The 113,508-nt window shown below is 41.7% G+C and overlaps 1 protein-coding gene across 9 annotated transcripts; it reads left to right on the top strand.

Annotated features, from left to right (window-relative positions):
* Positions 1–7,554: 7,554 nt before the first annotated feature.
* col11a1a (collagen, type XI, alpha 1a) lies at positions 7,555–101,263 on the top strand. 9 transcript variants are annotated; one of them, XM_061713884.1, is made up of 67 exons: positions 7,555–7,968; positions 12,482–12,643; positions 13,029–13,242; positions 16,950–17,112; positions 27,818–27,940; positions 29,532–29,621; positions 31,866–31,964; positions 33,955–34,242; positions 35,333–35,398; positions 35,634–35,675; positions 35,792–35,854; positions 37,511–37,585; positions 37,696–37,779; positions 38,885–38,941; positions 40,757–40,810; positions 40,894–40,947; positions 42,245–42,298; positions 42,388–42,441; positions 43,379–43,432; positions 43,780–43,824; positions 44,000–44,053; positions 44,148–44,192; positions 45,622–45,675; positions 46,586–46,630; positions 47,119–47,172; positions 49,259–49,303; positions 49,996–50,049; positions 50,183–50,227; positions 51,554–51,607; positions 51,707–51,814; positions 51,893–51,946; positions 52,737–52,790; positions 56,724–56,768; positions 56,885–56,938; positions 57,578–57,622; positions 59,046–59,099; positions 60,781–60,834; positions 64,160–64,213; positions 65,470–65,577; positions 67,684–67,773; positions 69,554–69,607; positions 71,862–71,969; positions 72,065–72,172; positions 72,542–72,595; positions 72,735–72,788; positions 73,819–73,926; positions 76,690–76,743; positions 76,827–76,880; positions 77,754–77,807; positions 78,235–78,288; positions 80,504–80,611; positions 80,978–81,031; positions 81,146–81,199; positions 82,045–82,098; positions 84,534–84,587; positions 86,061–86,168; positions 86,449–86,502; positions 87,059–87,112; positions 87,581–87,688; positions 90,327–90,380; positions 90,473–90,508; positions 90,608–90,661; positions 90,775–91,021; positions 92,723–92,835; positions 93,122–93,187; positions 99,354–99,587; positions 99,891–101,263. In XM_061713884.1, the coding sequence occupies exons 1-67, from the start codon at positions 7,857–7,859 to the stop codon at positions 100,035–100,037; spliced, it is 5,424 nt and encodes a 1,807-aa protein (XP_061569868.1). In that variant the 5' UTR covers positions 7,555–7,856; the 3' UTR covers positions 100,038–101,263. The 9 variants fall into 9 exon arrangements, with proteins under 9 accessions (XP_061569868.1, XP_061569867.1, XP_061569866.1 ...); XM_061713883.1 differs by having other exon boundaries at positions 12,479–12,643; positions 33,958–34,242; XM_061713882.1 differs by having other exon boundaries at positions 12,479–12,643.
* Positions 101,264–113,508: the final 12,245 nt, after the last annotated feature.

Below are 113,508 nucleotides of genomic sequence, written 5' to 3'. Positions count from 1 at the left end.
AAACTTATTCTCAGACAAAGAAGTGAATTTTGTGTGTTTTGTTCATAAAACTGAATAAATAAACAGTCTTAACTCAAAGACTTTTCATCCTAAATGGTTCCAGTGGGCGAACCTGCGGCGTGATCAATAACGGTTTGATTTCTCACTTGGTTTAAAAGTGGTGTTAAAGGATTTTCTTCTCCCTTTTTTTTAAGAGAAGACACTCGCAAAGGCTGTGTTGTATGAACACAAACTTGCAGACACACGTGAGCTGTCTGATGTCTTCATCAGTCACCCTGGAACCTGGTGTGTGCTCACTTTTTACTTGTTTGCCTGCACTACAAAGAAAGTATTGTAACCCCCATGCTTTCTTGGCAGTTATGGCATTTCATCATTTGCTAAGAAACAAACATGATTTCAACTGTCTGTTCAATTTTCTTCATGCTTTTGAAACATTTCGGCTGGTTTATTGCTTCTCTTTCTTTTTATTCACCCAAATGCTGAGGACGAAGGTGGAAGTCAGAGTTGGCATCGTACGGTTTAAATACTGTGTTTGTCTCTAAAAATAAACTGTGTATTCAAAGAAAGTCATCTATCAGCATTTAAATAAAAAAAAAAAATCTAATCAAAATAAAAAAAAACCAACAACAAACAAAAAAGAATGAACAGTTTTGTATAATTGGAGGAGTATTGAGGGGCTCAGTCCTCATGTATCCACCCACATACCGGTACAAATGGAAACCATTATATATGATGTGTTTGCAAAGTCTGTATAAAATAGGCCTTTGGGCTGTTTTTGTTTAGTTGGAATTGAGTCTTAAAATTCTTTGAAATGGGGGCTCTGTGGTAAAAATGGGTGACTCAGCACGTAAAATGTAAAGGAACGTCACAAGCTCCAAATCAGTCGAAGACTGGCTTCTGGCCAAGTGACCCTCCGTTGAGGGATCAGTCCTCGGTGGCTCTGCATGTGGGTCCTCACGCCAGCAGAAGAAGAGCGATGTATTAAAAAGAGCTTTATGAATGAAAGCGACTACAACTGAACATAGATCATCCTGGGAAATGTGAAGTATTATTTTAGCTGGTGGTTAAAGAGGTTGTGTCTGTTATGGTAACATGTGGGCTGCAGATGAACTTCATCAGGGGCTTGTAGCTGCACGCTGAAAGAAGGAGCAGCATCACAACATTGTCTATTGTCTATATTGGCTATTGTGGGGTTCTGCTGCAAAAATGCAGAACCTGCAGCAAATAATGTTTGTTGTGTACACACACAAACACAGATGCCTATCTAAAGTTTAATACCCACAAGTTTAACTGAGGGCCACCCACCCTGACTTCATATAACTTTCTTCCATACCAAATGAGGGTCCCAGCAGACCAGCTCCTACTGCTGAACTTTGACAGTTCCACCTTTAGAAAGGGCAATTGTGGAGTAGATTTCCAGAATATGTCTGCTGTCATCTTTTTAATAGACTTTACTCTCACATACGAGTGTGAAACTAAATTATTTTAGTGTGAAAGCAGATCTCCTCGTTGTCTTATTAAGGAGGGGACATTAGTGTAACACACAACTGTGCATGAAGCTCTCATGGCAGCAATAATGTGAATGTTCAGCTAGTGCAGGGGTCGGCAACCCAAAATGTTGAAAGAGCCGTATCGGACCAAAAACACAAAAAACATTTATGTCTGGAGCCGCAGAAAAATGAAAAGTCTTGTATAAGCCTTAGAATGAAGGCAACACATGCTGCATGTATCTATATTAGTTATAACTGGGGGAAGATTTTTTTTTCATTATGCACTGCGAGAAAAAAGTTGAAATGTCGAGAAAAAAGTTGAAATGTCGAGAAAAAAGTCGAAATGTCAAGATTAATGTTGAAATACAATCTTGAGAAAAAAAGTCAAAATGTCGAGAAAAAAGTCGAAAGGTCGAGGAAATAGTCAAAATTTCGAGAAAAAAGTCGAAATGTCAATATTAAAAAGGGAAAGGACATAGGAAGAAAAAAAGAGAAAAAAAGAAGAAAAAGAGGAAAAAAAGAAGAAAGAAAAGAAAAAAAGAAGGAAAAAAAGAAAGAAGAAAAAAAGAGAAAAAAAGGAAAAAAGAGGAAAAAAGGAAAAAAGAAGACAAAAGGAAAAAAAAAAAGAAGAAAAAAAGGAAAAAAAAGGTCAAACATTTTTTTAAAAGCTCCAGGGAGCCACTAGGGCGGCACAAAAGAGCCGCATGCGGCTCTAGAGCAGCGGGTTGCCGACCCCTGAGCTAGTGAAATGAAAATTTAAAATATATCATCTACACGTTTTAAGCTAAACCAACCCATGAGGAAGTTTATGACTATTAGTACTTGCGATGTGGTGCAGTTTGCCTCGTGTAGTATATAATGATCAATCTGATGATTATATACTACGATCTGATGATCAAGGAGCAGCCTTGAAACGATGCGTTCATCGACTGCGGCCTTCTCTTCGGATGCATCTCAGCTACAGTGAGCTCAGACGGCGGGACATTCCGGTCTTTCTCAGATATATAAGCAGCTTGTTGCATGTCTGGATACAGGACCGCCGCTCTCTGTCTCGTATGTTCTATTGGATCAAGCTGCTTCCCATTATGGACACCTGCGGCCCAGACCAGGCGGACTGCTGCGCACAAGAAAGTCTGGGGAGGGTTTTCTTTTTTAACTATACTCATGCTGTATCTGGATTTGTAAAGTACAGTTGAAGAAGGTTGCTCATCTGTCAAAAATGTATCCTGTCTCTTAAGCAGGGAGGGATTCACTAAGATTTTGGTCCATGCCCAATGGTGCATAGGCAGATACATGTCATATTGCATGCTTTGTCCTAAAGAAAGTAAACAATAAGCACCGGACTGAAACAAATCCAAAACTGAGGCACTGAGATGTTGGATATTTAAACAGCCTCACATCAAAAGGGATTTCACTTACAAACACAGTGAACCTACTAACTAATACAAGATTGTGGAGCGTGTTCATGCTTCTGAAATACTGTGGCGGCCAGATATATAACCTTACTGGAGTGAGGGAAGGCTTTCTTGCTTGCGTTAGGAGGAGGACCAGACGATGCAGAATGAGCTCTTTATGCTCTCCTCTGCTCAGCGTGCAAACACTGACGGACAGTGGCCGGTGGTTAGCCCAGGTTCGCTCCTGAAAAGTGCTTGTGTTCCAGCACCATGTCAGGGAAAAGTCAGGGCAAGTGAGAGAACTATTCTTATCACATTTCTGTAAAAACAACACTCATTTATTTTTAAAGCTTCTTTTTGTGGCACAAAGGCGCAGTGTTTTTGTAAATGTTAAACATTTACTCTTTTAGTGCTTTTTAACCTCACCCAGTGGGTGCATAGTGTGTTTCTCATTCAGCCAACCGGATTCATATGGTACAGTGGGATTTTGCCACATTGGAATCCCAAATAATTTGTTGTTAATTAGCTCAGCTTTGGATTCTGGCGGCAGGAGTTGAGTTTTCTCCAACAGAGGATGCAAAGTCACGCCCGGCTTTCTTTTGATGTCATGTTGTATTTACATTGGAGGCTGTTTTTCATTCGCAGGGATCCTACGTCCAGAATTCAAGATCGTCTTTTTCAGCACACACTGGTGGACTGACACGTTTACTTTTCAGGGGATCAGAAATTTCCACTATACTAATTTGTTTATCAGGAGATTCACGGTCCATCTTTTGTCTCCTGTTCCCGTCTCAGTCTAAACGTTTCCAACCAGGTTTCTATAGCAGGATGCAGCAGGACGGCAGAATCTGGCCACAGCGCTCAGGTGCATTACTACGTATGAAAGACGACCAACGCTGCAGTCTGTACTGCATACTGCGTTTTATAATTTAAGAATGAGCATTTCAAGCTAAAATATTATTTCAGATTTATTATGATTATTCTGACTGGCATATCAGAATGATATTTGCATAAAGTATATGATTTTCCTATATTTTATATTTGAATATTTAAAAGTTATTGTTCATCCCTGATTATGATTCATTTTCAGATATCTGCCTTGTACTTTTCACAATAAACATAATCTTGATTTAAAAAATACTACAGAGTTAGGTAAAGTCAAAGTACAGTGACCACAAAATAAATAAATAATTGAAAACAAAAATAATTAAATAGGTCCATTCTTGAGACAGAAAATCGTTGACAATTAATTTGATAGTTGAATCCCTCCGTTTTGAGATGAATTAGTGTTTTATTTATTCTCAGATGATATTGTTGACTTTCACCCTTCATAACACATGAACACACACACTAGCTTTTACATCTGGATTAATTAATTAAAAAATAAATAAAACTGATAACTCATGTGAATCATGGATCAGTATTATTGTACATCACTGTCAATAAAAATGGCATGGTTACCGTAATTATCTAAGGAAAGAAAATGAAGCGCAAAAAAAGGTAAAGTGGTTTTAAAAAAGTATACGAATTTTGTAGTTTTCCCCCAAAAAATATATCTTTTAGATGTAGGGTGGCCCGCAAGGTACATTTATATGAGTAATCAGAAAAAAACTTTTAAAGTTCAAAGCATCTTTTGTGGATAAAAGGCAAATGTGCTTCACTCAGCATTTACATTTTCTCCATCCAACAGGAAATCAAACCGCTGCATAGCTTATCGTCCCTGAGGCTGCCATGTGTTGCTATCAGCCGAGCATCTCTGAGCTACATCAGGCATTGCTGACTGACTCCTCAGAACAAATATACCGTTAAACAGGAATTTGCTCTTATCACCAAAAAACTATTTTGTAGCTCCTCGAAGCTGGAAAACTAAAATCTAAACCAGAGCAATTCCAAGTTTTTAAAATTTTCTGTGACCCAAAACAAATGCATTTTACACATTCAACAGGGACTACGTGGATCGTCAAGAAAAGGAGCCACTGGAGCCGGATGTGTTGGAGTTACTGCCCGTACTTTACAAACCATGCAAGGATGAGACGTATCATGAGACTATCTCTTGCCCAGACATCAAAAAGTCCCAGAGAATTAGTTCTGATTTGAGCCAGTGGGCATCTGGGAGCAGCATCTGATACTATTTGGCTAAGCCGGACTCAGTCTGGCTGGCAGGGAATGATGAGCTGGCTAACAGACGGAGCCTGGTCAGCATCCATGCAGCCTTTTCCTGTCAGGAGAGGCTGTTAGGCGAAGAGATCTGATTGCATCAAGTCCTTGCAATTGTTTACTATTTAGGGAACGCGTATAGATGTTGGCATTTCAAACAGAAACCTACTAAAAATATAGTTTAATTGAAACATTGTTGTAAAAATGTGTTTGTCTGGGAATCTTAAAGGACGTGTCTTTGTACCAGTCATTTAGAAAAGGTTGAAAGAATGTCATGTCATCTACATAAAATGCCTGTGATGTTCTTTGGTCAGACATAAGAGTATAAAAGATCACTTTTTAAACAGCTTTCTTATAACAGTTGGTTTTGGTTGATGAGGTCAGTCACTCAACTCCAGTCTAACTCTTTCTTCTTCTTAGGGCTTTCCTCTTTTTATTCCTGCCCTACAGCTTTGATCCACATACATGCATGCGTGGAGATAAAGATGGGGAAGTTGGGTCATCCCTGCGCACATGAAGCACTCACTGAATGACTTGGGTGGTCGTTCAAAAAAAAGGTGATTTGTACTTCAGACACCCAAATAGACATCATCTTCAACTCTAATTTAGTTATTTATCAACATTTCCCACTTTTGCATTTCAAAATGTTGCCATTTGCCAGAAGTACATGCTGGCACAAACTTTTTTTTGCTATGACATGTGGACCTAATTGCAGCTGGGGGCCTAGTTAAAAAGGGTCTTCTTAGGAATATTTTATGACATGAAGGGATATAATGTGCATATTTAATGAAATGTACTCCTATAATCTGCAAATAAGATGTTAAACTCACGTGAAAACAAAAAGACATCCTCACATGGTATTATAAGAAGAGGGCTCTTCATGGTGGTGAGAGATGTTTTATCAGCTCAACATGAAGCAAGTGAAAGGATGAGCAACTACAGAAATCCATAACCTGGAAAATATGGATTTTGTCTGCAGCATTTTTGATTCAGTGACCAATGAGACCATCAACAATCATTTTTCTGCTCAGGTTTTTTAGTATTCGTGGTCATAACAGATAGCAGCAACACTTCAAAGTGATGTCAACTTCCTAGTACACCTGAGTTGTTCTCTTCTCTGCACTGAAAAAAATAAATCTAAGCGCACGTAAATATAACATATTTAAATCTGTGATATTAACAATTAAGAATGAAGTTTGTTGTTTTACATGAATACATCTAGTTTTGAACTTAATCTGCATTTGTTCAAAAAACAAGACATTGTGCATTTTTTCCTTAACAAGCAGTATTTATGTAATCTCAGGCAATCTTTTCATTTACACACAAACAACAAGCAATGATCTTGTTGTATTTACCTTTCCTTTAACAATTTTCTATTAAAAAATTAAATGTAAAAAATTAAGTCAACTTTTTCGCATGATATTTTTATGTAGATCAAGAAAGACTAGTCTTTGTATAAACTACTTTTTAGTATGTACAAAATTCATTTGCAAGTAAAGTCAAATTAATTTTGGTAAATAAAGTCAACTTAACACAATTAAGTTGCCTGTACTTGCAAAATGTATTATTTACATACAAACAATTAAATAGTTTATACAAAGACTAGTCTTTCTTGATCTACATAATAATCTCATGCAAAAAGTTATTTTTTTTTTTTTAAGTAATTAGTGTTTCCCAACCATGGTCCTCGTGGGCCCCTATCCTGCATGTTTTAGATGTTTCCCTGCACCAACACACCTGATTCTAATTAATGGTCCTAATTAGCTTGTCACCAAGGTCTGCACAACTCTGTTGATGACACACGTACTTTTATCACGGTGTGCTGAAGCAGGGAAACATCTAAAACATGCAGGATAGGGGTGCCTCGAGGACCAGGGTTGGGAAACACTGAGATAGAGCACAATATTTGTATCAGTACGGAAGTATTAGGTAAGTAGGCCTAAGTAAGTAAGAGAAAAAAAATTTGAGTGGAAGATTTTTTTTTATTGTGCACTTTTTTCCTCGAAATTATACTTCAACAATATTCTCAACATTTCGACTTTTTTCTCGACATTTCGTCTTTTTTCTCGAAATTTCGACTTTTTTCTCGACATTTCGACTTTTTTCACGACTTTTCGACTTTTTTCTCGAAGTGCATAATGAAAACAAAATCTTCCTCTAAAATATTATTTTTATTTTTCTCCTGCCTGGCCCTAATACTCTTCCGTAGTATCAGTGTGCTGTTAATCTTAAACTGCTTCTCCTAAAGTCTTGTTTGTGATGACCACTGTCTGATGAAAGCTAGTTTCATCTTGCCAGTGTGTTTTCTCTCCGTGCCAGTCGGCTTCTACTTTGTCATCTTGACTTGGTTGTTCCTGGGACGCACACGGACACGCACATCCATCCATCCATGATTCCAGCCGCGGGGGCGCGTCCCGGGGCCGGTGGGAGGACCCGCAGCAGCACTCCCAGCACCGTGATTTGCTAATCGGGGGCTGGTTCCCATGTTTATTCCCTTGTAATAGCGGCTGTGGTTCGCGGAGCTCGGCCAGCCCTCCCGTCCGCGCACGCACCGAGAGCAGCGGCTGCAGTGCGTGCGCTCTGGTTAAAGCCCGGATCCCTTCACTGTGAAGGCTGGGCGCTGGGAAGGAGGACCGTTTTGGCCTCGTTTTGGGCTGAGAGAAGAGGCTGACCCCCACCCCCCGTTCACATATGGCTCCTCTGTAGGACGGGATCCATCTTCACCTGGGATTGTGGAAAGGAACGTACTTCAAGAAACAACGCAAGATACCCTGAAGTCGCCCAGAAGTTTTGTTCACTTGCGGGGCGCGCAACCATGGAGATGCAAAGGTGGTCCACAAGGTGGAAAACGAAAGGATGCTTTATGGATTCCGCTGTAACCACATTCATTACTTTAAGCCTGCTTCTGCAGGCTGCTGTCACGGCAGGTAAGACTAACAGGGACCCGAAGCGCCGGTGACTTTACTCTACCTGGACTCAGCCAAGCGCCTTCTCCCCGTCCCATCTCCAAAGTTGTAACATTGTTACTGAGCTGATGTTTCCTAGAAGTCACCAGGCTAAACAAGCACAACAAAAGTTGCATGGATTATAGTGTGAATTGTGTACATCTAGCATATTCCCAAATAATTGTGCCCATTCCGACACGGTCCTGGTTACTTTTGCGCATGAATGGATGGCGTCCCCCCGAGGATGAAACGCGGTGCCTGATTAAGTTGCTCCTAAGCCGCTGGTATGTGCTTATGAAGACCAGGGGCAGCATTGCCTGCCTTAAGCCTGAATTATGGTTCCGCGTTCAATCGACGCAGAGCCTACGCGGTAGGGTACGACGTAGGTTACGGCGTACGGTGTGCGTCGCCGCGTAACCCTACGGCGTAGGGTCCGCGTTGGTGTAACGCGGAACCATAAATCAGCCTTTACACATTCACCGGGGCTCAAAGACGCCTCTGTTAGAGCTCTGGTCCTCTGGGTGGATGTGTTAGCAGGGTGGATTTCTGCAGCCAGATGGCACTGGACATTTTTCTTGGAGCTTGGGCTTTTTCTGTCATGTTGCAGACAAACTGAGATGTAAATGTGCCGAAACCACTGATTATGCCCACATCAGTTTAAAATCATTTATTTCAGTGGAAAGCAGTTGAATTGTGAAGAAATTAGGACTTTTTCTGATTTGTTTGGATGCGATTCTGTCATCTGCATTGAAGACCCATCAAAATGAATTATTATTTAGATTTTATGAGGTTTTCATAAGTTTTTAACTGATATATTAGTGATCTGTTGGCATACGGTTCTGATGGTGTAACAGGTTTGATGGTAAATGGCTACAGATGTGGGACTGTAAGTGCACAGAGCAAAGCCAAAGTGGCCAGGCAGGTTCACCCTATCTCCACACTGACCTGGTCCACACCAAAGCCCAACAGCTTGTGCAACCCCCCCCCCCCCCCCCTTTTGCCCCATCGCCTCCCCCTCTCTCAGCTTCCAACTTTGCACTTAGATGTTTGCTCGGCTCCCGGACAAGGCTGAGTTGTGTGATTGGTGGGAATGCTTCCCGTCTAAGTGCTGAGCAGTTATTTGATGATGGTCCTTGTTGCACTTCCCTATGATTTCAGAGCCTTCAAAGGGCAGGCCTGCATACGGGCCTAGCCCACCGAGACAGCCATAAGTATCATGCTTCAGGATTACTAAGGCCCCACACATTGGCCTATAGGCAGCTTTCGAAGAATCTTGTGTTGCATACAGATACAGAGAATTCGGACATTCGTATGGTTATAAAGAGTAAAATAACGGCACACTGTGATTTTGACTCAGCTCATTGATTTTGAGTGCTGGCATTTTTCACGTTTGGTTGCACAGCTGAGTTATTATTGACCGTTCGTCAGCTTTTTGAAATTATTATCTTTTCTTAATGCTTTTATATTCACATATGTGTGAATGCGATTGATGAAGGATATGAGCTGATCAGGTGTCACAATCTTCTTCCTTCATATTAAATCACAATATTTTGGGTTTAATAGGCTTTTAATTGCAGTTTCCGTTCATAATATGTAAACCCAGGAAACTGTCAATCTCTTTTTATTGATTTCTTTCATTTTTGTCGAGACGTTTTACTTAAATCTCCTGGAATTGCACTTCCAATTGAACAATCTCCCCTTTGCTAAAGCTCACCCTCTCCAGCCTGTTAGTGTAAATTTGAGGTATTCTGCTGCAGGCTCCATGTTCCAAGGTCTCAGTCAGATTCTCGTGAGCGCTTAATAGCAGTCAGATCTGTTTCTGCAGGGTGCCCTCTTCATCTAGCGATGCACAGACACGTTCCCTCTGCCCCTCGGGCACAAGCTCAGCTGTGCATTCCTGCAGACAAAGCTAGCATTTTCAGAGCTGCCTAATATGCTACACCGGGAAAATGCAGGTCTGTGTTAATCCTTTGTCTGCAGAGGTGATGATGATACATTAATACTTACTGCATTATCATTAAAGACCAATCCTCTTTTACTCCATGCCTAGCTGTATTTAGATTGAAATTTTGAAATGAGGGCGTCATGAAGGCCTTCAATTGGCCTTTCCTGTTACTACGGACCCCCGTGGAGTTCGGAAAAAGTTTTGAAAAGTTTTAAACACTATCTTACAGTGTAGATGTTGTTCTTTTTAATGCAAGCATAAATAAGGAAAACTTAAACAGGGCTGAGTAGTCCGAAGGAATGCTTTGAAAACGTGGGTAGGTCTCTGTGAAGTTCCCTTGGTATGACAGAAGCATAAAGCCGTCTTGTTTTAGCCGGCAGCGTGGTGGAGGTTAAAGGAAGCAGAGAGGGAGAGTGGGAGAGGGGGGGTATATAGACTGAGAGAGAGAGAGAGAGAGAGAGACACTCTGACTGAAGATGTTATTAGAGTCTCAGGGAGCTGCAGGTGGAAAGGTTCCCCCTCTATTAACCAGGCAATGTTACCTTTCTGTAAATCTCAGTATGTTTAAGTCTGACTTTCTGGCCTCAGCCCAGAAAATAGTGCCAGGTTACCTGTTGGAACCAAAGTTTTACAGAGAAGTACACCTGTGAACACGGCAGAGACGATATCAAATCAGTTTGGGGTGGCGTGTCATACCGCTATTCCCACGCTTCCCACCATCAAGCATGATGATCTGCAGGATCCATTAACCTCGTTTTTCATTCACCAAAATCATCAGATCCAGGTTTCTAAAATCGGCATCCGCTCATTCAGGCCACCTCAATGGATTGATCCCCGTTGGTGTTTTCTCAGCACCACTGTGCGAGGTTTGTAGCCCGGCCTTATTGCCACATCTGGAACGCATGAGTCCCGGAGTTTGAACTGAAAGCAGCTCTGCAGAAACTCACAATGAGATCCTCAGTTCATGCTCCAAAATAAGTAGTTGCTTCGTCCTCCCAAAAATGGACATGTTGTCCTTCAGCTTCTATTTTTTTCCGCCTTTTTTTTTGACTCGTCCTCCTCTGTCATCAGTTGAGAGGGGTTAAGTCGGACGGTGCAGGTTCCACAATGACCACACTCGTTTGTTCCTGTTCAGCCTCATTATGGAGGATGAAGGAGGGGGATGTTTGCAAGATACTGGAGGTAGTTGTGGTGTATAGTGTTGGATTTTGGGGACTACCGTTATGTATGATGTATTGAAGGGGATAAACTCCTTTTACCTGCACCTGCATATATTTCATTTCATTTCATTTCATTTTTATTTATTCCGTATCATGGAAATAGTTCACATACATGTTCCATTCCATGATCGAAAAGGGGCAAAAAGAAGAAAGCCTTATATACCAAGCCCCTTTCTCAAAAAAAATAAAACAATTCGTATGAAGATGGTCTGTCCGTCTGTTCAACAGTCACTACTTATATAATACAAAAAAAAAGAAATAATGAAAAAACAAAACAAAAAAATAAGAAAACATACGCACTAACTCACCAACAATACAAAAACAAAAAATAACAAAGATATTTTACCCGTTAAATTCATATTGTCTGATTGTGTTGTCTTTATTAACTGGTGAATATTTTTACAATCCTTTAAATCAGTTGTTAAGGAGTTCCATAATTTTACACCACATACTGAAAAGTTAATGGAAAGTGACATGGAAAAACAGAAAATATTGTCTTTCAGATGAAAATCTTTGAGTTCCACAAACACATTGCAATGGAGTGATTTACTTGGGGTGAATAATTAAACCTGAATCCCCAGCTGTTTTGAACATGATGTTAGATGAGTGAAACATTTAACTGATATCCTGATGCCAACCAAAGGAGTATCTAATGACAAAGGCTGTGTTGATGCCTACAGGCACATCCTTCATACATCTCCCAACAAAAACGACAAGCCCTCATTTTAGTTTATTATGAGGCTTTAGTCACACTGCCCACCCACAGTGAGCTAAAAACAATAGAAGTATGGATTCAACGGTTCATTACGTGACTTCATTCTGTTTGGCTTAGAAACTGCTTGAATAAGAAAAAAGGCAAATACTTTAGCAAGTACTTTCAGAATCAAATAGCTTGTTCTGTGTGGATGCTCCAACAGTCAGGCAGTATTATCAAACATTCCCATGGGCCTCTGTGGGCTCTCACACAGGCCCTTTTATGTAAAGTGCATCAGATTGAAGCACTCTTTATAGGTAAACCTATCCAGGTGAGATAGATGTGGACCTCTGTTGGCACATTGTTAACTGTGATGTTTGGCATGCACGGATGTTTCCTGTTATACGAGCCTGCAGAGAACAGCCAGATCGGCGGACTGAACTATTTAGACACACTTTGTGGGAATTGTATTTTGTCATTTAGCCAGCACGACGCGGAGAACGTGTCCTGTTAACACAGCATTTATTAAAGTGAACAATGCAGGCTTTGCCGAGGCGTCTATGACGGGTCAGATGTTTCCTGCTGGAAAACGTACAAACGATCTAACGAATGTTTCCTTTGCTCTTTGAACAGCAGAGCCAGTGGATGTCCTAAAAGTATTAGCATTTCAAAATTACCCCGAAGGAGTGACAAAAACATCGGGATTTTGTGCAAACCGAAGAGCATCGAAGCCAGACTCAGCTTACAGAGTTGCCAAGCAGATCCAGATCAGTGCCCCCACCACACAGCTAATGCCTGGTAAGAACACACTCTCAGCTTCTATTATTGTTTCTGAAATGACTGTTTTTTAAATGAATTTGTACGTGCGTGACTGTTGACTGTGCACAAAGGTTTTTGTTTTACAATCTTTGAGTCATATTTTTGCAAAAATGAATGACATTTGTCCCACTCCTGTGTGGTTTCTGTGATTTCTGCAGCACTTTGTACCTTTATGATGTTTTATATAGTAAAACACAGTCAATTGTCATTATTTTTTTACTGAAAAGATTAAATTTGACCGAGATGCCTTGTAGTACTGAAGTGGGCAACTAGTAAGCCTATTGTAAAGTTTGGAGTCTCCTCAGTTACATGTCCTCTCACTACTGCACCCGTCTGCTCCACCCCGCCTCTTTTCCTCACGCAGGTGGTGTTTTTCCTGAGGATTTCTCCATCCTGACCACTGTGCGCCCCAAATCTGGAATCCAGTCCTTCTTGCTGTCCATTTACAATGAGCAGGGAGTCCAGCAGCTGGGCATGGAAGTGGGACGCTCACCTGTCTTCCTGTACGAGGATCAGACTGGCAAGCCGGCTCCGGAGGACTACCCCCTGTTCCGTGCGCTCAATCTTGCCGATGGAAGGTATGACACATTTGTACCCGCGGTCTTTGGCCCACGTATCGATCGTGCACATCATGTCTGTGTAAAATCTGCAAGAAAGCAGTGCAGATCTTCCCACTTGCGGCACCGCAGGTGCTCATCGCCGGATTATCCTTCCCTTCGGGGGTCCGTGGGCACAGAGACAGGCCAGACAAGGAGTCACTGGATTATTGGGCCACAGTAGGACTGTTTTGGGCAAGCTGACCTCATCCATGAACTCACTGCCTCTGTTATTTCAGAGTGAGAGAGAGGGGGGCTCCCAGAAACGCTGCTCTTAACCTTTTAGCATAAACCTGATTATCTGGTCCCAAGTTTAAAAAAATAACCCAAAACTGTCACTCAGAGCTGTGATGTAGCTGACGGTGCAAGACGGGACAGGTGGACAGATGCTGCCAAAACAATGCACACTCTGGAAAAAGGATTTTACACATTCTTTATATGAAACCTTTGTTTTTTAACCCCACGGTAAGCATGCTGTGTTTGTTTTCTGAACATCACAAAGAAGTCGGGGCCCAGCGACAATATTTTGTGATCCAAATTAGCTGGAGATGAGATCTTGTGTGTACGCTGTTATGACAACAGAGGGAAGTATGGGTAAATCCTCCCAAACTCTCATGGCAACAATCGCTGCTTTGTGGGTGCCTTTAAGCACGGGGGAACGGTGTTCTCAGCCAGCTCTGTGTTAGTTCAGCACGCTGAATTGTTTGTGTATGCACTTCCTGTGAACTGGTGTCTCATGAACAATGCTTTTTGGAGAGGATTTGAGCTTTTCTTGGTCTGAATTGGTTCCAAGTCGAAATCCTCGATGGCTCATGCTGTGTACCGTCTGCAGCTCCTGGGGTTGTATGTTTTTCTGGTGAGATTAAAAAGAAAAGATACACACCGGTGATTTTGAGGGTGAAAAAAAATAAGAATTGAATTTGAAAAGAAAAGAATGAAAAGAATTTGAATTTGCGTTTTGTGGTTCTTTAAATATGCCACTCATAAGGCCGAGTTTACATTTCTTGTTTTATTCGGTAAATTCTGATTATTATGCACCACAAATCTTAAAGACACTTGTTTAAACCCACTTAAGTCTGCATATGGCTGTCTGCTGTATAAGGTTACAAGTAATCCTTTGTGCTGTAGTGTTAAGCCCAGAGAGGTGCACGTTCACTTCTCCCTAATCTCAGCACAGATTAGTGGAGAAGCATTACATTGAGAACATTTTCCACTTTTTATAACACGATTTGGACAGTTAACAGTCAATTATGAACACCATTTTTGTAATAAACTGTTCTCCGGGTCTCACGTCGGGAAGCAATATTGGCAGGGCTCATCCTCCACCTCGGAACAATGTTTTGACTGTGCGTCTCCTGTTCTGGGAAGGCAGGCCATGCTGGATCTTGACACACACTTTCCACAATGTTCACCATGTCTGTCATGCCGAGTAACCCAGAAGGAGGATTAAGTTTGGAGTTTAATGAGTGTAATCCTGTGTTAAACAGGGCCAAAGTGTGAGGGCAAGAATGTGGTCCACCGCTGCCTGGTATGCAGGAGCTCCAAAGTGCAGCGGAAAGTGATTGAGAGACAAGGGAGGTGTCACACTCTATGTGGGATCCCGTGTAACCCTTTGATTTCAAAGCATGAGACTATATTAAACGTGCAGGTGCTTGGAAGTAGGGATGGGCGGTATGGACTAAAAAATGTATCACGATAATTTCTGGCATTTATCCCGATAACGATAAAAATGACGATAAAAAAAATACGAATTCAACTCCACCTTTTCAACTATAAATCTATCTCGCTCTCAGATCCGCCATGTTTGTTACACAAAAACGTCATCAACGGGAATTTATCCTTCCTTCTTTCTTTCTTTCTTTCTTTCTTTCTTTCTTTCTTTCTTTCTTTCTTTCTTTCTTTCTTTCTTTCTTTCTTTCTTTCTTTCTTTCTTTCTTTATTTCTTTCTTTCTTTCTTTCTTTCTTTCTTTCTTTCTTTTTTCCCTTCCTTCCTCCTTTCCTTGTTTTCTCCCTTCCTTCCTCCTTTCCTTGTTTTCTCCCTTCCTTCTCCCCTTTCCTTCCTTCCTTCCTTCCTTCCTTCCTTCCTTCCTTCCTTCCTTCCTTCCTTCCTTCCTTCCTTCCTTCCTTCCTTCCTTCCTTCCTTCCTTCCTTCCTTTTTTCCCTTCCTTCCTCCTTTCCTTGTTTTCTCCCTTCCTTCTCCCCCTTCCTTCTCCCCCTTCCTTCCTTCCTTCCTTCCTTCCTTCCTTCCTTCCTTCCTTCCTTCCTTCCTTCCTTCCTTCCTTCCTTCCTTCCTTCCTTCCTTCCTTCTTTCCTTCCTTCCTTCCTTCTTTTTTCCCCTTCCTTCCTTCTTTCCTCCTGCTCTCTCCTTCCTTCTTCCCTTCCTCTTTTCTCCCTTCCTTCCTTCCTTCCTTCCTTCCTTCCTTCCTTCCTTCCTTCCTTCCTTCTTTTTTCCCCTTCCTTCCTTCTTTCCTCCTGCTCTCTCCTTCCTTCTTCCCTTCCTCTTTCCTTCCTTCCTTCCTTCCTTCCTTCCTTCCTTCCTTCCTTCCTTCCTTCCTTCCTTCCTTCCTTCCTTCCTTCCTTCCAAAAATCAGCTTTACACAAAAACGTCATCAACGGGAATTTATCGTTTTTACCGCGAGATGACAATTTCTTATCGTGAGGAATTTTTTTTACGGTAAAATATCGCCCATTCCTACTTGGAAGTTTAAAACGTCACCAAACTTTACTGAGGAATATTGAACCATATCGTGAAAATGAGAGCGGAGCAGCGTAGCATCACGCCAGACATCGTCCTTGTGCTGCATTATCTGCCGCTCGCTGTCTCCTGTAACAGCTGAGCCGTTCTGCACATGAGCTTGGAAAGAGCAGCGTCCAGCCTGCAGCGTTGGAGGGGTTTCCTCCCGTGAACTCCCTGCTTCACGCACCTCTACAACATTTCTGTTGGATTAAGGTCAGGAATCTGACTTGGCTGTTCCACAACATTAACTGTATTCTTCTTTAGTCAATCTTTGGTGGAGCCACACAAGTTGTCTCACTGCGCGACCCACTTTCTGCTCTGATTCCATTGGCAAACAGACGTAACAACATTTGCTGCTTTGGCTCAGGGGTCCTCACAACACCGCCGACGGTGCTCTCATCCGTTTACATGACGTCTCCAACAGGTTTCAAGCTCGGAGACGTGGATTCTCGTGAACAAGCAGCAGTGTTATTGAGAGGATCTGCTGGCTCATTCTTCTGAAGATGATGGACATTAATACTAGATTATTGCTTTTGAAGCTTAGAAGTTATTCTGGGCTCTCTAATAGACTTGGTTTACCACTTCTGGGAGGCTGAGTCTGAACACTTTAGAGATGGCTTTGTAACACTTCCCCCAAAAATCAAAAACACATTTGTGGTGTCCTTTGAAATCCCCTTTTTCATCCCATAAATCACATCCACAAACTTATGTTTTGAGTTCAGTTTGATGAAAAGGGCTTTTTTGAGAATGTCTAATATGTACAAACATACAGTAATGGTCCAGACAAACAGTTTAGCACCATGTTTTATACACCACATGACCCTTCACGTACACTGCTTGTGAAGGAGCAGATTGGTTGTTTTGTTGAAATAGACCTAATCAATAAAGGAAAAACACGACTTCTCTACAGCTTGGAGCTTCTTTTATTCCTGATCTCTGCTTCTTTGTCCAGGTGGCACCGCATCGCCATCAGCGTGGAGAAGAAGACCGTCACCATCATTGTAGACTGTAAGAAGAAGATCACCAAGCCTCTCCTGAGAAGCGGCAGCGGCTCCATCAGCACCAGCGGCATCACTGTGTTTGGCACCAGACTTCTGGACGAGGAGGTTTTCCAGGTAAACTCGTGGCTCAGGTGGTAGAGCGGGTTGTTCTGTCTTTGTCCCCCCCAGTCATCTGTTGTGTCCTTGGGCAACACACTTCACCCTCCTTGCCTCCAGTCTGGTGTGTGAATGTGTATGAATGTTCCAGTAATGGTCGGAGAAGCGGATTGGCTGCCTTGTTTCCATCAGTCGGCCCCAGGGCAGCGGTGGCTACACATGTAGTTTACCATCTCCAAGTATGAATGAGGAGTGAATGAATAATATACCACCATTATAAAGCGACCTTGGTTTCCATGAAAGGTGCTATATAAATGCTATTGTTATTAAATGCGTCCATTAGGGAACTGCTCAGTCTTCGTGTCGCTGGTGCTGTTAATTTGCATTTTGTCAACCATCTAGTGGCTAAAAGGGTTCGACTAAAAGATTTTTGTTTAAAATGCAAACTTTTTCATCAAGTGAACCTTTGACTGGGTGTATTAATTCATTATAATATATTCATTATTCATTATCGTGGGCTGTTTGCCTGTTCTCCCTGGGGTTCTCCAGCTTCCCCCCGCAGTCCAAAGACATGTAGGCCAGATTAAGTGCTGACTCTGAACTGCCTGTAGTGAGTGCGTGTGGTTGTTTGTTTATGTGTAAACCTGAGAAAGACTGGCAACCTGTCAAAGGTAGACCCCTGTCTTTTTTTTCTGACTAGAGCTGGAATAAGCTCCATTAGGTCCCGGTGACCCTAAATAGGAAGAAGCAGGTATAGATACTGGATAGGTGGATTTATTATCATTATTAAATGAATGCATTTGTTTTTTGTTTTGCCTAAATGGCTCCGATCAACAGCTATTTGCACAAAGCACTGGAATCCATTTGATTGATAGATGGCCAGTTCTTTAGATTAAAAAAAAAACTTCACACGTATAAGATGCATTTAAGATTTTAGAGTTTACTGATAGAGGTTTTTAGGGAGTTGGTTGTGTTGTTGTACCTGTACTTATTTTGGAGTAAAAAGAGTCTACTGTGAAGTGGTAAACTGCTTGTAAAGTGTAATGGTGACCCTACTGGTAATATGCCTTTTAAAACATTTAAACCCACGTGTGATTGAAAGTTCTGGAAACACAACTTGAAATGGCAGAACGGATACAAATGTTCAGTTTAGTCCTAGAAACACAGTTTCAACTGCAAAGTCATGTCTGTTTTAAAGGTGACATACTGATTTTTGCAAAAGATGACACAAAATCCTAAAGTATGAATGAATTGTATGTCACATACTATAACATAATATATCTCTACAGTTGTTTTTATAAATGGTGGTTTTAAGGGGGGGGCTGCACTTCACCGTACACCCCACCACAGTGCTTCTTGAGAAACTAATGCTACATCTTTGCGCCACCCCCTGCTGAGATGATGTTAGGTTGGATGGAGACAAAGATGTTTGGTGAATCTGCTGTGACTTGGATCTGTGATGTCATAGTAGCCTGAACCAAATAAAGTGGTTTTAGCCCCAAACAATGTGACAGATGTGCTGTTTTAGATGTTCAATCTGGTAGTCACCCCAGACTACAGCACAGAAAAACAAATACAAAACAATCATATGTGACCTTTAAATGGTATAGGATATAAAACTATAGCTTTTAGCATGTTTCTCCCTTTACTACCAATTAACATGATAAGACATGAAATGTTCCACCTGATAGTTTATACCATGGCTACCAGAGTGGATGTATATAGCATTACCTAACCCTTCCAGTCTCTTGTTCCTACTTGCTGGCACACGATTCAAAGCAAGCACATTTACCCGAAAACTACAACATTTGACATTTTGTCTTTGTTCAGCTACACACAGGTCTCCAGCTACGTGCAAGTCGCTGCATGCTGTTACCATTTACACCTAACACAGCGAGCCAACCGTTTGGAAAATCCGCTCTTGAAGAGTGTTTGCAGTTACTCGTCGTTGCATTTACGACTCTGCTCTTCTCGCTTGGACACTCGGCTCATCTCGAGGTTAATTCGAACAGGGGTCAGATATAATTGGCGCTGCCTTGTCGTCGCATCCGTGCGCTTGTCTGGTGCGAAGTGAAGCTTGTGGCTTTATCAGGAATGGTTGCTCACGAGAAGGTCGGCTAGCTTAAGTGCTGCAGGAATGATGAGTCATTGCACTGATGCCCTGTCTGAGTGAGAGCTGCTCCTGCACTTGTCTTAGTGTAAGTCTGGGAGAGTTTCATCATTGTGCTGAAGGGTTTTTCCTCATGCGTTACTCCTGCAAACTGAGCTGGCTCTGGCATAATCAAAGCCTAAACTATGAAATGACAGGACCATCAAATACAAATCAGAGAAAAGTGTACGAAGAATTTCAATTATCATTTATGAAAGATTAATATTACATTAATTAGATTTAAATGAGCATGCTAGATTTACTATTGGTCTGTTTAGATAAACCCTTTGTGACTTCACAAAATAACGTTTAACTTTACTAGTTAAATTCAGCTTAAGTCGTTTATCGTGCAAATGTTGCTGTTATTAGATTGTGTACTAACTGATTATGGGATAGAGCATAGTTTCATACGCATATTTGATTTCAGTCAGTTTTGATTAGATTTATGAGGCGTACAAGCCAGCATTTATATCAAACAGCGTGTTTAGTGGGAGTTGTGCCAGCGAAGAGGCTGAAAATAGGAACCGTAAGTCGGCTAACAGAGTCGTCTGTGTGTCTTTTTTCCCCCTCGGATCAGGTCTCCTGTCTGTTTTCTGTCCCTTCTGTCCTCAGAGATCCTTAGGCCCCATTGCATTTTGGGAGTATTTTGGGATATGCATGCACAGTGCAGGGGAAGGAAGTACCCCCACCTGGTGCCCTCCAGCCCTGGGTTATAATGAGGGATGGAGTCAGACTTAAGGATTTCTTTTTTCATTAACCAGAAGTTTTCTGATGACTTGATAAGCATATAAATTAATTTTAGGAAAACATTGTCAAATGTAAAATATTATTGTATAAATCTTTGATTTCAAAGTGAAGGCTCGCTAATTTGTGGAATATTTATACTCTTTCTTCTATTCAAATTCTGGCGTCTGGTTTCATAAGCCGACCTGCATTTCTCATAAACATCTTTTCATACCTGCCACAGGCTGGAGGCGACCACCAAAGGGATGAGGCTCTGATGAATGGAAGTCTTTCATTCCGCCTTCGGGCTTCCCTTCTTTCCTCATGAGCCCTCCCCTCCCCTCCCCTTCCCTCCCCTGGCTGCATACTCTTCCCTACTCACCTCTTTCTCCCTCTGCACCTTCCCCACCTTGAGGCCTCCCTACTGCGCCAAATGTATGAGACTGTCTGTTCATGCCTGGATATTACTCCTCCGTATCCACCTCCCCCTTATAAACATACCTGTGCCTCAAGTTCTTAACGCCCCGGACATCATCAGTAGACGTATTTCAATAAAAGCACATTTGTTAGTGGTGAATATTGCTCGTAAACATTGTTAAAGTCTCCTCTCTTCCTTTCATATCTTTTGATTGTAAGCAAATGACTGTAAATGACATAGTTTTCAGGTTTTGGGCTACTTTATGGCTAAAAAAATCCAGTTATTGTAGTTACTGTACTAAACCCACAACCTCCAGTCATGTTTGATTGTTAATCAATCTAATTATAGGCGAGTGCGGTTAAACTAAAGGTATATCTGCCCCGGGCAAAGTTCTGTCAAAGAGTCAGTTCTAACGACTTTGTGGTTTGATTTAGGCAACGATGATCTGCACTCACTGTAATTGTAGTATAAAGGGGGACATTGGTGGACAAAAGCACAAACGAGCAACCAAAGCCCAACTAAACATTTCTGAGTGTTGATCATGTCATGCAGCTTTGTTTGGTAAATCGATACTCCTACTTTGACCTGTTTCATAAATCACAGTTCCCAAGAGGGTCAGGGAAGAGGGTATTTTGGGAATGCTGTGTCACGGCACTGTCCTCCGGTTACATTATTTCTTTTCCCTGTCATCACGACTCCGCCCCTGTTTGTGTTGCAGTCCAGAGCTTTTTCAGATACATATTGTTTGAACATTAGAACAAAGTAAAAGTATGAGTTGAATAAAACAAAATGAATAGCCCTGCTAACAGGAAAAGAACAGGGGAGGGATTTTAACCGTTGTACACTTTTGCACCTCAAAAGATAATCAAGACATAGTGTAATATATCACCTTTTACTTTAAATTTGAATGGACTAGCGTGTCCTTTTTTCAGCTTGAATTAATTTTAAATCCTTTAAAAGCTCAGGTGGTGATAGTGTCAGGTTGATCTTTACAAGGATTCTCAAGTATTTGTCGTTGACCTTGACCTCATGTCTCTCTTTCCATCCCTCCTTTTACTCATTCACCTCTGACACCACAGTCATTAAGGCAGAACTCATGAGCCTGCTGTTGCCCACAACTCTGCTACGCTGCAGCCTGGGGGGCATATTTTGGAGCTCTGGCTTCACTCAGTGCTTTTTCCTTTTTTTTTTCTTCCCTCCTAGCAACCCACAATGAGGGCCTTGGTGTAACTCAGCTCAGGTGTCTTCCAGCTGACAATCCCAGCTGCTCTCTCTGAATCCTTCTTGGTGCTCCTTCTTGAGGTTGACATCATGTTTTTTCCTCCTCTCTTATCTTGGCCCAGGGAGATGGTTCTTCTTAGGTGCTGTGCTTTTACTCTGGAAGACAGGTTATTGACCCATGAGAGGGAGACGCCTGTGTGCAGGAGTGCTATTTACAAAGGAAATCTGTCTGAGACGTTGGCAAGAGGAGTGATGATTATCTGATTCATACTGTATGTTTGAGGTTCCCTTAACATTTTAGTAAAATTATATCTTAAAACTTTGATTTGACACTTAATGGATTATGTTTTACCCTTCTTGTTTGCTCTTAATAATGTCATCAAGCTTAATTGTTGTTGATTTGTACATGGGGAAATGTGATTTAAAGAGGAAGTTAAAATATCAGGTATTTCACATTTGCTTAATACATATATGAAGTTTTCACTGGTGTTGGAAATGTGGCTGCAGTTATTAGCAAATTACTTAAGTATTTTTTGGTGATTTAATGTGTAGGTGCACTATAAGTTTGCACAACACTGGTGCACATTTTGCCTAATACAGTCTAGATGGTACATTTAACCGTTGCTCTGATGTTGGTCTTGTCTCACAAAAGTCAGCATGAGCGGATTTATGCTAATATTCTTTATGACCTTCTTCTTTTTTTTTTTATCCAGTGCTTTGAATAACAATTTAAAAATAAAATCCGGTACCAGTCTGCATTAGTTAAGCTTTGCACCCCTGATTTCTTGTCATATTACTGGTGATTTTGCATGAAGCGGTGGGAAGTTTCATAAGGTCGGTGATTTGGTGTTCGGTTGAACTCTGTGTTTCCGCAGCCTGTTTGTGTGCAGACCGATGGCTCTCAGACAGGGACTAATTAGAGCTGACTCAAGGCAGGGTTCAAGCATTCACTGTTGGTCAGCGTGACACATGAGGTAATTCACGTCAGCTTGACTCAGGGCAAGGCTTGATCTTTTTTATTTTAGGTTGCGTTTCTTCAAACTCATGGTTGCAGACACATATCTCCCTGCAGAGTCGGTTCAGTTCTATTTTGGTTTATTTTCTATTTTGTCTTTTTTTAAAAGCAACAGTATCTGTAATTGATAAAGCAGAGGTTACTTGGTGGCATATACAGTATTGTAACTGTGTAGCTGTAGCTTTTTTTCGGTCAAACAACAGCTCGCCCTTCCTCAAGCTCCATCCTCTACCAGAGGCCTGGCAACTTGAAGGTTCTGTGCAGTTTTTTTTTGCTGTTCATCTCTTCCTTCAACCCTTGGTACTAAACCAGTGTCTCATGTTTCTTCTTCTTGATATTGCTGTTGAATGGGATTGCTACATCAATCACCACTGCTCTCTTCTGGTTTAAGTATAGGGTATAGCATCACTATATATAATCTATATAGCGCTAATTGCAGCACAAGTTATCTCTAGGCACTTTCCAGAGACTCAGAACATGATCCTTGAGCAATTGTTACATAGACAATGGCAGGTAAAAACTCCCCTTTAAGAGGAAAACAACCTTGAGCAGGACCATCTCATAAGAGGGAACCCTCGTGCCGGAGGACAGCCGGGTAGAGCAATAAAAGGGAGATAGGAAAGAGAGAATGAAGAACAGAGAGAGGAGGGGCATGGCTACAAAATTATCCGTTAGCTGGAGAACTAAGAGTTCTATGTACGGGTGGGCTGCAGGTCAGGATGTTGGCAGATATCCAACAGAGACTTCTATATAGACAGATGGATATAAACAGTGGGATGATCAGAGGGTGGGACTGCAGGGCAGGATGCAGCTCTGGAATAAAGAGAAGAAGAAGGGACAGAGCAGCACAACAAACTACAAGAACAATTATGCATATGAGATACTTCTAATGAGGAAATTGAAGGAGAGGAGAGAAAATGGGTGAGGGGCACCACTCTTTAGATCATTTTGGTGTCCCCCTGCAGTGTAAGTCTAAAGGTGGAGGTGGTGTCAGCCTCCTTAACCCCAACTGGAAGCTGGTTCCATAGTGATGGTGCCTGGTAGCAGGAGCCCCGTCCTCCAAATCTATATTTAGATACTACGAGTAAACCTGCACTCTGAGAACAGAGAGCTCTATTGGGTGCATACGGCTTAAGCAGGTCTTACAAATAACGTAGAGCTTAGCCATTCAGGACTTTATAAGAAAATAACAGAATTTTAAAGTGGATTCTAAACTTTACAGGGAACCAATAGAGGGAGGCTAACAAGAGAGACGTGGTCTCTCTTGTTGATTCCTGTCAGCACTTGCGCTGCTGCATCTTGGATCAGCTGGAGGCTACTCAGAAAATTACCCTGGCATCTTATTAATAATATATTCCAGTAATCTGGTCTAATTTCAAAAAAAAAAAAACATGAATTAGTTTGTCTGCATCACTCCGGGAGAGGATGTTCCTAATCTTTGCAATATTACGGAGATGGAAAATCGCTGTCTTGCAGACCTGATTAATATGCTGTTTAAATGGCAAATCCTGATCGAATATAACTCCAAGGTTTAGCACAGTTGTACTGGAGGCCAGCACAACATCAACCAATCCCTTCCTAAGGTCTCTGGGAACAAAAACAAAAACCTCTGTCTAATTAGAACTTAGAAGCAAAAGGTTTGTGGACATCCAGGCCTTAATGTCCCTAAGACATGGAATGAGGCCTGATAGGAGCTAGCATGTTGAGAGACATGTTATTGGCTGAGGTTTGGCTAAAGGTTCTGTTTCATCTGACTTCATAGACAAATACATACTTCATAGAGCATGCATATCATCAGCATAGCAATGAAAATTGACGCTGTGGTTCTGGATAATGCTTCCCAAGAGCGGCATGTATAAACTGAACAAGATTGGTCCTAAGACTGAACCCTGTGGGACACTGTAGCAGACCCTTGTCTGTGCAGATGAAACTTCATCCCAGTATTCGGTTGGTACTTGGCTCCTCTGTAGTTATATCATTTCAGGGCTTCTCTCACATGTGGAGCCATGTGCTTGCTTAACTGACCTGACAGGAGCTGCCATGGTGATAGATATTGGCTGGTAGTTGGGTGGGATTGCTTGTTTCTAGGGGTATTCATGGTTAGGATGGTGCATGCTTGGATTCACCATGCTGGGTGGCCCCTATCTATTACCAGCTTCTTCATGTTTCCTCCCGAGTCCTCATCGTGTGTTTAGTTTTTTCAGCCACAAAGTGTGTATCATATCTGGGCTTGGTGGTTGGATAACACCATGCCCAGATATTGGCAGGTTCCAGTGCTTTAGGTACTGAGAGTTTGTGATACTTCATAGTCAGTTGTGTTTTCATTGTACCTTTCACATGCTCTTGGTTTCTGACCTCTGCCATGGAGGACAGCTTCTCACCTGTGATGTTAATCTTGTAGCCAACCATTTTTGGGGTGATGGGTGTGCTGTACGTCAGCTGATTGGTCTCAGTGATGGTTTCAGCAGGTACCCTGATAGCAAAATATGAGTGAACGTTGAAATATGGTTAGGCAGAGACATTGAATCTATGTTGAATCCATGTTGAAGCCTGGTCTGCAACAAACAGAATAAGTTGATCCAACAACGATTACACGTTGACATTAGAATTGGATGATTGATTGGTGGTTGATCTTCCATCAATCGTTGGCCTTGACCAAAAATCAACCTTTTTGACCATAGTTCAACATTGATTTAACATCATTGGCTGGTATTGTTTGTAGCACCACATTCATGTCTTCTAGCAGACTTTCAGAACGTACTTTCTTTCTTAGCCTTGGTAAGGGATCATATAGGGTAACTCTCTGACCTAGTTACGCTCTTGCTTCTCAGGTCAGCTGTCTTCTTGTTTATATTATCAGGTCATGTTTACAAGGTGTGTTACCCTTTCTCCAAGGGTGGAAATGATGTCCCTCATCCTATTAATAGAACCTCTCACTGGGGTTGCTTGCATAGTAGCATTCCAACAGTCCTATATTGTCCTCTCTAGTCCCTATGCCTTGTACCAGTAGCCCATTCCTCATCAGTGTGCCATGTGTTATGTCCAGACCCACCATCACTCCTTAATGACCAGCCAGGACCCAAATTGAGGAAAACCTTAACCTTCTCAAATTTATTAAATTAAATGTTTGGAGCAGTTCACCCCTCAGATTGTACAACTGTAACAGTACTTTCATGCACAAACATGAAATAAAAGAGTGTGCCACCAAGAACTAGTTCCTAAAAGACTAATATGTAGCTCTACCTGAGCTTTACCTTTACCTGAGGCCAAGGCCCTGGACCCGCTGAAAACATGTCTGCGACCACTGGTTGAGAATCACTGATTTATACACTCTGGGTTGAAGTAGCACACAGCAGTGTGGGCAAAGCAGTGGTGGTTTCAGTTTGCTGCTCTAGTTGAGGTGCCTCTTCTGCTGCAGGAAGCAGATGCCAGCGGCTTGGTCTTTATACATGGTGGCTTTTTCATGTTGCAAGACATCAAGGGTTCAGTCCATCTGGCACCTGACCATTGTGGTTGCATATGCGGTGGCACTTTATTCCACTTTGTGTTTAGCAGCCGTCGTTTTCTCAAGCCAGCGGAGTGGTGTAACAGAGCTGAACAAACTGTTGCGCTGCTCTGCCTCTATGAACATTACACAGTCAGGGTGAAGTGAGCTAACTGAATCAGCCTTTAAGGAGGATTCTCTCAGATGTCGAGCTGAATCTGGGAAATAAAGCTGATTGAGAGTTTTACAGTGAACTTTTTCAATGTTATTTTCTTATTTCTCACATGTACATGTCTTAGCAGATGGATGTTTACATTACCATTCATACTGAGGATCCATAGATATGCTTTTTTTAACACGAGGAGAACACCACACACACATACTCACACACACACGTTCTCCTGGCAAGTTACAGCTTGCAGGGTTTCTCTTGCATTTCATGCCAGCCGTCTGTTCTCCTCTTCAATCTACGCTGTGCCTTCTCGCACAAGGGAATCAGGATTTCACCTTTGGGCTCAGGCATCTCTCCATACACTCACCTGCCAAACACCCTAAGTGAAGTCACTCCCCTCACTCCACCTCATTAGAAAACCCATCAGCTGTCTCTGAGGGAAGAGTCACGTACCAGCTCAGACAATTACAGGCTCCAGAGAAACATCCACATGCTTTCACCACTATTTTTGCTGTCTCGTATTAAGCTGAAGGATTGATGACAATGTGTAACAGTGTTGGAATGACTTCAAGCTTCATGAGGTTGCGTCAGTAAAGAAAACATTTGAGTTTGAATTTTTTTTCCCCCTTTTCTTTCCCAACCTACTTTTCTTTTTTCTTTTTTTTCTTTTAGGTGCTTCCTTAATTGATTTTACACATTTTTCTGTGTATGAATGATGTTTGCAGATATTTTATCTTTAATGCTGTGGTTGACCATATTGTTGAGTCGAGGCTTGCCTGATTGATTTGCTTCCAAAAGAGGAAGGCAGACACTTGTGTTGTCTTTGTTCACGTAGAATACATTCTTAGTTCCATTTAAATACTGTGGCAAAATTACCGTTGAATGTAAACTTAAACAGGACAATAATACTGCAACAGCAACACCTGAAGAGTAAATAGTAATACAACTAAACCTAAATATTATTATTTATAAAAAATCATAGAAACAAAGAACTCATCATTTTATACATTTCAGTCCTTTAAAATTCTGAATACTGTGAAACACAAAGCCAGAGTTGTGTCTCTGATGTTTATTTCATTTCCTGAAGTAAAACTCGTCTAACAATAATCATTTCTCCACTGTTGGGGCTCAAGCTCCACCCTGCTTCATGTAAGTGTGGACTGTGTGCTTCTCTTTCTAGCTGTGTAATTGTACTTGGCCGGTTTGAACTGCTTTGCCAGACTCCAAGAAAGTAGACTTCTGATATGTAATTTAAGATTTTCATTGATCCTACTTGAGCCAGGATGTGTGGGAGCTGGAACAAGACGAGGCATGACCTTCCTTTGTAGCCTCATCTGGTTGATCATGACGTGTTTCCATCAGCTCTTCAATTTGTTAGAAGCAGTTATCCCCATGCATGAAAATAGATAAATAAAAGTAAAAATATAGATTATCTGAAGTGTTATATATGCATATAACTGACATAAAATACTACAAGTGACAGAAATCTAGATTTAAATGAATGTTAACCAAATACGATTTTCTTTCCTGTTTTTTCACAGGGTGACATCCAGCAGTTTCTGATTGTCGATGACCCCAAAGCAGCATACGACTACTGTGAACATTACAGCCCAGACTGTGACACCCCCCACAGTGATTCCCTGCAGGCCCAGGAGCCGGAGGAGGTCAGTGATCCAGGACGGGCGGGGAGGTTCCACAAGGAACCAGCCAAGGCTGCTCATACTTTTAGATTTTACTCTAAATTACATTTTTAAACAGGAGGAATAGAAGGGCTTCATTTTATGCTTTATGCTCACCATTCTTGTGACATTCAGAGACACCTGTGTTGGACTTTATTGAATTATCAGTCTTATTTGGTGTCACTTTGCAGGCAGATGTCTGATATATTAAACAGGTCTACCAGACACTATAAAGACACAGGTGCTTTTCTATATGCATCTGCTTCAGCATCTTTACCGAAGTACTGAAGTTATATCAAAGCTGACAAGGTCACCCGTCCTTCCACTCTAGTCTTTTCCTGCATTGCTTCAGTTGCTGTATTTTACATAAGGATGCCGTATCAACAGCTATTAACACCAAATCTTTACTCACATTTCTTTATTTTTAATTTTTTGTGAGTACATTGTGAGACAGTTCAAATAAGCTGGATATAAACAGAAATGGATCTGTGCTATTCTGAACTTCTACAAGATGTTTGCTTAACTGTCATCATAAAGATTATTATGAGTGGCTCCTTACTAAATCGTACTATTGTGTCTGACCCAAAGTACACATTTAATGGCTGTGTTTAATTCATATAACATTTGGTAACACCTAATCTGCCTATTAATGCTACACTTTTAGTAATTTGCGCATGTTGTCACATTCAGATGTCACTTCCACGTGGAAGTGACATCTTGACATGTTAAAAGCAACATGACACAACGAAGGTGTGCCTTTTTCCAAGCAGACCTCGCTGTTCCAGCTGAGCTGTGAAGTGTGTTATTTTCATGTTTTCTATGAGAAAGTTCATGATAATTTACCCTTCAGTGCAGCTGATACACTTATGTTTTTAAGTCTGCTGTTTTTATTTATTTTATGAACTTTGTAAAAAGCCTACCTGTGAATTTGTTTTGCCATTTTTCGCCATAATAATTCTGTTAACTAAGGAATAAGTTTTCAAATTTTCTTTAAGGATAGTAAGTAACTGAATGATCTGCAAATAATTATGCATTTGATATTGTTGTGCACCATATATTATGCATGCAGTGTACAGTTCATTAACTTGTACTGTGTGTTGGTGCTGTAATTGTATCCATATCTATTATTGGTTCTGTCAAAGTAATATTTAAGTCTCTATTCTAAAAGATTTTTTTTTTAGATTTTTTAGTGGCTCTAGGGGCCTTTATTTTGAAAGTGGTTAAACAGGAACCTTGGGTAGAGAGAGGGGGAAGACATGTGTAAAGATCCTCAGCCTCTGTCCACGGTACGCCTGCTCCACCACTGAGCTGTAGAAACATTTTTAATACAGGTTAATATATGGCAAGGAACGCAGTCGGAAGTTTCCTTTATGCTTTTATTGTACTATTTTTTGCTACATGGCATAATAGATTTTGATTTAACTTTAATAATATTGCACAATTTGAAGATGATATGTACTTTGTGTATCATCTTGCTGCTGAAATCTCACCCTGCATCCTGGATGCTACTGCTAACACTAAAACCTCCACCTCTCTTTCCTCTCCTTCTCTCCTCCGTCTTTCTCGTATCCTCCAGTATACTACTGATCTAGATTACTCTCAGTACTATGAATACACTGAGGAAGGAACAGACAACGCTCCGATCGATGAGTATTCTGAACCACAGGTAAATGAAAAAAGGGAATTATTCTCATTATGTCAGTCGTCCATCCCGTGTCTGTCTGTGACCTGGTGTTATGTTTACGTGTGCTCTCAGTAACTCGGTGCCACGACAATATTTGTCCCAGGGTCTAAGTAAGATACAAAAGTTTCAGCTCAGGTTGGATATGATGCTGATACAGTATTCTCACCTGACAGTTTGGCACTGGTGGAAAACCACTGAGTGAGCATGTAAACAGATTTGATGTCCCTTGTCCTTGTGTTTGTTTTATGAGTCTGTGGCCTTCCCTGCTAAGGCCGTCTGCTTTAAGTGTGTTTTTGCATTTCAGCATATCCTTAAAACTATTGTACATGTTATAGCATATCAGCTAAAGCGACACCTGTTTAATTACTGCAATAGCTGCAAAGAGTTGCTGAATGCAAATGTTTTTGTCTTTGTGTGTTTTTGTCTGTGTCACATTGATATGTTCATACAGCCCCAAATCAGAAAAGGTCAGGGAACAATGGAGGAAAACCCCCTTGTAACACAATAAAACATATGGATACACTATATAAATACATTATATCACATTTCTCTGTAGACAGTATCAACCCTGGATATTTCACATTTTGCCTCAGCCTACTTTAATTTGTTGAAACGATTTCATTCTTGGATTTAAGGCCTGTAACACATCCCAGAAACCACTGAGAACAGTTGGAGGTGGTGATGAGATGAACATGCTGTAAGCAGGTGATGTCAGTAGGGGGAAGTGGTTAGTGGACAGGTTTTCAAGTTGCAGACCCTGTGTCTTTGTACCCATCGGGAAAAAGCTGAAGCCGGAGTCTAATTCAGTATTGATCCATGACGTCCCCAGACAAAGTAAACCGCTGGGAGAGTGTGTGAGCTGCAGCACTGAGTATTTTCAGATGTACTTCAGGTTGAGAGTGGGACTGAGGCTTCAGGTAGTCCAGCACTCCAGCAGAACATCTTACTGTGAACATTTGAACATTTCTCAACTTCAGCACGTGTGCATTGATGGCACGTTTCCATGTGCTGCAGCTTGGCGCAGTGGCGATGTGACCTCGTGTTGTGCAACACGTAGGAATGAACGGGCTCCGCGTCCACTGTGTCCCCCGTTAGATAAACTTACAGTAATTTAGAAACATGATGAGGTGGGGTTGACGTCTCTGGGCTCAGAGGCATCTGGGATGGATCATAACACGATTCAGAATTCTTTTTTTGTATTTTTTGTGAAAGAAATGGACATTGTATGCTCTGGATAACTGACAAAATGACTATGCAGAAGGTCATCAGCATCCAGAAGCCAGCGCTGAGATGGTAAAATCAGTTCCCCTGGATAGTGTACACCTCTATGGTGGCCAAATTAAGGTTTTAAAGAACAGGACACTGACATTTTTATAAAATCTGTTTTCAGGAAGAATCAGAAGAAAAGAAAACCTGAAATGTTTCATTGTCTCAGCTCCTTTATTTCTTTGTCGTAGGAAGCAATTTGCAACATTAGAAAGTGGTAAAAGGTTAGTTGTTTTACAGGCCTGAACTGCAGGATGAAATGAGACTTATGAGGTAAAACACATCTATTTGGCTTGCAATCAATACAACACACTGAAAATGAAAAGAACTCTTTTTTTCTCTTTCTCTTTATTTACCAAACAATACAAACTTTTTCTGATTTGGGATTGTACGCCCTGTGAACCCTCCTCACATGAACGATCCCGTTGGTGTGACTGAGCTGTACTCTGACAGCTGTGTTGGGAAAAGACCCTGCAGAGCAGTGGCGGCGTGTGCTTTGAAAATCATTGTTAAACTTGGTGTTTCTTTGTTGCCGTCACCTCTTTCAGAGAAAGAAACGTAGTGTCACCATGAAAAAGAAGAAGACCAGAAAGCCCCTCATTAAAACTAAGCCCAAACCCTTAAAGAGCTGGGCTGCCAAAATATCACCTGCTAAAATATTTGCCTCTAAGAAGAGACGACATGGCTACCAGGCCACCGCGCCGCATCAACACCGAGGCAGTTATAGGGTAAACAATCATCCAGCAAAAGGATAAAAGTCCCATCAAGATCTTCCTGCCCTGAATTCTGAATGGAAAATCTGTGATGGCTTACACAGCTCCCTAACCTCTTGTAGCCTGTAGCTTTAGATGACCCTTAGCTAATAACATCTGGTTTGACCTTTTTTTTTTTGTTAACCCTGATTCTTCTGTCCTTTTGTTTTGTTTGTTTTGTTTTGTTTGTTTTTCCAACACGACTCAGCTAAACAATTTAGAGGGAGATTACAATACAGACATTGACTACGGAACTGTAGACGGTTCTCAGACTCAGTCCCCCTTTGCCGCGAGTGAAACCAATGAGGTAATTTTTACTTTTCATTTTCGTCTACTTTGCTTGGTGTTTTTGGGAATATGAGCCAGGAGCATTGTACAACGAGGAAGTACCCGGTATGAGTCGATGAAGACACAACTATTCAGTGAATGTGTGTCTTTTGACTGGCTTGTAGTCTGGTATGTGGCAGAACTGATGGACATGGGGCTTTATGTGTTCTGAGATGCTGCAGGCTGGCCTTCTTGTCTAATTCACTCCTGCCTCATTCTGTGTCGGATCATTTATAATAAAGCCATGGCAGTTGTTTGAAGAGATGAATACTGCTATTTTTCTTATATTTTTTTTCATAGAGGTTTGGCCAGTAGGGATGGGCGGTATGGACTAAAAAATGTATCACGATAATTTCTGGCATTTATCCCGATAACGATAAAAATGACGATAAAAAAAATACCAATTCAACTCCATCTTTGTAACTATAAATCTATCACCACATTCAGTCTTTGGAGCCAAAACACTGCTCTAAAAGAATACTAAATGCTACTAAACTACACCAATTAAATTGAATTAATAAAAACCAATTAAATTAGTACACCTGTACTGCAAAACTGGAATGACTCAAATGAAACAAGTTTGAAATGTAAGAACAGATTCAACATTTATTCAAACTGTATGGCGTAAATAGTGGGATAACAGCAAACAGCAAAAATACCATTGCCGTTCAAGTTTTCTTAGCTTATAAAATCACAAAGTAGAAAAAAATACAACCTGATAAATAAAGAAACGGGACAAATAATTAAAAGTTCACTGAAAATGAAATCCAATCAGTGATGAGCTCTTCTAATATAAATAAAATGGGCAAATTAACCTGTGGTTGGAAAATGCCACAAATTAGATACTATTGCAATTTTTTTTTCTTAATAGTCAAACGTTATATCAAAATGTTACAACCATTTCCTTCTGTTTTTGCAGACTCTGCATATATTAGATGATGTTTGCTCTCCGTCACTCTTTTTAAATCCAAACCAGTTCCGGAGCTGGAGCCTCGTTTAACAACGAGCTCTCAGATCCGCCTTCCGCCATGTTTATTACACAAAAACGTCATCAACGGGAATTTATCCTTTTTACTGCGAGATGACAAATTATTACCGTGGGGAATTTTTTTGACGGTATATCGTGAACGGTAAAATATCACCCATTCCTATTGGCCAATATCACTCACATCAGTTCTTCTGGCTTAAAAGCCACCAGAACGATGCACAGCCGACTTGAGCTGCTGTCACGTCTCTCATCCACTGCCATCGACCGTTGATAACGGCGCAGATGATTTGCAAAACAATATATGTCTCATTGTCCATCATGTCGTGTGCTCGGCTTCGATCAATAGTTCTGCTAATTACCTTGAAGAGAACTGTGATCGGCCAGGCTAAACTCTCCCTGCAGCCTCCTATCATCACGCTTTGTCTGTCACATTGTTCGACAAAGTGGATGTGATTCTACAGCCTATTTTAATTACTAAAAGATTCAGCAGTGAATCCTGCCAGTAACAAATATGTGATTGCATCCACTTTGTCGCTCTCAAAGTTTAAATCCACAGTGATCCCAAATTTTGATTGATAGTGAAAGCTGTGCCAAGCGTCTGTGGTTGCGGTACATGCGCCGCGTACAGAGTACAGCAGGCAGACTTGGTGCAGCTGCTGTAATTTGATTTTAATTTGACGTGTATGTAAATTGATTTTAGAGATCAGGCAACATTTCTTTACTCTCTGTATCAGTATGTCACATGCAGTTGTATGAAGTTAAAGAACAGAGACTTAAGATGACTGCCAATGCTTTATGGAACAATAAAGTGTTGGAGTTGATAGGATGTTCTGCATATCATACTGAATACATGTGCATTTTGCTTTGATAACAGCTTAAAGAAGATTATATGCCTCAATTGCTTAACTAACATTCCTGTTTCCTTGGTTGCTCACCATTAATTCCTCCTTCTTTACCTTGGCCTCCTTCTTTGCTCACCCAGAAGGCTGTGGAGGAGGATTTTGTCGGTGCATACTTGACCGAGGCCACTCCCATTGCTCCAGAACCCGACACTGTCCCAGAAACGGGGGACAACGTGGATGTTGGTGCGGAATCATATGACTTTAAGGAATATGACCTAAAGGAGTATGATTTGGGCGAGGTTGACAGCAGGTTGTATGATTATGGGGCGTATGATGAGTACGGAACGGCCCCGCCCAGACCCCCGGCCAGGAACCAGGATGAGGTGGGGCCTGGGGTAGCTGCTGAAACCGACGTGTCTGAAAGTACCGTAAGTATGAGATCCTGACCCATGGTGACAGCGGGGTGTGTGCATGAAAAGTACGCATCAGGGACTCACTCTTCCTTCCCAGTGCATGTCTACTAGTTGCTTGTATGGGAAATGCGTCATTGACACGTTGAGTGTGGGCTTGTTATAAGAATATCTACACATCTGCTGTCTCTCTGGTGCGTGACTGGACACCCGATGACTCGGAGACATTAAGGGGGGGGAATGCATGCATCTGTGTTTTGTTACAAAGAGAGTGTCGTCCTACATTTCATCTGTTCAAACAGCCTTCAATCAGTAGATGTTTGCACAACATGTGTCCATGCCCATAAACGCCCGGCAGGCTCCTCTGCACCTCCCCACACACTGAAGAGTTGGATCAGATCCCTCCATCCCCTCCTCAGATATTTTAACGAGCAGCATCTCAGCAAGATGCAGCTCCCCTTCTGCACTGAAATCAGCCAATAAATTATGGGAAACGGCACACGGTGCACCCTGTCTGCCCACAGTCTGGGCCTGCCTTCACCGATCAATACTCTCAGTAGGCCTAGACAGTATTGAATAGCAGGATAAACATAGAAGCAGTCTCATCACCATGTTGTGCTTGCATGCTTTTGATTATTTTGAGTATTTTTATCATTTGTACCATCACCATCTACACAAGGCACAGGTCTTGTACCCCGACTCATTAAACCAAAGGCCAGATACTTGATTTGGTTTAATTACTTGCAACAATAAAACTCTACGTCGAGAAACGTGTTGGTGTTATTTTATTAACAATAATTAGCCACACCGCTCAATGGCAATGCAATGATAGTTCTGCTCCATTTCAAGCATGAATAGAGACCCGTTCTTCCTCTGTGGGACTAACACTTTGCCTGTTTCGTTCCAGAGTGTCATACCATCTGTTATTTGTGATTCACTCTGTCTATGAAGTAGCTGTGGTAGTTGGTGTATACGACGCTTTTTCAAGCACTCCCACATATGTCTTCTACTCCTTCTTTAGTCAGCGTTACTCATTAATACCTCTCTAACTGGTGGAGTTTAGCCATCTTGTAAGGATGCCCCTTCTTGTCGTGCCCTGTGATTGCAGATTGCTGGTGCTGACGGGGTCCTCGGCCAGAAGGGTGAGAAGGGCGAGCCGGCTGTTATTGAACCAGTAAGGTTCAAAAAGTTTCTGTTATCATCACTTTTACTGTGTCTTTTATTTTGTGTTTGAAGTACTGTTTCCAGAGTGAGCTGAACTCTATTAAATCCCAGCGAAAGTCTTGTGCAGCAGTTTTACCGTTGTGTACATTTGAGATGTGCTGCATCTTCCTGGAAAGGTTTCTGATGCAGTTGTTGTAAAGAATGAAAGCATTTGCAGAGGTAAACAAGGTGTTTGTGTTTTGAAGGGAATGCTGATTGAAGGACCCCCTGGACCACCGGGCCCAGCTGTGAGTGTCCAAACACAACCCCATCATAATTATACCCATTTATTTCTTCTGCTTCATGAGCAGGCGTATTGATGATGAATAACAACACATAATGAATGTATTTGTTTATTCCGCAGGGTCTTCCAGGACCCTTGGGCCTACAGGGACCCCCAGGCACTTCTGGAGATCCTGGTGACAGAGTAAGTTATATGATATTTAAGACCAATTCAAAACAAGACTCGTGCAGTGAAAAAGGCCCCTGGTCCACTTAACTTCTGAACTTCTCATTGAAATGTACGTTTTTATTTCCCCACGGCTCATAATAATTGATCCTTGAGCACATTTAATCATAATCAGTCAGCGTGAGTCATTATTGGATGTGAAATGTGCATTTATTTCCAGGAATTGTTCAAACATAATTTGTTAAGACAGAAGTGCTAAAGGCTGCAACTAACAAGTCTCGGGATGCAGATGTCGGTTCGAATCCTTATTTATTGAGCTCAGTGATGCACTCAGAAGTGATCTGTTTGTTTTTTTTTGCAATGCTGGTTTTCTTGCACACGTACTTATTGACCAAAGGTCATGACCTGGCTTATGGGACTGAAAGTACAGTTAGTAGGATTTACCACATCGATTTTAAGGACTCGTACTACCCACCCGAGTCAAGTCTGCACTTTATACTGCTCTGCCATCGTTAGCGCATAGCGCCACTTTAAGAGGGAATATTGTCATGTGTCTACTGTAATGGTCTTTCTCTGAGCTAAAACGTTGAGTTATGGGATTCAATATGCAAGGTAAAGGTCTGTTGTGTACTGGAAATGTTCCCAGAAGTAGCCCACTATCGTGTTGTTTATCGCTCGCAGCAGATTGTGCAGTGGTTCACATACAGAATCCTGCATCCTGCATGCTGGCATTCTGCTAACACAGCTGGGATTTTTGCCAAAAACATCTGTAGCATAATGTTGCTGGAGAGGGAGGAGTTTAGGAGGGACGGGGGCGTGTCTGTGTGTTGTGGTCCTCCACATGTCTGCTACCGTTAACATCAAGTGAGAGCTCAATTTAAGATTAACAACCAGAACATCAGCAATTTTTTGCTTTTTTCCACAATTCAAAATGGAATCAAATATTTGCACGTTATGTTTTTTCATCTCCAGTTGGCTCCTATGTTATTTAAGTGTTTACTCTGTGATGGTATAATATCACAAACATTACACAAATGTCAGAGGTATTTCATTTTTTATGATCATCTTTGGCTTTTAATCCAGCATGAGAGCTGTGTGGACTCTGTCTTGTCTTTTATGTTTCTGAATCACTGGTTGTTGTCTGTCTGGTAGGGCTGTGCGATTAATCGATTTTAAATCTAAATTGGATTTATTAATCAAGACGATGTTAAAAAAAGGAAAATCGGAAAATCGATTTTCCTTTTTTGCAGCTGGCTGCATTACAGACAGAGCTCGTCTAGTCATCTTTGTTTGGTCAAGAGAATTGTAAATGTTGTCACTTTACTAAACTCAAGGAGGATTTACAGTATCTTTCAATTGCACTTCATTCCCAATAGGGAACGTTGTTTGCTATTTTTCTTTAAAAATAAAGATAAAATATTTGAAACAATTTATTCCGTCTTTTGTAGTTTTACCAAGTAAATCGAAATCGAAATCGAAAATCGGGTTTTCAGAGAAAAAAAATCTGATTTTATTTTTGTCCAAAATCGCACAGCCCTACTGTCTGGTGTGTTTTTATTTCGTGCTTTTATGTGCTCTTATCTATTTTACTCGGTTTTTAGTTTTTACTATTTTATTATGTCTTGTTTTACTTATTGTGCAGCGTATTGATTTGGAGTTGTTTTTTGTGTTCAGGGTCCTCCTGGTCGTGCCGGTCTCCCTGGTGCTGATGGTTTACCGGGACCTCCCGGTACCATGCTGATGCTGCCCGTAAGTGTTCCCACAGGCGCATTAATCCCTAACCTGGCTCATTTCCTGGACTTACACCAGATAACACGAGTCATCAAAACAATGAGCTGCGTTTTTTTTTGGTCCAACAGTTCCGTTTCGGTGGTGACGGCGAGAAAGGTCCAGTGGTGTCGGCCCAAGAAGCCCAAGCACAAGCCATCCTGTCCCAGGCCAGAGTGAGTAGAGAGGACTCGGGGATGGACAAACCCCGATCCCCGTCTCCCTCTTCACACGCAGATGGAGGAGTGTTGGGGTGGGGGTGAACGAAGAGGAAAGAAGATGAAAGTATCCTGCTGAGGGGCCGAGGGGGTTTGGTCTGCTTTCTCGTGGGCTTTGTGGGGCTAAAAGGAGACGTGCAGAGCAGTATTTTACGACTTTAAAAAAGGCTATTTTGAGCAGAGGGAGACCAACAGGTGTAGAAAATGTATTTTTGTGTTCGTCGGGGAGAAGGTGGGCAGTTAGAGGAAAAGAGGATGTGGGTGAGGGACACAAGGGCGCCGTTGATTCAGACGACTCCTTCAACATTCATCTGGGTTTCTTTAAACAGAAGACTTCACCGTACGACTAGAGGATTAGAGAGAAATGATGATGTGGATCTGATGGAAACTTTACAACACAGGCCTAGTTGAAAATTAATAATAAAGGCTCAGTTTATAGATCTACAGGACTGTCTCAGAAAATTAGAATATTGTGATAAAGTTCTTTATTTTCTGTAATGCAATTAAAAAACAAAAATGTCATACATTCTGGATTCATTACAAATCAACTGAAATATTGCAAGCCTTTTATTATTTTAATATTGCTGATTATGGCTTACAGTTTAAGATTAAGATTCCCAGAATATTCAAATTTTTTGAGATAGGATATTTGAGTTTTCTTAAGGTGTATACCATGATCAGCAATATTAAAATAATAAAAGGCTTGCAATATTTCAGTTGATTTGTAATGAATCCAGAATGTATGACATTTTTGTTTCTGTATTTGCATTACAGAAAATCACAATATTCTAATTTTCTGAGACAGTCCTGTGTATAAGATAATAGCTGAAAGTGTGTATTCTTTCAACTTTTAGTCTTAAGTCAAATACAGAAATTGTTTCATCTTTTGAAACAATAGCTATAAAATATTCCTGAAATGTTTCAAACAAGCAGAAAAAGTAACTAAAACAATCAAGTTTTCATCTTGTATTATTGCATAATTGGTGCTTAAATAAAGATGCGCAGCAGCTTTTTCTTGAATGACTGTGCTGTTTGTGAAAAGCCTTGTTTCTCTGCCCTACAGCTGGCTATGAGGGGCCCCCCCGGGCCGATGGGCTTGACTGGAAGATCCGGGCCGGTGGTGAGTCCTTGTTTTTACAGATTTCACCGCTTGGTTTTTAGCAAGTGTCACGTCACTCATAATAATAATCCATTTGGATTCGTGAGGCCCCGTTTAGGCGAGGCCTGTCGTGTTGTGCAGTCAGTCGTAGGCCTACTGCAGAAACAATCACAATCTGCAGAAGTCCGTGCTTTAACTTGATCTTAATTTCTACTGATGTTACCTGTGGAGGGACTGGGGTCTAGAAGTTACGGATAGCGGATAGCGGAGAGGAGATTGCATGTTTAGAAACGTTGGGCAGAGGACACAGTACCTGTCAGGTGTTGTTTCTTAGCCCCCCGCGTCCCCACCCCTGCTTGGGCGTGTTGATACACGATCCAGCGCTTATCTCCAGGAAAAGACCCCACAAAAGACACAGAGAATTCCCCTCTGTTAAATCGACCCGCTTCGGTGCGTCTGTTTGAAATGATATGGCAACAAGCAGCTACAGAGACGATGGATGAGATAAAGGATCTGTGGCTCTTAGACGCTGACAGCTGAAGATGGATCAGAATTTTTCCTGATTAAACTCAGCTCTTCACACAAGCAGGTACTTTATGACTTTAAAATGCCTGGCCCTTAATCCAGAAGTCAGTGCAAGTCCCTGATGTCTGCCAGGAACAGCCTCTCCTTGCATGTTTAGACTTAAGTATACAAGATGCCCAGTTGTGCCGGACTTCAGATGTTATTTTCTGCTCCCAGGACAGTTTCAGAGATCAGCTTGTTTTATAGGGTTGAAACAAACCTTTTACTCGAATGCGCATCAGCGTTTGTGGCAGCTGCAAGGCAATAATGAGCAAACACTTCAAATGATATCATGCTATGATATTATTGCACTGTATTGTATCCAGGTCCTTTATGTAGCCTTGGTAAAAGGATTGGGGGGATTAATTTGCCCTCAGATAGTCATGTTCTCCACGTATTTAATGAAATGTCGCCCCCTGCTGCTGGTTTTACGTATTTCTATCCATCCCTCCATCCACTACCTATACCTCATCGTCAACCCTTGCAGTCATGGAGATCCACTGTCAAGGCTCTCTATGGGAAAACAGCATAAACAGGGCGGTCCATCGCTCTGCCCCTCCTCTCTTTATCCATTTATGTGTGTAGTTTGTATGAGTTCTACTCACCTGCTTCTCCAGCGTCCTCTCACGGCTCTGAAACTGGCACGTTAGGTTGATTGTTGAGTCCAAAACTGTCTAAGGGACTGCTAGTGGGTGTGGCTGTTTGTTTCTGTATGACCCGCCCAGGGTTTAGAATCAGAATCAGAATCAGAAAGGGGGTTTATTGCCAAGTTTGTTAACACACACAAGGAATTTGTTGTGGTGATTGGTGCAATACAGTAAAAATAAAAATAAAAATATAAAAGCAAACAAATATATGGAGATAAAATAAGAGATAGAATAAAGTAAAATGTATAAACAGAAATAAACAGAAATGTACAATATGAGGATTAAAAAAGTGCCGGATATGAATCTTTACAAAAAGTGACGTAGGATGACAGATGACAGATAAAATGTATAAACAGAAATGAACAATATAAACAGAAATGAACAATATAAACAGAATATGGGGTTTTTAAAGTGTCGGATGTGAGTCTGTACAAATGTTACGGGGTTGGAATATTTACGTTAATGTAACGTAGAGTGGGATGGGGGGGCAGTCCGTAGTAGTCGGGGTAGTAGTCGGGATCAGGGTTTACCGGGGAATAAGAGTAATTTGGGGCTAGGTTGTCAAATTTGGAAAGAATGTCAGCAAAATATTGTGTTTTTTTTTACTTTCTCTCTCTCTCTCCAGGGCCAACCTGGTTCTGGTGGACTGAAAGGAGAATCTGGAGACCACGGTCCTCAGGTGAGTAAGGAGTGATGATCCATCCACGTCCCAGGCTTTAGGGGCCCGTGTTGGCGCTGAATGCTTCTCATGTGTCCCCGCAGGGTCCACGGGGCGTCCAAGGCTCTCCGGGACAAATGGGCAAATCTGGCAAGAGGGTGAGTGAACCCGCCGACCTCGGCCGCCCAACACAGCGCAGCGTGTGTGCTCACGGGCGCCCGTGTTTTTGTTTCCACTTCTAATCACTCCACAAACACTAAGAGGATTACCTTCATTCCAACAAACAATTGCTCGATGGGCCCTGAAGGGCCTGGGCTGCGTCCGATCCTCGGATCAATGGCTGGACGGTTAATCTGTCTGAAAATGCCAAAATGGGAGAATTGGCCGCGGATGTGGGACGCAATTAGTGTCACGGTCCAGTCGCTCTACAGAGCCAAACATGGTGACCCAATTGGAGGCTGACAAACATTAGCCAGCCTTGGTGAATTAGTGACACGGGCCTGATTAAATTGTCAGCTCGGAGCGGCTTTTAATTCCCAAATAATTGATGAAAGAATCTTTAATGTGAATGTTAGGATGCGGCTACTCCATCTTTATGATTGAACCTGTGTTTAAAGTTTGAAAGGCTCATTTAAACATGGCTGTCAGCAGTTACCCCCACTCTCACCTCCTGACAGCATCATTTGTCATCTATGAATTAAACCAAACAAGTAATTAGCTTTGCTCTTATGATGGTTCTGAGCAGCCACAGTGTTCAATACCGTATTTTCTGGACTATAAGCTGCACCTGTATATAAGCCGCATCCACTCTATTTAAAAAAAAAAGATATGCAAGGCGCAGATATTTATGTTGTTAGATTAGATATTTTCTACATGTACAGAAGGATTTTGAACTGTAAATGATGTACATGTTTGTACCTAAATAGATCCTTTCCTAACAGTGTCTTTTAACACAGCAGCAACTTTGCTGATTTAAAACGGGACAGAACCAAGAGAAAATAACCGGTATTTATTTATCTATTTATCTGTTTGAAATCTGCTTCTACTTCTATCTGCTAAAGAAGAAGTAGCGTATTCTTCTTTGCATGTATTTTGTCTTAGTTTTTATTCTAAGCGGTGGAAGAAAAATCCACAGAATAGATTTGTATAAGCCGCATGGTTCAAACCCTATGAAAAAAGTAGCGGAAAAAAGTAGCGGCTTATAGTCCAGAAAATACGGTACCTCTTTTTTAAACTCTTTATTTGTAATCATCACTGTAAGACTTTCAAAGATCCAGCGAACCCTCCTGGTCCCAAGGATGATGCTTTTGTTTCATGGGAATTAAGATTATTGGGCAAATAAAAACGTCTGATGAATAACAGATACCAGATAACAGGAGACTAAAAATGCTGGTGTTTTTTGTTCAGCTGTGTGTAAATCTGTGATTATTTGCTGAATGGTTCTCGTGTCTTAAGGGTCGTCCCGGCGCCGACGGTGCCCGCGGGATGCCCGGGGAGTCGGGCTCTAAGGTATGAATCCAGCGGGAGTTTGGCTGTGAGTGGACTAAAGGCCGGGGATGCTCTGGAGTCTGACGGCCTCTGTTACTGATTATTTACAGGGGGACCGAGGGTTCGATGGACTTCCGGGGCTGCCTGGTGAAAAGGGACACAGGGTGAGTGCAGAGGAGCGGATGTTACACAAAAAGTTTGTCAAAATCCTCTCGTTTGAAATTTCCATTTGTAATAATGTTGAAAAAGAATTGGATTATATTCCATTGAAATCTTTTGAAGTCATAAATGAACCTCAGAGCTGAGAAGCAGCTCCTCGAGATGCATCGGAGCTTCTGAGATTCACAGCTGGCAGTAAACTAAATCCCCCACTTACTGTTTTGTATGATTTATTAGTATGTACATCACTGGTGTTATGTCCAACTTCAGCCTCTGTCATGTCTTTTTTTTTATTTATTTTTTTACCTTGTCTGCACACATATTATTGGTTGATACCATGCCGGTAGAAACCAGAGCTGTACATATGTGCATTATTACTGTATTTAGTATATATACATATATATATGCATACATACGCATACACATACATAAATATACACACACAAACCCAGTGATTTTTTTTTTTGGCCTCTGTCATGTCTAAATAACTGTTCTATGATGATGGATAGTAATAATAACAGTAAAAACAGAGAATAAAAACGGTACTTTAACCCATGCCTTAGACCTGCAGTAACCAGAATGATATTACATTGATAATAAATTGTAAGAAAAACCAAGTGTGTGTTAAAATGTGCTTAATAATCTGTTTGAAGTTTTTAGACCTACACATCTTGGAGGAAAAGTTTAAATATCTCTTGAGTTTAGTAGAAATGAAAGAATGAAAAAGCATCTAAAACAATCAATGTTCATCTGAGTAGAAAGTGATTCCAAATAGCTGAGAGAAGGTTTTTCAAAGTAAAACTTCCAGCTGAGGCCATGCAAAATTCTTTAAAAATATCCTCAAAAGGCACAAAAAAAAAAGGAAAAAAAATCACATAAAACTTTAGCAGAAAATCACGTGTATGTTCAACTCTTTTCATCTCTTTCATTCCTTTTACTCAGGGAGAGCTGGGGCACATGGGACCACCAGGGGCCCCTGGAGAGGACGGGCAGAGAGTGAGTACTTCCTTTATTACCTCCACTCTCTTTAAAACTCTTCATAAAACTGCACTCCGTTGAAGTGGTTCGGCGTCGTCCTTGTTTGGATCATCTGCGTCTCCCCAGCTCGGCCCTCGGGCGGCGGCTGTCGGGAGGGGGCTGTTCATGCAACCCCCCCCCCCCCAACAGACTACTTTCAGGCTGTTCTGGTTGAATAAAATCTTTGAAAGTGATGAGAGCTCCACGCTGAGGCTGGCGTTCACTTTAAAGCTTTATTTTGATGGAGCTGAACTCTTAAATGCTGATAAGAGGCTGTTTTTTTTTTTTATTAGGTTGATCTGAATCTTGTCTTTTTCTTTCCTAAGGGCGAAGATGGAGAGATTGGGCCCCGAGGATTAGCTGGAGAGAGTGTAAGGCTTATCTGTTGTTTCACCAAACGCTCATAAACCTGTTTTATTCGAACAAGTGACATTCACATTCTGAGTCGAGCTAACCGAATTATCCACTTAGAGTCGGGGTCGGCCTTCTGAATGCCAGTATCATCGTTCAAGCGTAGATTTTCACTCTTTCTTTCGTTCTTTGCAGGGTCCCAGAGGTTTGCTGGGACCTCGTGGTCCTCCCGGACCCCCTGGAGCCCCTGTACGTACCGGGACTTTCCCATTCCCCTCCTCTGATGTTTTTCCCTTTAATCGATATGACAGATCATGAGTCTTTCCCGATCTGTCCTCTGCAGGGTGTTGCCGGAGTCGACGGCCCTTCAGGTCCCAAAGGAAATATGGTACAAACACGACTTCCTCTCAGTAAACAGAGCAGGGCACGTCTCTGTCGGCTCCCGAGGCCGCACAGCTTCGGGCTGCTGCTGGCAGAGCTGCAGAAAGCTTTTTCATTCATGGCTGCACCGTCGCTTTGAGGCAGTTCAGAACACCTCCAGGATGCACAGCTGTGAGGTTAAAGTTTGCTCTGGTGCCTCAGAGCCGTCCACTCCTCTTTCCTCTCCTACCAAATATAGAATCAACATCTTACAAGATCTTACAAGATCATTTTTATAAATCATATGAATGGAAAAGTAATTCATAATTGGTGTAAATAACTCATGGGGTGGAGCAGCTTAGTGATGGTGCACAGGAATGCATGGCTAGCATCCAGCAGCTCTACCTACCTGCCATCACTTTACACATAAATACACATTTCATTTCATTTTTATTTATTCTGGTCATGGAAATATGCAAAGAAAAAAAGCAAGCAAGTAAAATGACAACACAATCAAAAACATATTCCAGAACCAGAAAGGAGCAGGAAGAAGAAAATCTTATTATACCTGCCCCTCCCTCAAAAGAAAACTGAACAATAATAACAGATGGTCTGCACAATTACTTAATTAATATCACAAGAAAAGAAAAACAAGAAAATAAATTGTCTGTCTCCATACGCATATATTATATATTTAGACTATTTCATACATACATTGCTATTTTTTTCTCTTTAAATTTATATTTAAACTGAAATATGTTTATACAGCACTTTAAATCATAATTTAATGAATTCCATAACATAATTCCAACAATTGAAGTGCTCATCTGCTTTGAGGTTGTTCGGGCAAATACATGTTTAAAATTAAATTTTCTGCGACTATCTTCGTTATTTAAACTGAAAGTAAACATGTATTGTAAGTTTTCTGGTAATAATTTACATTTAGCTGTGTACATGATTGTGAGTGTCTGTAACTTAACCAAATCCTCAAGTTTCAGTAATCGTGATTCAAAAAATAATCTGTTGGTGTGTTCTCTGTAATGTGTATTGAAAATAACTCTAAGTGCTCTTTTCTGTAATAAAAATAAAGGATTCATATTGGTTGGATATGTGTTGCCCCAGATTGCAACACAATAAGATAAATAAGGCAAAATTAATGAACAATATAAGATTCTCATTACTGTATGATTTAACACAAACTTAGCCTTGTTCAAAACAAAAATATTTTTGCACACTTGATTTTACATGAGATATATGAGCTTTCCATGTCAATTTATCATCTATAATATGATTGTTTCTGTGTCACAAAGATTCAAATTGGTGTCTAACTTTTCCCAGTTTTGGTCCCTCGTGGCAGCGAAACCCACAGATGGAATTATACATTTATTTTACTTAATGTTTGATTAGTAGGACTCTAAAGATAAGTGTTCACTGCGGTGCATCTGTATCACTTGCAGGGACCACAAGGGGAGCCGGGCCCACCCGGGCAGCAGGGGATCCCCGGAACGCAGGTGAGCGAATCCGTCGCCCACCGCGCTGATACCCGGACAAAAGCAAAGACTAAAGGGTAGCGCAGAGGCATTTGCACGTGCGTATCGTGGCTCGTGTATTTGTAGGGGTGTGTGGTTTCTGCTCTGCTTAGCCTGGATTCTTTTGACAGAGAAACTTTAAACCTTGAGAGCCGTGTAAAGGCTTAAATGAGCTCTGAAGTGTAACTGGCACAAGGTGGCCGGAGAAACTCTTTGTTCCTGTCTGTAAGTTCCCCACATGCCGTGAAAAAGTCATTTATATTTGACTCATCCCTGATAGAGATTCATTTGATTGATTTAATGTACAGTAGCATGAAGCAGATTAATTCTTAAAGATGTATCTCCACCTCTAACTGACAATACTGCATTAACTTAGTTTATTCCAGAGGAGTATCTTCATTTTGACCTTTTCATTTGCTATATATTTTTCTTTTAACCTTTTCTTGCCCATGGATACATAGCAAATAAGCACATAAACATATACATGTCCCTTTTTTTTGTATCCTAAAACGGGAGGTTTTGGGGGTTGAAAGCATCATATTCATGATGAAATTCCTGCAGAGCTGCCACACCTGCCGGAGCAGGCGTCGCTGGCTGGAGTTACCCTGCGACCCGGAGACACACACGCCGACACACGGGGACGCACCAGGCAGCCGCTCAGAAATGCATGAACAAATATTTAAGTGTATTCAGTTCAACAAACACGCCGAATGCTAATGTGCCCACTAAGAGACACCCACACGAGCTAGACTTTCCTGTAGCAGCTCAACTATTTACGGCTCCGACAAACTCTGCAGTTTATTCAGCTTTATTCAGGTTGTGTGTTGGTGCATGCTTGCCGTTGCCATAGTGACTAAAGCTCATTTCTATCAATGTGCATCTTGCTTTATAGGGTCTTCCTGGTCCTCAAGGTCCCATCGGACCACCTGGAGAAAAAGTAGGTTTTTCCACTTTTTTATAGTTTTTCTGTAAATATCAATACTCATATTCAGTACCGTATACATGATTTAAGATACAAAACATAGATGATTTTATTCCTGAACAAGACATAATCAATTACCTCCTTTTCAGCATTGCCTTTTAGAGTAAATTAAATTTAGGATGGTTTTGCTTCCTTTTTTAAATGTTAGCTGCAGGTTTATAAAATGTCTGCATAGTCAAACTATGTCAACAATCTGCTCTCAAATTACAAATTACATCTGGTGATCAACTGATAATTATATAAAGACAAAATGAAAAACTTTCCATATTTAGCTTTGCAATCTTTATCTCAAAATGAAGTGTAGACTCACTTTCCTCAAGTCAAGAAACATGTTTATGGTGTAAATGTTGAGACGGTTGCTGATCTATGGGAATAGTTATGTTAAAACATATCTTCACCTTCAGACCAGTGATGTTGTTTGTCCTTTTCTCCCCCTCGTGCAGGGACCTCACGGCAGGTCGGGGCTGCCTGGATTACCTGGAGCTGATGGGCCTCCCGTACGTGCTCGTATTTCCTAAACATACATGCAGTAAATTAATGTCACACCCAACAGAAACACGTCCCTACTTCTGTCATATGACACCAGTTCACTCATATAAAATCCACTCAATGTGTATATGTGTATATAAAACTGTATATCTGCCAACTCGGCTTCCAAAAAAGCTGAGATGCTTTATGAAGGTGTTTTAAAAAAATATATATTTTCCCTGGATGTCACGTCTGGACTGCAGCACGCCGGTTTAGCACCAATCGCTTGCATGGACCCCCTTCAAGAGAGACAGGGCAGGGCATCAAGAAGCACTTAATGCAAATGAGGGCCCCCTGCGCGAGTCCCTGGCTCTGGTGTTCACATCGGGGCGTTATTCCAATACTCGTAAAAAACACCGCGGGGGAAACAGAAATGATCCTCTCCTGCCCGCTCAACATCGTTGTACAGCTGCATTTTATACTCGAGCTGTCCTTCCAAAACTCAAACTAAAGCGGGAATACTTGTGGTCGGTTACGGTTATGATACTCTCATCGATCCTGAACTATTTTATCCATCAACTATTTAACTGATTTATCCCAGGTCACATATTTCAATCACATCAAAAGTGCATTACTTTTCTTTGGCTATCTGCTTGAATGTATTTATTCAACCAGATGCTAAAATGCCTCTCTGCTGGAGAACAAGGGGATTGACGTGTAGCCTGTAGCCTGTAGCCTGTAGCCTGTAGCCTGTAGCCTGTAGCCTGTAGCCTGTAGCCTGTAGCCTGTAGCCTGTAGCCTGTAGCCTGTAGCCTGTAGCCTGTAGCCTGTAGCCTGTAGCGTGGACATGCAGCTTTAGACTTTTAGATCAACGCTGTTGAAGTCTGGCTCTGTCATGCTGAAATAAGCAAGACCTTCCCTAACAAGGAAAATGATCTCCACAGCAACACCTGTCACTCCAAACTCTGCACAGACTCAGAACTTTTCCAATCATTTGTTGTCTCTGTCGCAACTTTTTCGAAATAGATTGAATCCATCAATTTCAAAATAAGATTGTTTTTAAAAACATGTCAAAAGTTTGAAATTTGAACCTCCGGTTCGACACTATTTTAAATAGCTGAATGGTTTCAATGATTTGCAGCTGACTGACGTCGGGTTGAGCTGCGTGCAGAAGCAGAGATATTGTAGCCACAGGTTTAATCTGAGTCCAGGTCTCACCTGTGATTTCCCCGTGAAGCCATTTGCATTGGAATAGGATGCAGTTCTGTCAGATAGCCTTGGGAGGACCATTTATCACCAAGCAGGCTGCTGGATACAAGACCTTGCAGCTTGCAAAGCTTTGTGTAATACGCTAGCAGGAGTGATGCTTCCCTTGAAATATTGTTCGTAATAATCAGTAATCTCCACATAACTTTTATCATATGCATGTACTAAATTATTTGCAAATATAAATTATATGTAGGGTGAGCATGCTGGATCAGGTGATGAAATCTGCAACCAGACTGCATTTTGATAGATTCAGGCTTTTGGTGTACGGGAAAGCTTCTCGTGAAATATGGGAGTCCTGTGCCTCAGAAATCTTTCAAGGCGTTTTTCATCAGCATAAATATCATAAAGGGCCTGGGGGATTTGTTATTCAGACCTGTTGTTGCTCATGTCAGGCCTTCCTGAGATGCCCTCAGGCCCCACAGCCTGCTGATTTACAGCTCTGCTCAACGCTCACAACCCTTGTTGGAAGTGCCAGGTGTTCACACTCAATCATTTCAGAAAGTGCATTTTAAGATCCGTACCTGCTCCACGGACATTACTAATTGCAATCAAGTAACTGTTATGAACATTTTATTATTGTTATCTTAGTAATTTGCGCTTTAGAAAGAAAACACACTTAAAAGTGACAAGAACATAATATTTTTTTATATTTTTGGTGAAAAACAGACATTTATTTATAATTTGTAATGACTCAAACATTATCAGTCCATACTTAGCCAGCTATCCTTTTACTGCCTTGAATTGCATCTGTGACACATATTATCTGGAATACATACAGATTATAATATGAGTGAGACATGATTGCAGTGACCACTTGTAACTACTGTGTGACATTTTATTTTACAGGGTCATCCTGGTAAAGAAGGTCCTCCCGGGGAGAAAGGATCCCAAGTAAGTGTATTTTAATGGCTGAGTGGCTATTTGTTGACATTAATACGGTGTTTCAGTTGAATGAAGAAGCCTAAATGAGCTTGCATAGTTAAAGTACTGATGCCTACATGGCTATTTTGATATAGGTGTGAGTACTGTAGGTATAACATAACACAGCATGTTTTCATAGCTTGACCGACTAGTTAGATCACTTTGGTATAATAAATGTATTTTATCAGCTGGAATTGGCTTTGGCAAATTTAGAAATCGACTGAAAGCATGTAATTACTTTCAGAGTTTATTGTAAATAATTTGTAAGCCTTTATTTCAGTAACAGTGCTGTCAGAAGCAGTTACCTGAAAGATGTTGTTACTCACCCCTCATTTATTCTTTGGGGTTTGGTGTTGTTTCTTATAACAAATGTTATACCCTTGGCCTCTTTCATGCATGCATGATAATGCATGTGTCTCATATCACAATCAAATGCGATACAATGATGACCCTGTCGTGAAATACGGACCTTCGATGGTGAAAGTGCTTGCTTTTCCTTCTGTTTGGATATCCAGCTTTTAAATATGAAGCACATTTAGTTCTTTGGTAATCAAAAATGTTGTATGAATTAAAGTCTGAGATTCAAATCCAAAAGAAAGAAAGAAAGAAATAGAAAAAAGGCCTAGCTGTAATGGTAATCATGCACTAATTCTTTCCACCAGGGTCCATCAGGTCCCCAAGGTCCGATCGGTTATCCCGGCCCTCGTGGGGTCAAGGTACGACTACTCTTTTATTTATTTCAACTGTGCATTTGATTGACCTGTCGCCTTCGTCATCTCTCATCAGGAGGACGTTCTTGTCTTTTATTCCGTGTTGTTTTATAACTCACCTCTGGTTCCTGTCCAACAGGGAGCTGATGGCGTCCGTGGTCTGAAGGGTGGAAAGGGAGAGAAGGTACGTTCCTGATCACTCACCAGCTCTACTCATTCAAGTGACACCATTAGCTGCGAAGAGAAGTTCAAAAAGTGTCATACAGCCAAAGTTATTTTGACAGAAAAGGCTCACCACCCAACAATACAGCTGAAAAAAGAAGTAATAAGGACATTTAATGAGTTTCTTTCAGCTGTCAAATCTCCTGCGTGCAACTGAATAATACATGGAGGAGTGCTGTTGTTCTTCTAAACTTTACTTTATAGCAAAGGCAAACATCGACAATTATTGTATCTAGTTTGAGAGGAGGCTGTAAGTGTATTCGTGTCACAGATATCCTGCGTGGAAGTGCAGGCCGTGTACCTGTCGGCTCTGTCTTGACACCTCAGAACTTCTTCTGAGCCGCGGCAGACAGCCGCCGCGAGGCGCGCGGCGCGCGGCGCGCAGAGGTCAGTCGTCCTCAGCAGAGACAGAAGCTTTCATGAAGCGACCCCCGAGTCCCTCAGATGTAAAGCTGTCATGCTCGACACTATCGGTCTGAAAGGATGCTGCAATCAATCCCCAGCACTTTTGAAGTTAGCGACCGTGGGTATCGCCACGTGGAATTTAAACTAAGTTGTCTTTTTTAAATACCCTTGTTTCATTGAAGATCAAAACTGTTATGTGGCTCTATGAAATCCATCATGTGGGCTGAAGGGTGTTGTTCCCTCTGGAGCGACAGGTATTCGTGTCATTTCTTCTTTTTTTTTTCTTTACTGAATTATTAATAGCAAAAAACTCAAAAGCACAAATCTCGAGGAGAAATATTTTGCCATGAATAAAGGATAGGCTTTACTTACTTCAGGTGTGTGTATATCTGATTTTTCTTCTTATCACAAGCTGCTGTCATGCCATCCTCAGTGCTGCATGATGCATCAAAGAGCAGGAAGAGGCTGGGCTACTGTCCATCAGGATCCTGTTTGCCACTTCAAAGTTTCCCCTCTTGCCGTTGCATGAAATATGATTCCTCTGTGTTATATTTGTAGTATTTAGTCCTAATCCAGTGGATTTCTCTTCAAAGTATTTCTTGATATAACCTGATGGAGTTTATTGTGTTTTGCGTATCCACGGTAGCGTGTAACATCGGTTGGCGCGGGAGCTTAAACGTCTTGAAACGCAGGCAGGATGAGGTCTTTGCTTGTGCTGTTCCCCCATCTGGCCACCAGATAGCAACATCTGTTCACAGAGAGTGAACCGATGCTGCTATTGATCTCTTATCCCCCGACAGAAGAGGGAGAAGACGATCATTTAAATAAAACTGTTGTGAAATAACCAAAAACTAACGGCCTTCTCAACTTTTCCTCCCTTTAGGGTGAGGACGGTTTCCCCGGTTTCAAAGGGGACATGGGACTCAAGGGTGACCGGGTAAGGAGCGTGACCGATGATCGGTTACCCATCATGCACTGCTAGTACTGTCTGTACATGGACTGTGTGAGACTGTCTGTGCACGCTTGTGAAACACAGGGAGAGCTTGGCATGATCGGGTCCCGTGGAGAGGACGGCCCTGAGGGGCCGAAAGGCAGAGCTGGACCCGGGGGGGAGTCGGGACCTTTAGGTCCAGCTGGAGAGAAGGTAACAGGGATCTTTTAGCTTGTTTTTGTGTGTTTTCTTTGTTGTTCTGCTCTTACGTGTGTTGTCTCTGTTTCTCAGGGTAAACTGGGCGTCCCGGGGTTGCCGGGTTACCCTGGACGACAAGGACCTAAGGTGAGTTTGTCATGTCAGCTGTGACAGCATCACATTTACCTGCTGGCATTTGTACAGTCCATGTTTTACTGTCTTTCTAACACACATGTAGCATGTTTGGACTGTGTTTCTAGAGGTTTCAGAAAGACTTTTCAGCACTTTGGTCGTTCCCTGAAGTTTCCAATGTTTAAATGATAGAACAGCTCAGTCTTTTAACTCTTTTACATAAATGCCTGCTTGTAAAACATATGGTGATAAAGGTAACATGGTTTAGTGATGCTGAAATCTTAGATTTGGCAGAAACGAAGGTTTGTCATTGACTTGATTTTATTAAATGTCCCAATGCTACACGGGAGGAGGTTCTGCAGGATCGGTAAGCTATTCTTCAACCTCCTACAAAAAGTATGACTAAAGGAGGGATCATTTTATCAAATGTTGTGTTTCCAGGCGTCTTGTGCATTATGTTTTGTAGTAAAATCATCTTCTATCTCTGCCAGTGGGCAGGTGTTCTCCGTGTATTTATTAGCCAAAACATTTCTTCTCTCTTCATCGAGCTTCATGTTCCCGTGGAGACGGATTATGTTCATTGAAACATGTCATTTGGATTAATAACGTTAGTTAATGAAGCCGAAGTAGAGAGTTGTTTGTGATCCTTCGTTTATGTGAGGTTGGTGTTTGTTTCACATAAAAACAAGTAACTGACAGTTCCAGGCGTTAGGCTGCAGATCAGCACATGAGCTTTTATTAATGCACGCACTGACCCACGTGTGTCTTATTTACCTCTGTGATGTCGTCTTGTCTTTTTTGTCAGGGCTCAAGCGGTTTCCCTGGGTTCCCTGGAGCTAACGGCGAGAAAGGAGCAAGGGTAAGAGTGTTGGGATGAGGAGAAAAGATCTGGAAGTGGTTGTGTTTTCATCAACACCTGAATAATTCATTGCTTTCATCATTTAGAGACGGACTGAACACGCCAGTATTTGTTTTAACCGTAAACAAAATCATATGACTGCACTATGGTGAAATATAAATCTGTGGTCAACACGTGTCTTTTTTTTTTCTTTTTCTTTTTTTTACTGAATCATTTTTAGCGAATACTCAAAGGCACAAACCAAACCTTGAGGAGAAATGTTGTCATGTGTTAAGGTTAACAGGAGCTAATGAACTCTATGGATCTAAAACTGCACCAGAAGACATTTCCTGTTAAAATAGTTTCAATCTGGGACGTTGGATAACTCAAATAATCAAGCACGCGGCTCGTGCACAGAGATTACAGTACACATGCAGCCGTCCCAGGCTCAGTTCCCAGCTTATGGCCGTTTGCTGTGTGTCTTACCTCTCCCTCTCTCTCTGCACCCCTTTACCTGTGCAACAACAGCCACTAGAGCCACACAATCTAAAATAATAGTAGTAATTGTGAACATTGTAGCCAGAGCCGCCTGGGAGATTTGCGAGGCCCTGTGCGAAATGGTCGGGGGGGGCCCCACGCGCGCTCGCTACGCTCACGCGCACAAAATTTTTGGGTTTTTCGGGTCGGATCGGGTGTCTTTATGCGCAATTTTAACTCTCCAATTAGCAAAATACTGCATACCTTCCCCTGCCTCATCATCATTTGGCTTGCCTGGACGCGGGGCCCCATGGCTGCTTGAGACCCGATCGGATTGGTGATTTTTGTGACAAATTTATCAAACAAGCCTTTCAGAGAGGCATTAAACTCTTCCATTTTCTTTAGTTTTTTTTCTTTTTTCATCCCCTGATGGAAATTTCCTGAATCTGTCACGTTCTCTCGACATTGTGTGACAGTTTGTTCCAACTCCACCGTCTAGATCAGAGCAGCTTGTGTCTGCGCTTGGTCTGACGCAGTTGTATTGAACAACAGACACGCGCATCATTGCACATATATTTATTGATAGTCACAGACTAGTACACACTTAGGTCTGTAATGGAACGTGACTGTAGATATTTATAAGGGAAAAAAGGAAAAAAAAACGAGAAAAAAAAAAAAAATGTCCCATAGCGCGAGGCCCCCGAGCCATACAGGACTTATTCACATCAACATCCCCACCTTCCCAAGCACTCACCGCTGGTCCCCCCTGTGGCAATGGACTGAATTTAATCCAACTGTACTTTATTAATCCCCAAAAGGAAATTAAATTGCTGCAGAATAATACTATTAACAATTGATAGATAAATAAATAAATATATAAATACAACCATGTGCAAGATGGTTGGCAGTGTAGCAGAGAGGAGTGGTTGAGATGTGAGTTGCTGTGAACCCCTTCAGGGTGTTTTGCATGTAGCCTAGCAACAACCGAAGTGATGTCACATGCAGCGTTATCAGTTAGGTTAACGCTCCAGTAGATAATATGGATGTCAGTTCAACAGTTCAATATCCAGGGTGCAGGGACACTCTTTCACAGTAACATGTCATATGTTGTTAACAAGAACAAAGTCCTTCCTTTTTTACTCTTACTCCTCTCCCTGCAGCCTCTTTCTGCATCTGTTATCTGTGTTCTGATTATGTTGTCGCCTTCATTTCTGACCGTTTAATCATCAGAGCATCAAGTTTGTAGGTCTAACATTCTTCCTAAGGATCGGAGCACGAAATGCTTTTAACCTCACTCTGTTCTCTGTCGTCTTATATCCTTGACTTTTCAGTTCAAGGTCTCTCTACCTGGTTTTGTGGTCATATTGCAACCTTGAGTTGTGAAAAGCTCAAATGTAAAGACGTTTTTGTTGTCACGGTTAATCATCATAACCAATGCTTAAAAAGTGTCAGAACTACCACCAGAAACACTAGAAACAGCACAGAAAAATGTTAAACAAGTGTTTTAACAGAAAGATGACAATAGATAATGACAAAAACATACAAAGAAATGATGACCAGTTATTTCAGTACCGATCAATTCAATTCAATCACATTTTGATTATAAAGCATCTATTACAGTACGAGTTGTCTCTTGGCAGTTTCCAGAGACCCTGAACATGACCCCTGAGCAGTTCTATCAGAGATGATGGCAGGTTAAATCCCCCCTAGTGAGAGAAAAACCTTCAGCCAAACAGTGGCTTAGGTTCTGATGCCATCCCTTAAAAACCGCTTGTATAAATGGTTGCACGGAACCACCAGCTTTCATTCTTCCCCCCAACATTAAGTAAATAATCAGAGATGGCCTCGCTCTAAAGTTCCAGCATCTTCCTGCAGCTTGATATTACTGTTAATATATTATGCCCTTTTTCACAAGTTGGCATCATTTCCTCTCATTGGTGAAAACACCACACAAACGGAGTAACACATCGTCCTCTGCAACCACGAGCTCGCAGCTGTCGTTATAACAGCCAAACGCTACTCTGATCAGAACGTAAAGTGACCTTAGATACTTCCAGTACTGGAGTTGAGGGGGGATGAGGGGGGATGGCACCCCCCCTGAAATAAAAACGGTCAAAATCATCCCCCCTGAAATAAAAACGGTCAAAATCATCCCCCCTGAAATAAAAACGGTCAAAATCATCCCCGCCTGTAAAACTGCCATCCCCCCTTACCATCACTTATGTCATTTCATCAATGAATGTGATTTTACTGCTATTTCAACATTTAGAGTCATCACCAGAAAAATAACACCAGAAAAATAACTTTTTCTACTTATTTCAAGTGAAAATCTACTTGAAACAGGTGAAAATTGTTGTTTTTTCCAGTGATGGTGATGGTCTTGTTTTACGTGTAATGAGATTTTTTTACTAAAATGAGACATTTTAACTAGAAATAAGACAAATATTCATGTTAGGATTTTGAGTTTTTACAGTGATCCATTTTACTTATCCTGTGAAGGACAGAGGCGTATTGATAAGTTCAGAAAAGTGTTTTTTATTTTTGTGTTTTGATGTATTTGATGTAAGCCCAGTGGATATTTAAAGCTTACAGAAGGCTGCATTTAACTGCTGCTATGTCATTCCTGCAGTATTTCTGCAGGTGTTGTGGTCACTGCTATTATTTGTAATATATTATATTATTTGTAATCAGCACAAATTATCTGTCCCCGTATGATAAAATCCACCATCCCCCCTGATTGTTTTTTACAACTCAAGTACTGGATACTTCCATCTCCTTTATTTACAGTTCAAGCAGACAGCCGGCGGTGACCTCTTAGACACAGTGTTTCTGTACTTAAGTCATCATTTAAACCGTAAACATATGATGTTAATAGCAACACCAAAAGAAGGAAAAGATTCCCACCCAGGTAAAGTGAAGGCAGCTGGATAATCCCCCTCTGAAGTGGGAATACGAGGCACTAATCCTCGGCAAATCTGAACACATATGAGCGACATATTTCCAGGCTCCAGACAATATAGGCTGACAAGCCCAGAAAAGTGGCTTTGTTTGTGACACGTCGCCTTTAACGTACGCTGTGGGGGGGAAAGTCCTCTGTGGCAACACAGCGCTCTGATGCAGATACCTCACAATTCTCTCTCTCTCTCTCCATTGTCCATCTCTCATTCCCTCATCCCCCTGTCGTTTTAAAAGGACAATACTGTATCGAAGGCTCCAGTATTCTGTTGCTGTTTATGTGATGATAAAACTTGTCATTTACATTTTTTTATAGCACTGATGGTTTGGATTATGGTTTAAATCTTACAGTTTTTGTGGGGGTTACTTATGTAGATTTGTGCATTTAAAATGTCCCATGCACGAGACGGTTATAAAACAAAAAGAATGTGTAATTGCTAATTGATGTGAAGTGAATGATGATGTTAAATGACGGACAGGCAGCTCATGTCCCTAAAATATTTGTTGTTGCTTCTCTAACAGGGCGTTGCAGGCAAACCTGGTCCCCGAGGGCAAAGAGGTCCGACGGTAGGTGCAGCTCCCGCTCCTATCAAAACCACGTCCAACCATTTTAACTATCTATCAAAAAACAGCATTGTTAAGCATTGAGCTCATTTTTTGTTCTTTTTTCCGTTTTTCTTCAGGGTCCACGCGGTGGTCGAGGAGCCAGAGGTCCAACAGGGAAACCTGGGCCCAAGGTAAAGGCGCCTAACGGACCACAAACGAACATCACTCACTGAGGCGTTTACACGGCAGAAATCTCATTATTGACCTCATTCCAAATAAGACAGTCATCCAATTAGGGTGTTTAACCGAGCTGCTGTTTGAATCTCCGTCTCATATTCCAGTTGTAGATGTTAAACAGCATTGTCAGGTCCGAGGCTCGTCCCTAATGTCCCCGCGCCGAAGGTCTGCCTCCAGGATTTAATGCAACAACCCAAAACACGATTCCGTGCCTGATTTTTTGCAAAAGCTTAAAGTGCAATTTGTTTACGTCTTTAGTGCTGCACGTGCAAAAACTGCTTTAACGGTCGCACGAGGAACTTCCAGCAGGAAGCTGTTTTGTGATGAATTTGTTTACATTTCTAGAGTTAACTGGAATAACCCATATTTCTTAATGTGCTTATTGTTTAGTTTAAATGTGACATTATTCAGATTAAAGTCACTGTTTAAATGAGACTTTTCTTTTATCCACCCAGAGTTTAGTTGTCCATGCAAACACAGTTTATCAGCCTGGGCTGTGCTGGCGTCTGCTCCCATCCAGGCCCAACGAGCTTCTGCACCATGTCCAAACAGAGCTGAATATAAAGCTGATGATTTCTTGTTGTGTGTTTCAGGGCACAGCAGGCAACGACGGCCCCTCGGGACCCCCCGGTGAGAGAGTAAGTCCAACACAAACCTACTCTGTGTTTGCTCTTCTGTGTGACGATTTCTGAAAATCAGTGAAGATGAACTATAATCTAGAAAAAAATACGTAATAATTCAACAAGTCAGATATTTAAGGTAACCTCAAATGGATGGCATTAACTTTACATCTTGCACTGCTGTGAGGAATGATGGAGTTATTTTTGACCAGGACTTGTCCTTTAAATCACGCATCAAACAAGTTTCCAGACCTGCCTTCCCCGCCTTCGTAGCACTGCAAAAATAGATAAATTCAGAGTGAACCAGAAAAACTGGCATCTGCAACTTTCAGACTGGACTTCTGCAAGTTATTAATATAGTGTCTTAAATAGACTCTGATTGGTTTTCATGTGATCCAAAATCTTCCAGCAAGAGTTCAGATGAGTTCAGATTCAGCAGGAGAGACAATGTGTCCCTGGTCCTCACAAAGTCATGTGGTTGATGTTAACCACATGACTAGACGGTCTATGTCAGAAGTTCTCTGTCTCATCTGAGTTTGGTAGCAAGAAATGATGTTTGTAACCCAGCTAATGTACTGGTCTCACCTGGCTTCATGGATGGGTGTGAGTGAGCATCACCTGCCTTCAGTGTTTTCACGGCAGTCACAAGTGTTCCTCGCCAGGAGGAACACTTGTGACCATCCTTAATTTGAAAAGTAATCTTAAGACTTACTCACCTTTCTGAAAAGAGCTCCTTGATCTTTTCATTTTTTCCCCTCTGGCCTTTAAGCATGTACTCATAGGCAACTATGAGAGTTATGAATCCAGTTTGGAATCTGAAATGCAACGTGCTTGAGTCTCGGCATTGCTCTCCCCCCACCAACGATCCGTTTCTCTGAAAGCTTCTGCAGCCTTGTCTTCAAAATGAATGATTTTCAGTCATTCTGCAAAAGTGTTCAACACAGATGAGAGGCATAAAAGAGAGATTCAGTTAATACACTAGAAGTCAGCTTGATTTCTTGACAACATCCAGCTTTGTATTAGATCACAATAGATGGGATTCTGGGTTTGTTAGCTGCCTTTGTATTTTCCTTCACATAATACGAGAAGCGCTACAACAGCACTCAACCATTAATATGATCCTGAGACAAATGAAATATGAATAAAAAGTCAGAATAACCTTTGAATACCTTCCACATGGCTTTCTTGAATACTTTTTTGACGGGGAAGTAGAAAGGAGTGTGATCAAACCTTGTCATGTGTTCTGCGGCTCATTAGCTCACCAAAAACGCTCTTTTTTAACCGAGACGTTCGTACTGTAGAGCAAGGACTTGATGACAGTACGTTCTAGTTTAGTCGACCTGAAGCTGAACTTTCTTGCACGTTGTGAGATTAGAAATGTGTTTTGTTGTCACATCATTTTTTTGCCTCAATAATGGGAACAACTGTCTGTTGATTGCAGGGACCTCAAGGACCACAGGGCCCGGTGGGCTTCCCCGGACCAAAGGGACCCCCTGTGAGTATCTGTCCTTCCTGGAGACACTGTAGGGTCCTGATTGTAAAATCATCTACACACTGGGACATGATTTGCATCTACAACACTCCCCCAACTGTGAAAGTTATAAATCTGTATTTTGATGTTCTGCAGACACAGTTTGGAAAAGCATTGATTTTTGTCTTTGCAGACCAACTTAGTTCTCTTTTGAGAATGTAAACAAACATTTGACTTGATGCCAGAAACACACGCACGCACATTTGGCAGAAAGTCAGTAATGGGAGCGTCCGTCCGCGGTAGCTGCTCCATCTGCGGCCTCGGCCCTGATTCCCACCCCTGGAACATCTGGAAACAGCTGCACTCAAAAAAGAAGAAAAGATTAGTGTGTTATTGTAAATCCTTAAGGGTTCAAGTTTATTTCATATGCAAAACCAAACAAAGACATTGAGATGAAGAGAACAGAACAGGGAAATAGGGGAAGGATATTTTCATCATTTAGATTATTATAAGGACAAGGACACTATAGTCTGTCCACTATTGCTATTTAAACTGTGTTTGTCCAGATCTCAGTAAATTCATCTCCAGTACTTGATATAAATAACACACTTTGTGAATGTCTGAAATAAAAAATAAAGACAGATGGAAGTAACAGAGCTGAGTGCAACGATCACTGTGTGCACGCCCTCCATGCTTCCCCATTAAACACATGTAGATGTATGCAACCATCACAGTGGCGACTTTCACCGGACATCTGGGGTTATTTCAGCAGGACGATGCCAGAGCTCGTTCAGCAGGACTTACAGCAGCGGGGCGTCGTAGATGCGTGTAGATAATCCACAGACTCAGTCTCCAAGTCATTAAAAGATCACTGACACAGTAGTGAACATGCCTCTCCCAACTTTTGTAGTATTTAGAATCAAACAAATATGTATATTTTTTTATATTTTCCAAATACAATGAAGTTGGAGGAAAACGTCTACGTTGCCTGGAAATGGCACTCCTGCTTCTCTTTTTTTCTTTTTACCTTGTCTGCACACATATTAATGATTGATACCATGCAGGTAAAAAAACAAATGCATATATCTGTGCATTATTGCTATATTTAATATATATACATACATATACGCATACATATATGCATACACATACATAAATATACACATACAAACCCAGTGAATTTTTTTCACTCCTGCTTCTCGATGTTTCGGGTCTTCAGCATCCTTCCTTTCCTCTTCCTGATGTTGGAATTGGCAAATTGCCCCGGTTGGCGAAAATTATAACTCACTATTGATTGGATGTGAGGAGCTGATGGGATGCTGCAATACACAGCAATACCCTTAATTCTGTGCAGATGATCAGTCTAACTGTTATCGAAGCAGGACCCATTTTCTCGCTCGCCAGTATAAACAAGAGACAAGTGGTAATTTCCAGCTATTGATTCCAGTTAGATTCATAGCTGCTTTTCAGCCCAGTGATGTTGTTTTGTTCACAAAAAAAACAACAACAACAACATAAAAAACAACCTATTATTTTTCCATCAGTATTTCTGGTATCCAGCAACATCTTTTCCTCTTAAAATTTAATTTATACTGTATGTTGTGCCTGCAAAGAGAATAAAACCGTATAGCTGGGAAAGAAATAGAGCATTTTGTGTATTAATGATAATGAAAGTACCAAGTATATGTGGATTATTTCCTAACAGGGACCTCCTGGGAAGGACGGGCTTCCCGGACACCCTGGTCAACGTGGAGAGACGGTGAGTACAGAACACCATGTTTCAGCTGTCAATAACCCAGAGGTGTCTTCAGTATTCACATTCATTACTCAGGTAGAAGTATAGATACTAGAGTTTAAAAATACTCCTGTTTTTTACTCAAGTAAAAGTATAAAAGTACTGGTTTCAAAACTACTTAAAGTATAAAAGTAAAAGTAATGTAAGGGGGAAAAAAGCCATTAAGGACAAAAGCCATTGAAAATGAATGCATCTTAGTATAATGCAAATATATTAAAGAACCATATATGTGTACTATTGAGCATTAACATGTGTTTCAGAGAGCAGAAGATATGATGACTAGTTGCCTATAAGTATTGTAATGGTGCAAAAAGTCAAACTTCAGAGGCATGTTATCATTTATCCTAACCTTTATTGGAATGTACATCCAAGTTTAGTTGCAGGAATCTGAGGGAACGGATGTAAGAACAAAACTGGACAAGAACATCTGAAACAACCACAACCAAATTCACTCTATCCGGATGGAGCAATTTAACTGGATAGTTAAAGGCCGAAATGAAATAGAGTAACAAGGCTGTTTTTAAAATATAAGGAGTAAAAAGTACAGATAATTGCTTGAAAATGTAAGGAGTAAAAGTAAAAAGTCGTCTGAAAAATAATTACTCCAGTGAAGTATAGATAACCAAAATTTCTACTTAAGTAAGGTAACGAAGTATTTGTACTTTGTTACTTGACACCTCTGCAATAATCTGTCTAACTCTATTGAGGCTCTTCCTCTGACTCCACGCTCTAAACTTAGCCTGAGTTTAGAGTGACGGGTTACATTTTCAGCTAAGTCAGACAGTGGATCCGTGTTTTCATCCCACGTAAACTAACTGCAGGATCACTTTCATCCTCACACTTCAGTAACCTCTCAACTGCAGGATAGCTCTGATCCTCCGAATCAGCGAGCGGCACAAACGTGCAGTCACTCTGCTCCCGTTCGGCCTCTTATCTCCGAAGCTCCTGCATGCGGCGGATGCTGATCAGCAACATCAGGGATGTCTGGCAAAGCGAACGCCTGCAAGACAAAGCCCATGTGAATGTCCGCTGAATGCACTGCTTTTATCGTCAGACACAAAATTCTGTCTTTGCAAATCGAGGACGCCGTCATCTCCTGTCTCAGGGAGACGGACATCGGTTAGCTGGGAAACCACTCGTGTTCTCTTGCGGGTTGTTTAAATATGCAGTGAAATGTTCCTCTCCAGACTGTCCAGCTGCAGTCTGGTATTTTTGTGTTGCACTTTGGTAATGAAGGAAAAACTAAACCAAGGATCATGGCATCTGTTGTTGCAGCATGGGGCGTTATTTTGCAGTGTGAACATGATCTGAAGGAAAAAACTGCACAGATGCATCAATAGAGAATCCTATGGGATATAAGATTGACCTCACTTTGACAAAAATTGTTAGATTGGACAACATTTAGCCATCCCCCAGCCTCATCTTCGATCCTCGCACACCCAGAAAGCATCAGTGAACCTTGAATGGGTCTCAGAAGGAAATCAATTCTACCAAAAACCTGACAGCACGGCACCTTTATCTTTAAAACCTTCCCTTTATAGTGCACACGGGAGGGCTTTCCTGTCTTTTCTGTGTTTTTAAGCGGCGACATTCCTCACCAAGATGCGTATGCCTGCAGATTCATGGGCTGATGAACAGGCAGCACAAACATCCAATACAAGTATGGATCACAGTAATAAAAACTGCTCGTAGAGACCCCCGTTGCAGCAACACATTGAGTTTGAAGGAGTACAAATCAAGACTTGAGCCAGAGCCTGCGAGTCCAGGAGGATGCGGCAGCCGCATGGCCTGTGGGCTCCCACTGAATAATGCATCACCGTAAATCCCAAAACAGAGTGATCAATAACCCCGGAGACATAAGCCAACCAAGACGGCGCTCTAAAAGCTTGAATCCAAAGCTTTATTTGGTTTTAGTAAGATAAGTTGCAAATGAAATTAGCTGAGTTTAATACGTCCTGTGAAAATTGGTTATGGATTTGATGACTGAGGGTTTCGGTGATCAAAGTCGAAGGAAAAGTCAAAGTCAAAATCCAAAGTCGCTCCTGGAGTTAAACATGTTTGCCTTAATCTAATCACTCTGTAATTCCCAGCTTAATGGATCTGTGCAGTGTTCACTCATGTCTTTCTGTCCAAACAACATCTGCAAGAACACTGGCATTTATCAGTGCGGATGAAAGTGGCAGGCATGTCTCCTGTGGATTACGAGATTAGCGTTAAGGATAGCAGTCATTCTTTATCTTTACGGCCCGGGCGGCTACGTTTATTCACCTAATAGCTGAATCCAAAGCCTTGCTGGGTTCATATTTGAGGGGCCCATTGCATCAGACCTGGAGGAAGAATTAAGCCAGCGCATACTGGATTGTTCATCTGATTTGTGCTGCTCTGCTCCGGAGACAAAAAGCAAAAGCTGCACGTCATCGTCGTAAGACAGGTACATTTGCTGAATGTGGCTTATGTGATGGGTAGCAGAACTTTTTACTTAAAAGTTTCAACTGACCTGAAAAGACTGGGGAAAGCAAAAAAAGGGATTTTGTTAAATTGCCAAAACAATTTAAAAGTTTCCCGAAATGTGTAAATAGTCCCACCACTCAGCAAGAAGCCGCTAAAAAAAAAATGCTTTCAGGGCTTTTGAAGTCAGCAAATGGTCTCAGACACAAAGACGTGGAGAGGCTTTGTCACTGTCCTGCAGGCCTGCAGCATTGTGGCTGATCTAAAAACCAACTTAAATTAGCTAAAATGCTGGTTTTCTCATGACTCTAACTTATTTAGATGAGTCATGATCAGGCTGCTTTGAGGTGCCTTTCCCTCACATCTGAATCTCACTACCAGGTGACCAGCTACTGTTGTTATAATTGATTTCACAGTGGGGAAAGGTGGTACATTTACAATAAAATAGCACTTAACAGAGCAAAAAACGTGCAGTAAATTACAGTTGCACGTGAGGATTGTATCAGTCTTGTCAGTGTTGCTGCACACGTGCAGAAACATGAGAGTATTGTTGCAGTGGGTCATGACAATTTGGTTCTCGTTGTAGCGTTTTACTGTATGCAAATTTGATCATGTAGTCTTGATGAACTTAATGAAGAGATGACTTAAGGTGATTCACTTCAAACCATCCGTGACTGATAACAGAACCTGAAAACTCATTAATCTACTTAAAGCAAATGCAAAAATCCCCATCTAGTTCCTGTCTTGTCTTCTCAAATGAAACCACCACAGTTTCCTTCAATAAACTGTGTTGTAACCATTTTAAATGAGTTTTAACTTTGACTTTGTTGTCCGTCTGCAGGGTTTCCAAGGAAAAACCGGTCCACCAGGCCCAGGAGGTGTCGTTGGCCCCCAGGTGAGAGAACCACATTTATATAGAATAAATACATCGATTAAAGAATCACCACGTCAGCGGGAGCTTTTCTTTCAGAAGATTACTAAATGTACGTAGATGTAATGCTAGCTACGTACCGTTAACATAGATCAATATATTGAAGGATTTCAAATGTTAAATTCATGAGGAAAAAAATAACAAAAATGAATTTGATTATTTTCTAGCCATAAAGTTACACAACATTACTTCAAGATATTATACTTTTTTCTGCTTAGAACATCTTAAGATCCCAGAGAGAAAGCTCAGGAAGAGTGTGACCAGCTGTCTTTATTCCTCCTGGGGAAAAAGAATTAGTCCGGTTCTCTTGAAATCGACTTATTTCCAGGAGGCGGTTCCTGTGTTCACAGAAGAAACTGCCTCTGGATGTCAGAGGATAGATGTACAACCCCTCAGAGAAAGGAAGCATGTGATGAAGCCAGAGTTACGACCAGATCGTTATCCACACTGTCGTCAGTGGAAAAGGAAAGCCTGAGAACGATATTTGGTTTTGCCTTAAAAACGTGTTGGTCCAACGTGTTTTTGGCAATTGTGCAGCCATGCTGGCTGATTGAATAGTAGCTCTTGGACGCTCACGTACGGGTCATCATGTACATCCCATATCTGCGCCGCTGCAACTGGCTCGGTGTGTATTGTACCGGTGGAGTTGGGTACAGACCCATTAGACGATGGACGGTCAGAGTAACGAGATATTCATCTGATCAGGTGGATCCTGCAAATAGAATTGGGCCATTTGACATTTCCATGTAAATTGAGAGTAATTTTTGTACGTCATTTATAGCACCTTTCATAACAAAGTTAGAGAAGAAAAAAAGCATCTGTAAAACAATAAAAACAAAATCAAAACAGTTTATTGCTTGTATGTGGTGTCACGACTGGTGTGGTGAGGACCCAGATGCAGGAGAGCGAAAGGCAGGAGTTCAACAAAAAAATGGTTTATTTACAAAAACCAAAAAACCAAAAGCACTGCTTGGCAGGACCAAAAAACTTAAGCAAAAACTTGGCAGGATACATGGAGGGAAGCACAGTACGGAACCACCAGGAGCAAGGGAATGACAAGACCAGATATACACAAGGGGGTAACGAGACACAGGTGCAGACAATCAGGGCAGATGGGACACAGGCGGGGCAAAACAGAAACAAAGTGGGGGAAATGTCACACACTGACATGTGGAGCCATCTAATAATAATAATAATCACTGTATATGGTTATGTCTTAGGGACCCACTGGAGAAACTGGTCCTGTAGGTGAGAGAGGACATCCTGGACCTCCTGGTCCACCCGGAGAGCAAGGTCTTCCAGGTGCTGCTGGCAAAGAGGGATCCAAGGTATGGTGCAATGTCTAACATGTTATACAGTGTAACGTGCTGAAGAGATGAAAGAGTGGTAGAAAAAAAGCCTACATGACTTCTTACTTTCTTCTGCAATGAATCGATATATTATCGTCCCACAGAAGTGAGCTCAACTTCTCTGCTGCCTCTCATAAAGATGACTGGTTGCACTGATGAGAGGATACCATAGTGCTTGGTAGAAATAACCACCATCTACACATTGGTAGCAAACTGTGCTTACATGGTTCCTATTCAGTGCCAATGATTTGATTTACAGGCTATTCTTGATTAGTTCAGGTGGTTGTTTCTTGAGAGTATACAATGCTCACGTGACAGCTGGATTGCTTAAATTACCCTTCGAGAAAGCAGACTTTTAAAACAAAACAAAAAAATCACATGAAAACACAGCTCATCAATCGCCAGACTTTCATCATCCTCCGTTAGAAGCTTCCAGCAATTGGACGTTGAAGATAAAGCAGCTGAGATCTGAAGTGTCTGGTTCTGTTATCTGGTTGGGCGTCCCTGCCTGGCAGTTTAGTCCCCATTAGGAGCAGACAGCTTCTCCTCTGTACAGTGGAAGTGTCGCTGGCTCAGAACAAACTGATTGCCGGGACCGTCCTGGATCCTTTACTCCACATTTCCTCTCTCAAATCATTTTGTCTCCTCTTTTTATTTTCTCCCAGTCCGCCTCCAAGAGATAGTTTAATCAAGTCCGTCGGTCAAGTGTAAACCCTCCACCCCTCTTTCCTGCCTCCCCGCTCAGACCCGTGCATCAGTATGCCAGGGATACTTTGCCGAGGTCTTGGCAGCAGAAATCCTCTAATACCTCCCAGTCCTGCTCTTCTGTGCTTCCCCGTGCAGATAAGACGAGTGTGCCAATGCTCCAGGACAAGAAGAACAAAGCACGGAGTCACTTTTCTTGAAGCCAAATGTGCTTGTTTTAGAAATGTAGCGATAAGGAAAACAAGATTACACAGCAGTAACTGGTACTTCTCTCTCCTTTGTTTTAGTCAGACTCCATATGAGATTTTAAAGTTAGTAAAGTCTTCAAGATTAGAGCTTGGGGCTTTTTAAAAAAAATGTTATTCTGCTTTCTTGTAGCAAATAAAAAGGCTGAACATTTCAGTCACAAAACCATAAACTATATCCAAATGTTCTTGATGTTATATGGACAGTACATGTTTAACTTTGTAGCTGTTTATGTCAATTTAGTGTTGAACAGATCAATGCTTACTTTAAGACTGTGTGTTGACAGTAATAATAAATACACGGAAATTATAAATGTTTTAAATAATTATAGTTACTGGTCCATTTAGGATGGCCGTGAGCCTTGAAGCAAGGACACCTCTGGTCCTGATGGGTCATTATAGTGTATATTCAACAGTAAAACTGACTCAAAGATGTCAAAGCTTATTTTTTCTGTTTCTGTTTCATGTTTTGTAATCTATATTATCTTTAAAAACAGAAATGCCAAAATGTACACTTGGTCGTTTGAGTTTCTGGTTGTACATGTAGTGCAGGTCTGTAGTGTAAGATGCTGGCGTCACGTCACGACTCCTGCATCTTCAGACCGGACCTGACGCCGCGCCAACACTAATTAAGAGAAAGATTACCTAAGACGTTGAGTAGGCAGATAATTACTTCTGCAGAGACTCAGTGTGTTTCACTCTGAGGCCAGTTTATAGTGCAGCAGTAGGAATTAACTTTGATTTATTCAAATAGGTTTTGGTGCAAAAAACAAAAAACCTAATTGGACAACAATGAAAGAATTGAAGCTTCAGCCCTTGCGAATGACTCGTCTGTTATTTAATTCTTACCTATTTATAGTAAATAAAGTTTATAACAGACACATTTTGGTAATTTTAGTCTCATCATTTCCTTCTGTTTCCCACATCCCCACCGGATTGGATGAATGTACTATATTTTACTTGGATTTTTATACATTTATGCTGTCACTGCCCAAACTTCTACTACAAGGTCCTTATGAATATACCCCAAGTTGTATTTTAGCAAATTGGAATCACTGGTGGGTTGATTTCTTTTTGAATTGGTGCAACATTGAAGATCACAATGAATGTAACCTGTTTGTGTTTGTGCCTGAAGGGAGATCCTGGACCCCAAGGATCGTCTGGTAAAGACGGCCCCCCTGGCCTCCGCGGCTTCCCTGGAGAGCGAGGTCTACCCGGCGCCACGGTAAGAGCTCGATTCCCCCCGCAGCTATTCATCATTGTGTCACTCGATGCCGGTCTACTTGTAGAAAGTGATAGAACGTTGCTACGTAACAAATGAACCGGCATCCATCCAGAGCTATTCACTTCATTAGAGACAGAAACCCTGGAATTCACTCGTGGCAATCAATCCGGCGCAGAGGAAATCCAAAGAGACATCTTTCAAATGAACAGGCGTGCCTCTGCGCCGCTCCGATGCCGCTGACTCCCCTTTTTAGCCGGTTATAAGGATAATGGGCCCATATTACACAGTTTGGGATTGTTAGTTAGGGATTCATTTGTCCTCCTTCCCCAGGTTAACTCAAGGACTTCAATTGTTTTTTTCATTTTTCATGGCCACCATTTTTAAGGTGCAATAAAGCAACTTGTTTGTTTCTACATGCATTATTTACTAAATAAATTATTAATTGACAAATGTTAGCAATTAGAGCGTTTGGGTTGGGAATAGAGGTACTGTAGGGAGACAGAGTGCTGTGCTTCTTTCACTCTCAAGGTCAGCGAGATGCTCGAGGACAGCAGGACACCTGATTGTTTTTTTTTTGGTTTTTTCCCCCCTTGTAATTTAGCAGCCTGCAGAAACTCATTACCCATGCTGCCATGTGCTCTTTGTGGCCCACCAGGGACCTGCACATACTGATACACACATGCACATCGTGACATGTGGGACCTTGATAAATATACACAAAAGCACACATTTAAACAATGTATCATGCACACAACAAAAGCCATTTATCTGAGTACGGGGAAACGAGACGGAGGAGTTGTTTACATTCACTTCCACAGTGTGTGTTTTAACATGTGCTTCCGAGCGTGCAGACATCATTTTTCACTTCAGAACTTTGGTCTAATCTTTTTTTGGGTAGTTAGATTTTAATTCCCGATATTTTTACATTTGGATTTATACTGTTGTCTTTTTGCTTGTTTTTTTTATTATTATTATCAGAACAGAAATAATAGAATAATCTAAGTAGCGCTTGAACACTGAACATATTTATTTTATTTTAATGTTTATTTAACAGGGACGATACATACAAGATTGTCACAAAGAATGAAAAATGTGATGCATGCAAGACGTCTAGCTTCAGCTAACTTGCAGTCTTTGTCCCTGGTCAGGCAAAAGAAGGATAAAAGATACTGAATACAAAATACAATAATACAAATACAGTGAATAATGCAGTGAACAGATATCATAAACAAATAAACACAGTTCCAAAATTTAGTTTAAAAATTGCACAAGTTAAATACATTAAACATTAGTAAAATACTGTACTGACAGTGACTTGAGAGAAGTTAATGTTCGCATTTCTGCTGCTGCTTAAGCCAATGTTTAGCTTTGGCACTAAACATCCTTACTTCTGTTTGAGATTTTATTTCTGGTGGTAAAGAATTCCATAGGTGTGTACCCAGCACTGAAAGGGATGACTGACCAAATGTTGTCTTGCATCTTCTAATTTTACAATTTTGGTTGCTCATGCTCCTTGTCATTGTCCCACAGTTGTCTGCTTTGATAAAGATCTGTAACATTACTTGTGGGGCCAGTCCGCCAGTAAAGGCTCACTTCTTGCATCCCCTGTCTGGTTGAAGAGATAAACTCAGAAACAGATGAAAACGTAACTTGATTGACGTATAATGATGCTGAACTGCAGGGCTGTACACCGCACGTACCGGCTGATGCAACACTTCTGAGGTATTTAAAAGGCTGTCAGTGAATCATTTATTTATTTTCATTTCTCTTAACACCTCAGGGTCCAGCAGGTCTGAAGGGAGGAGAGGGGCCCCAGGGTCCACCTGGTCCAGTTGTGAGTATACCGCTGCTGTTTCTTCTTTACTCAGCTGTGCGTATGAATTACATCGGCAATTTGCATCATTTTGACCGTAAAAATCCATAAAAACTTCACTTTACCTGCCTTTAACATTTCAGCCAGAGCTCTGAGACGTAGAGTGGTTCATTTATTCATTTATTAACCTCAGCTTTTATTGCCTGAGGTTAAGTTTGATTAGCAAAATGTAATCCTTCAGTCGGACGGCGCCGTCCATCAGCTGGCTGCGCGTACGCACCCTCATGCGGTCTGCCGACGTCCTCTGAGTGTAGGTCAAACGCTTTACTCAAGTTCAACGCGGCTATAAGGAGCGACACGCTGCCGGACTGCAGTCGCAGCCACTTTAATGGGAGACATGACAGAAAATCGGACACAGTGAATTAAATCAATGGCACTGGGTCGACCAAATATGTCTTTTACTTCTTCAGAAATCCTTAAGCTATCATGCTCATGTAATTTATGATCTATCTGTTATTATTTTCCCAATGAAAACATTTCATCTCGTCGAGCTGAACGCAGCCATTTGAAATCATCCACTCGAGTGGCTGGGGATCAAAACTGCTTGCTCCATCGCCTCCCGGCACACAACCGGAGACTCAAACAAACAAACACACACATATACGCATATACATCCAACCCACGCAGAATGAAACCATCTATAAGCTGAGTCACATGGTCCCACTGGTTGCATCCCAGCCCTGCAGGACCAGTCTGCTCTTTTATTCTTCTTGGACTGCCGCAGACGTCCCCAAGTCTGCGTTTTTCAAGCCTTTTCTTTTACTTTTCACCAACATTTAGGGTTTTATTTTGGAGAAACTAAGAAGGTAAAGTCTTTCTATGAATATTTATTAGAAAGATTACACACAAGTTGTTTTGGTTTATTACTTATTAGTCACTGAGGAGCATGAGGCTCCTTTTTAAGAAATGAGACTCTCTAGCGCCACCCTTCGCCACGACGGCCGTTGGGGGTACTGCAGCCAACAGCGAAGCCGGCACAGGAGAACGGGGAGAACGTGCATGCAGCGTCATGTGACGTCACATCCGCAGGACAGCGCGGGAAATTCGGGACCGAATTGCAGCACATTTTGCAGCACACAGCCTGTTCAAGGCAACGGAGAGATACACTAGAGGAATCATTCTTTTTGGTTTAGAACGCTTCATCTGACATTATTACTAGAAAACTTAAAACATATACGAATTTTTTTCATAAATCCTGCCTCAATCCTGCCTCAAGCTCCTTTAAAGGCTTGGCAGATTAAAAAATGAGGTGCACTGTTGCCTCACTCTGGCCTCTGTGTGCGATGTCTACAATCGTGCATATTAGGTTTCTCTGTGTCCCAGTGATGGACTGGAGGCCTGTCCAGAAAGGACCCCTCCTCTCGCCTGATGAAAGTTGGTATAAGCTCCCCGTGACCCCCAGCAGTATGAAGTGGGTGTAGAAAATTAATACATGCTTGAGATTAAACTTGTTGAGAGGAATATGCGCGGCGTATTGGCCCCACCACACTTATTAGAGCCCTGGAAAATGATTACAGTCATTACTTCCTGTCCACAACCACATGCTTTACACTTTAAAGTGATGAGGCTGTGTCTAAAACTTTGTCAACAATTTGCATATTATATGCATACATAGTGTAGACGGCTATAATTACGGGGACATCGCAGAAATAAAGGTTATGTACTAACTACATCAAATAATCGAGATGCACATTCTTTACGTCAGTGCAATTTACGATTCTTTGAGTGTGTATTTGAAATCTTCGGCTGGGTGACTCATTATGTGCACATCCTAGGATAATGACATTTTTTTTCCCTTTTTATTTGATAAGGACATATCTTTCTGGACGCATAAAATTGGTATTCATGCAGGTAAACAGAGGCCAGATTGAGATGGAAGCAGGGTGCCATTCAGCGTCATGTTTTATGGATTTAGACGGGTTCTTGTCTCTACAGTAGGTATTGATAGGTGATAGCTGTCTGCTTGTGTCGGAAAGAGGCAGTAAAGAGCCAGCAGACATCAGCTCTCTGACAGCACATTATGCCCAATGCATTTTTAAAGAGTGACAGCACCTCATTGAAACTTAAAAGCCACCTGTTATTGTGTTTCTGCTACTTTTTCACTTTTATTTTTTTTGTTTTGATCCATTAGCAGCACAACTCAGATGGGTCTACAATTTCTTTTGTTAGTTTTTATTTGTACTCTAGCATGTCTCTATCTTTATCATGCTGAAAGGGTTCTCCTGGTGAGAGGGGTCCTTCCGGTCCAGGTGGTCCAGTCGGCCTTTCTGGTAGACCTGGTCCTCAAGGTCCCCCGGGGCCCGCTGGAGAGAAAGGTGCACCTGTGAGTATTTTTTTTCTATCCTAATCTTTTTTTTATAACCATGCATTTGTCCACTCTTAGAGAATTGTAAAAACAAATGCCTCCTTTTCTTGTAGGGTGAAAAAGGACCTCAAGGTCCGGCTGGTCGGGATGGAGTGCAGGGCCCCGTCGGCCTGCCCGGGCCTGCTGGACCTCAGGGCCCTCCTGGGGAGGACGGTGACAAGGTTCGTCAGCCAGATTCACTTGAAACCCTGTCATGCTGTGCTCTATCTGATACAACTACTTTTCCATCGATGTCCATCACTTTGCATCCTCACGTTTACATGCAGGGCATAAGTGACAAAAACGAGCATCCGCCTTTCCCCAACAAAAACACAAAGCAGAACACCTGTAGCAGAAATGAAACACGGTTTTCACCTGCTGTTATCAATCACCTCAAGAATACTATCAGTTTCAGAAGGACATCTTCACACCTGTACGTCCATACAGAGCTGTGATGCCTGTTTGTCTGAAACTAAATGGCTTTCTGTTGACACGTAGAGAAGAAGGAAAGCTGATCTGAGAGCGTGACTGTGTGTTCCTCTCTTTTGCAGGGAGAGGTTGGAGAGCATGGCCAGAAAGGAAGTAAGGGTGACAAGGGAGAGCAGGTGGGTACTTACACACACATCCTATATTACTTATGGATTATTCTCAATAGCTTCCTATTTTTACAACAGAAATGTCCAAATATAACCCATCATGTCAACTATACGCTGTGTTTAACTTAACTTGTGTTACATTGTTCAGGGTCCTCCTGGACCAGCTGGTCTCCAAGGTCCCATCGGTGCCCCGGGTCCAGCCGTAAGTACAACTGTCCAAAACGCAAAGAACTCTGAGCTTCAGTAACATCTCAAACTTGGAGGCAGATATGGGAGCTAAAACGGCCAACTTTGTTTTAAAACCACAAAGTTTCTTCAATACTTTTCTGGGTCACTAAGAATTACAGACATTTAGATTATATATCCAAAGTCAGGTGAGTGGAGGGCCATCAAATAGTCTTTTGGAAACATATTAAAACATTAAAACAAATATATATATATATACCATGGTATAATTATGGTCAGGGAAGCTTTATTGGAGGGTTACAACTAATATGTGCAGAGGTGTCTTCAGTATTCACATTCATTACTCAGGTAGAAGTATAGATACTAGAGTTTAAAAATACTCCTGTAGAAGTTAAAGTATCAACTCAAGTTTTTTACTCAAGTAAAAGTATAAAAGTACTGGTTTCAAAACTACTTAAAGTATAAAAGTAAAAGTAATGTAAGGGGGAAAAAAGCCATTAAGGACAAAAGCCATTGAAAATGAATGCATCTTAGTATAATGCAAATATATTAAAGAAGCATATATGTGTACTATTGAGCATTAACATGTGTTTCAGAGAGCAGGAGATATGATGACTAGTTGCCTATAAGTATTGTAATGGTGCAAAAAGTCGAACTTCAGAGGCATGTTATCATTTATCCTAACCTTTATTGGAATGTACATCCAAGTTTAGTTGCAGGAATCTGAGGGAACGGATGTAAGAACAAAACTGGACAAGAACATCTGAAACAACCACAACCAAATTCACTCTATCCGGATGGAGCAATTTAACTGGATAGTTTTTTTTTTAAAGGCCGAAATGAAATAGAGTAACGAGGCTGTTTTTCAAAATATAAGGAGTAAAAAGTACAGATAATTGAGTGAAAATGGAGTAAAAGTAAAAAGTCGTCTGAAAAATAATTACTCCAGTGAAGTATAGATAACCAAAATTTCTACTTAAGTAAGGTAACGAAGTATTTGTACTTTGTTACTTGACACCTCTGAATATGTGTATTTTGATTCCCAGGGAGCCGATGGAGAGCCTGGTCCCAGAGGTCAGCAGGGTATGTTTGGACAGAAGGGAGATGAAGGTTCCAGAGGTTTCCCTGGACCACCTGGCCCAATCGGTCTGCAGGTTTGTAACATAAACAGCTGTAATCCTGATGTCAAATTACAGTTTGTCTTTAATTTTCATTTGCTAATTATATGGTTGATCAACGAGTAAACAATGAACTGTTCCTGTTCAGTTTCCCAATTAATACATACTGTATTCTCACTGATGCAACACTGCATGAGTCCCAAGAGGAGCAGAGCAGAAGCTGAGTCCAAAAGACAACTATTTACATGACGCATGCAGCAGACAAGACACGTTCTGCCCTCAGGGTCCTTAATGCTTTTTTATTTTTACACCCTTTAATTCAACTATCTGCAGGAAAACTACTGTAAATGAGACAGCAGGATTACATGACAGTTATCTTATTTTCCTGTCTAGAAACAACTTGTCCAGTTTAGCATATTCCTCACCAGATGGTGTGCACTTTTCTAGGTAACGTACGCCGGAGTCACTGACGAGCCTCAGGCCGGCCCTAATGAACGTTACACTATTGCAACTATACATGTCTATACTATACATCCATCCAGCTGCTTTCGAGACTCTAGTCTTCCACTTCACTTTGAATGCGTTTCCTGTTAAGAGATACCATTTCTGCCATCGCTTTTGCCATCATATTAAGCAAGGCAAGGCAAAGCAAATTTATTTATATAGCACAATTCAACACAAGGTAATTCAAAGTGCTTTACATTGACATTATTATATATATATTAGAGGAAGAAACCCATTTTTAACATGCAACGACTCTTAAAAGTTGCTCCCAGCTTTTTCTGGGGAGATATGGATAGCAGGTGAGTCCAATTCTTTAGATGGGGAACAACCTGAAAGGGCCAGTAGAGTCCAGCACATCACTTCTTATTAAATATACTATATATACAGTACAGTACTTTTATGGTTCATGGTCTGTCTTGTTGCCGTGTTAATGCTGATCCCACTGAACTGTTCAATAATCACCACATCATGCAATAATATCCTTTTGGGAGGGGAGTTAAGTATTTAACATGCCCCTAGCGAATGGCATTCAAAAAACATGTAGAGTGCAAGGGAAATATAATTAACCTAACAGATAAAAGAAGAAGTTAAAGCCGTTTATGCCGTTTCTGACACAAATAGCAGTATCTAACGAAGACTTGATAGAGAATGCAAATGAATCAGCTGGCTGTCTCGGCTCGGTTCAGCCGAACCCCGACTTTCATCTTCCGCCACGCTGCTGTGGAAATAAAGGTGGACACAAATTCATGCTTACACAGCTGCCTATGCAGCTTTAATTGGATGTGCAGAGCATGGCACGGTGACCGGTCTTAGAAGTGCAATGATTACACCTCTCACCTCTACTCGGGCAACATCCATCTTTCATTAGCACCTGTGCCGTCTGTGCAGCGCTACGGCCACGCGATCAATGCTACATGTCTGTTTGTGATATGGCACCATAAATTTGATCCACCTGAAGTCACGAGGATGCAAATTAGGGTAATTTACAAAAAAGTGCATATAAAACAAACTGCACATCTTTTTTTTTATTTGTAATTATCTTTACGTTTATTAATAATCAACTTCTTAAGCCCCGTACTTTAGAGGTTTTACCACAGAGACGAGGGTCATTGTCTTGATGAAATTATGCAGGCTTTTGATCACCATTTCAAGGTGCTGTTCTGTCTCAGCAGGGTTGTGTTCAATGGACTTTTAATTGGGAGTAATTCAGTTCCCATCACAATTTCCATTAATTGCATGGACTGACCTGCTCCAATAGTCTCCTCCTCATCAAGCACATTTACTCGGGTGCATAATTAGTACCACTGCTAATGATGTTAAGATTAGAGGAGACCTTTACACAGATGATATTTCCCAGCATGGAAGGAGCCGACACACAGCTGGTGATGATACTTTAAGAAAAAGGAGCACACACACAATTACAGAAAGGGCAATGCACATAAACAAAGTTGTTGTTGTTTTTTAGGCTTCTTCTTTTTTTAATCTGGTGTTAGCATGTGTAGGGGAATGAATCCTTTGATGGCCTTTTCTTGCAAGGCTCCACCTGATGACACAGCGCCTCCAGCTCGAGAGCAGACACCCAGAAAACAAGCCACGATAATATAATCACGCCAATTACCGGGAGAAATGTCAGGGATCAAACACGCATGAGGTCTTGACCGCGCTGCTCATTTAACATGCATGAGTGAGCTGGATTAAAGCCTGCACCTGAGACCGAAGATGTTCAAGTCACTGACTGCGAAAACGGAGGCAAACAATAGATGAGGATTTTTTTCTGGCACGCTTGCAGAGACGGGGACGGAATTGCAAAAAGAAAATCATTACACCCACATCTCTGCCTTTGCGAGGAGGCTTGAAATCTCCAATGTTGCTCTCGGACGTTAAATGTGGGGATATCGGATATAGTTCTTGTCCAAAACGTCTGCACACATCAGTCTTTTTTTTTTTTTTTCATTAAGCAGATTTATTCTTCGCCTTGTTCTGAATATTCCTCTTGAATATTTTATCAAACAAATAATACCCCAGTAGTTAAAACATGGATTTTAATTAATTTACACTGATTTACTTATGCATGCTCTCGCTCACAAATACATGCAATATTTAGAGTATTACAGCAATGAATTCAAGCAATCAAATCAAATCTCAGCTTGGATCTCGAGCAGCAAGTCATGAATACGCTTAACTGCACAAATTTCAGCCATTAGAAGAACTGTTTCTTAATAATGCAACAGCACCTTGTTTTAACAAGATTACTGTCTCTTTGCATGTTACATTGTTGCTTTGATTTGTCCTCAGGGGCTGCCTGGACCTCCAGGGGAGAAGGGGGAGAACGGTGATGTCGGGCCCATGGTAAGAGCCAGACCGGTGGTTAGTAGGTCCTCCTGCAGCCGTCTAAAAGCCTACTGTCATGTAACACTACGTCTCCCCTGCAGGGTCCTCCCGGTCCCCCTGGCCCCAGAGGTCCTCAGGGTCCCAGTGGAGCTGATGTACGTATGGCAAATGAAACTAAATCCTTTTTTTCAGACATGCACAGCTTTCCATTAATCTGGTTTCAACTGAACGTGTCCGGATCATGTCTGACAGCATCTCTGACTGAACGGCTGCACTTACTTTAACAGACACACTTGCACAAGAACAGTGTATTCATTTAACTCCCGACAGGTTTTACACATTCATCTGTCAGGTTATGTCTTAAAACTTTTAAATGCTTCTGCTTCTTAAGCTTTCTTACTCCTATGGTAATCAGTATCAGGACTTATTTCTCTACTCCTTGTTTATGTTTATTTTTGTTTTCACATATAAAAAACATTTGTAACACAATATAAAAGTAGAAAGAAATGTGAAGGAGAAAGCCTAAAAACCCTCCAGGGGCTTGAGAAGTGGCTTTCTCCATTTACATACATCCAGAGCATTGGAAAGCAGATACAATTTATAACAATGAGGGGGGGAAAAAACAGTATAACTAGATACAGAAACATTAAAGAAAAATGATAAGATTGGGTACACATGGCTAGATTCTCTACTCCTTAGTGTCTAAGTCAAACGAATGTGGGAAAACTGTGTTAAAGCATTTACGCTGCACCTTTCAACCTTAGTAAGAATGAAGTATGGCACGCCGTGGATCTGTCACTTTTACAAACGAGTTGGAATGAAACCATGGGAAGAGTTTACGCAAAAGTGACCGCTGGCAAACTGCTCACCATAACCAGCTGAGGCCATTTACTGTTATGTATTTATGTCTGAACATACATGAAATGCATTTTTAACATTTGTGAAACTCTATTCACTATTTCCTCAGTAGCTTTACTTCATCTATGTTATATCGTGTGGCTCATATCTTCCTTTATGTCCTCCTGCAGGGTCCACAAGGTCCTCCAGGTGGTGTGGGCCCCCTGGGATCTGTGGGGGAGAAGGTAAGAGTGGCGATGCGGCTCCGCAGGGTGTCCTGTCTGCCCAGGGTGGCGTGTGTCATCGCCTCAGGCTCTTTATTTCACCTTTTTTTTCCACTGAATTGTAGCTTTTAAACAAATATTGTCTTTTTAAAGTGGTTGAAGGTTGATTAATAGTTCCTTTATGCAGATTGAAGCACTATTGAGTCCATATTCTGTGCCATAGTGGTTAAAATGACCTTTAGGTGTCAAACATGAAGAGCTTCAAGCATCTAAAACGCACTTTTAACGCCTCAGTAATCAACTGCAGTTCTCGGCCCATTCAAGTTAATGAGAAATGGATTCATTCGATTAAAAATAACATAAAACAAATCTCCTCCTTATCATTTACTTGAATGTGTATCAGCTTGAAGGTTTATTTGTACAGACACTGACATTTATCTAACCGCAGGGTGAGCAAGGTGAGGCTGGAAACCCGGGACCATCTGGAGAGCCTGGAACCGGCGTAAGTAGGCTCTTTTAATATGTGTAGCCGTTAGGGCTCGGCGATATATCGAGATATTAATATAGATATATTTTCAAACGTGATATGGTACGAAACAATATCGTTTATATCGAATTTTTATTATTTTTTTTTTTTTTAATGATTTTGATATAGCTTATTTTGTGACATATTGACTTGAATGTTTTATTTGAGATTTGCACAAATGTTTTATTTGCACAACTGTCAACCTCAGTGGAAAAGTCTGCCTGTTACTGTGTATATTGTATTAATTGCACAGTGTATTTTAATTTAATTGTTATGTAGGAAAGTTGTTTTATTTTATTCAAGAAGCATTTTTATTCTATATATGCAGGCAGTTTATTTTTATTTAATTTGTTTTATACATTTTGATATTGTGCAGACCTCTGTTAATAAAGGAACCTGTGTGACATTTGGCACAAGGCTTTGTATTAAAACTGACTGTTTTTTTTAAGGGTTTGCCTCAGAAAAAAATGAAGCTAACAGAGATGCTATGCTATAATGCTTTGGGGGAAACCCCAATTATGGCACAGAAAAAATATCGATACATATCGAGTATCGCCATTCAGCTAGAAAATACAGAGATATGACTTTTGGTCAATATCGCCCAGCCCTAGTAGCTGTATCGTCCTACGACTATTGTATCCCATCTTTTATTACTATCCCTGTCGTGTGAATGCCAGTGATTTTTATCGTCCTTCTTAGCTCAGCATGAGCATCGATTTGTCCAGTCCCATTTGAAAATATATTAGACCAGCCCAGCTCGGCGTACTCATTAAAAATGTACACAACGCTGGGTTTAGCTGACTTTGTGCTCTCTACTGCAGGATAAAAGGTCCCATAAGCAGCATGTACAGTATCAGACAGACATGTACGGCAGTGTATGAACTGAAACATGACTGCACAGCTACGGGGCGTGTGTTTAGCAAAATACAGTCTAATGAGAACAGGAAATATTATTTTCTTCTTCCAGAGTGGCACTGTGTGTTCATCAGAGTAAAAGTAATTACTCCTCACATTTAGGCTGGTAGATCATCTCAGCACGGCTCCTCCGCTTCGCACCACATGTCCACATGGCCTGCCAAATTGAGTCTCTTCCCAGACTCTTAAAACACAATTACCAGGAGGATAAGCCCATGCTTTTGTCCCAAAGAACAATGTTTGCATCAGGCAGTTTGATATCAAAAAAACACCAGAGACCCATTTAGCTGAGTACAGCTTCATCTCTGATTTATCCTTTTTTTGTCACAATACTTTGTTTTCAGGGCTTTACAGAGTTTTTCTATGTGCCGCATCTATATTTTCCCTCTTTTTTTGTGGATTTTTCTTGCATGATGTTCATTTATTGTATGCATTTGGTAGACAGTGTTTTTGCGAGACAGGAATTTATGACAAATTAATCACTTATCTTTTACTAAACACCTATAATTGGCATCTGTTAGTACCTGTATGCTTCATCATTAAGTGTTATGGAGATATAAGTGCATATTGAAAAGTTGCCCTATTTCCTGTGGGGATAACAGGGAAGTATGATTACAAGAGCTCGTAATGTCTCCTCCGCGTCGCCCGTTTATGTGCTGGAGTCACTGACATTTCCAAAGTAAGTGTGCAGCTCAAGTCCCAGTCGTAGGTGCCGCTGTTTCTTTTTAATATCCTCCCAGTGATATCACAAGTGGCCGTAATGACCAGCCCAAATCAAATGTGAAACCCCGAGTCCCTTAACGGGTCACATTTTGGCACAGACACACAATGCTCGTCCACCTCGTACATGCATATGTTCATTTACTGCAACACACAAAATAAAAAGCACGGGACGAATAAAAGAGACAAGAAAAGCTGAGTGCCACAAATGTGATGTGGGAGTTGGGGACTCAGATCTTAAACAGATTTGTAAACAGATCTGCTATCGAGACATAAAAGATGCGTCCAGCATGTTTATTTTCAAGAGGGAGTTAAGTTGTTTTATTTTTACAAAATGGAGCATATTGCAGCTTTGAGATGGGGTTAGCTTCATAGAGCACCATCATATCCTCCACTTCATGAACGAATTTCGTTTATTTTATATCATTTCATCTGAGCACTGGTGCTCAGCCTGCACACTGAGACTGAATGTCGGTCTCCATCCTTCCAGGTGGTGTAGACAATTAAAAAATACCTCATGTGCCTCTTGTGATACGGATGTAATGAACCTTTCCAGGGTCCTAAAGGTGAGAGAGGAGAGAAAGGAGAAGCTGGCCCCCCTGGATCTGCTGGACCAGCTGGTCCCAAAGGACCCCCTGGAGATGACGGTCCAAAGGGCAACCCTGTAAGTCTGACAAATGTTCTTTAAAAGAGGCTTTTTCTTGCACAGTCACTTGCTGAAATGTCTCACATAGCCTTAAGGCTGGCAATTTGATCCAAGCACCGATTTTAGAGCCTTTTTATTGAGGGGGATTATATTTTATGCCTGCATGGTAATGAGATGCAGTGAGGCTTTTTCTCATGGACTTGCAACATCATCATTAAGTCTGTCAAATTACCTTCACAATTTGTAACCTGGTACACGGGGGCTAAATCACTGTCTAAATGACTAACCACGTCATTAATACCTGTATCCAGAGAAATTACGTCTCACTAGCAGAGCCTCACATTTCCTTCTCCCTCTGATGCATCTCATTTCTCTCTCTTAAAGGGTCCTGTCGGATTCCCAGGTGACCCTGGTCCCCCTGGAGAGCCCGGTGTTGCTGTAAGTACGGGATCAAACATATGAACTTGTGTGCAGGAGATCCATACATCAAAAAATGTTAATGACTCTGGTTTTCATTGTCAGACTCACATTTTTACAACCCCTTTTTTGCAGGGTACTGATGGAGAATCAGGAGAGAAGGGAGAGGATGGTGAATCAGGTCAACCAGTAAGTTATGACACTTACATTTAGTATATTCATATATATGTATATACATATATTACACTTATTATCATGTGGATTTATATTGTGCCCTCTAAATACTTCCTTAGGGGGCATTTTAGAAACACGTAATGTGAGCAATGCATCATGGGTTAGTCCTTCACTAACGTACCTCCTGTGAGGAGATAATTGCTGCATGTTGAGCGAGCAGGTCATTTATATACAAAGCAGCATTTTATTTTGTGATATTTACCACATATTTTTGTGCGGAGTGGAAATAGATTAGAGGAAAGCCGAGTACCGATACGCTGCTTTAGTGCAACAAATTGTTATTTTTTTTACATTTTGCAGAACCTCAGTCGTCAATAATCTAGTCATGGTAGTACGTTATTGCTGTGTGCAGGAAGGAATCTCTGCAGTGTAAAGAAGCTGTGTAGTGCTGTCCATTTTTTCTGAAGCATCCTTCTTTAATGAGCTCTAGAGGTTCTCCACAACAGAGCCAATCTCCTCAGTCAGTTTGTTCAGACTCGTAACGTAGTAAGGCCTCACTACTTGAGAGGAAAACAAATGTATCCTTCAGTTATTTGCATTCATATCTAAATGATCCGTCTTCCTAACAGGAAGCAGAAAAAAGCTTAAGTATCATGAATTTTAACCAAAACAAATGATAGAGAGCCATGACTGCTTAAGATAGACTTGACAATAATTGAATCATGCAGCGCTGCGAGCCCCGTCGTCGGGCAGGAGATCAGAGAGGAGATATCAACGAAGCATGCAGTACTGTTTTTACTGTTTAAGATGGAAATGCACTCACAACACGCCACGTGTGTCGCCTCTCTGCCTGTTTCCAGGGTCCTCCAGGTCCGTCCGGAGAAGCTGGCCCGCCCGGCCCACCTGGAAAGAGAGTAAGTCTTTCATTAAGGCTAATTCCAGCGGAGCATGTTCTCGTTCACGCAGCTGATCCGCCTCCGGCGATTCTCCGAGCCTCGCCAGTCCGATGGGTCCATTTGATTACTTGGAGACCGAATTGTTCTGATGTGTGAAATGTCGGTTTAGTGATGACTTAGTTCCGCTTTCTGAAACAGATGAGGTTATTGTGCATCTGCGGGCGTTGTTTGGCCGAGGGCCCGCTCTGCTTCGCCTCGCCTCACAGAAGCTTCCTCTCAACAACTCAATTTTGGCAGAGAACCTGGAGCGATTCATTTATCATTAAAAGCAGAGTGGAAGAAACATCATGGGAGATTAAGGGGGGTCAAGGCAGCACGTTGTCTGCCAAACAAAGCCATCTCAACGACTTTAAAAAGAAATGAATGCCAGGATGCAACAATCACAAACCCATCTTTTTTTTTTCATAATAAGAAATTGAAAAATCCTGTCGAAAAGAAGGAAAAGGAGTCACAGGTTTGATTTTCTGCCCTTGTTGCAGGCGTATAGTACGTCTGACATGTTATTGATCCGAGGCTGTGTGACTGACGGCAGCAACAAAACAAAAACATAACACTGATGTGGTAAACTTTGAAAGCACTTATTAGAGAAAAAGGACCCTTAAAAAAGAAACCAACACAATAAAAGCTTTAATGCTTGAATATGTCGAGATTGATGTGATTATCTTGTCACGTCTTTTATCCATTTGCTCGACAAGGACAGAGCCCCACAGAGTGGTTTTCAGCATAAACATGTCAAACTAAAACTGAGACGGGAATGATTTACTGTATTTTAATGAACGCACATAATGACCAAACCCAAACAACGCACATTCACCATCTCCTCTGCAGTTTCCAAGGCTGTGCCTTCGTTCTCTGGTGTAAGGAAGGCAAAGAAAAATATGTCTTAGCACATTAAAAATGAATGGGCCTGTCATTCTCACTCCATCCACCAAACTAATGTCCTTTCTATACGTTATGAGGCGGGAATGTTTGCATGAAATATCAGAACTGATAAACTGCTTATTGAATGCTCACGTCAGAGATGCAAACAAAAATAAGAAATTAACATATTTCCAATATGATGCAAAATTTAACGTCTGCAGAGAAATGAGCAGCTATTCCCCCGAGTTTAAAGGAAAAGCAACAAACTAAAGTGACTCACTGCTTTTCAAAGAAATGCATCAAAGCCTCGTCCGATGAGGGAGGAAAAAAACTCGTCCTGCATTTTTAAACAGGGGTTGATTGCTTTTTTTCCCCTTATGCATAGACATGTATACTCTGCGTATTTAGCATGAACTGGGCACATGCGGCATTGTGTCGGGTCTTAAATCACAAAGGGGTACCAGGAGGCCCAGGATGCTCCGAGTCTTCCTCAGCAAGTCATTCGTGGAGCTTTTCTGGTTTCCTGCCGTCAAAAACCTAAATCAATCTTTGAATATATTTCTTTTTTCTTTTTTTTCTTTTGCTTTTGCCAGTGAATCTCAATGAGTCACTTGTGCCCAGCCACATATTTGATTTAATCTTGTTCCCTTAATGCTGGAAATGTATTCCCCTTTGCCTCTAGATGAAAAAAAGTGGTACTGAAGACTTTTTTTTTTCTTTAATCTTATCTTGTTTTAATTCTTTTTTATTAGACTGCAGCAGACCACTACTTTCTACCACAGAGAATAATATTAATTTGCCTCTCGAATACAGAATATTCTAAGAAAAATGTTATTTGGCAACCTTGTGGAGACGAACGCAGCTATGCCCCGACCGTAGATGCTGTGTGGATTCTGTCAGGGCTGAAAAGCGTCTTTGTGCTGGTCAAGAACCTGCCTCCTCCCCATCAGGAGGAGATGAAAGCTCCCAGACCCGAGGAGAGCTCGTATTAGAGGCTCTCAGGCAACGGCACTCAGGCGGCAGGCGGCCAGATCAGAGTGGAATCGGGACGGCGGGTGGTTCTGAAGAGGGATACGAGAGGTGGCATTGAAAGAAGTCCTTGTTGACTTTGGAGAGCCTGACCAGAGAGAAAAGATGACCTCCAGTCCCCCAAACGCTGGCTTGACTGAAGAAGTGTGTGTTCTGTGGGGATTGCACGTGGCTGCATGGTTGTGTGTTTCATGTGGCCACGCCAAGGACAGTCCCTCGAATAGATCTTGACAAAGCTAAAGTAGTGCACCCTTGATGTTATTGAAATGCCTTCCTCACTCAAAGAAAGCTCCAGAGAGGCTTTCATCAACCATGACCGCGGTTAGACATTTATCCGGGATGAGAAAAGTAAAAGACAAAGATGCTGGGAGATGACGAAAATGGAAATAAAGATCCATACTTTTTTATTCAAAGTCATTTCTCCTAATTAAAAGTGAAATACTGTTAGAGATGTATGTTTTGCTGTTGTGTTTCATGTGTTAATGTTGGGCCGTTCTCCTCAGGGACCTCCGGGGACTGCCGGTGCAGAGGGCAGGCAAGGAGAGAAGGGCGCCAAGGTAACAAACCAGCTCTCACGTAGACGGGTGACCTCTCATCTTCCGGCTGTACCCCCGACTCACTTGCTTCCACATTAACTCCAGGAGTCGTTTCTTCTCCATCACAGACATTGAAATATATTGATTCAGTCTGTTTGAGTGCTACTAAGATTTGCTGATTGTTTACATTGTTCTGTCACTTTATGTTAGCCCTGGCAAAACAAAACAAAACACCAACGCGACAGTATTTATGTCCAGCTCTCACACTCCCAGTGTTATTGTGCATCACAGCTCGCTGACATTTCGCTTTAATTTGTACCGCCCGTCTATTATTTTCTTCAGTGTCCAAATCTATGCATGTGCTGCTTTGTGCACGGCCAGAATCAATTACCATCAACTGGTTGGTGCAACAAAATACCCTTTCTTCTTGAGCAGCGCTGTTATTCTCTCCACCAAAGATAATTTGTATGCAAATAGTATTCTAAGTAGTATTTGTGTTGTTTGACAGTCACTGTTAATGAAAAGTGTTCTTTTAATATTCTGAAAAGTGCCTTATTGATCAGAATCAGCTTTTGAGCATCTGATAGAAGCATGGTATCTATAATACGTCCTAGCTGTATATATCCAGTTGGGTGGTCCCCGGCAGCCTTGCAGGGAGCCGGTGGTATCTGAGCACCTAGCAGCTTTCCATCTGCGCTCTGAAGTAGGGCTGGGCGATTTTGGACAAAAATAAAATCCCGATTTTTTTTCTCTGAAAACCCAATTTTCGACTCCGATTTCGATTTTTTTGGTAAAACTACAAAAGACAATGGAATAAATTGTTTCAAATATTTTATCTTTATTTTTAAAGAAAAATAGCAAACAAATTTCCCTATTGGGAATGAAGTGCAATTGAAAGATACTGTAATGCAGCCAGCTGCAAAAAAAGGAAAATCGATTTTCCGATTTTCCTTTTTTTAACATCGTCTTGATTAATAAATCCGATTTAGATTTAAAATCGATTAATCACACAGCCCTACTCTGAAGTTTCCTTTTACTGTATATCAACGTATGTCGATTTCACAGTATTCGGCTGGAGAATGCCGTTGCGGCCATGCTGATTTGTTTTATTCACTTTCTCAATTCCTGAGCGTTAAGTAAAAGCATAGTAGGAGCCAGTTATGAGCCTCATTATCCAACAGACGAGGTTTACCTTTTCTAAAAATCAACCTACAGCTGAGTTCTCAATCTTTTGAGAAGCTGGTACACCGAAGTTATTCAATCATCTTTATCTGCAACACTTTATAATAATCTGAGCCTTTACCTTATGATGTTGTTTAGACTTCTAGAAAGAACCAGCTGCACCTTCACTGTTCCCTCCCTGGCTTCAGTTGGAGTAAAAGTTTTCTTTGATGATTTTGATCAAATTGAACTCATATTCATGTTTCATAAAACTGAAATGTACTTCTTTACTAGCATTTGTACAAACTGAAAGTCTTGAATTTCCTCCTGCAGGGTGAAGCGGGTTCCGAGGGCCCAGCAGGTAAAACGGGACCGGTGGGACCCCAGGGACCTCCAGGAAAAGCCGGTCCGGAGGGTCTGCGTGGCATCCCCGGCCCCGTTGTAAGTCTCAGCAGCTACAGTGATCTGAACGCATCCTCCACCAGCTGCTCAAACTAAGACACACACCCACAATGTACACACTGCTAAGGCATGATGATACACTTCATGGAATAATCAATACTCCATTTGGCTTATACTTCAGTTTCGCTTGTTTATTCCACCACACTTTTCTTCCCTGTTTGGGCTATTAATCATTGAGCTGAGCACAGAAAATCAATGGTGGACTTGAAAAAAATGCAGCAGCCCATAATGCTCAGTAAGACTGAATGACTTTTCACAGGGTGAACAAGGCTTGCCCGGCGCCCCAGGACAAGACGGCCCACCGGGCCCAATGGTTAGTATGTTTACTGTCTGTTCCTTCTCGTTTTCTTTATATTTATTCATCTCAGCCAGAGTTTTTGGAAGGAGAAGTATTTTACTTTTAAATGAGCAAATATGAGGAAACACGTCTTTCACCCGTGCGGTCGCGTGTAACTTCAGATCCTATCCACTGAGCAGACAGTATTTCCTTTAAAGAGCTTAGTATTTCCCAGATTTCTTTAAAAAAAAAAATGTTGTACTAAACAAAATACAGAATGTTTCATTGCTTTCTTTTCATGCCCCTTTCAATTTGACTTTTATGGGGTTTTTTTTTTGCATTTTTTCTCCTTTTGTCGATCATGTTTTTATATTTATATAAAAAAAATGTTGTACTAAACAAAATACAGAATGTTTCATTGCTTTCTTTTCATGCCCCTTTCAATTTGACTTTTATGGGGGTTTTTTTTGCATTTTTGTCGATCATGTTTTTATATTTATCTCTTTTTTTGGGGGCTTTCTAGATTGTTGAAAATATCTCACACTGTGTTTCCTCTCATAATGGGTTTTTGACATCATCTCTTGTTGTGCAGGGCCCTCCCGGCCTTCCAGGTCTGAAAGGCGACCCCGGGTCTAAAGGTGAAAAGGTGAGTGCAGCTTATTCTTCTGTGTCTGCCCTCAAGCTGGTTTCACTTCTGTAAGCAGCGACAGAAACCTCGAGCCGGCCATTTCTTTCCCCCCAGGCTTCGGTCGGAGTTACATCCACCACACAGCTTTCCCCGGCTACACGTTATGGAATGACAGTGTGGTCTTTCATTAGTATTTCGGGAAGAAAAATGTGTTTTTGTCTCTGCTTCTGCAAGAGATGTATCACTTCAGTCAGTCCAATCTTGGTCTTTTCTTTCGCTGCCAGCTGTCTGCTAAAATATAACTGCTAAGAGCCGTTTTAATTAAATCCCAGGAGGATTTGTGCTGTAACGACAGTCTAGCGGTCACAGCTCGTCATGAGTATTAAGTATTATATCCGACATGTTACGCCAGAGCTTTAAAGTTGCTGTTTCGTGTCTGTTATATTTGATAATCCGCGTGTTTACATATTTGTTTTCTTCCGGCAGGGTCACCCAGGTCTAATCGGTCTGATTGGACCCCCTGGAGAACAAGGAGAGAAGGGAGACCGAGGTTTGCCCGGGCCCCAGGGTACTCCTGGCAGTAAGGGTGATGGCGTAAGTGACTGATGACAACATACCCCCAACCGGTCCACAGGCTATTTTATTTTTAGTCTATTTGCTCTTTCGCAGCGGCTGGTCTGGCCGCAGTCTCATGCTGTCGGCTAAAGTCGACTGCATTTCGTAGCAGCGCTGCTTTGAAATGCTGAGACCTGCAGAGAAAATCACCTCGCTCACCGATGTATATCTGCAGAGCGGCAACTCCTGAGCTGCTCTGTCAGGCTCACTCCCGTCCTCATACAGCTTCCTTAACACATGCAACACAGACAACACAATGTGCTGCTGAAGTTTATAGTTACCATCGTGCAGTGGTGGACAGTAACGGAGTAAATTTACTTGAGTACTGTACTTAAGTACATATCCAGAGGATTTGTACTTTACTTGAGTATTAGATTTCTTTGGTACTTATTACTCTTACTTGAATACATTTCCAAGACAAATATTTTTACTTTTACTCAAGTAAATTTCTAGGAAGGCTGAAAAGTACTCGTTACTTTCAGGTCTGCTCTTTTTTCTTCTTCCCTAAAATCCTATTGGACACAAGCTGTTTTTGTCAAAGGAGGAGACCTATCACAGTGCACGCTCTCCACTGGGATGTACGTAAAGCGGAAATATGCCAAGCCTCCTCAAAACGATACCGCCAAAGTAGCCTGCGTTTGTCAAGACAGAGCCGCAACAACGGCTACGCCTGCGTCAGGAGAAGAAAGACAATCCGCTGAGTCGTCTGAGTCTGATAATGAGCCGGACTCGGAGCAGGGACTTTCACAAAATCCTTGGCCGTATCTTAACTCAATGTTTGAGTTCGACCGAGTAAAAAACGAGGGCACAGACAAACCACAGACATTTATTTTCAAATGTTTATTGTGTCTGCCGAAGCAGAACTACCTCTCTGCTTTCAACAACTCAACATCGAATTCTGAGAAACAAGAGTTAAAAGATCCTTAAATTAATTTAGAAAAAATATAGTAATTTACTGATGTGGAAAATAAGAAATTTACTCTTACTCTTACTCTTACTTTTACTTAAAGTAAATTTAAAAGCATTTACTTTTGGATACTTAAGTACCTTTAAAAGCAAGTACTTTTCTACTCTTACTCGAGTAATATTTTGACTGAGCTACTTTTACTTGTAACGGAGTAAATTTTGACCAGTAGTATTTGTACTCTTACTCAAGTACTGGGGTCCAGTACTCTGTCCACATCTGCCGTCGTGTCCCTGGACTGTTTCTGAAACATTTTCCACATATATCTCATTATATTTTTAAACTATTATAGTATTAGTTCCTTAAGTTTTTTCTCCAAATCCCTCCGTCTGAGTTAGAGGCAGTATTTAAAGACGGTAAACGCCAACGTTTTGTTCAAGGATTGACGGCAACCTTCATTCATTTTTAAATGAAATTTGCAGAATGACTGAACGTGGTACTCAGCCTGCCCTCGCTTAATGATTTAAGGTGATGCATTGGATGGAGAGTTAGTCTAATGAAATCATAATGCCCTCTTTTGTCGGAGCATGAGGGCTTCAGGATGTTTCCATTCAGTTTGACATTTCTATTTCTAGGTCGTAATAAAAAGGCCTGGTATTGTTGGGCTTCATTGATAAATGTCTTAATTGGTGCGTTGAAACGGAGCTGGTGCCCCGTGAGTGGTTTGTCTGGCCTCTCTTGAAGGATAAAAGTATTCATTCCCTGTTGCTGGTCCTGCACATCTGATTCTTTTCACTCACTGTAGAAATATCAGGATGATATTTTGCTCTAAACTGTTTCTATATGTCTTTAAAGGTATTGTGACATCATTTTTAACATGCTTTTAACACTATTAAAAGTCTTGGCCAACATCCCTCAAATGTGTCTAAAAGAGTGTAACAAGAAAAACTTCACTCTAGTTCTCTTTTCCTGGCTTTTTATTACAGTGGTTTTTTTGCCCCGTGAAAAACGCTTCCTTTCCCCCCTTTCCTGTCAATCATTGCTCCGGTCCTCCTCCAAACCTCCTCCTCCTCCAGCCATACGCTCACAGCGGCGTCGGAGAGTTAAGCCGGGAGCGACAGGCGAAGCATGCACGGAAAAGCAGCAGGGCGAACCACAGCAAACAATCATAAAAATAAAGGCATGCAAGCAGCACTGTCCCCTTATCTTAAGTCCAGTCAGTGGCCGCGGGTCTTCTTAGCAGTTTTCCTCCGGTGATTAGAACAAAAGAGGCTCTAAACAGCTCCGTGTTAAGCCTCATTTATGGTTCCGCGTTAAATCGACGCAGAGCCTACGCCGTAGGGTTCAGCGTACGGTGCGCGTCGCCGCGTAACCCTACGCCGTAGGCTCTGCGTCGGTGTAACGCGGAACCATAAATCAGCCTTTATGGTGCGCTGGAGAAGAGAGGAGGCAGGGAGCTGGGTGGAGGGGGCGGTGATTTAGCGGATCGTTACGTAACGATCCGCCACCAAACCACATGCGCCGTTTTTGCATAGTTATGCGGAAAATCCCAGAAAGCACACAATACACTGAATGTTAAAAGTTTGTTGTTTTTTGGGTGTAATTGATGTCAAGACACCCAACAAAACACAAAAAATCAAGAAAAATGTGTTTTTCATGTCACAATCCCTTTAATTTATATTTGACAGCTGCTTTGATTGTTTACAATTGCAGGGTATCGGTGGATCTTCTGGTCCACTCGGTCCCCCAGGTCCTCCTGGTCTACCTGTAAGTCTCATGACTATTTAAACAGTCATTTCAGTCGTAATTTGATAGTAAAAGAGCAAGCGAATAACTATGTTGTGTCTTATTCAATGCAGGGTCCTCAAGGCCCCAAGGGAACCAAGGGTTCATCTGTGGGTAAACCTGATGTTACAGATTGATTGCTATGACGACAATAAACTATTCCTTTAGTTCCATATTGGATAATGCATTTCTGCGTGTGCTTGGATCAGGGTCCCGCTGGTGCCAAGGGAGACACTGGTGCGTTGGGTCCTCCCGGTCCTCCTGTGAGTATTTAGCAAGACAGTTTTAGATCACTCGTCCCTTCTCCTGTCAGAATTTAAGATTGTCACAGCAGCGTTTGTGTGAGATGTGAGTACCGTCTCCTTTCATGAACCAGGGCCCCCCAGGCGAGGTCATCCAGCCTCTGCCCATCCAGTCCCCCAAGAAGAGCAAGCGCTCCAGCGGCATGCAGGCGGACGCGGCGGGCACCATCATGGACTACGGCGAGGGCATGGAGGACATCTTCGGCTCGCTCAACAACCTCAAGCAGGACATTGAGAGAATGAAATACCCCATGGGCACACAGAACAACCCGGCCAGGACGTGCAAGGATCTCAAGCTCTGCCACCCGGAGTTCACAGATGGTGAGTTGAAATATGTCCCTTTAAAGCAGAGCGGTGCTGCTCAGTCACGGTCCTGGCAGGTCTCAGACGTTTCCCTGCTCCAACACACCCGGATCAGACGATCTGCTCATCCACAGGCTGGATGAGAAGTTGAATCAGTATGTTGGAGAAGGGGAATGTCTAAACAATTCAGGCCAGTGGGTCATCGGTAGGAATGGGTGATATTTTACTGTTAACGATTTACCGTCAAAAAAATTCCCCACGGTAAGAATTTGTCATCTCACGGTAAAAACGATAAATTCCCATTGATGACGTTTTTGTAGGAAGGAAGGAAGGAAGGAAGGAAGGAAGGAAGGAAGGAAGGAAGGAAGGAAGGAAGGAAGGAAGGAAGGAAGGAAGGAAGGAAGGAAGGAAGGAAGGAAGGAAGGAAGGAAGGAAGGAAGGAAGGAAGGAAGGAAGGAAGGAAGGAAGGAAGGAAGGGATAAAATTCCTGTTGATGACGTTTTTGTGTAAAGCTGATTTATGGAAGGAAGGAAGGAAGGAAGGAAGGAAGGAAGGAAGGAAGGAAGGAAGGAAGGAAGGAAGGAAGGAAGGAAGGAAGGAAGGAAGGAAGGAAGGAAGGAAGGAAGGAAGGAAGGAAGGAAGGAAGGAAGGAAGGAAGGAAGGAAGGAAGGAAGGAAGGAAGGAAGGAAGGAAGGAAGGAAGGAAGGAAGGAAGGAAGGAAGGAAGGAAGGAAGGAAGGAAGGAAGGAAGGAAGGACGGACGGACGGACGGACGGACGGACGGACGGACGGACGGAAGGAAGGAAGGAAGGAAGGAAGGAAGGAAGGAAGGAAGGAAGGAAGGAAGGAAGGAAGGAAGGAAGGAAGGAAGGAAGGAAGGAAGGAAGGAAGGAAGGAAGGAAGGAAAGGATAGATAAAATTCCCGTTGATGAGGTTTTTGTGTAACAAACATGGCGGATCTGAGTCAGAGTTTTGCAGTACAGGTGAACTCATTTAATTGGTTTTTATTAATTCAATTTAATTGGTGTAGTTTAGTAGTATTTAGTATCTTTTAGAGCAGTGTTTTGGGGGCTCCAAAGACTGAATGTGGTGATAGATTTATAGTTACAAAGGTGGAGTTCAATTGGTATTTTTTTTATCGTCATTTTTATGGTTATCGGGATAAATGCCAGAAATTATCGTGATACATTTTTTTAGTCCATACCGCCCAACCCTAGTCATCGGGACCAGGACTGAGAAACACAACACTTGTGGGTCCAGACAGCTGTTCAGCTGACAAACCAACGGTCTAAAAAAGAACATTCAAATTTTAATCTTTGCCCAAACTGATGTGGCAACTCACTCAGAGAGAACAGAATCCACCAGTGCTGGACATTTTTACTTTCTTTAGTATCTTTTCGGTTATTTCTGAAAAACGTGTGCCTAATCTTTGCAGTAAAATTGAGAGATGACCCCAGAGCCCCCAGTCCTCCCTGGCAGTGTTTGTAGTTGGGGTGGTGCAGAGTGCAGCAGCTCGGCTGATAGACAAAACTGTCCCTGCAGTAACAGTCACTCAGTAATAAAAGCACGCCTTACCTCAGACATCATGACGTCATGGTATTCAGTCACGACAATGAGCAGAAAGATTACTCCAGTCTGAACAGTAACCCCCCCCAAACCCAAGCCTGGAATGATGCTGGTATGTTCTGTGGGTTGTTTAAGTGTTCTTGGTTTTCCTCAGGCGAGTACTGGATTGATCCGAACCAAGGCTGCTCTGGGGATTCCTTCAAAGTCTACTGTAACTTCACCGCTGGGGGTGAAACCTGCATCCATCCAGATAAGAAGTCCAACGGAGTAAGTGGCTTTGGGTTTACAGCCAAAACACACAAGCGCTTGCTTCTAATCGTCATCACTCATCAGCGATCAGGGTTGTTAACTAAGAGAGCCATGTGTTTTGCTGCAGGACTCAACTTTAACACACTGATGTCCACTTTTGTGCAAACACCTCATTTGCATCAAAAGATATTGCAGGATCTTAACATAACAAGCATGTTTTTTTTTTTTTTTTTTCTGTTCCTGTGTGATAAACTGAAGCTAACAGACTTGTTTCTCCACATGCTCCATGTTTTCTTCCCCACAGGTCAGAATATCATCTTGGCCCAAAGAAATCCCCGGTTGGTTCAGTGAATTCAAACGTGGTAAAATAGTAAGTTGTTTCCTTCTTCTTCTTCTTTCACCCACCTCTTCCAGTTCTCAGCAAACTCCTTCACCCCACGCTCAGACTCCTTTTGTTTTGTCTTGATGGTTCTGTGCACCTGGGGAGGGACTTAGCAGAACAAAGAGAAGCTCGTACAGTCACTCAGGTGGCTGCTGAGCCCGGGTCAGTGTGAGCCGGCGCCATGACAGTCGCTCCGCATGAAGCCCCAGCTACGCAGGGTTTTGAAAAATGACTTTAATTTAGACTGCTGGTTAAAGTGGAAAAATTAAATAAGTAAAACATCACAAGTAATGCAGCAGGATTTTTAGATGTGAGCGTTCCTCTTGCCTCTGCAGTTAAAATCTCCCTGTAAACATCGGATGTCTCTCGCGGTCAGAGCTGAAGGAAAGAGGTTTATCTTGCTTCATCAGACTAGTGCAGAGCTGCACTTCTTCTGTTTTTTTTACCTCAGAGAATACATTTGGAGGCACACTGGAAGTGCATGCCTTACTGCGAGTGCTTTTAATGCACATGTTCTGAAGAGGTTCAGACCAAGTTCACGTGTCAGTCATGTGTGGTAAGTTCTTTAGAAGCTTTCCACGATGAACAAAACATGTAAATGTGACATTTATCAAACCATGAATCATTTTTATGGAACTGTCACACAAAACCGCTGAACTATTTGGAATCTGTCATCTTTATACTTGTATGCACAGTATGTGCAGTGATTATCATGAAAATGTTGATTTTGTGGCATTGTTTTTATTTCACTGCATTCTAAAAACAGTTGCCCTGACATTATTTACTTTAAAAAAAATTATAATAAAAAAAATGTTGCAATCTTTGCAGAAAGTGACCCTAAATTTGAAAAAATTATAATAATATGTAGTTTTTTGCAGTGGTATCTATCTATGTCAACATAGCAGCGTTTTACTAATTGATAGGGTGATCATATATGACTCCCAAGCAGACTTGAAGTGCTCCTGCTATTATCTTATTCATTCAAATATTGGACCATTAGTTGTAAAAGGGTGGGAAAGACCAAAACATCAAAGTAAGGTTGGCAAAACATCAATATTTGAGGAAAATTTGAGTTTTTTCCAATAAGAGGGAAGATTTTACATTTGATTAAGTCACGTTCGGCACGGATAGATTTAAAAAGGGCATGAAGCAGAATATCATCTCTTAACCCATCGCTAATTTTTTCTCCTTCACCTCGTCCCGTGCTGTTTAGAAAGCTACATTAAATGGTAGGTGTTGGTGCAGGTGTTGGTAGTGTAAAAAAGCATTGATGGGGAGGCTCATAGGCTGAGAAAGACGTCCAGGGGTTTAGTCCACAAAAATGGGAAACTTCCAAAAATATATAAGATTAAATTCCAGCAGCTGAGTTGTGTTGGAAGGACACCACCAATGTACAAATTATCGGATGACTCTATGCCAAGATTGACAACGTGGTGAAGGTATTATCTGTTAAAGAGGGATCAAAAGCATGATTTTTAGATGTAGAGTGTCTGTAGTATAAGATGGGGTGCAAAGCAGCTGCAGATTATGAAGGTTATCTTAACCAAAAGGTTTTCCCAGTATTCCGACCAGACTGAACCATCAGCAGCATGCACTAAAGCAGCCGGTGAAGACGCGATGCCGAGAGATGCTTCCAGGCTCGGTCAGAAGGCTGTCTGCATTGTACTGAATTATGCAGACAATTTAGAGATAAAGGTTGTAATCCAACTGTAACTGAGAAAACAGGGGGAAGAACATGTACTGGTGAAGCTGCTTAAATGTGTCTGTAACGTGGAGCCCCAAATGTGAAACCATCATTAACTATTTAAAACAGCTTTGGCTCACTCTAACCTGCGATATTTACACGACAAAAGTGCAGTCATTGAGTTTATAGCCACAGATTATACAAAGTGAAAGAAGTGCCAAGATGAAAAGAGGGATAAATATGTAGGGCTTGTAAACGTAAAGGAACAAAACATCTGTATAAAGACCATGTGAAAGACTAAACACACACACAATTCTGTTCAAGTGTCATCAAGCTGAAGTAAACTGATCTGAATACAGAAAAGGCTTTTCATGTGGACAGTGCAGGTATAAAACATTCATCGTATTTATCCATTTATAAAACACGCAGATCATTATGTGCAAAAATAATATTTAGGCCACTCTGATGTTGAGTATCTGAAGGCATCATTTAAGTTCTGAGACCTGGATCAGCGCCCCCCCCCCTTGCTTCTCCAGCTCATCCCACAGGTGCCAACTGATTTAAAAAACACTTAACACTTAACACATTGAACTCGTTGTCATGTTCTCCGAACCACTCGATGTTTTGTTGTGTCGGAGGATGTGCTGACCTCTGGAAAGAGGCTGCTGCCTTCAGGGACAGACTGTGGATCAATCAGTCAGCTTCAGGCCAACGTGTTACGTCACTGTTATGTCCCCCCCAAGATGACTTCTACTAGATTCTCACCCGTCCGTACCAGGAACAACCCACACACCACTATCAGAACACCTTTATTATCTTTTTTACCTCAAGTCCCAGTGTCCCTTCTGTCATCTGAAGTTAGCCCCTATATTGTATAAAACAATAACAACTTTGTTGTCGTCTCATCTGACCTTGGGCCGCATGTTTTGGACACTCGGGTGAAGAGAGGGGCTGAGCTGTCAACTGATCACCACCTGGTGGTGAGTTGGATGCGCTTGCGGAGGAGGAGGTTGGACAGACCGGGCAGACCCAAACGGATTGTGAGGGTCTGTTGGGAACGTCTGGCTGAGCCCTCTGTCAGGGACATCTTCAACTCCCACCTCCGGGAGAGCTTCTCTCAGATCCCGGGGGAGGCGGGGGACATTGAGTCCGAGTGGACCATGTTCTCTGCCTCCATTGTCAACGCGGCGGCTCGAAGTTGTGGACGCAAGGTCTCCGGTGCCTGTCGTGGCGGCAATCCTAGAACCCGGTGGTGGACACCGGAAGTACAGGATGCCGTCAGACTGAAGAAAGAGTCCTACCAGGCTATGTTGTCCTGTGGGACTCCTGACGCAGTAGATAGGTACCGGCAGGCCAAGCAAGCCGCGGCTCGGGCTTCTGGAGGCAAAAACCCGGGTCTGGGAGGAGTTCGGGGAGGCCATGGAGGAAGACTTTCAGTCGGCCTTGAGGAAATTCTGGAGGACCGTTCGGCGCCTCAGAAGGGGGAAGCAGTACTCTGCCGGCACCGTTTATGGTGCAGGTGGGGAGCTGTTGACCTCGACTGGGGACATTGTCGGACGGTGGAAGGAATACTTCGAGGATCTCCTTAACCCGACTGACATGCCTTCCACTGAGGAAGCAGAGGGTTGGGGCTCGGAGGCGTGCTCATCCATCACCCAAGCCGAGGTCACTGAGGTAGTTCGCAAGCTCCTCAGTGGCACCGGGGGTGGATGAGAATGCCCTGAGTACCTCAAGTCTCTGGATGTCGTACGGCTGTCTTGGTTGACACGACTCTGCGACATCGCATGGAGGAAGGGGACAGTACCGCTGGGGTGGCAAACCGGGGTGGTGGTCCCTCTGTTTAAAAAGGGGGACCGGAGAGTGTGTTCCAACTATAGGGGGATCACACTTCTCAGCCTCCCCGGGAAAGTCTACGCCAGGATACTGGAGAGGAGAATACAGCCGATAGTTGAACCTGGGATTCAGGAGGAACAATGCGGTTTTCGTCCCGGTCGCGGAACACTGGACCAGCTCTACACCCTCCGCAGGGTGCTCGAGGGTTCATGGGAATTTGCCCAACCAGTCTACATGTGCTTTGTGGATCTGGAGAAGGCATTTGACCGTGTCCCTCGTGCCATTCTGTGGGGGGTGCTCAGTGAGTATGGAGTCCGGGGCCCTCTATTAAGGGCTGTCCGGTCTCTGTATGATCGGAGCAGGAGTCTGGTTCGCATTGCCGGCAGTAAGTCAGACTTGTTCCCGGTGCATGTTGGACTACGGCAGGGCTGCCCTTTGTCACCGGTCCTGTTCATAATTTTTATGGACAGGATTTCTAGGCGCAGCCAGGGGCCGGAGGGGATCCGGTTTGGGAACGTCAGGATTTCATCTCTGCTCTTTGCGGATGATGTTGTCCTGTTGGCTTCATCGGACCAGGACCTTCAGCATGTGCTGGGGCGGTTTGAGGCTGAGTGCAACGCGGCAGGGATGAGAATCAGCACCTCAAAGACCGAGGCCATGGTTCTCCACCGGGAAAGGGTGGCATGCCTTCTCCGGGTGGGTGGAGAAGTCCTGCCTCAGGTGGAGGAGTTCAAGTATCTCGGGATCTTGTTCACGAGTGAGGGAACAATGGAGCGGGAGATTGACAGACGGATCGGCGCAGTGTCCGCAGTTATGCGGTCGATGTACCCGACCATCGTGGTGAAGAAGGAGCTGAGTCGAAAGGCGAAGCTCTCGATTTACCGGTCAATCTACGCACCTACCCTCACCTATGGTCATGAACTTTGGGTAGTGACCGAAAGGACGAGATGAGTTTCCTCCGCAGGGTGGCTGGACGCTCCCTTAGAGATAGGGTGAGGAGTTCTGTCACCCGGGAGGAGCTCGGAGTCGAGCCGCTGCTCCTTCACATTGAGAGGAGTCAGCTGAGGTGGCTTGGGCATCTGTACCGGATCCTCCTGGACGCCTCCCTAGGGAGGTGTTCCAGGCTAACCCTCCGGGAGGAAACCCCGGGGAAGACCTGGGACACGCTGGAGAGACTATGTCTCTCGGCTGGCCTGGGAACGTCTCAGACTCCCCTCGGAAGAGATGGAGGAAGTGTCTGGGGTGAAGGAAGTCTGGGCATCCCTGTTGAGGCTGCTGCCCCCGCGACCCGGGAATGGATAAGCGGAAGGAGATTGATGGATAGATGGATTGTATAAAACTGAGAAAAGATCCAGAAACTTTCCTAACTCTGAGCAGGGCTTGCTGTCTTTCCCCTGTGACCGCCTTATGAAACATTTTTATCTGAATTTTACTCATTCTTACACCCCCCCCAATCAAACTGTCTCCAAGTACTGTTTGGTTTATTTCCTCTGTTACTTCAGTTGATCTGGCAGCCTAACAATTACACACACACACACACACACACATACATACACACACACACACACACACACACACACACACACACACACACACACACACACACACACACACACACACACACACACACACACACACACACACACACACACACACACACAGGCATACAAAGGCACTTACATTGGCAGCACTTCTTTAACTGAGCGAAAGTAAATAAAGAGGCATCAGCAAATCTCTAATGAATTTCAGTCTGAGTAAAAATCCAGACGGCCCTGAAACCAGCCAAAAATATAAAAAATAGATTTTAAATAAAGTTACAATGATCATTTGTTGGTTGGCAGCGTTGCCATATTTGCATGTATAATTAGCAGACAGCAGAAATGCATCTCACTCAGGTGCTCATGCTCGTGGGTGAAGCGGTTGGGGATGAGTTCAGTTCACGGATGGCAGCTGCTTGAAAGTCCCTCCCAGAGCTTGAGTTGTGGCACTTCAGAGCAGTCGGTAAAGGAGTGTTGTCCTCAACGGTGCTCCGGGCGCCGAGACGCTGGGGCTTATAGATGTTGCCCATTCGGTGAAAAGGAAGCCCGGTGATCTTTTGAACCGTTTCGATGACTCTCCGGAGAGGTGCTCTTTCCGCTGCTGAGCGGTTTGCACACCAGACTGTTAAGCTTGTTGGTAAGTGAGCAAGCTCTCGAATAAATATCTCCCAGCACAAATGTCAAGTTTCCGTTTCTGCTGAGTCTCTCCGACCACAGAAGGTGAGATAACCTCGCCGATGTGAGCCATTCATCTTCCTGATTTTGAGCAACATTACTCATCTTGGTGTCACTAAAGTCTATCAGCCGGTTTGACATTTTGAGACAAAATCACACGTTGTTGTCTTTATAACATTTGGACAACTTGCACATCTTATCTGTGTGAGCTGTTTCACCGTTTCGTCTGCAAATATGATTGTGAACGTTGGGTAAAGTAATGCAGACAGCTCTGGCTCCCACTTACACTTACAGTATGGGCTGATGTCTGAAGCTTCCTACTTTTTGCACTTTTAATTTTTTTTTACAAACAAAATAATAAAGTAACCCATGAAAATGTCTCCTTATTGTTCCTTCTACATCACTGTATTTTATTCCCTGACAGTTCTCCTACGTTGACGCCGAAGGAAACTCGATAAACATGGTACAGATGACCTTCCTCAGACTACTGACGGCCTCGGCCAGGCAAAACTTCACCTACAGCTGCCACCAGTCCGTGGCGTGGCACGATGCCTCCAGTGACACTTACGACAAGGCACTGCGCTTCATGGGCGCCAACGACGAGGAGATGTCCTTCGACAACAACCCGTACATCAAGGCCATCTCAGACGGATGCGCGGTAAGCACAATGATCACATTTCAAAATCGATGGTTGATTATTGGATGAATTCAATCCATCACAACATCAACATCAACACATGTTTAGTGGTGGCTCACATGATGATGTTTGTCTTCTTGTGGGATTAATTAACCTTTGACGAAGGTTATTGGAGAATTAATTCAAATGTTATTTCCACCAAACAAAAACAAACCCTTTAAACGTTTGCTTCCACTTAGAAACAAAATGATGATTTTTTTTTCTGGCTTACCCAGGATAAACTTGTCTTGTGCTTTATTTCTGTTTCTTTCTGTCTCGTTGCAGACGAGGAAGGGCTACGGAAAGACTGTGATTGAGATCGATACTCCCAAAATCGATCAGGTTCCAATCATGGATGTCATGTTGACTGACTTTGGGGACCCTAACCAGAAGTTTGGGTTTGAAGTTGGCCCCGTCTGCTTCCTCGGCTAAATGAAAATGAACAAAGCAAAAAAAAAATTAAAAACGAAGGACTTGATGGGGACAGCAAAGAAAAGTCAAGTTGAGACATTCTGGTTACCACCAAACCCCAGTTTTAGCCCCTCACCCTTTTCTATGCCACATGCAAGTTTTGAATATGAGATGGTGTAGCAAGCATGTCTTTCCATGTATGTATGTGTAACCCAGGAAAATACTTGCCCTTGTGGGGCTCGAACCACATGACTCAACCATGTTACGGAGCAAAGGTGAAGGACGATGGAATGCGTGGCAGAAGAGGGTGACTCGGACGTAACCAAGAGGCGACATAAGGGGAAACAGGTGTCCTCTCTGGATCCTCCAGGTGCTGTATGAAAATGACTCAATGGTGCTTGATCAAAACACACAAAAAAAAGTATATCAAGGTGCTAAGAAAAGAAGGTGTATTTTGATATTAATTAAAAAAAAAGAAACTGTAATTATTATTTTGTACAATACTGTTATTTTTAAATCCACTTTCAAAACTTGCATGTGTATCCGATTCTGCTATTGGCTCCTTCATTTCAATGTTGGTTCAAAGATATACGGTGTAATTTAAAGACATCATTAAATCAAATAAATTTATCATTCTGCTCTCTTCGTTTTGTTCACCACATTCTGCGTACATTTTATTTTGCGTACAAAATAAGAAATAAAAAAAAGTGAGCATTCAAACAACCCTCCACTGCTAAATTCAACTGCATGCCCTTTGTATATATATTGGCAGTTCACAGCTTGAGGTCATTTGCTGTTTTACCCTTGTGACTGTAGGTGAAACAACTAGAAGTATCGCACCAGCACGTACATGGCAACATCTCCCACTAATGTTGTGATTCTGTGCCTTTAGGGGGCATTATGACATCCATTTTACTTTATTTAAATCTATTTGTTTGTTTTTTTTCTCTGTTTCATTCTTTGACAGGCTTTTATTTTGGTTGTATACCTCAAACTTTCTTGATGACCTTTAAGATGCAAGGATGCTATGCCCTGTATATACCTTGGTTAAACAATTAAGTTTATATATTTTGGGTGGGGATTTTTTAAGAGAAAAATACCTTTACTGTTAGACATCCACTGTTCAAATCCTTCTGTGAATGCAATGAGACGCCCTCGTGGTGACCCATTTTTGTAACTAAAATGAGAAAATGTTTTAATGTGCTTTTATAGTTCATTTAAATATTAAAAATGGATTATAAACAACAGTGAAGTGAATGTCTTGATGGTGTGTGTAAGACAGTTTTGGAGTAAACGCTACCTGCTGTATTTGTCAAATGCTTTCAATCAAAGATATGTTACATCAACTAAAAGATTCTGGGCTGGTGCAATTCCATCGATCTTGAAACCAATAAAGTACAATCTCACAATTAATTTCTTTTCATTATGAGTATGGAAACGTGAGCAAAATAACTCATTTCATTTGTCACAGGAGGGATTTAAATGCCTCTGCAGGAGAGATAAGCTGTAAATATGACGCTACATGTAGCAACGCATCTGCCAGCAGTGGCTTTTCTCTCCTGTGAGAATATAAACAGAATTTAAATTCACTGAATTTTTGTTCTGTTATCCAGATTAAAGGAAGCATCAAGGCTGATAAAGTGTGAACTGGTAGAAAAAAAGTTCACAGCTGTGAAAAGTTCACACAGTGACTCATCTCCAAGACAAAAAACAATGATATGTATGTACATGTTTTATTGTGAAAAATTGGATCTTGGTACATGGATATCTTTCTAAATTTAGTTCTTCTAAATTAGTTTTTTTTGAGTGAATCTGTTTTATTGAAACCTGGTTACAGCAGCTTTGTGTGAACATTTTTGCTTCCTTGAACCCATCATATCCTCATCTTGAATGATGTACCACTTACATGACCAGAAACGATCATAGGAATGATCTAATTTCAAGATTATGTTCAGTCACATTATTCAGTCGTATGTTTGGGATGTCCTGAGAAGAAGATGGTCAGATGTCATTATCTAAGAATTGTTGCAAACATTCATCTAAAGTATTTAATTTATATCGTAAATAGTCATTGCTTCTAATAAGCCTCAGTTTTACCAGTGGTGAAGATGGACACAGCTTAAGATGTGTTACCCTGCAGTATTTAACACCATGTAGCTCTATCGGTGCAGCATGAGTGGTACATGCTCCGCTTTTGCAAACTCTGCAGGTGTAACAAATTTTGTCAACCATTATGAAAGAAAAGGTTTATTTATAACAGCAGCAGAGGTTGTAGCACCCAAGTAGGTTTAAGTGCATAAATCCAACCAGGTGATTTGGGTGATCAATGACAAGCAGGGTGAGTGAAAGAAATTAAAAATGTCAAGAAAAAGGAAGTTCATGAAGAAGTGAGAGCGACAGGAGACCATCTCGGCGCTCCTCACTAACAGTTTCCACAGCCTACATTTTTCTTTTTTCTCTCTTCTTCTTTACTTGTGAAAAGGAAACAAAAGCCAGAGATTCACCGTAGCAGCATAGAATATTATAACATTTTTTTCAAAATAAAAGATTTTGCATGCAAGTATGCAAATCCTTCAGTCAACCTTCCCTTTTAAGAAAGTTGTAATAATACCTATATTCAGTATTTTGCTATATTTACTACAGTGACATCTAAAAATACTGATATAATTAGCTTCCTCATCTAGATTTGAACAGTAGCAAACAGCCCTGGGTGTACATTTCTAATAACAGATGACAGATTTTGGACCATATGTCCTCGGTCTAATCCTGCCACTGTTGACAGGAATAAATTAACTAACAATTATTAACAAGCATTCACAGATGCATTAGAAAAACAAAAGGAGTTCATGTGCCAGCTCCACAGCTGTTTTCAGCTCTAACAGCCTGAGAAATGGTTAACAGTGATTCGAAAACCTACTGTCTCTTAACTGGAGACATATCAGCTAGCTAAGCTCTCCCCCCACTCAACAAAATAACCTTTGAAGCTTTTTATATCTTGTCTGCAGTTTCTACATGCTTTTGTGGTTAGATGTATCCATGCACAGAGTGTGAAAATAATATTTGCATTTACATGCGGTTCGTCTCTGGAATCGTGATCCTTTAGCAGCAGCTAATCCTTTGAAGTTTGCAGGATAGAAAGAGCAGAAAGACAACTTTCCAAAAAGTAAATACGTCACTTTACATTTCCAGAGAAAAATAACAGTTGGAGGATTGCTGTGATGTGGCTGCAAAGTTGAAACAGAGCAACAGAAATGCGATTAACTTTGCACGCAGCAGGTAGCCTGTGGCTACATAATGTTACACAGTCTAAGCTATAGTTCATAAATAATAGTCCCTTTTAATCAACACATTATGAGCACACCAACAAGAATGTGTCATTGTAGATGATGTAAAACCACTCTAAACTGAGATTTGATGTTCTAATTAGTAAACTTCACAGGTGTGTCCTCCTGCCTCCAGCCTCCATGTGAAGTCAAACTAAGCAGCTGCGGTTGCTGCTGGGCGCACAGTCCCTCATCAATTCCTCATCTTATTCTCCAGCAAGCAAATAAGCTTTTCAAATATCAGGCTGACGTTGTAATGTTTGAGCTGCGGCGTCAACGCTTCTCCTGAAACCCCTAATGCATCTCTGTGAAGGATTTCATTACAACGAGGCGCCAAGTCACTGCAAAACCCATAACTTCTTAGTCTGAAATTACGAGGGTGAAAATGGCCCTGATTAATATTCAGTCGGCCTGCGCCTCCTCGAAATAAACGTGTACAGTTTCCTGCACCACTTCAAAAGGACTGACCAACACTAAACCTTTTATTTTACCCTTGAAAGGTGCAGAACAAATCCGCATAATAACAACTGACAAGTCTGGTTACTCCAACAAAAGGAAGTGACTTTGTATTTTTTTTTCTTCCTTTCTCTGGAATGCTAAGCTTTGCCGAGAGGCGACCAAAGAGACTGCTCATGAGGAAGCCCACATACAAGGAAAATAATCAAGAAATACTTCAGATAAGAATTCAGCTCCACAATCCATCCACTGAACTAGCTTTCGAGTCCCTTTACTCAAACTTTGTTTGTCTCAGAAGATTGCTCATATCTTTAATTGAACTTTTTACATATTCAAGGCACACGCAGTATTTAAACGAAGTAATCAAACTTCCCTGAGTTGTTCTGAAAGATCATAGTAATAATCTCTTACATTACCATATAAATGCCACATTCGCTGCATTTGCTGCTGTAAACAGTGCGCGCTGGTTTGTTCACAGAGGAAACTCAATTACCACCCATGGGATGTCATTCTGCATTAACAAGAGATCAATGGATGAAACAAACCAACATTGTGTGGCATGACTGATGTGTGATTATGTAGGCCGGGAGTGTTGAAACGCAACAACAATGGCCTTTTGACAACAAAGAGAAGACGCAGCGTGCCACTTGAAAGTCACATTAAGGTGTCATGTGGCTAAAGCTCGCCCAGATCTGATATTTTGGCCGACCCAAAAATCAATCAGCAGCTCCGCCAAATAACAAGTTGGGACACAATTGAAAATGAAAATGTGTCTCTGAGATACCGCAGGCTTTTTTTTCCTCATCAGTCCTTTTGCAGAGCAGTGTCCTATTTTGTATTCCAGGCCAGCAAACCCCCCACCCCCCCAAAAAAGGGCAAAAAATAAACTACCAAGGATGTGACGGAACAAAAGAAGGATGTTGTTTCAGACGGGTTAAGATGTTCTTTTACGAAAGCAGCATCTACAATAGTCTCTGAGAAGCAAAAATGGACATCCATCTTCCATCCATTATGATTTGACAAAATAATTGAAGTCTTTAAAAATAATCTTCTCTAACAAAAGATTGGAAAGGATTTGTATGTTCTTCCCTCTAAAGTGCATGACATCATTAATCTATTAAAAAATCTGGAGAAAGGTAAATTCTTAAAGGGGTTAAAGGAGCAAGGTGCTAAACTCAAGTTAGACTTCTGCCATCTCTGATCGCCATGGCAACATGTCAATCATTCATCAGTCACTGATGAATCAATATGATTACTTTGCAAAACTTTGATGCAGCGCACAAAATACACAAAATAACAAGTACTTTTTTAATAACGTCAAATAGAAAACCCAGGTATAACATTTAAAGTGCAGCCACAAATATGTCAAGTAAGATTGTACAGATATTGACATTGGAAGACATCGGACGTCCAAACGTCCATTGTAAAGCTGACCAGCTGCACTTACTTTAACTGAGATGAGACACGATCAGTCGGTCTCACACCAGCAGCAGAGGTGACCTCCTGAAACCTGGGAAACCTCACCACCGCTCAAACATTGTCGGTGACCGAATCCGTGGTTTTTATTGACTTACAGGGTCTGGCCATCTGGGACATTGAGTACTACAGTTTCGTCCATCGTTGTTCTGGACCTCTGGTTTTCTTTCGGGAATTTTGTCTCATTTCTGAAAAATAGACTCATCATTTTTAACACAATGGCTCCTTAAAAGTGTGGTAAAGTTGCTTGTGTTGTTTTTCATCAACATGTGGAAACCTTAGCCTTGTGTTATTTAGGTGAGAAGTTGTAATGCAGTTCTGTGTAACTTCCTGTACAGGCTTTTAGAGCAACAGAGACAAATTGAGATTCTGTTTGGGAATATGTGGTATCAGATGGTGCATAGAAATAAATACTCTCTGACATCAATAGCCTTATTTTCAATATTCAACAGGGGTACCAGAATCAGACCAACTCTACTGCTGCGTCTGCAGATGCTCTGGCCTGGCTGGATGTACGTGAGACTCTGAGCATGTTGTTTTAGTCGTTTTGTACGGCTAACGCAACATGTTTTTAAATTACAGATCTTCAGCTTCATCTCAAGGAGAAGTGATATCATATACTCAGAGGTGTCAAAAGTATTCACATTCATTACTCAGGTAGAAGTATAGATACTAGAGTTTAAAAATACTCCTGTAGAAGTTGAAGTATCATCTCAAGTTTTTTACTCGAGTAAAAGTATAAAAGTACTGGTTTCAAAAATACTTAAAGTATAAAAGTAAAAGTAATGTAAGGGAGAAAAGCCATTAAGGACAAAAGCCATTGAAAATGAATGCATCTTAGTATAATGCAAATATATTAAAGAACCATATATGTGTACTATTGAGCATTAACATGTGTTTCAGAGAGCAGGAGATATGATGACTAGTTGCCTATAAGTATTGTAATGGTGCAAAAAGTCAAACTTCAGAGGCATGTTATCATTTATCCTAACCTTTATTGGAATGTACATCCAAGTTTAGTTGCAGGAATCTGAGGGAACGGATGTAAGAACAAAACTGGACAAGAACATCTGAAACAACCACAACCAAATTCACTCTATCCGGATGGAGCAATGGATAGTTTTTTTTTAAAGGCCGAAATGAAATTTCTGTTTTTAAAATGTAAGGAGTAAAAAGTACAGATAATTGCGTGAAAATGTAAGGAGTAAAAGTAAAAAGTCGTCTGAAAAATAATTACTCCAGTGAAGTATAGATAACCAAAATTTCTACTTAAGTAAGGTAACAAAGTATTTGTACTTCGTTACTTGACACCTCTGCATATACTGGATAAATGGGAAGCAGTGGGAAAATCAGTAGCCAGCTTGAACAATTTGCATTTCTTGGACACTCCTGATATGAATCTAGCAGCCCTAGCACAAAGATTCAGTTCATGGAGTCTGGGATTAGGCACTCCCAAATTAGCCAACAGATCCCGGTCATTACATCTGCACATCTCTAATTTATGCAGATTTTTTTAATCAAGACAATACAAAACCATATTAGACATGTCTGATGAAAATGAAAAAAATTGAACAATAATGAGCCTAAACTTTTCGACACCTGTTTCCTGGAAAAACTGAACAAAATCACAAGTGGAACTCAAAAGGATTTAACGTGCTTTCATGTAATTAAAACTTCTGAAGATGAACCCTGCAGGCAGCCCATCCTTACGTCTTTTTCACATTCACTGAGGAAAATATTGTGAACACCTGGGAGCATCTCTAGACATCTCCAGACGCACTCGTCCTTTTAACTATTCCTACATGACTCACCATCCCAGAGCAGTATATCACGCCTGCCGCCACGGTGCTCAGTCAGCAGGAACTGAGACGACTTTTGAGGACATTTTATAACTTTAACCTCCACGCTGTCCTCAAAGGCAGGTGGGCACAGAGGTGGGCAATCAAGGAAAAAGACACAAAAACTAAAATAAATGGCATGTTCTGCAAACATAAGAAATTGTTTTCTAACTCCAAACCATCTCATCAATACCTCGTCAATTTTGTGTACGGAAGTAATCAGCTCCAAGCTATTTTTGTGTTGCCGTTAATTAGCAACCAGTAGCCGGATGTCACTGTATTCTCTGGAGAAGAGGAAGGGGCTGATTAGCTGCTGTACAGAGGCATAGAGCTGTAATTACTTTCACAGCAACCGCCAAGTGCTTATATTTATGTAACACATCATGTTCGGACTTTTCAACCTTTCAGATTCAGTCCAGGCCTACAGTTTAGAGCAGTGGTCGGCAACTGGCGGCCCGCGGGCCAAAATTGGCCCGTCTTCAATAATATCCGGGCTGCCAGATGACATTGAAAATCTGATAATTTTTTATTTTTTTTTATTATTTACTATCACAAAAACGACAATTTCATAGAGAATTCAAAGCCTTTATTTAGAAAAGATAATGGCTGGACCCCCCCGGGGAGGGGGAAACGGTGCGTGATTGTATGTCTGTGTCGGTGAGAATGCGGTATGGAAGGGTCCTGCCATGGAGGATTTGAGCCTCCATTGGCAGGACATCAAAAACTTAATAATTTATCAATATTATATTATACAAAGATGGTTATTATTATTATTATTATTAGTATTATTATTAGTATTATTATTATTATTATGTATAGTATATTATATTATTATTAGTATAGGTATCGGATAGGTGAATGGATGAATGAATGGGATGCCTGGGTGTGGGGCCCTCCGTTGTCGGGCCGCGCGGGTGTCGCCTTGTTGGGGGGTTCCCTCTCTCCGGGCCCGTCTCCGGTCCCCCCCGCTGCCTCTACGGCGGGGCGCCCCTCTGGTCTTGGAGGGCCACTTTCGTGGGGGACGGGTGCGCCTGCCCGCGTCGGCGGCCGGGGCGGCTCTGTCTCTCCGGGCAGGCTGGCCCCCTGCCGGGTGGGGGTCGTTGGCCTGAAGGGTGAGGGCCTCCTGGCCGCGTGTCCGGCCCGGACCGGGTGGCCGGGGATTGCCTGGGTCGCGGTCCGCCGCCGCGGGATCCCTGGCTGCTTCTTTCCGCGCCGTGGGGGCCCCGCCGGGTGGGGGGGGGGCCTCGCAGGCGGTGGGTTGCCTCCCTCCTACTTCTCCCCTCTGTGGGGTTGCCGGTGGCCTGGGTTCCGGGCTCTTCCTTGTCGGCCTCTGGTCTCGCGGGTGGCGGGGTTGCTCCCCCCCCTCCCCCACTATAGATACACTTCAGGTGGAGCTTTGTTTGGTTTATTACACACACACACACACACACACACACACACACACACACACACACACACACACACACACACACACACACACACACATACACACATATAGTCATTTAGTCACATGCATACACACACACACACACACACACACACACACACACACACACACATGCATGATCATATACATACACACACACACACACATAGACATACACACTGGCTTGTTCACCTGCATGCTGGCTCTCTAGTTTTTGGGTTTAGGTAGCGGTAGCGATAGCTTAGCTCAGACTGCGATCAGATCTCAAGATTTAGGTCGATTGCTGTTCGTGTTTTGGATGGCTCCGTGCCGGTTTCGTGCTTTGTTTGTGGTTTTTTTGTTGCAGATTTCCAGTGCTTGACGTGTGTCTCCGTGTGTTCCTGCTTCCTGGATTGGCAGTGGATGTCGTCACCCCCCCCCACCCCCTCCCCCCCCAAAAAAAAAAAAAAAAAAAAAAACACTGGGTTTGTATGTGTATATTTATGTATGTGTACGCATATGTGTGCGTATATATATGTATATATTACATATAGTAATAATGCACATATATACACTTTTGGTTTCTACCGTCATGGTATCAATCAATAATATGTGTGCAGACAAGGTAAAAAAAAAAAAAAAGAAAAGATAAAATAAAATAAAATAAAAGTAGAATCTTCATGATTCCGGACGCACACAATTCTGTATAGTTCCCTGTCACCTGTAGCATAGGGGGGCCTTAATTAGAGGTGCACACAAATATTCAGGAGTGACGTAGGCACAGACTCCCGGCAAAACTCCTGAAGCTGTTGAAATGGTAAGACGTATGTGTCAAGTGAGTTGTTGTGGTTTAAACTGTGAAAAATACAACTGATAACTTACCTTGAGTTTTGCTGTTGGTCTTTTAAATGGTAAAACGTCCATTATATGTGTAAAAATACGTCGGGAAATCCGCCTCATTTGCATATCCTCTCACTCGCTTCAGGACACAGAGAGCTGCTGCTCCGTGTGCTACTGTTCATAGGTGCGTCATGGATTTTTCATGTGTTTAATGTCGTTCTGTGTATTTTAAAGAAGGACTGCATTTGTTAGTAGCTTGGCAGAAAATAATACTATTATCACCAAGTTACTTATAAGCGGTTTCATAACGCAGCCACAGAGTAGCGCTAAAGCAGTAATAACACACTAATAACAGTCTGTAGCAAACTCAAGTTACTTTATTTACACTAATGACTTTCTTAAATTACTTTTTTCTACAAGATATAATAGTATAATTATACTAGTAGCCTATAGATAAGGGGAGTTTTTTTTAGTAGAAAAAAAACATGTTTGGCCTGATTGATGTGATGCCGACTTGCCGACTTGCCGACCCCTGGTTTAGAGTCACGTGCCGCCTCAGCTCGAACCGCCAGCAGACAGCTCTGCTTTCCAAACGACATAACATGTTAATGGGCTTTTAAACCAAAATACCATAATCCTTTATCTCAAATTCCGTCGCTGCTTTATTACGATGATGTGAAGGGTAGTTGGTGGATAGCGGTACCTATAGAGACGTATGGATGGTTATAGTCGTGGATATTGAGCGTTAAGGAGACCTCATGGTGCTAGGCTTCAGGCTGCGTTGGCTTTCAGCTGGTCTACTGTTTTTGTTTTGAAGTTTATTTTTCTTCCTGTCATCTATAAACCTTTTCCCAGTCTAAAATACTTGTTATCACCAGAGGCTGTCTTGCAAGAGTATAAGGTCTGGAGCCGACTCGTTCTGTCAGGTTATAGCAGAGTTGACGCCAGGCTCATGCCTCAGCCCCAAACGGTCATCATTTCCTCACCTCCCAGTTTCAACTTAAAAAAAAAAGACTCTCACACTCCCCAGCTCCACAGGCCGGTCCAGCTAGGCTCATGCGTGTCTTTCCGGTGCTTCAGTCAGAACAATTCACCAGCTCCAGACGTACCTGGAGACGTCCCAGCTCCAAACAGACATCACTCCTGGGCTTCTGTAAACTCTCCTCTAACACAGGGCCGGTCCGGCCCGCCTGCTGACACCTGAGGTTTGCCTGTTCTGCTTTGTAGTGTCCGCGCTTCTTCATGCCCACAGGAGGGTGAATAAAATTCACCCCCTGTGATGTCTTGCATGTTGTCTCCTTTCTTAACTCCAGTGGGGTTTTACCTCTGCCAGCTTCCTCGTCCTCCTGGCCGACCTTGGATAAATGCCAAGTTCACTTATGCGCCCAGCTTTGACCGTGTCCTCCATTACATTTTCACCTGTCCGCCAAGCCTGTCTGCCTTCCTCTGGAGAGACCCCACTACCTTCACGTTGCCCTTTTAGAAAGTTTTGAAATAACATTATGCAAGTTCCCACATAACATTTTGCACTTTCACACTTCTACAGAGGGAAGCGTGAGTTGGAGTATGTCGGAAAAGACTCAATCTTTTTGTAAATATTTGATTTGATTTGATTTGATTTGATATGTTTTTTTGGTTACGTTATAAAAGTCAGTAGTCAATACAACGTTTTTTTTGCATGTATATCAAACAAGGACCAAAAGGTGTAGACTGAAGCCAAAGCTTATTTTGTCTACCCTTTTAACACCCTTTTACCCTTTTATATATATATATATATTTATATATATATATATATATATATATATATATATATATATATATATATATATATATATATATATATATATATATATATATATATATATATATATATATATATATATATATATATATATATATATATATGTATAGCCTATATATATACACACATATATATATATATATATATACACACACATATATATATATATATATATATATGTATATATATATATATATATATATATATATATATATATATATATATATATATATATATATGAGAGAGAAAGAAATAAACAAAGTAAATAAATAAGAAAAAGAAATAAATGCTCAAACTGGCCTATCTTGGCTTAACAGCGTCAAGATGTTCATATTTACACAAATATACATGCACCCTTCCATAGGCATAATACACACATAATTCTATCCATAATTTTGCAATAGATCTACATAATGTGGCTATGCCAATGATTTATAATTATTTATGATCTTGTCTTTATACATGTTTTTGAATTTTTTTGCTATCAAGGTTGTTCCACAGATTGACTTCTTTTACTGAGATGCATCTCTGTTTCACGGTCGTCTTGTCTCGGTCTTCATAAACATACATATTCCTCTCAGTTCATTATGACTGACTCTGCGTTGGAAGAGCTTCTGAACACAGTCAGGGAGTGTGTTACTATTTATTTTAAACATAAACTGTGTGGTTTTAAAATCCACCAGGTCATGAAATTTAAGAGTATGTGAGTTTATGAATAGATTGTTGGTTGATGAACAATAATGTGCATTATTTATGATCCTGATAGCCCTCTGTAAAATAAAGGGCTATCAGGATCGTAAACAATGCAGATTATTGTTCAATATCAACATTATCAATATTTCCCAAATGAGGTGAATTTTAGGATACACGTGTCCAGATAACTTTGATCAACTTCAATGCTAACTCATCTAGTCGGCTCCTGAATGACACACAAGAGATACTGTGTCAGATATGAGTCTGTGCCACATTTGCTACTTCATTCTCTGTTCTGCATACCATCATGTTGATTCCCCCACCTGCACTGATATCACCACATACGTGCAGGAATCAACGTGTAAACAATCACCCTTGCAGATATGTCAACTATCTCATCACAATCCCCACTGTGCAGTCAGTTTCAGCATTAAATCCCCCCTCCTGTTCCTTTATGCTCTACTCGGGCACCGCTGCAGTCGCCTATTTTCAGTAGTGAGAACTCAACTTATGAGGATAATCTCCTGCTGTCTTGTACGTGCCTGAAATGGCTACTGTGAAGAATGTCTGGACCTAATACTCCAGACATAAAGTGAGTTCGTGAGTAGATGTTGCTCGTGTGTCTGTGCGTAGAGTCTCACATAAAGTAAAGAGCGTGTGAATGGCAGGAGCTGGAAGAGTCTTTGTGTGCCCGTGTCGTCTGCAGAGAAGCAATTTTGGGTTTTGAAAAGAAAAGAAGTAGTAGTCCTTGTTCAGTGGGAGTGGGGCATATTGGTGGAAGATGAATCAATGTGGGAGTGCAGCAGATGAAACTGAGCCGCTGACACGAAACAAGCTGTAAAACTAAACAAAGAAAAAAGATAAATGGTGTTTGTGTGCATCACTCAGGTCAAATATACCCAAAACCAATGTAGAAATCATCCAGATATCCAGGTCTGAATATGAAATCATTTTTATTTTTTCATTTTTCATTTTTTAAAACATACTAAAGAACAGACGAATAACCCAAAACGTCACAAGGTAAATACTGAACACAGGTTGTGAAGCACTGGACTGTTAGAAGTGTTCATGTTCATGACCAGTGTTGGTCAAGTTACTTTGAAAAAGTAATTAGTTACTGATTACTGATTACTGAACCAAAAAAGTAATCCTGTTACTTTACTGATTACTTATTTTCAAAAGTAATTAGTTACATTACTAGTTACTTTACTTAGTTACTTTTCAAAAACATGATGCACAACCTGAATACACTTTACTGGAACAATATAAAACAATAGAACTTTCAGTTTAATTCTATTCTTTGTGCACATTCCAAGTCATGAGATATTTTCACAAAACAAATACTGCATTTAGTAACGCAGTAACGCAGCCTTCTTTCAGAAAAGTAAAGGTAATCTAATTACTGTTTTTGCAATTGTAATCCCTTACTTTACTTGTTATTTGAAAAAAGTAATCGGATTACAGTAACGCGTTACTTCTAACGCGTTTCTGCCCATCACTGTTCATGAAAGCCACTATTGTTGACTTTGTTGACACTGCACTCCCTGTGTCTTTCATATGGACCAGCGTAGTCCTTACTTTGTCTCCAAAGAGTTCAAGGACACAGTTCAAGCTACACCAGCTCCACTCACTACTTCACTACCACAGCCTACAGGCAGGC

This window comes from Cololabis saira, chromosome 22, assembly GCF_033807715.1.
Source record: "Cololabis saira isolate AMF1-May2022 chromosome 22, fColSai1.1, whole genome shotgun sequence".
NCBI lineage: Eukaryota > Metazoa > Chordata > Actinopteri > Beloniformes > Belonidae > Cololabis > Cololabis saira.
The sequence above is the reverse complement of the archived record's forward strand: the minus strand, read 5'-3'. Positions and strand labels throughout refer to the sequence as shown.

Bases quoted from the DNA above. Each gene is read 5' to 3' on its own strand.
- col11a1a (XM_061713882.1), top strand. From the start codon at position 7,857: ATGGAGATGCAAAGGTGGTCCACAAGGTGGAAAACGAAAGGATGCTTT. The intron at 52,791-56,723 runs GTAAGAGTGTTG...CTTCTCTAACAG, and splicing joins ACGGCGAGAAAGGAGCAAGG to GGCGTTGCAGGCAAACCTGG. The intron at 56,939-57,577 runs GTAAAGGCGCCT...TGTGTGTTTCAG, and splicing joins CAGGGAAACCTGGGCCCAAG to GGCACAGCAGGCAACGACGG.